This window comes from Seriola dumerili, unplaced genomic scaffold (genome assembly GCF_002260705.1).
Source record: "Seriola dumerili isolate Sdu_G_001 unplaced genomic scaffold, Sdu_1.0 BDQW01000002.1, whole genome shotgun sequence".
Taxonomy (NCBI): domain Eukaryota; kingdom Metazoa; phylum Chordata; class Actinopteri; order Carangiformes; family Carangidae; genus Seriola; species Seriola dumerili.
Window position 1 is genome coordinate 11,199,476 of NW_019174257.1, and position 144,179 is coordinate 11,343,654.

At 39.5% G+C, this 144,179-nt stretch overlaps 8 protein-coding genes across 12 annotated transcripts; 4 read left to right on the forward strand and 4 right to left on the reverse strand.

Moving 5' to 3' along the window:
* Nucleotides 1-28,649: 28,649 nt before the first annotated feature.
* Nucleotides 28,650-40,035, reverse strand: LOC111222305 (ceruloplasmin-like). Its single transcript, XM_022746384.1, has 24 exons — nucleotides 39,685-40,035; nucleotides 38,241-38,485; nucleotides 37,913-38,125; nucleotides 37,402-37,575; nucleotides 37,228-37,319; nucleotides 36,749-36,911; nucleotides 36,511-36,649; nucleotides 36,231-36,370; nucleotides 35,812-35,952; nucleotides 35,658-35,702; nucleotides 35,347-35,561; nucleotides 34,191-34,341; nucleotides 33,850-34,062; nucleotides 32,604-32,808; nucleotides 32,095-32,234; nucleotides 31,800-31,928; nucleotides 31,246-31,352; nucleotides 31,094-31,149; nucleotides 30,863-30,934; nucleotides 30,310-30,401; nucleotides 30,026-30,165; nucleotides 29,866-29,922; nucleotides 28,982-29,087; nucleotides 28,650-28,889 (listed from the first exon to the last, which is right to left on the reverse strand). The coding sequence occupies exons 1-24, from the start codon at nucleotides 39,843-39,845 to the stop codon at nucleotides 28,864-28,866; spliced, it is 3,222 nt and encodes a 1,073-aa protein (XP_022602105.1). The 5' UTR covers nucleotides 39,846-40,035; the 3' UTR covers nucleotides 28,650-28,863.
* A 1,216-nt stretch (nucleotides 40,036-41,251) lies between these two features.
* Nucleotides 41,252-65,167, reverse strand: LOC111229479 (glutathione hydrolase-like YwrD proenzyme). The gene is made up of 15 exons (XM_022755850.1): nucleotides 64,997-65,167; nucleotides 64,017-64,170; nucleotides 63,786-63,939; nucleotides 62,194-62,400; nucleotides 60,235-60,387; nucleotides 60,063-60,150; nucleotides 58,209-58,380; nucleotides 56,831-56,987; nucleotides 55,573-55,755; nucleotides 55,293-55,377; nucleotides 54,469-54,565; nucleotides 48,559-48,721; nucleotides 44,643-44,711; nucleotides 43,576-43,718; nucleotides 41,252-42,652 (listed from the first exon to the last, which is right to left on the reverse strand). The coding sequence occupies exons 1-15, from the start codon at nucleotides 65,094-65,096 to the stop codon at nucleotides 42,454-42,456; spliced, it is 2,124 nt and encodes a 707-aa protein (XP_022611571.1). The 5' UTR covers nucleotides 65,097-65,167; the 3' UTR covers nucleotides 41,252-42,453.
* A 27-nt stretch (nucleotides 65,168-65,194) lies between these two features.
* On the forward strand, nucleotides 65,195-71,416 carry tm4sf4 (transmembrane 4 L six family member 4). 2 transcript variants are annotated; one of them, XM_022755735.1, is made up of 6 exons: nucleotides 65,195-65,274; nucleotides 67,041-67,098; nucleotides 68,025-68,114; nucleotides 69,589-69,734; nucleotides 70,315-70,501; nucleotides 70,967-71,416. In XM_022755735.1, the coding sequence occupies exons 1-6, from the start codon at nucleotides 65,243-65,245 to the stop codon at nucleotides 71,006-71,008; spliced, it is 555 nt and encodes a 184-aa protein (XP_022611456.1). In that variant the 5' UTR covers nucleotides 65,195-65,242; the 3' UTR covers nucleotides 71,009-71,416. The 2 variants fall into 2 exon arrangements, with proteins under 2 accessions (XP_022611456.1, XP_022611377.1); XM_022755656.1 differs by lacking the exon at nucleotides 65,195-65,274 and having other exon boundaries at nucleotides 66,688-67,098.
* Nucleotides 71,417-72,043: 627 nt separating this feature from the next.
* LOC111222689 (transmembrane protein 69-like) lies at nucleotides 72,044-75,871 on the forward strand. 2 transcript variants are annotated; one of them, XM_022746532.1, is made up of 3 exons: nucleotides 72,044-72,161; nucleotides 73,137-73,181; nucleotides 73,284-75,871. In XM_022746532.1, exons 2-3 carry the CDS (start codon nucleotides 73,137-73,139, stop codon nucleotides 74,067-74,069), a joined length of 831 nt encoding a protein of 276 aa, XP_022602253.1. In that variant the 5' UTR covers nucleotides 72,044-72,161; the 3' UTR covers nucleotides 74,070-75,871. The 2 variants fall into 2 exon arrangements, with proteins under 2 accessions (XP_022602253.1, XP_022602335.1); XM_022746614.1 differs by lacking the exon at nucleotides 73,137-73,181.
* Nucleotides 75,220-89,776, reverse strand: slc25a24 (solute carrier family 25 member 24). Of its 2 annotated transcripts, none has more exons than XM_022746343.1 (10): nucleotides 89,215-89,776; nucleotides 86,686-86,812; nucleotides 86,479-86,566; nucleotides 83,661-83,772; nucleotides 79,654-79,812; nucleotides 79,041-79,193; nucleotides 78,651-78,758; nucleotides 77,769-77,936; nucleotides 77,455-77,605; nucleotides 75,220-76,496 (listed from the first exon to the last, which is right to left on the reverse strand). In XM_022746343.1, the coding sequence occupies exons 1-10, from the start codon at nucleotides 89,392-89,394 to the stop codon at nucleotides 76,315-76,317; spliced, it is 1,428 nt and encodes a 475-aa protein (XP_022602064.1). In that variant the 5' UTR covers nucleotides 89,395-89,776; the 3' UTR covers nucleotides 75,220-76,314. The 2 variants fall into 2 exon arrangements, with proteins under 2 accessions (XP_022602064.1, XP_022602140.1); XM_022746419.1 differs by lacking the exon at nucleotides 89,215-89,776 and adding an exon at nucleotides 86,899-86,988.
* Nucleotides 89,777-91,662: 1,886 nt separating this feature from the next.
* Nucleotides 91,663-108,672, forward strand: fam102b (family with sequence similarity 102 member B). 2 transcript variants are annotated; one of them, XM_022738362.1, is made up of 11 exons: nucleotides 91,663-91,892; nucleotides 96,799-96,919; nucleotides 98,029-98,058; nucleotides 98,481-98,597; nucleotides 99,184-99,230; nucleotides 100,134-100,228; nucleotides 103,306-103,407; nucleotides 104,412-104,646; nucleotides 105,438-105,574; nucleotides 105,863-105,932; nucleotides 106,692-108,672. In XM_022738362.1, the coding sequence occupies exons 1-11, from the start codon at nucleotides 91,747-91,749 to the stop codon at nucleotides 106,732-106,734; spliced, it is 1,143 nt and encodes a 380-aa protein (XP_022594083.1). In that variant the 5' UTR covers nucleotides 91,663-91,746; the 3' UTR covers nucleotides 106,735-108,672. The 2 variants fall into 2 exon arrangements, with proteins under 2 accessions (XP_022594083.1, XP_022594091.1); XM_022738370.1 differs by having other exon boundaries at nucleotides 103,309-103,407.
* A 2,058-nt stretch (nucleotides 108,673-110,730) lies between these two features.
* On the reverse strand, nucleotides 110,731-115,706 carry henmt1 (HEN methyltransferase 1). Its single transcript, XM_022766763.1, has 9 exons — nucleotides 115,632-115,706; nucleotides 115,248-115,360; nucleotides 114,118-114,252; nucleotides 113,728-113,910; nucleotides 113,366-113,552; nucleotides 112,417-112,534; nucleotides 112,030-112,159; nucleotides 111,443-111,606; nucleotides 110,731-110,840 (listed from the first exon to the last, which is right to left on the reverse strand). The coding sequence occupies exons 1-9, from the start codon at nucleotides 115,704-115,706 to the stop codon at nucleotides 110,731-110,733; spliced, it is 1,215 nt and encodes a 404-aa protein (XP_022622484.1).
* Nucleotides 115,707-119,019: 3,313 nt separating this feature from the next.
* Nucleotides 119,020-120,323, forward strand: LOC111237871 (trace amine-associated receptor 13c-like). Its single transcript, XM_022767205.1, has 2 exons — nucleotides 119,020-119,186; nucleotides 119,522-120,323. Exons 1-2 carry the CDS (start codon nucleotides 119,020-119,022, stop codon nucleotides 120,321-120,323), a joined length of 969 nt encoding a protein of 322 aa, XP_022622926.1.
* Nucleotides 120,324-144,179: the final 23,856 nt, after the last annotated feature.

The following is a 144,179-nucleotide window of genomic DNA, read 5'->3' on the forward strand; positions in this document are numbered from 1 at the left end:
CATTTGTCTGAACAGATGGACTGTGGACATTAAGGAGCTCAAACATTATCATAAATGGTCAACAACAAATCCTTTGACTTCCCAGCATGGATTTGTCTGACTTCTTTGTTGTTTTACTAGCTTTTTATAGTTGATTAAGCCCTTGTTTGATTTAAATTAGTCCCACTGAGTTCAAAAAAGCTCAATAATGGAAGACCTGGCTAAGACGGTAAGATTAACTGTGATTAACTGTGATTATAATCTGGATCTTTAGAATTTATTCGCCCCAACCTCATGCTTCATATATTAGTGTCTATTTCCAACAGGCCGGGATTTTATTAGGGCAGGGCTCCTCTGTGTCACAGCTCTAAATTTGTAATTTAAACTGATAACACATTACAAGCAGTACAAGTCAGGGTCAGATATACATCAGGAAGACGCAGTATACTCATTACTGTATATCTTGTTATGCAGGTACAGTATATTATAGATCCCAGTAGGTATGGCAGGTATAATATCAGATAATTAATGCACAATAATGACTGAGTGATTCACAAATGAGTAGTTTGCACCTTCAAATTAGTTACTCAATTTAAGTATCTTTATAGACAAACATCAGTTTATCACAATGACAGTTAGTGATTAGCTGGTGAACATAGCGGAGCATTTAGCAGCTAAATAGCCAGATATCCCCCTAAAGAGTTGGTAGAGACCAAAAACAGACCTATAGGGGGGGTGAATATTGGACTTAACTTTCATTGTGTGGCCAGAAACCTGATTCCAAATAAATGATAATGTTGTTCTGTGACTGCTCGATGTGTGAATAGGCAACTGTTTGCTATCAGTTTGCCATATTAACTTAAAAGGCGATGTGTCATGTTGTGTTCACAGCTTGTTTCCACTGCCCGTGTGTTGCCAAATACATCAGTTATTCCAGGTTTAACAAGCCAATGAATACATTCAGAAAGCAAGGCTGCTACCCCAGTGGCCAACTGTGGTACTGCAACAAATCCTCTGTGGCCCAAAAAGTATCTTCCCCTTATACGACGGTGGTAAAGTGTTGATGGGACGCCTCCAACTCCAAACAAGATCAGATTACTGTTTGCATTCAGGTTATGAAGGTTTTATATTGAAAAGCATTTTTTCTTTGCAGGACATAATCCCACTGAAAAGTCAATGGGGCTAAGCAGGACTGAGCGGGCAGGTAAAGCAGAGAAACACTAATAAAGTAAAATAAAAGTGCAAAAGCAAACCAGAAACTGACAAAACCTTTTTAGCTTGTGTACTCAGTGAATAAGAAGCACCATCTCGGCATTTTTAATCCAGTTCTTACAACACATCCACGCAATGGACTGGCATGAGAGTGGTATCTATCTTCTCATCTAATACTCAGAAAGTGGATAAGCCTGTTTCCCAAAATGTTGGGTGTGTTATTCCATTAATTCAGAAATAAGAAATCAAACAAACAAATGACACAAGTGGCTCTGACTGTTATAGCGGCAGGCAGGCAGCTTCAGTTGTATGCCCACAAATGACTTCATATTCCCTAATTAAAAATATTAAGCAATCAATTGATGAGTTATTCTCTCTCTCTTCTTGTTCCCTTTTCTCCCTTCTCTTTCATTGTCTCAACGCTCTTTGGTGGCCATCTTTGGCTGCAGGAGTTATCAACATTTCCGACATATTACCAGTGGGCTGCTGGTGTATTGCTGTCATTTTCATCTTTGTGCCCAGCTGCAACTACGCAAGAGAGAACAGTGTCTTTACAGTGGGACATCAGTCTGTCTTAGAAAGTGAGAAAATCTTATAGTGTTCGGGGGAAAAAGAGAACATCTGGCTGCCGAGTCTCCAGGCTCTCATTTAATCTAGCACACATACACACACACGTGTGCGCGCACACACACACAGAGATACACACAAAGGAGTTTGGTTATCCCTCCTAGGGAGTAATTAGAGGTTGGCCTGGTCCAGCTGGGAGCCCCCTCACCACTCCACATCACACACACACACTCAGCAGCAACAGACAGCAAAGCACTGGATTGTTGCTGAATGAGTCACCAAAATAATTTAAAGGGAACTCTGCGACATAGGATCCAAACAGGGGAGCTCGGGATAAAAGGTCAGCTCATACTCCAAGACAGCCCCATTTTTCCCTGTCCTCAAATAAAGGTCAAGCTCTCTCCTGGTCTCCTCAGCAAGACAGAGCTTAGGGGAGGAAACAAGGGATTGTGGCCAGTCAGTAAAAACACTTAAAAGCCTGGTTAAGGGTCAGTTATGATACTCATTCTTCTGCAGAACATTAAGGTTCCTCTACAGGGACACAACTGTCTTTGTCCCCATTAACAAATTCATTTTTTTGGCCCTATGGGACCCAACATTGTTAGAGTCCCTGATTATTTTTACAAAGGCATATAATATAGATGGTAAACACACTCTCCAACACCCAAAGGCAATAAAGATTCTGTAGCCATATTTCTACTTAATACAGTACACCAACTAATATAGGTATTGTAGACATTAAGGAGTGTACTGTAATTGACTTATTTTGGGCTCTCAGACAATACATATTTAATGCATGTATTAGACACATGAAACAGTTGGAAACACAATGGAAAACAACTCAAGTGTCTCTACAGAGTCAATACATCTCACAGCATGTATTGGGGGCATGTATTGTCTGAATATGGGGAGAAGTGGTGCATATTTTGTTTCACATGAAAAGCGACAGACACAGTTCTATCAAGAAGGATGAAAGAGAACTTGAGAGAGAAGTTCAAACTCTGGTTTCTTTCTCACCTCCACACAGCTGGCCAATTAAAGCAAGCAAGTGTTTGTGAATGTCAGATTGTCAGTTTCAGAAATAGATCGACACCGTCACCCACCCACCCACCCACCCCCACAATCCAATGTCAGAAAGTTGTAGGGGGTAGGGTGTCTGAAGCTTTTCCACAAACAGTTCTGTAGTGGCGGCTTAACACCTTGCAGATACAGTAACAAGTAGATATGTGTTTGAGGCTCCAAACTGCTGACCATATAGTAATCTCTAAAATGTCCAATTCCATGTTTGCTACTACGACCCAATACCAAGGCACCAAAACATGTTGCTACAGAGAATAAACCCTGTTGTGAAACAACTTTGCCAAACTTCCACATCTACTTGCAAGCATTTTCTTATCCTGCAGCAGTAAACGTTCAGTTTATTGAGTCGTCATTATCCAGATAAGGTATCCAGACCCAGATCACATGTTGAATTCAGGTGTAAATGGGACCAAACAGCAACAGTCTTTAAAGAGACTCCACAGAGTGATCCAATTTCACTATCATCCAATAATTACTCACTATCCTTCAGATGACTTCTCTGACCACGCTTAGTGGTGCGGAAGAGACTAAAATTAAATGTCTGCTCTTTGTCGACCCGCTTCTGTAGGGTCCTGTTTGTTTCCTTTGGTCCTTCAGTTGCATGGAGCAGCTAGAACCGAAGCGAAAGGAAATACCAGCTTTTCTGTTCCTCTCTGTCAGCTTTTCCTCACAGCTCCAGTCAGAGCTCCCAGATCTCGCCCGCAGCCGTTGCTTTTGAACACAATGCCAGTGTCTCTTCTCTGACAGGAGCCTTCTTTACCATGATATTAGGAAACTGGTTTTTGTGTGAGAAGATAAAAATAGGGTTTGTTAGTAGAGCATGAGGACAATGAGCTCAGCTACAAGCAGAGGAGCCTTCTTCCACAAACACAAATACAGGGGCCAGAGCTGAAAAATAGCCTTTGGCACATTTACAGAAATTTTATATTCATGTTCACTTTCCTACCTAAAAACATACATCCACAAATATGAGATATACACCTAGTATTGGGTAAGCATAATATATTTTTAAGTGTAGTACAACAAAAAGTTAAGTTATACTTTATTAATTAAAGTAGCAGCCAAATTGAAACAGGTTATGTCCTGGAAGCTTCAAATGATTATGACAATTGATGTTGTTCAAACTGAACATTTCATTGACTGTAGCACTGCAGTTTTAACAGAGGAGAAGGTAAATAAACAGACTTCTACACCGGACATCTCAGGCCACATGTTATTATTATTATTATTATTATTATTATTACTATTATTAAAGCTAGGGAGGGTACATCCTTGCTTAATCAAAAATAATGGCATCTATAACTCAAATGACACAATGTATAATGAGCTATTGCCATTAGCAGTTTTCTTTTGAATGATTCTTCTGCATATTTTCTGTAAATAAAGTGTTTCAAAAGCTGTTAATGTTAACGTTAGCTATGTAGCAATAACAAAACTTAGAAATAGCTCACAATATATCACAATAGTATGACTTAAATACAGCTAGAACCTGTTGATCCAGTGATAAATCAAAATAAAAAAATAAGGTATATTAAATATAAATACATGAGAAACCCCATGATGTACAATAACAGAAAAAGTATGAATATCCCCAAATGGCAAGTGGTTGCAGGACATATAATTGGACAAACCACAATATTATTATTTAACATAGATAAAACATTAATCAATAATTTCATGTTTTTAATAACTAAATGATGAATGATTCTTTCAATCTAAAAGGGTTGTTATATAACTCTGAGTGCTAGACAAATCTTTAATTTAACATGGGATTTTTAAATGTCCGAGTACAATACAACTGACCTGCTTTTCATGACGGAGCAAGGGCACTGATAGACAGCTTCCAACAGAAACATCATTCAGCAGGACCATGACATATACTGTAAATGAAAAGTAAAACATTCACAAATTGTCTCTGGGAATCTATCCTGACAGAAAATTGCAACGCCTTGCCTGGCAGTCAAACCCGAGGCCGCTCCACTTCTTCTTCTCCTCATAATTCATGTCGCATTTTTTTTTCCAGCACCAGCCTTTTGAATGCTGCGTAACCGCGTTCAGCGTTTATTTCATCATATTTAATCCAGGAGCCAGGAAAAGCGCGGCGATTCAGGCACCCAGAGCAATTAGGATATCCCGAGGTGTTTGAACAGCATGGAAGTTTAATTTCAAAACCACTGAAATTCAGAAGAGAAACACTGCTGTGGACGGACCGGATCACCATTCGACACATGCACTAGAGTTTAGAGTAAACGGAGGTGTACCACACACTGTTTTGAAACATCAATATTCCTGTAGCTAACTTCATAATTGGTTCCTCCAAACAGCACACCGAAGTCTCTCCAGCATATCACAGGGACGAAATAACAGTGCTTGAGTCGTTCTACAAAACGATGTTGAATTCATAAGCTTGTTGCTGTGAAACCATCGAGCAAAAGTTTCCCACCTCAAACGTTTCCAATGAATGTCAATGAGAAAGTGCTACGAACAGGTCCGCTCAGGGCTGCAGAGGCGGGTTGGGATGGCAGACTGTGTGTGTTTTCCCGATGTACAGAATATCATTAAACGCTACAGAATGGCCGATATAGCTTAACAATGGTGTGCACTCTCTGTGGCTCTCTTCCTGAGCTCCAGCCCTCACGGAGACCGTTCACTCTTAACACGTCCGATCACATGGTACCGACCGTTCAACATGAGCATGACTGAGATATGGATTTAGCATGACGGTTATTTCCGCTCTTTGGTGTTATCTTGTGTCGTTCTAATGAGGAGGAGAGATGAGCCCGGAGTCAGAGACGGCCGACAGATTGACAGGTTTTCATTAGATTGTTTTGTTAGGGGGGTTATAATTAATCCTTCTGAGACCACCGCTGACTATCCCCTTGACCAATAGACAGAAGAAGAAGTTAATGGACTGAATGCAGATGCAACATGCACTGTGCCGTTAAAGCGTGCAAGCGTGCTCTTCCACAGAGAGCTGGCGTGCATGCTCGGAGAATGAGGTTGTGCTTAATGATATATTTGCTGCTTAAAAAAAAAGGATTTCCAACCTCAATGTTTCTCTGGCTCACACAGTGGGAAGTTACTGAAAGATCTCACAACAGAACGGTGACTGTTTGTTATAATGAGAAAGACTCAGCCACCTCGGCACCTTGTGATCTGAAGGCTCCTGGCTGACTGAGGTTTAGGGTTTGATCAAGACTGTCCACATCAGAAAAACTACAGCACTGGTCATTTGTTCAAACACTTAAAACATTGAATACATACATTTTCCTGACAAAAGATGCCTTGTGACTGTGCAAATGATGGCCATGGTCTGGCAGAAGCAAAGGCCTAAATAATGAGACACAGTAGCACTGAAAAACATCTTCAGATGGTTTGATCGACAAAGTCAGTTTTGTCAGTTCCGGTTTTAACCTTAACCAAGTACTTTTAGTAGCCTAAGCTTACAGGAGCTATTTATAAGTTTTGCTATTGCTACATACATTAGTATTAACAGCTGTTTACTTACCAGTCGAGTTCAGCACCAAACTCTATTCCTTTACTGTCTCCGGAGGTGGACATGTTAACACTTGTCGACACAGATACCACTTCTTGGCAACTGCAAGAAATAAATTAAAGAATGTAAAACACAGTTGTTGTGGGGAATATAAAAAGCATGATATGAACTAATAAAATGTGTCTAGCATTGCAGATGAGATCAGTGGCTACAGCGGGATTCCCGCCGACCCTTCGTATCAAGTATAAATCCAGGTTAAACCTCCAGCGCAGAATCTTTGCTGCTGCTCAGATTCTTTGAGAAGTGCTGCAAAGAGCAGAGCCTTGAACCGTAGTCTTTACTATAAACGTTCAATTGCTCGACATGCCTCTGAAAAAGAATTACAAAGATAACTTTTGAGGATTGGATCATTTTGAAACATCAACATACATCATAAGTACTGAACACTGAGCTTTCAGAAAATGACCACTGAAGTCATGAGTAATATTAGTGGGACAGTGAAGTTGACCAATGACGTAAATGCAGTGTTTAAAACTCAGCCCCAGTTGAAGGTGTCAAAACATCAGCTGGATATGAACTGGACATTTATTATTAGTCAGGAATCACTGTTATACTGTGAAGCAGTCGCTAATATTTTCATCTTAATTATTTATTATATTGTATATTTTTATCATAAAGTTTTTAATATGGAACTTGGACAACTTTCTCAAGATGATGTTGAAACTTTATCTACTTTCAGTTTATTACTGTCATCTTTCTCATATACCTCATGAAATGTGAGCATGATAATTTCAGCTTCAGTGCCAGTCCATTTGATTCACAAGTGGCACAAAAAAAAATATTTGATGTCTCTCGTTCTGCCTGCAGACACTCTCTGCTTATCTTCAGCAAAATCTCGACAGGAAAACTCAGTTTTAGTTTTGAGATTTAAAACTCTTCAATCACAGTAGTTCTGAGGGAGGTTATCTGCCACCGGCCACGACAGCTGACCCGTGCAGGTGTAGAACAAGTGCAATACCTCCTTTTTAGAGCGCTCTGAATGTGGGACATGTGTGAAATAAGATACTCAGATCAAATCAATCCATGCAGAAAAATAGTCCCTCAGTGCGCTCACCAGGAACCTGTGTGTATGTGTGTGTGTGTGTGTGTGTGTGTGTGTGTGTGTGCGTGCGCATCCTACTGAGCGTCTGTAGACATCCTGGCTAGTGTAGTTTGACATTCAGGGTGGGCTGTCTATTCTCAGACACAGATTAGCAGGAAAGAGCTCAGGCATTATACTGAAACCCTCCCACCCTGAGGTGAACTTTAGCTCGTCCTCGATTTTGAGGCTCATCTCTCTCAGGTGTTCCTCTCTTTAACCAGCCCACCGCAACCATGAATCCTGTGCCTTTGTCTCCAGTGTCTGCGTGTCCTCTCTCTCTTTTACAGGATGCAGAGTAAAAATGCTGCTGCTGACAGAATAAGCGTTAATACTGTGAAAGGTCAGCAGTATGGAGGCAGACACAGAAGAGCGTTGTTAGGAGAGCCGTCTGCATGTCAAAGTGATTTCCTTTGACGCTGGATCTGATTCTTTTGGGAAACCACGAGAAGCTGATGTGCAGACACACACACTGGCAGATCAACAACCTAGGCAACAGACAGGCATGAAACCAGAAAGACAGTCAGGCGGGGGGAAAAAAAACAAAAACATGTGAACACACAGATAGATGGCAGCCAAAGAAAAAGTGATATGCAAGCAGATCCATCAAGTGGGCTCATTCGTCAAAAAGACAGTGAGACTCAGGACAGTTCTTTGGATGAAGCTGACAATATTTCCTTCTGTCTGTACCTTTGTGCTGAGGGTAAGACATTATGATGAATGGACCCTCATTGTGAGGAAAGATAAGAAAAAAAAGAATACTCATATGAGCTAAGAAACACAAACAAAGGCAGGTATTTTTTTCTATTGTTTTGAATGTGTGTCTAATGAGACGAACTTCTAACAGGTCTTCACAGATAGGAAATGACAACACTGTCCTCACCAGACAAGCAGCAGCATTGGTTTTTTTATGTTTATATTTTTCTAAAAAAGCTTTTTCATCTAAATAACGACTGTCGGCTACAGGAGAACAAATCAATTCAAGTCTCCTCATATTAAAAATATAGCTGAAAATTCAAATTAGAGAGATTTAAGTTTAATTATTAACTTTTAAAGTTTTGACTCAGAGCTTGTTCCATAACCATCATTTGATGGGTGGGTTCCTGTTTTGTTTGTATCCTCTGCAATCGCACAGGCACACAGGTGACGCAGCACACACTCCTGTCAATGTTTTTCTCAAAAATGTTGGCGGCCCACATCTGACCCCGTAACAGTACAGAGGCCGAATGATGCCTCCTCAGAGCGCTTCTTATTTTAATGTTAAGGATCAAACATTCAGGACTGAACTGAAGCAGGAGAAACTCAATTTTTTTTGTGTGTGTGATGGGGGAGAGATCACTTGTCGATTTCACCGCCTGTCTGTTGACTCTCTTACCTTTTATTTCTCCCTGTTGGTAACCAGCTATTCATTTTGATACTCCAGTTTTTTGCCATGGATTTTTGGATGTAATCTTTTAATAAGTATACAGTGTGGTCCGGCCGGCAACAGTTAATATGAGAAAAAAAAAACAGTGAAAGGAGTTTTGAAACATTTTTAATTTTTTTAAAGATCATTTAGTTAAAAGAAATAAAATTCAATATTATTTACAAATTTTATTTATGATTACATCATTTCACCAAACATATGTCAGCCCACTTGCATCACATTGCGGCCCACCAGGTTGGGAACCACTGGTCTATGGACCCTCCACCCTGACCACATGAAAGTAATCCAGGTAGCAATTACATTTCCTCCAAAACAAATACATTCATTCGCAAATTTATAGTGTATTTTGTAAGAGATATGGTTGCAGTGTTTGCTCAAGTAACGTGACATTGTTATACTGCCAAAATAATTAACCACAAAAAAAGGGAGGAGGACAAGGCCTATCAGAAAATGTTTTTGAAGGGTAACGTGAGATGACCTTTTATGACCTTTTATGAATTTAAGAATGAAAAGAAATGTCTTTAAGACATGTGCAGCCGTCAAAATGTCTTTGTGCCTTCACGTCTCCTCCTCTTCCTCCCTGTGGATATCCGGTGTCAGTTACTAGTTGCTCCCTTAAGGTCCACTCTCCTCCTCATCTCAAAGCACCAATCCACTGTCAGCTCTTTGTGCCTCCCATTGATAAGAGCAGACAAATATCTATCTAAATCTACTGCCAGCATGGGAGATAATAAAACTTAGCTCTGCCATATCAGTGCATTGGAAGCTGGAATCTTGCCACGAGTCAATTGTTATTCTGAAAATGAAACCTATTGAAGGTAAGGCTCTGTAATAGCGGCGTAATACAGCGGCTGTGTGATCTACGAGGTACCTGGTATGGAGGGGGAGGCTGAAGAATGAGCAAAATAATACACAGGACCTTGAGAGAAAATCGCCTTCCGTCTGATGCATCGGTCGGCCATTCTTCTTACTGTAATTACTCTGATCTTTGGATCCCCGGCCCATAAGGAATCGGACCACAGCTTGCGGAAACATGAATAATGGAAATCCTAAAGGAGTCTCAATTAAGCTTTTATATTGGGAGAAAATGAATGATTCACATCTTAATATCTCAAGTGCTAAAGAGGCTTTTGGAGATCTGACAGATATTGTGTTTTATTAGTAATAAGTTATTACCCCCCCCTACCCCTCCACCCACCCCCCTACCCCCCAGAAGCAGCGGTGGCTTGGCAACCATCAAACCGTCAGGATTCACTGTCAGAGACAGAGAAAGTCAGAAAGGCATGTTATTGTAATTCCACCACTTCCATTTATGTTTCATTAAACAGCTTCATAATATACAGCCCAGGCCAATGACGGATGGAGGGATATGAAGAGCATCAATAATAAAGGAGCAGACATTGATAGTCAGACAGATGTGTGTGTGTGTGTGTGTGTGTGTGTGTGTGTGTGTGTGTGTGTGTGTGTGTGTGTGTGTGTGTGTGTGTGTGTGTGTGTGTGGTCCGCAGCCACCCCATGAAAACCCGACACACACTCACACATTGTATCCGCAGTCAAACAAGGCCTCCCCTCTGACTCTCGCGATCAGCTTTGCATGATGATTACATCCTCTACACTGATTTATGTGGCGTCCACCAGCACACCTTGCTGCTCTTAACCCAGTGGGAATGCCAATAGCCAGATGGGCTGAATGTGTTGACACGCAGTTAAGTCCACCAGAGGGTTCATTACACTGAGAAGACAAGTACAGAGCAGACAGGCCTTTAGTTCATGTCAACCATTGGTTACCTTCATTCATCACAGGGCGTCTGCCTAATGTCAACAGGGCTTCTTTTAGATGTGCAGCACAGCCTCAGTGTTATATCGGGACGTTTGGCTTTTGTTGCTATAATAAACAACATGTTTTTTTCTTTTGCCTGACTTGTACGTGGTTCACGATTCCCTTCACGCCTTTTTTTGTAAGACTTTGTTAGGTACACTTTCTGCTGCATCATGCTGGCTAAAAGGATGAGTCTGGGTAAGCCAGATAATCAGAAAGAGCACACTGAAGCCAAAAATTTTTTAAAATAAAATTAGTCTCGACGCTCAGAGAATTGCTAAATACGGTTACATGCAAAAAAGAAACAGGTAATTCCGGCAAGTAGACAACACCTTTACATCCAGCCTAGCACTGCGAGATGCAACAGGTTGTAAATGAGATCTCAGATACGGGACGTCAGGGAGGAGCTGGAAACAGAGCTGCCGATAAGTTATCAGAGAAACAAGCTGAGCAAACGTTAAGATCCAGACATCAGATGACTGAAATCCTTTAGCCGGTTAAAATATGTTAAAACAACCAAGATCTTAAAAAAAAAAAAAAATGTATTGCATAAAACTAGATAATAAGTCAATTTTGACGCCTCTGGCAGACAAACACAATGACAACACATGTGCAAAGGGAATATTAAACCACTGAGAGGCGATCAAATGAAATGGACCGTTACAGAATCACAGATTTCTCTAGGTTTGAGAATTGCTGGAAACATTTGTCAAATTAAGTATATTTAATATATAATTAAACATATAAAATAGGTCAGTTGAAAAGTTACATATTATACCTCTAAGTGCAGTATAAAAAATTTAAAAACAAACACTGGTTGGATTTATAATAAACTACGTCTTACACCATGTGTTTTATTACAATAAAAACATTGATATTAGTTTTAGAGTAAAATTTAAATCGCTAAACTTGAAATTGCGAAATTGTCAGAAATATTTCCACTTTGGAGGCAAAATACTGTAGTTTTCAGTTCCTTTTCCCAGCATACACTGCTCTCCCTGTTTGTCATATTTCCAGGTGGATGATGGGGGTCAGGAAGTACCGCAGGTGGCTGAGACAAATGGGCAACCTGCACACTCATACGGAGGCACGTTGTATCACAAAAGACTGAATTCAAATGCAGTTTACAATTCTAGATGTCGTACTACAGAGCAGTAAAAAATACCAGTAAATAATAATGGAATATTCATGCACCAGTACAATGAGCTTCTCCCTCAGTCAGTTCCCAGTGTGCGGCTGCAGCATTCACAGATTGAGTTTTCCTAATTCATGTTTTACTGTAATCAAAGCTCTTTTGCTGACCGGGCTGATGGAGTCAAGCTGGTGTAAGCGACATTTGTCTTAAATCATGGTCATCTTTCATGGGGCATAATTTTGATTGAAAGGTTTATTCAGCCACGAACAGAGATCTCTATGAAGATACTGTAGTTTAGAGCAGTTGCAGCCCCAAGTGCTGAGCTATACCTCTCTGTATCAGATGATGATGGGAGGCAATTTAAAACAGCCTGAAACCGTAATGATGGGGACACAAGTTCAGCATCTCAATAAACCCCAAAAGATGTAAAATGGCTTTTCAGATTGCTGCTTCGTTTTATATACAGTCTATTAGAATACGGCAACTACAGAAGAGTGAATGATGAAAGAAGAGTCTGATATTTTCATGTGCTCTGCTTCCAGCTCAGGTTTTCATATGTTAAACACAACTCTAAGTATCTGTTGCCTTTTTTTTTAATGTGCTGCATATTCCACAGTATATACAGGGCATTTAACTCTCCATCCAAACAGAGATGGTGAACAATCTTTAAAATTAATGACATAAATAAACTGAAACTGATCATAGTGTAAAAGCAACTAGAGTTTTTTTTATATATATATATTTGTGGTTATAAAATGAAAGTGTGGATTTAGGAACATAAACTCTCTCTGTTTAACAAATAGAGCAAGAATCTATAATATTGTCGCTGCCAAGTGGCTATAGCAAAAACCCTGATTTTTCAAACTGCTGGACTGCTGCTCTTAAAAAAAGTAGATTGAATGTATCCACCACTTCAGCAGACTGTCTGCTGAATCTAATCAAGACAGATCAAGTGGTGAAACTTTAAACTTTCAAACTTTTCCTCTGATCAGAACAAATAATCTGCTATGTGTTTCTCTCATTTTGAAACTCTTAACTTGGATGCAAGCTGCAGCTTACTGCAGCTAGAACAGCATTGTAGATGGGGTGGTCTGGACCTGTGATGTGTTCAAACTGCCTTGTGCATGAAGTGAGCCACATAAATATTTTTTTTTTACATTGTACACACAGAAGTCCAAAGAAGACTGCACCTGTGTCCCAATTCAACAGCCGCATCCTTCAGAAGCTGCGTTTGAAGACCAATTGTGTCTGTCCCATTTCAAAGGGTGCTTCAAATGCATCCTTCTTTTCATGGGCAAGGCAGGCACCAACAGGTGCATCCTATATGGCCAAACCAAAGATTCATTGCATTTAGGTAATGAAAATAATATAGCAGCAAACAACAGCGACAGAGAGTATTGTGTTTCAGCTCAGTTCAATGGCTAACAGTGCAACTGTTAAAAAACCAAGGGCTTTAAAACCTCAAGCATTTGCCAAGGTTTCTAGTCGACAGGATCGGCGCTTCGTGATGCAACAGTAAGGATGGGGACACACAGCTGGGGACGCAAAGCAGAAATCCTTCACAGTATACGATGGCTCCGCCTTCGAAGCCCTAGAATGGGGACACACCTTATGAGTGTGTATGGGTTGTAATATCATGACTCATTTTCAATAAATACAATAAACACAATTCAATAAATAAATACAACTCATAGGTACTGACATGTCTTTTAAAAACTTGTGGGTCCCGATGTGTGTGGAAAAGACTGAAAGCAGGAAAACCCATTTTCAGTATTTTTATCCTCTGCAGTGAAAAAGAAACAAACAAACAAACTCTTAGGGTGGAGACATTGAGCAACATAGTTCATGTGAGATGTTTACATTTATGGAAAGCAACAGCACCAGACATTGCGAATGCTTTGAGACAGAGGCTACTATCTTGACAAAGGTCCGATTTGTTTATGGTAATTATTCCTAGATATCACCGTTAATTTGATGGTGATCTTGATTTTTAAAATTCTACACCTCATACCTCTAATTGAAGAACGTGACTTGATTCAAAACTAATCGCTACCTCTCCCCGTGTCGGTATGTTTTTAGACTGAGGAAGTGAGTCACAGCCTCAGGGATTGAGCCACAATGAGACAAACAAGCAGTGAAAAGCAAAAACCCCTCGGCTCCACATTACAATGTACAAAAGGTGTCTGGTCTCTAAATGTTTGATCACCTCATTCAAATTCTCTCTGCATCGAGGGCAAAGGTGCCAATTTTCTGTGATATTCTGGCTCGGTGAGTGACAGCAGATGGGTGAGTTACTGAGTTAATGAGAGCGATGCAGAAAGGCCAGTCTGCTGATTGACAATGAGACCACTGACATTTTTCCACTTTTAGCTTGATTGATACACAGCTGAAACCGCATACATGAAACTCGGGCTTAATATTTGAAGTACGCACACAGACAAACATGTCTTTGTGTGTCTCCTGGGGTGAATGCATGTTGTTACAGGATCTCTGCCAGGGATAGAAAGCTGTTAAAGACACTATTAGATACAAATTTAGAAAGCAAAGATTATTAGGTCTTAGTGGAATATTACTGATTTATTCAATGTTAAAACTGGCAATAAATGTGTTCTCTAGTCACTTGGCTGCCTCAGAGACAAGCTGTAAACACAACATTGCAATATCGTCGTCTTGTAAGTTGCTGCGGGTGAAGATGTTTGCATACGGTTGCTAAATTTCAACATTCGGAACATTTAAATTCATTTGGAGGCATCTTTGTATCCACATTATCCAAGTGTTGGTTCAATATTCACTCCCCTTTTAGCTGCGCTTCGCTCTCCACAGACTGCTAAATGTTCCACTATGTTCGTCAGCTAGTTGCTAGCATATATATATATATATATATATATATATATATATATATATATACAAGTAGTCATGCAATCCATTGTTAATATAAAATATTGAGTTTTAAGACATTAAGATATCCTGTCTCTTGGAAAATATGTGAATATATTATTAAATCTGACTCAGTTACACTCTGCTGTCAAATGTAAACGTTGCCTGGATTATGTGAATGAAACTTTATTTGTGTTCTGCACCGAGTCTCACAGAGGTGGTCAGGGTGAATGGTGAGTGTACAAAGATTGAGACCAGGGACCATTGTTCCCTTCATGAGTCCCATCTGTGGTTAGGTTCAGGCAACAAGAGCACTTTGTTAACTTCGAGGGAAACTCATGGTCTGGTTTAATAGAGAAAAGGTCCACAGTGACTGGAGTAACAATGTGTGTCGACATTCAGCCAAAACCCCAATCTTTCCCGTTTCACCAGAGTGCTGTGAGTGTCTAAACATACGTATAAGAGTTGATGTTGTAATCGCTGTGAGAGGAGGTTGTGCTGCAAGATCACAACTTTTGGCAGAAAACTACAGCAATTCCTTGTCAGTGAACCTCTTACTTATTTGTTCACTATTGACATGGTACACTGATTAACATTTCCTCATAATGTTAGAAAATACTTGTGGTGCAGGGAGGACAATAAAACCACATTTAATATTGCTTGGACACTGACGTATGTTTGGCATGAGTTGAAACCCCATCACCGGCCAATCAGAACTGAGTATTCAACAAAGTCATAGACAAAAACTCCACATCAGGAGCAGGTCTAAACGGTGTACAGCAAGCAGCTTGATAGAAGATAATAAGTTAGTGATGCATTTTTAATGTTGGTCTGCATCACAGCACTTTGCACATTGTTTGATTTAGTGTTTTAGATTAAAAGCAAATTAAAAGATTGCCCAGATTAAGAAAAGGAGATAAGAAAATACAGAGATTTGTAGATTAAAAGGAACTTCTCTATTATTCCCTCAAATCGTGTGGTATAGATTTTCTTGAGTCAAGGACAACTTTAGTAAAAAGGATGAGAGCTTGTTAATGAAAAAAAAGAGCCTTGAGGGATGAAACAAGGACGACAGGAGGAGCGGTGTGATTTACAAAGTGTGAGCTCTCTCTTTCAGAATGGCTTCTTCACAACAAATCATCAAGGAAAGTTGCACGGTTATAGGTAGTTAAAGGAAAATACTGTACAAGCTGGTTGTCATCTGTAAAAATTAGTGTTTACAGGTTAAAGGGTTTAAACCTGAAACCGAAAATAGAAAGTAAGATTACATGTGTAGTCACTGAATTTAGGTTAAGGTTGATTTACGCATGTTTAAACCTGAATGAAAATAGGCCTGTGAAATGTCCTCTCCGACATTTTCTTTGTGTAAAGATTTGGCTGCTGTTTGCCTGTGATAAACCTTTGAATGACACCAGTCTCCAATGGCTTCTTTCACGGGGCGTTCAACCAGAAAGCTTCGGCTGAGTGAAGCAACCGGGGGCATTTAGCCAGAATTACTGTAGCACTTCTCTGTACTGTATCTCAACACCACATTTTAACCCCAAATCATGTACACTGCTGACCACTTTCATGCTTTTATTCTCTGCGCATTTTCACACTTCCCAGGAAGCCACCGGTTTCCATTCACCCCATATGGTTTGTAATTTTACCTGCAGAGACTTGAAATTGGTAATCCATCACAGTGAACATCATGTTTGCGTTTCCTTTCCAGTTTGTATCACTGTTGTGTAGCAATCCAGCGGAGGCTTGTCAAATTAATCAGCCTGCATCGTAATGCCATGATAACATGAGCACATTTCAAATCCGTGCAAGTTGATTTTCACACCAAACAATGTCTTGCTGCCTAGGGAAAAAAAAAGAAAGAAAAGGAAACACATTCACAAAATGAAATGTACACCCTGGAAAATCATCCACAGCAGTGTGATATATATCTGACATAACGCTTAAAAAGAGGTGGATGAGGGTCAGTGTGTTTTACTCTGAGGTGCACAGGTGTTGATTGACATGTAATCTATGGGTGAAATCAGTTATGAGACAGTCTCTCGAACCAACAGGTCACCCTGCCACTCAGCTGACCCACTCAGTATAGTCATTTCTTCAGCTCATTGTTCATTCAATCCTTTTTTAATACTGCGTGCCTTAATCACAGGATTTAAAGAGGGAAATCCTCTACACTTAATAGTTTCCATTAAGTTTGATCAGGCTTATAGCAAAGGACAGAAATGATTTATGACTTTGTGACTTTAAGCTGCTCACAACAGTGAATTCATAATTACTTTTAAGGTGGCCTGAAAGGTCGTCATTGACAGTGTGGCCACTTCTGGAGAAAATGGCAGAGACTGATGGGGAGTTAAGTGGACATAAGGTGGTGCTTATGCCAAGCACAGCCGACATTAATAGTGGTCTATTAAACATGTGATAAGAGAAAATTGATAGCTGCTAATAGAGCCTGTGTGTTTCAAATTGGCCGAACAATACACCGCATGTGTAGCCTTTTTAGAGAAGAACGAAAGACAAACAGGACGTCTGACAGCAGTGGATGTTCAAGTCCCCGGGGCGTCTTAATCTGTTGTTGTTGAAATGTTGCTGAAAAAAAACTTTGAGTCTTAAGAATCTAAGTCTCCACATTCACCAGCGCATCGTTTCAGTGTTGACAGCAACAAACAAACCCAAGGTCATTCAATCACAGCAACATACAAGAGGCGTTTTTCTCAGTTTTTTGTCACCAGGAGAGTCGACTACAGAGAATAGAAACGTCAGAGCGCATAGATGTCCTTGGCTAAACTCTGTTTGAACTGTTTTATTTCAGGCAGGATGACCAGCTGGCATGAAAAAAAATCAAATAAACAAGCTTTGAAATTCCAGCTGGACTTTAAAGTCCCCAGACAGTCACTTTGCCTTTCCTTTTCATTCTGTGTTACTATAACTCTGGATAACAAGAATTAAATCCTAACGGGAAGACTGCTTTAATCAATATTTGTTCACTTTTAAGATGAAGTCCCATGGTAATGATCTGGCTCCAACTACTGTAAAAAAAAAACAAAAAAACCTCACCTCTCCACTATATGTGTAAATGTTTGTTGCTACAAGTACTGCTCTTGTCTTTATCTAAAATTAAATCTTTTAATTACACTGGTTTGAGCATGTCAGAACCAATCTGCTTAACAGCCAGACTGTCTGGCCAACTCTGCTGCTGGAGAGAGAAATGAGGAAATTAACATTCTGCTCCCACATGATCCTTAATCATCTTCCAATTATCAAAGTCACCACAGTCATCACATGTCCATGTATGTCAAGTATACCTAGTTTCACTACATGGCTAAAGGTATGTGGACACATGAACAAAGTATTAGGACACCTGAGTATTTTGTCCAATACGTGATTGCAACACTGTCCCATAAAAATAATGATTACACTACTAATTTGAACCAGAAAATAGACTCTGAACGAAACCTTACACTTACACTTTTGAGTTGCATTATTATTAACAGAAGAAGGAAATGTTTTTAAAGGGGCTATTTGTAAGTCTCTACCACCACATGTTGTTTCTTGCTGGGAGCGGGCAGTGGTGATTGTCGCTTGTTGATTGTGCTTATAATACAATAGATTATCATATCTGAGCAGCACTGAGTCTTCAGGGCAGATTGGAGGCTACAGTGAGTTTCTACTGGAAAGAGGCAAGATGGGCTGGGGCTAGCTGGTTAGTGTGCTGATTTCAGTAGAAGAAAAGACGTGATAGATAAGAGAGTTAACACTGTCATGGCTTTCCACCGCTGGAGCCAGCTGTTGGTGAGTAAAGGAATTAAATTTGATGCTGAACTTGCAGTGTTTCTTCCAGACTGGTAAGTAAACAGCAGTTAATGCTAGCACTGGCTATGTAGCAATAGCAAAACTTACAAATAGCTCCTATAATTAACGTATCTGCACAGTCGTAAAATGTCTATTCAGACTGTATCTGCACAGTGCTTACTTTCAAAGTACTTCATTTGTTTCCCTGCATTTGAACTGAACAACTGAACTGTGAATAATGTTTTTGTGGGTATGTTTAAACAACTCAAGGTTGGTTAAGGTTAGCTAAAGATTTTAGTCAAGGATAAATATTAAAAAGTCAAGACTGACTTGAAGCATGAGAAATGATTTGTTTTCTTTTTCAATATTTAACCAAAATCACTGTCAAATAAACTGTAACGTTAAACAAAAGCATTATAATGCAGAACAGTAACCATAGTCTCAGGTTTACTGTCATTTTCAAGTACCAAAGACTTAGATGTGATCAAGTTCTGTCATTATTGTGATGGTATTTTGTCACTGATATTTTTCTGTTTTTGTCTTTGTTTTTGTTTTTTCGCTGTTTATAGTTCATTTTACTTCATCCATCTATATGTCTGGTAAAGGCCAAGGCTTCTTGTAGAGTATAAATAGGCTGCAGTGCAACTGAAACACTTTAGTGAATTAAAGGTTCTTTTGGGGATCAGCTAGTTTTGCAGAGTTGTTTCTCCACAGCAGATTAAGGTAGTCCAAACATTCTTCTCTCTAGCTACATCCTCCAGCTTTTCCAGAGGGAACCCAAACCCAGGCCAGATGAGAGGTGTAATTCCTTTAACATGCTCTGGGTCAGCCCCGTGGGTCTCTGTAAGTTGGATGTACCCATAAAACCTCTAAAAGAGGTTACCTTGGCTGACTTCTCTTGAACCAAGCTTCCTTCAGATATCTGAGCTCCTCGGGTGAACCCAGCTGCCCTGCTAAGCATACTCATTTCAACCCTTTTTATCCACAATATCAATCTGTCAGTCAGTACCAAATGCTCATGACCATAGGTGAGGGCTGGAACATAAATCGGGAGCTGAGCCTTCAGGCTCAGCTCCCTCTACACCATCAAAGTCCAGTACAAGCCTGCATTAATGCTGATGCCACACCAATCTGTACTTCAGTCTCCCACAATATCTTATCATCAGCTGCAAACAAGACTGCAAGATGTCTGAAATTCTTCACTTGAGGCCACAACTCACCCATTTTTCAGCAGAGTACCATGGCCTCAGACTTTGAGGCTCTTAATCCCAGTTGCTTCACACTTGGCTGCAAATTGTCCCAGTGCACACCAGAGGTCACAGAAAAAGTATGTAGATGAGAAAAAGTACATACAGTGGTAGACAAAGTACTCAAATCCTCTACTTAAGGAAAAGTAAAAATACAATAATGTAAAAATACTATGTTACAAGTTAAAGACCCACTTTTGAAATTCTTATTATTAGCAAAATATACTTAAAGGGGCTATTTGTTGTTTCCTCTGCTGCCAAATGTGGATTCTTGTCATGAGCGGGTGGTGGTGATTGTAGCTTGACAAGAGCATTGACCATCATTGCGTTTACAAGACAAGAAGTTATAATACGCTTTCTGAGCAACACAAGGTCTTCAGGGCAGATTGGACGCTACAATGAGTCGCTATCAGAAAGTGACAAGATGAGCCAGGGCTAGCTAGTTAGCATGCTAATCAGTAGAAGAAAAGACGTGATAGAGAAAAGAGTTAATATTGTCTTTACTTTCCACCGCTGGAGACAGCTCATGGTGAATAAAGGAATGAAGGAAGGAATGTTGCTGAAGTCGCAAAGTTTCTTCTAGACTGGTAAATAACATTTGTTACTGCTAACGTTGGCTATGTAGCAATAGCAAAACTTACAAATAGCTCCTTAAAAGTATCAAAAGACACATTGTGCAGTAATTTGTAAATCCTGGTGACATATTGAATTTTTCGAAATTTCAATACTGTTGCATTAATGCGTCATTTTACTGTTTTTGATGTTTCAGGTGGAGCTAGTTAATCTACTTTGGATATAGTTAGGTAGTTTTTGTCCAGTAGTTTTGTAGTTTTATCAGGTATACTGTTTCAAGAGGAAAGAAGAAATAACAAAGGTCTTTCTTTCGCAATATGTTCTCTGATCTTTTTGTCAAATAATTAATCATTTTAACTTAATCATTTAAGGCCTCAAACTGTTACTTAAGTAAACCCTTAAAGAGGACATACCTCTTTGGTGGAGCTGCTAACAACTCAGAGACTTTTGAAACATGGAAAAGTGTCTAAATAACAAGCCAAATAATTTTGAACCCATGCTTTAATTTTTTAACAATTTTCAGTTTTATATAATTATATTGTGTTTCTTATGTAAAATCTTAATCACAAAAAAGTTGAATATTTCCCTCTGAAATGTAGGAGTAGAAGTATGAAGTGATATGAGATGGATATACTCAAGTTGAGCACAGGTACCTGCAAAGTTTACTTAAGATTAGGTCTTGAGTAAATATACTTTTAAAAGTATGCGAGGCAAACAGCTGGTGTATATTTATATATATATGTATATATATACACCATATATATAGTCTATATACTTGTTTTCATACTTCTTTTAATGCCAAACCCTCTGCCAAAGGAAGAGGAGTATTTGATGTGTTTGAGACGAGCTTTAAACTGAGGAGAAGATGGTATTTTATGCCCGACAACAGATGGCTCTCACACAAACTGCCAGCCAGAGAAGCACAGAGCTAGAGGAACGGTTAAGTGGAAGGACAGATTCAGGCCAAAGTCTCAAACCTCCAGACAGATACTCGTGGGATTAGGGTGATTATGCTTTTGAATGATGGAGGGATTTTATTGCTGCCTGTTGGCGTGTGGTTTTACTCGTGCACTACTCAGATTCATACCTGGCCTGGGGGGATTTTCTTTTTCTGACAGGTGGCTGTTTGGTGTTTTTCTTCTCATGGGAGAGCAAGAAATTAATGTGGTGTGGTTCAGAGGGGTTTATATATTCAGTGAGAGAGCCACAGAGATCACACATGCTGTCCCCTGACACCGGACCTGCTCTGTTTCCATAGAAACGATGCAAGTGTGTTTTCTTCCAGCCTAGCCAGAGGAAACAGGACCTTTTCTTCTTCTGTGGTGCAAAAAAAGTAAGAAGGTTTGTTTTTTTTGTAGAAGGAAGAAAATTATAATTATCATCATCATTATGGTCGTCTCTGAAACTTCAAACTTTTATTCTGCACTGTATTGTTGTAGTACTGCACCAATAAAATGTTGGTGGATAGTAAATCTTTAATCTTGTTGATGATGTATTTTAACTTTAAAGCCACTTAAAATGTAAGGGATTTAAAATCTTTAGAATAACATCAAATAACTGAGCAAATGGGCAAAAGCAAAACTAAAGTTTGTGGACAAAAAAAAAACAGACATTCTTAGTTATTATTTTAATGCTCAAAAACTCTGTTAATCTGCTTCATCTGCGTGGGTAAGGAGTGATTAGCAGTGCTGTCAGTCAACATAAGCAAACCACCTGAGAGCTGAGCTGCACTCCGATTGGTGCACAGAAACTTATGACATCATCATCTCCAGACACATTAGTGAGAGGAGCAAAGACAACACCACAAATAATAAAATCTCTAGTGAAATAACGAAAACTGTTCAAACAACAACAAAAAGTATCCTGTTATTCATAGAAGCTGATTGAGAAAATGGATTTTCAGGACTTAATATGAAAGATTACATTGTTCTTATTGCTCTTAATAAACTCCAAAAAGTTTGGTGGTATATAGATAAAAGGAGCCAACAGTGATGATGCAGACATACTGTTAAATGCTGGGTTAATGAACTGCCTATCCACTTACAATCAACTATCTGACACTTTGTATAAGCAGCGTACTGAGTGATGCAGTGAGGATTCTGACTTCACCCACAGGTGATGGTCAGCAGGCGTCACAATCCTGTCGCCAGACAAGAACGTCAGTATCAGACGATTCTGATCTCGGATTACGTTCAGTGACCACATGACAACAGCATTTTGTGTCTATAGCCAAAGTTTTTCAAATTGACTGTCAGCAGCAGCTCCAGTGCTGTGTGTGGTCACCCGTGTTTTGGAAGCAGTCATGTCCCAAAACATGATCACTGTAGTTCTGTGCAAAAAAAAAAAAACAAATAAAAAAAAAAAAACATGCAGACTTGGAGCATTTGGAGAATTTTAGCTTTGGGTCACATTTACAGGTGTATAGAGCGAGTAAAACACGAGCCATTACACAGCATGTTTGGACAGCTGGATTGATCCAAATTGGAGAGTATTTGTTGCATCAGACATGCATTAAACATTTTCTGTGTTGACATGCCATTAGGGTTAAGCAACCAAAACTCTTGGTTATAAGGTCGGGGAAAGATCATGGTTAGACCTACAGTTGATAAAAACAAACATCTCGCTTGTTCTTTTGCATCTCTGTGGTCGTTTTGTGCCTCTTTGTGACCATTTTTCATCTTTTTTGTGGTCTTTTATCTGTCTCCTTCAGCGCCATCTTGAAGGTTTAACCCGGGGTACCCCCTAGCACTTGTGTGTACACGGTAGGCTGGTTTGATTAATCGATCCATGGTGTTTGGAACTAACAAACACTGCTGAGAACTATCAGCCTAACTTTATTCATCCAAAATGACTGGCAAATCTTACAGATGGTTGACTCCATCTAGATATAAGAAGAACCAGCAACTCCCTGTAGTGTGAAGGTTCACAGGCAGCGCAGCCTTCAATAAACATCTGCTTTGTTTCGCTCTTAAATCGGCAACTTATTTCTTACCGCAGCATGTGGTGGAGGTCACACCGGGCAGATCTAAGAAAGTGCGAGAGACACGGAGAGAAAGGAGGAACATGTGGGAAAGCGTGTGGTGGGAAATCCCTTCACATCATATTACTAGCCAATTTAGCTCTTACATTTGGAATTCACGCCCGTCTCCATGCTCCTTTTAACGCCTCTGCAGTTATCAAATCATTAATTAAGCTTATGTCGAATCTACCCGGTGAGCCTGGCGTGGAGGAGAGATACGACTGCAAGCACCACCAGCCATCTGCTTCCAGCATGCTGATGTCGCAGCCGATCAGTCCTAATAGGCCGTCTGTCCAGGCAGAGCCAGAACAAGCATTTGTTTCACCAGCACACTGACACGGCTGTTTCCAGGCTTGGATACCGGGCAGCCCGCGTTGGAAAGCATCCTGATAGAAAAGACCACAGAGACACCTCCATGAAATGCAATTAGGCACACAAAAGCAGACGCACAGACGACATGCGCTTGTACAGATTTTACCACAGCGTGCACAAAATGAGATCTCATGAGAGCACTCTGTATGCTCTCACCATAATCCACCATAATGGTACAAATGATTTTCTGATTTGTTAGGGTGCTATTTGTACCAGTCCAGTCTGAACTACTACAGCTAAAGTCACTGAGGTTGAATTGGTGCAGGCTGCTCTTCTATTGACCAAAGCTACAGAGCAATGCAAGAGCAGGAGCCGGGCACTCTAAAGGTACACACGGTCACAACAGTGCTCGATTCAACAAAAGTGCCCGGCACTTACTCATAAGGCATGATGGCCCAATGCTGATGTAGGTGATGAATAAATATTGAGCAGAACGATTAGAAACTGTAAAGAGATGTTTTTATGACGTCATCATATCTAAACATATTGCATCCATGTTTCTGTTGGCCGACCATGCACATCTGCTCAGTGCTGAACCAAGGTGAACTCATTTCCATAAATCAGGAAACACGTGCGAGCTTCAAATCAGGCGAACAGGAATTGAAGTGAATATTGACAGGACGAAGCTGTAATGAGACCAACAAACTCAAAAGGCCCATTTAGGAGGACTGAAGCACATACAGTTGTATTTAATCCAGTCAGAAAGATCACTAATGAATTGATCAAATTCACATGTTTTAAGGGTATATAAATATGTTTGGGTGATAAGTATGTGGAGCATGCTGAGTGTATCATCCTGAGAAGATTTCACTTTAAATGGTCAGAAAGTTTGTGTATTATTGTTGAAATATCCTTTTAGGACATTGGAATGTAGTTGTGTCAAAACATCAGTGTGAACACAGCTGATTTCTTGTTAGTAGAAAATATTGATTCACATGTATTGAATAAGTACACAGAAGAAGAGAGAAATTTGCTCTTTTTCAACTGTCCCCATACTGAATTGTATTGATTACAAACATGTAGAGAAGCTTCTTACAAAACTTAGATGAATATTTTTTTTTTTTTTTTTACATTTTATGACACTAACACAATATTGCAGACATAACAGCCTGCAGCTACTTTGTTTGTGCTGACCAGAGACTGAGATTTTGTTATTTTAGCTTTCAACAACCATCAGTTAACGGTATCATTAACAGCTGATCCTCAGTACACCTGAGTGTGAAGGAGCTGCACTCCTTCACCAATCACGTGACAGACTCTGTGAATCAAAAATTGACTTTGACGTCTGTCTTTTACCTACTAAAGTTTGATTAATAGAGTTGATAAATACATTTAGGATCATTTCATAATGGTGTTGGTGTCTGTGTAATCTTGTTTGCTTTGCTGTCTAAATATTTTTTTTTTTCAAAGTCCACTTCCTCTCATGAATGCAGGCACATGAATTCCCATTGCTCTACCAGGTGCTGCCAATCTGGACCCTACCAAGTGTGATTAGAGGGGGGGGGGGGCAACCCTTGTGTTCTTTTTCTTTGTGTTTGTACTGTCAGCCCTAACAAGAATATGTGTAACTTTGATATGTTGTTCTTGAGTTCAATGAACAGTTAAATGAAGAACTGTATAGTTAAATGACTTGACTGCTTTAATTGTTAGTCTTTTCACGCCTCTCTAATGTGTAGGTGGTTTTGACCACGGGGTATTTAAAGCTTTTGTCTGGTGAGAAGTCCTGTTTTGTCTGTGGGGCTGGGAAGACTCATTTCTTTAATTTTAGGTTTTGCACAGGCAGTGATGGTTCTGCATTGTGTGTGTCTGTGAGTAGTCAGTCTGGAAAACAATTTTAAAAGGCAGTTAACAACCTTTCTTTTTTTTGGGGGGGGGGGAGTTTTCTCTTGAGGCTCAATTTATGGTGCTCCAAGCCTCCCAGAGCTGCTGGTTACCAACCTGACTGAGTTTTCAGATCCATGCCCAACACCGAGGTGGAGAAAAATAAACTTTAAATGCTCTAAAAATGTTGAACTAAGCCTGACCAGCTGAGTCATGCCCAAAACCAGTAGTATTGCAACAGTGTTTTCCAAGATGTTAGGGAAATGCAGAGTGACATCATGACAGCTCCTGCTACTCCAAACCCTGTTTACAGCGGCAGTGAAACATATTACGCTGAATTGGTCAGAGTCCAACCATCCCCACCTACAGTTTATGGATACAGAAATTATGGGGCATTTATAAAATGGAACAAATAACCCACTCAGTGAGGCTTCAAAAACCCAAATTTATTAAGAGATGAAGCTCAGCCAGGGCATTACTAATGTAATAAAATAAGCTTTCACCTACTGTCGGGTTTGAATTTACTGTTGCTCATCTGTCATGTTATCTAATGTGATGAGTCCTTTGATAACATGGTCTGTAATGAGTACTGTGATAATATGTATTGTAATGAACACCATGATAATGGGACAAGATGGACAGATTGTACATAAGATCATAATGTCACACAGTCCTAAACATGGAGGTTTCTATTATTTGTATTCTATTTCTGTGGTCTGCACTGTGCCACAAAGTTGAAATGAAAAATAAGTTCTGGAAGAAAAAAAAAAAAGAAAAAACTTTACAGTTGCCTTTTGATTTAGTTAACAACACAGTCTCTTGTCTGGTGACACCCCCCACCCCCCACCACCTCACCCCACCAAAACTTTTCAGTTTTTACCCTGACAGTCATCTGAGAATAACAGTTACTTTTCATCTGTTTCCCCATTTTGTTTTCTAGTGTGTCATGAGTGTCACAGCCTCACTTCTTGCTGCTAACCAGGCCTTTTTTTTTTTTTTTTTTTTTTTTTTTTTTTACACTTTTCATTTTGCTGCAGCTTTGAATTAGCTGCATCAATCAAACAGTTGTGTCTTGTTCAGCTGGATTCAGCAGCAACTGAGAACTGAGATAACAGAGTTTTTTTTTCTTTTTGGTGCAGGGTAAGGCCACCATAGTTTTGGAGTGAGAGTGGGTGTCGGGTTAAGTTTCACTAGTTGAATGTGACAGAGCTGTTAGCACATCATTGAGATTCAGTACAGGTTTAGATCAGAGCTGGCATTATTGGCCACATTTCATGGTCTGAATCTTTTAAATTCCTTTTCCTTGCCAGCTAATGGAGGACTGCAGGTGGCTGCCCAGACACTGATCTGCACTCAGTACAGTGTGTGTGTGTGTGTGGGAGAGAGAGTTCGCGTGTGTGTGTGTGTGCTTGAAAGTTTTGGGTGTGTGTGTGTGTTCGGTGGTGATAGGTAATCTTCCCGATCTCAGATCCCTTTGAACACTCAAAAAAGGGCAAAACCAGACTAAAGCGGCTCCTCACAGGCCTGTCAAAATGTTATTTTTAACATATTTTGAGGCTTTTATCTAAGTGCGAGAAACCTAAAGTGACTCATTGCATCTTCTATTTATGGAATAATTTACACAAAACTGAACTGCATTGTCGACCACTTTCTTTGTGGCATTAGACTCCAGGAATCGCAGACGGAGCTCGCAGGAGTTGTGGCATGTGTGGCAACCTTCAGATGAATGGGACAAGTGATTGAAGTCAATTTCTCATCAGTACTTGTGGACATAGTGCTCCCAGTGGAACCAACTACTCTAAAGGTCCCTCTGTGGGACGCTGACAGGCTCAAAGGCTGCTGGTTGCATCACTCTGAAACCCTATAAGTCAGTGTATTGAGGTGAAGGTAGTTCCAAACCGCCTTGTTCGCAGTGACATCAGCTGGAAAATGGAGGAACTGTAAGCTCTGTGACAGCGTGACAGTTTTTCAAACTTTCCTGCTGCATCACACAGGGGTGAGCTCTGCAGTCAAACCAAAGTATTTCACAAGTAAAACAAGTAAAACATGTTACTCCTGAATGATGAACATGTCCTGAAAGTGGTCTGTTACTGTGTCCATGTTTCGTAGCAGCTACAGAGACATCTGAGCTGCTTCACACGGATCTGAGACTGTGGTGATCAAGCCTTTCAGGTCGCACATTGTCCTAGCACTGCCCTAACTCCTGTGTCTGTTACAGTGGCAGTACTGCCCTCTATTGCTCTTCAGGTCTGAACCTCTGCTTGTGTCAGAATATGGATGCAGCTTTTCTCTTGTGTATACCTGTGGACTAAAAAAGTTTCAAGCCCTTCAGAAAGAACAATTGCAGGAGACTCATTAGGTCATGTCCTGTTTAACCCCTCAGCAGCCGGTTCCCTTTAAATTTCCAGAGTTGGAAAGTCATCTTATTCTACACTGTCTGACAACATCACATATTTGGTTTCAGCTTGTTCTCTTTGCTGAATCATCCTTAAAATATGATGTTTCCACAGAGAAAAACACCTCAACCCAAGACTGTTTTTTTTTTTCCATGGCTGTGTCATTTGGATCTTTGGAAACTTTGGGACCTCCACTTTGATGCAAATAAAGTTCTGTGAGCTTGAACAAAGTTTTGCTGCACAGCACAACTTTGTACTGACTGACTGATTGATGGGAGAGTGGGATTTTAACCTGTTTGGGTTAAGATGAGCTGCTGGGCCTCTACTAACCTCCAGTTCCTCCCTCTCTCTGGGTTTGTTCTCAGTATCCGTATGATGGGTAATTATATAGTCCAATTTTTGTTGTGTGATCAACTGATTAAATACAAAATCATTCAGTAATGAGTATGATCTATGTTTCTAAAGAACTGCCTTTTAATCCAGATTTTGACAGTGGGAAAGCCTCGGGGACGTGAGTGTGAGAACATATGTGTCTCTTCAGTCTTCAAAGGTTCATTTTTATGTTTCCAGCAAAATACAATGTTCACAGCTGCAACAAAGGTTTTTTGATTCTTGAAAATCCATCCAGCAGATTTGAACATAGTGCCCCCTGCTGCCTGATTACTGTCATTATGCTCCACAATAAAAAAAAAAAGGCTTCAACTTCCAGGTGTTATCTTTTCTTTAATTTTTCAGATAATTATTATAAAAATGCTCATTTTAATATAAAATGACTCTTGGATGGTGATCATATATATGCACATGTTCATAATAAGCTGATTTTACAAGGATAAGTTTTATTGAATTAGCCACTGCAATGTACTTTGAACTGGTCTGTTTGCTGTTTTCTTCATTTTGGATTTGTTTTCTTCAACCGTTCAGCCAAAGATACCACTCTTCTTTGCTGTTGAAGAGAAACAAACATGTTATCTTCTACACAGCATCTTCATCATCACAGTTATCACTTGGCTGCTAGTCAGAGTTTGTCTCTCTCACGTTTCTCAGTGACGGTATACATCGCCTCCATGCCAGCTTTAATGTGATCAGTGACGTGACAGTGGAGCAGCCAGGTGCCGGGATACACAGGACGCATCTTTACTGTCTGAGAGGGAGAGAAGACGAGAGCACAGCATCATTCACGGGTCCAGAATTTCACTTTGAGTGTAGTCCAGTAGCAGTGTCAAGCCAGAGGAGAGAGACTTGCAGGAAAGTTTGCAGGAAAATCAAAGCCTTTTTCTCTAGATATTTAGCATTTGTCTGGTCTTAAAGATGGTGGGCTTAGCAAAGAAGGACTACACTGATATAAAGCTTGATATAATGTATTGTATAGCCAAGGATCCACACACATGCATGCAGACTATTGGCAGACACTACAGTTTAGAACCTGAATGCCTGCCTCACATAAGGGCAACAGCGGTGCGTCTTTATGGGAGGTTTAATGGGGTTTATAGTTGTTACTCCATAATTCACCAATATCAGGGGCCTTGAGGGGCACCTTTTCTCCTTGGGGGGGGCCCCAGGTATTTACTTAGTTTGCCTTACCTGAAGGTGTGCCTCTGGGTGTCAACAATACTTGTCAGTTTTGTTTCAAAAGTAATGAAAATTAATTCAAAGTTTCTGTATTAGAGAAACACTATTTTTGTATTTCTTTATTTCTTGTCTCTTGCCTCATTCAAACCTTTTTTTCTGACCTGTTGTTAGAAAAGATGGAGACGTTATCATCCAATAGCTCTTTCTGTAATTACACAGATTCCTAAAACTTACACTAAAGTGGTTAATGTTTACTAATGTTAAAATGCAATATGTTGCACCTTTTTTATATGTAGCAACCAAGTTTTTGGAGAATGCAGAAGTTAAGTCAGGAGACTTTGAGGATTTACCTGGAAGGTGGCTGGAAACAGCTCGTACACATCGGTACGATGAGGACCTCCACTCAGCTGGAGAGAAAAAAGGATTATTCCGGGAGTTAACATTTTTGTGTACTGCAGTGTGTTTGTAATATTGTGATTGTGTTGGTGTGACTTGTGTGTTTTTAGCTACCTTATATTCCACACTGTGTCCATGCCAGTGTGCAGTGTGTATGTCCACTTCATTGCCCATTCCCATCAGGTACCAGTACACCTTATCACCCACCTCCATGGTCAGACCATTCAAGTTACCATACATATAACCGTTAATGGCTGCAATCAAACAAACAGAAAATGGAAATGAAATAAAAAATTTTCTTTTTGATTAGACAGAGTAAGAAAGTATCTCATCTGTGCAAAATACTGTTCATTTTGTGTGTGTGTGTGTGTGTGTGTGTGTGTGTGTGTTTATCTCACCGTGCATCTTGTTGCTCTCTATAAAGGTTTCGTCATCCTTCAAGTTTGCGCGAGGGTTCCTGATGTGGGTCCTGATGTTTTCATCCAGATACCTGTCATTAAAATAATGATGTCATGCCCAACAAAGCACAGTATAAGAACAGCAGTTATTCCTGGCAGAAAGATCAACACAAACATTACTGTTGTGTGTCCTGATGCCAATGAACATGTAGCCAAACCCCATAAAGGGGTCATAATGTCAAAAAGGATTAAGACATGAGGTGGGACCCTGTGACCTTTTGCACTTGGAACTACTTTCTACTGATGAAATAGCCCATATGAAAATTACACAGGTGACAGATCCTGACTGACATTGTTTCAGAAATTGTTACACAAACATTTACAGTGTTTTTGGTAACCCATTTAAAATCCAATTCAAGTGGTGCCATATGTTTCCAGGGCAAAACCTCAGAAAATGTTACACTGTATGTAACACTATGAAGCAATTGTAATTTAGGTGAACCTTAAAGGTCTAAACAATTAGTGGTTAGCTTGGTTAGCTCTCTTTACTTACCAGCTTTCATTCTCATCAAAAACCAGGAAGAGCAATGCAAACTCCTCTGTTTCTTTCTTTAGTCCCAAACTCCTGGAAGCAAAGTTTATAAAACTGCACATTAGCATTTTAGTCACCCAAATCGTCCACTGGCCTTCTAGGATCTCACACGAACACATTGTGTACTGCACAACAACAGTAAGTATGAAGTAAGATGGATCTCTATCAATGCTTCAGAGTAGAAACACTCACCTGGCCCAGCTACGGCGACAAATCACCAATGGACCAATCAGCCCGCTGTACAGGTCCTTGGAAACAGGAAGAAAACATGGCGGTGTGTTAATGTGTGTGTGTGTGTGTGTGTGTGTGTGTGTGCATGCGTGCGTGCATGCGTGTGTGTGTACCTTAACAACATCAACAGTGGAGTAGTACGCTGACACAGAGCACTCCTCCTGCTCTGTGGTCGGTCCTGTATTCTTTGTAACGTACCAATAGTAGGTGTGAGTCTCACCTGGGAATGACATCATCGTTAAGTTTTTTTTTTTTGTTTTTAATCCCACGCCATGTTAATAAAACAGAAGTTACACACAGTCCCGTGGAGCTGAGAGGAAGGACAGGTAGTACTGAGACAAGCAGGATTTCAGGATTAAGTCCCTTTCATGTGGTAAAAAACATGCTTAAATTTCATTCTACAATAATGATCAAATAAAGCCACGATTAAACAGAGCAGCAGAACCGTCTGTGGCACTGAAAACCCTCAGTCAGACTGGTTGTTCATACTACCTCCAAAAATAAAGGCAAATGCTGAATAATGTTGGGAAAACATTTGCAACCCAAACTGTTTATTGATAATGTCTCTTAAAAAAAAAAAAAAGAAGCACTTGGGAATTTTCTTTCCACTCCCAATATTTCTTGATCGTCCCGCCTCCCTGTCAGCTGACATCTCGCCCGTGTGTACCTGGTTTGGTGTGGTAGACGTCAGGGGTCTCTGTCTTGACTCCATGGGCGTGGATAGAATAAGGTCTGGTTGCCATGTTCTTAAAAACCACCTTCACTTTGTCCCCCACATCAGCATGAATCATTGGACCTGAGAGAGAGGAAGATTCTCTCGTTACAAGACCAGTCCAGCTGCATAATGTTTCTCATCGAGTTAGTTATATACGTTTTTACTTGCTTTTAGCTGCTTTGTTTATTAGATCAAGGCAGTTTATATGATTTTAAACTCAATTGTTTTCACAGCCCTGAAAGCCTACCCATAATGCCGAGGTGTTCCATATCAGCTGCTCTTTCCACCTGCTTGGTGAACTTGTCGTTGGTGAACTGGCGGTAGACCACCTTCTTGTAACGGGAACCTATGAATCCACCCTGCTGGTCCAAGAAGACAGTAGCAGGACTGCAAGGGGAGAGAATCACAAAGTGTCATTTTTGAATAAAACTCAGCAGTTGTTTGACCTGTTGCTTTTAGCAAATATTACTCAAAAAGGGGGAAGTAGTGGACTTGTTGGGGAATATTTTTAGCTGCGTATTAATAGAATTTTGTTGCTCTAGTGAGTGTTTACAGCTGCTGGATGGTGGATGTGGGACTGACCCAAAATAAACTACAGTGTGCATGTGTTCATGGTAATACAGGAACATATCATCCAGTGTAACAGTGTGGCTAAGACATATCACTCACAGATGATACTTGTTTGGATCGACTAATTGTAGCTTTTGATAAACCAAAATTCAAGCAAATCCTAAATCAACTAAGTCTAATCTCTACCTTTCCTGACCACGGAACATCTCGGCCTCCCAGGTGCGGTTCGGAGAATAGTCCCAGTCTGTTTCCATGGCAGCGATGTAGTATGTTTTTGAATGGAGCATCGTCTCACCCTGACGCTGGAAGATGCTGCACTTCTGTACCGTGTAGTTGGCTCTCATTCCACCACGATAATGGTTCACTGTAGGAGACACCACCTCAAACTGACCTGAAACACACAAATGTAATTATGTGCAGTCACGCCCTGCACTTGTCAGGCATCATATTAACCCCAGAAATGTAAGTCTGCAAGATGGCATCTGTCTTCTTCCTGATGACAAATCCTGATGTGATTAGTTGCTTCTGCAGTTTGCAAGGTACTGTCACACCATGCACATAAAGATTTCATGTTACAAATAAAGTTAGTGTCTGCATTTCTTTGAATGAAGTAATATAAAAAGTACTTAACTTATTGTTACACATGTTTGGTCACTCATGGAAGCAGTGTTTTATAAAGGATGGAACATTCCTCATTCTTATTGGAGAAATTTAAAGGTTATTTCACTGTGTACATGTGTGAGCTCTTGTACTTGTTTGTGAGGATCAATTTGAGTGAGGATATTTTGTCTGGTTTTCACTTTTTCAAAGGGAACTTTGAAGACATGATTTCAGGGTTGAAGTCAGGTTGTGTTCAGGACACGAGGCTGGAGTATGGCAGCAGTTGTGATGGTCAAAGGTTACAGTTAGGAGAACAGACGACACATCATGCTACTTCCTCTTTACCACCTAATTTCTCCAGCTGCTATACACTAAAGAATTAAGTACAAATACACTGTTATTGGGCGTTAATTAAAACAATCAATGCTGACAATCTACACTGCAGACACTGACTTCAATTATTTTTTCAGATAGTAGAATTTTCTTTTGGTTCGCTTTCATTTGTCAATTAAAATATTTTTGTTGGTTCTGGTGTCAAATATACATAACAATATTATTATATAATGTTAATGCATATATGAACCTACAGCATATATGGTGCTGTTTCTATGAGTTACGCCCAATTAAGGGCAGAGGACCGGGTTGTGTGGACAGTATTCATTTAAAATAAGTCAGGTGGTGATGACTTAGGTGATGTGAAAAAATTGAAATTAAAAAAAAAAAAGCTTTGTGCATGGGCCCCGTGGGGAAGTTGCTTAGTTTGTTTCTTGGTTGGTGAATGTATGTGTGTGTGACAGGAGAGAGAGAGAGAGACTGAATGAAAGATGTATACCCATGCTGTCTGGCTCCATAGTGACCGTGTGTGAGATGTGAGGGAAGACACTGATGGAGTCCCGTCTGTTCTGGCGATAGAGGAAGCGGTTTCCCTGGAAGTAAAGGCTGTTGATGTCCGTCTCTGACCCCAGTCCTGACAGGTGCCACGTTACTTTATCCGCCTTACACATGGTCAGGCCCGGGAGGTTCCTATACACAAACCCATTGATGGCTAGAGGATGGAGCAGAGAAATGAAACATACAGTGCGGTGATTATCTCAAAAATGATAAAAAAAAAAAATGGGTTAAAGGGTAATGGGGGAACACCCTTGTGTGTCTCAGTGTGTGTCTCCTACAAACCATGCATCTTGTTGCTCTCTATGAAGGCCTCGTCCTCCTTGTTAACAGTAGCGGGAGCAGTGGTGAAGGTCCTGATGTTGTCATCCAGATACCAGCTCAGGTTCTCGTCAAACACTGTCGCCATGAGGTGGAACTCTTTATCATAGTTTTTCTACATGAGGAGAAGAGAGACAGGACGAGAGGAAATGTGTCAAACTGTGGTTTCATCTGTGCATGTTGTCTTACAAATTGGTAACTGCTTGTACTTTTGGCTGGACCCTTTCCTAACCCTGATTTTCTCTGATCACGTCAACACTGCTCGTCTTAAACGTGCAATATCAGAACAGCAGAAACAAGTTGTAAACGGGCATGAGCATTGTCATATCATCACCTTGAAGTTGATATGGTGAACTTCTTTGTTTCTTTGCAACTCCTTGTGTAAATAAGTAAATGTTTGCAGACACACAGCTACATTATCATTTGGAGTTGTGTCTCTGTCGACCTTATGAACATGGGTCCAACATTCACTCTCCTTTTGAGCTCTGCTCTGTTTTTTGGTTTTTAAAAATATTTTTTATAGAAAACAGCTGCCTGAAGCAACTGAAAACGATAATTTCAGAGCAGTGAGTTTAAAAACCAAAACAGAGTCAGGTGATTGTTGGACTGATTGACTTTGACATTTTGTCCTTTTACCACTTCTTTTATTTGAGTCTTCAGCTTCAGCAATAAGGATTGTTTTCAAGGCTTCTACTACTGCGATGACATTCACCTGTGGCCTCATTAACTATCTCTTTTGACACAGATGGGCTTTCACACATTCATCTGTCACCTTTAGTTGTGCTTGCCTTAAAGCAAAATTTACAGTAATTATACGGTGCGACACGTCTCTGTCCCTACACTATAGCAGCTGCACATTTCTTTAACTGGCATATGATGATTGTTACACTGGACCGACAGAGAGTTGCATGAATTCTGATCTATGCTCAGCCTGAGGTTAGTTTGAAACAAACTGAGTGATTTAGGACCATATGAAATGCACATTCTGAATTGAAAATGTCATTGGCTTCAATCCGTTCACCCTGTCATTATAAAATCAAATCTGATTTACACACGACGTTGTAAAAAATCTGATGTGACGCACTTTTAGCCTTTACCCGGTTCCTGACCCTGTGCTCACCTGTACTCCTTTCTTCAGTGATCCCTGTCTACAGACGAGGAGGGGTCCGACCAGTCCGGAATTGGTGTCTTTGACGGGGTCCACTCCAGAGTAATAGAGATAAGTCAGACAGTCAGCCTCCCCCTCTACTGGACCAGCACCCACTGGCACCATCCACTCATAGGCGTACACTGTCCCAGGTCTGACCAGAGCAGCCGGAGGAGGAGTCACCACTCCTGAAACCCACACACAAGGAGAATGATCAGAATAATACGATTTTTGTTAATGCATGCTAACTGAGACTGGTACTGTGGTTCAGGTTTTTAACTCACTTGGTTCCCTCTTTAGCTCCCGCAGTTTCTTCGCTGTGTAAGACTCTGAAGAGAAGAAGATCAGGGAGGAAGTTATGGATGAGGGACACGTGAAAACAGATGAGGCTCTCTAGCTATATCATCTCCTACAATGTGTGTATATGCATGTATTAACCTTCCAATTCATTGTGATAGAGCGTCCCATCCTGCTCTACACTGTATTGAACACCATGTGGTTGTATAGTGTAAGGCCGGCTGGCCTTGTTCTTAAACACCACCTTGATAGTGTCCTTCTCTTCAGCTCGCAGCACAGGACCTGGAGACATAGATGGACACAGACAGACGCACTAAGTGCACAGATACTGAGTTGTTGGTTTGTTGGAGTGTCGTAACGTTGCACACACCCAAAGACCTTTCAAAGACATGGGGTTGCAAATGATAAGGCTGCCAATGAAAATATCAAACTGCTCTAAATGAGGCTAGAAAGTTTGGAATAGTTCACCCCCAAACACCTGTAGAATTTGGCAAATTGATTAGTCGATCGACAGAAAATCCGATTATTTATGTGCCACCAAAAATAATGGCCTAGTTTACCCAGAATTCCAAGGTGCTGCTCCTGTGGGCTGCGTAGCATCTTTGTTGTGAAGGTGTTGTCGGTGTACTCCACATAGCGAACCTTCTTATAGCGGCTTCCGATACGGTTTTGACCTCTGGTTACAAACATTTCTGCCTCACTGCACACACACACACACACACACACACACACACACACACACACACACACACACACACACACAAAAACACACAAGTGTCACCAAGACGAGCCAGGACCATTTCTGTCTGTGTGTATGTGTGTGTGTGTAAAGTAACCAACCCATCAGTAGGTGCTGAAGGAGCATAGTCCCAGACCTCTTCTTCAGCAGCAATGAAGAACTGTCTGAGTTCACCGTGCGGTCTGGGCTTATGGACGTTGGGGAAACACTTCTTGATCTCAAATATCGCCTGCATTCCAGCTTAATGAGAGCACAAATCCAAACCTGTTAGCCACCACACAGTGGGCTGATACATCTCGATGGAGTGATCGACCTCGTGACATCAGAGTGTGAGCTCACCCATCAGATGGTCGTTGACGGTGCACGTCAGCAGCCAGTGTCCGGGGTTATCGGCCACCATTTGAGCTGTGGTGCTGGAGGCCGGGAAAAGACTGACTGTGTCTGTATGGTGGTCCTGGATGGTCAGGATCTGGCCGTGGAAATGAACTGAATGCATGTCCACCTGTTGTAGCAGATAAATGACATTTGAACTGGGCTCCTAATGGGAGCTTTTGAATTATGTATACTCATGGAAATCCAGGTGGCAACTCACTGTCACTTAGCAGCCCTGCAACTGAAGTTAAAACCAGCTAAAACTAGCTACTAGCTATAAAAGCAATGTTTTTGGACTAAATAACACATTTTCACAAATTAGCTTTTTCAACAAGCTATCACTATAGGTAAGATGTGAACAAAACGCCTTCTTGAGTTTTCAAGTTCAAATTATCAATGAATATGAAGATTCTGATTGATAGTTATAAATATAATGTAATAGTTACCTCATTTCCTAATCCAATCATGTGCCAGTGGATCGTGTTACCTTGGCACATGCTCAGTCCAGGCAGGTTACCATACAGCAAACCATTTATACCTGCAACACACACTCAGGGTTAAAAAGGTGTATTTGTGCAAGTATATGTGGATGTGGATGTGATACCTCCCCCCCCTCTGACCGTGCATCTTGTTGCTCTCAATGAAATCCTCATCTTCTTTCAGGTCTCTGGCGGGATTCGTGATGTACGTCCTGATGTTGTCATCCAGGTACCAGCTGAAGTTCTCGTCCGACACCATGAACAGCAGAGCATACAGGTAGTCTCCCGACCTGTCGCCATGTAAGTCCAGAGTTCCTAGAAGAGAGAGGAGGAAGATGTTGTTTTGGGATTCCTGTTGATCGGCTAATTGATTAGCTGACAAATATTTTAAGCTCTAATTTTGGGCAGTTTAAGCTTTTCATGTTTTTGTGCATGAAATTCTAATTGATAAAGTCAGTAGCAATGAGAAACAGTTAAATAAATGTAGTGGAGTAAAAAGTACAATATTTCCCTTTGAATTATAATGGAGTAGAAGTATAAAGTAGGGAATGAAAATACCCAGATGAAGTACTAGTACCTGAAATCTGTATTTACTGCCTAAGTACAGTGTTTATGCGACCAGATACTCTAAGGTTAAAAAGGTTTCCAGTACCTCTCTTACAGACAATGAGGGGTCCTATCAGTCCTGTGTTGATGTCTTTTGGGGGGTTGACATGGGAGTGGTAGAATCTGGTCATGCAGTTTCTGTCCTTTGATGTTGGGCTGTGGGATTCAGGGAGGGTCCACTCATAGGTCACTGTTGCTCCAGGAGCCACTGAGTCATCGCGCTTCAGCTCTGGCCCAGTACCATCTGGGTACAGGGCTCCTGAAGAGGCAGACACACAAGCGCAAAAACACAAAGTCACACATGTCATCAGTCTGTCAAGCCCGCCTGTGCTCATCAATTCACGCATCGGTTCATTCGTTCGTTCATTCCCCACCTTCGTTGCCCTTGCTGTAGTTCATTCCATGTGGGTGGATGCTGTAGGGTCTGGATGCGGCGTTCTTCAGGTGGACGATCATCGTGTCCCCCTCCTCGGCCATCAGCAGAGGCCCCAGGTAGCCCAGCCAGTCCGACTTCGCCACCTCTGTCCTATAGGTGGCGTCAGAGTACTGCTTATAAACAGCCTTCTTGTAGATGGAACCGATCCGCTGGGGGCCTCGCTTTAAAAAGACTGAGGCTTCTCTACAGGGTGATACACAGGCAGAGAGAGAGAATGACGTGTCTGTTCTTACATGGATTATATGTAAAAATCCAGTTACTTGTTGATTAGGCCTTTTTCACCGCAGACATTATGACTAGTCATAGTTTGAAAAGCCACTTGGAAAGAGAACAGGTTTGAAAAGCACAGGCGTTACTAACAACGCAAACAGAGACATTGTTAAATGCAAATCAACCATCATTCATTTTAGTATTTACACCTGTGATTTTCCTATTGTGACATGTTAAAATGTCTGTGAAAAAGGCCCAATGTTCCAGAACATGTCAGAGGTGAAGATGCACAGCCTACATAATTACACTGTTGTTAATGACACATGCGTATATGTCAGCACTTGACACTTGTGTCATTGGCTGTAATATGTGATCAGTTCTTTATGCATGTTTGTTCTTTATGGATTCTGTGTTGTATAGCTGCTGCAGTGTTCTTTATTTTCATCTATATGCATGTTAGTCTTTGAAGGAATAATAAAAGGACCCTGATCACTTATTTTTATCACTAATCATGCCACAAACACCTCTTTTTTTCTAACCAATTTGTAGAGCAAGACATGGCAATAATACATGTTGGCTGAAGTTATTATAGATACAATTGAACAATTAGAATGAAAAATAAATTATAGTTCAAAGATGAATGTAAAATGCCTATTAGACAGGACAAATATCCAAAAGATCCTTTAATAATGTGGATTCAAAAAGCAATTGTGAACATATGGAAGTAAAAAATGCTCCAAAATCTGAAGGCAACAATTGAAAATGCTGGATTACCCTTGGGTTATAATTGGGAGCAGTGATTGGTCAGAAGATCTGAGATGGCAAACGTACAGTTCTTGACAAAAGGTGGAGGAGGGACTGAGACGAGTGGAGATATAGCTTTTAAGACGAGATGGACACAGTCTTTAAAGTGCTCAGAGAAATGGAAAGTTGAACATATACAATCCCATGAGAAATGGCCAAATATCATCTGCTGATGAAGATTGTGTGACATGATCAAAAGCTCCAGAACAGCTACTAATGAGGTTGTTTTGTAATTTTTTTTATTCTTAAACACATTGAAGATTGTTACTGTTGTATTTTGGACCTGCTCCAGGGGGGATGGGGATGACTGACTTACTTTACAATAAAAAGACAATATAACCAGGTTAATGTGAGATGTGTGCACTTACTCATCATCCTGCAGAGTGCGGTTTTGGATGATGTTCATCCCACTTGGGGCGTAGTTCCAAGACACCTCCTCTATCCTGAGGAAGTACTCTCTCCTCATCCCAGACACACACACTGCCGCACAACACAGCAGCAACACACTCCGTAACGCCAGCCGACGCATTTTGATGAGAAAGTGTTGGCACCTCACAAGCTACAAGGAAATCCAAAGAAAAACTGCCAGGGAGGCAAGATGAGTCTTTATTTCTGTCCAGTGATCCACTGAGTGATGATGATAATGAAGGAGACTGACTGGCAAACTCACTGCTGTCAGTCAACTGCACTATCTGTCTGTCTTAGAGACTTTAGACCCCGTGTGTGTCTTTATACTCCTTCAGCTGACTGATTGCTGGGAACCGCCAAGCAGGGGCAGAGGGGTCACTGAACATCAGACAGGGTTTGAGGCAGCCAATCAGAGGCCTGAGCACCTGTTTGATCAACAGCTTAGACTTGCATAAGAGCAGAAACTCTGTGTGACATCCGTATCTGATTTGCCCTAAATTTTGAAATACCAGATGGAAGTTACATTTAAATCAGACTTCATGTTGTTTGTCTCCTTTTTTTTTTTTTAGCTGAAAAAAAGGAAACCTGATCCGTGTCACATTCAGTTTTTTTTTCATGTGGAGATGCAGACAAAAAATCTGGTGAAGTCACGATCAGCCGGAGACAAAAACACTTTGGACTTTTGATCCACACAGTGTCCAAACACTCTGACAAAAAACTATGTAAGCCAAATCAGTCGAACCAAGCTAAGTAGTTTCATTACTTTAACATCTGAATTACTTCCATCCTCCTCTTAGGTCAATTAAGAACAATTAATTCTACTCTCAATATTTTTATTGAGAGGTTTATCAATATTTTAAGGCTTGTAGGCCATTTATTTTATAATGTAACATGGATAATTTGAAATTGCCTCCTCACAGACACACTGTGGTGGGGACATTTAATTTACTGAAAAAATGACTTGTAATGGTTTTGACTCAGAGTCAGAGGTCACATTTACTCAAGTTTGGAATTTTTACTCAGGCAACTTTGGAAACTCCAGGACACAATCTCTAGTCCACGAAGTGATTACAACACACCAAGCAAGCTACATGCGTACACGCATGCAGAAATCAAAGTTTTGACCTGTTACACATAAACTAATACTGCACTTGTGTCACGTACCCTCCCCCTCTGTAAAAGAGAGTGGGGGCCAAAAGTAGTTAAGCTAAAAAAAATAAATAAATAAAATAACACCTGATAAGCTTGCAAACAGTTAATTTATGGTACCAGCTTATGGGAGGTGCAGTAAGGGCCCTCACACATGAATACACACACATGCACACACTTGCACATCTGTCTCTGCTGCATGCGACCTGCTGTTTACCACCGATATCTTTGGGGAATTTGGGTTTAACTGCTTTGCCTGAAAATAACTGACCTGAAAATTTCCTGACTATCATTTTGACGGTTGAAAAAAAAAAAAAAAAAACCCATCTAAAACGTAATCAAACACTGGATATATAAAATGGAAACAGTTTTTTTTTATTATTCAAGGCAGCACAAACAAACGTACATTATAAAAATATGTCACTAAAATATATATAAAATGTCCATTAACACTTAACTATAATCTGAAAGACATAAAGAAAACAATTTAACAATTTAACAAAATACTGTGAAAATGAAAACAAATGTACAAACACACACACATTTGCTTGTAACCCATAAGTAGTCCAACACTGTGTATAAAAGTTGGAACCACAAAATAACACTGAAAAGACAAGATGGCACCTTTAAAAAACAAAAACAAAAAAAAACTAAAGTTAAGGAAATGATCAGTAGCGCCTTCATGAACACCATGAACAGTAAAATGCCCACAACAACTACACTGGAGGACGTGGCAAACAATCTGTGGCAGCCATCTTGCATGTACTATTGTAATGATATTGATTTAATAAGGCATTATCATCTCCACTCCCTGTATGTTGCTACTGCTCTGTTCATGTGATAACACTGGTATTAGGTTTATGGAGTAATCTCAATACAAACAGTACAAAATAATAAAAATAAAGAAAGTGAGCGACCACAAGATTCAGAATATTGGATTTCTTGAAGTGACTGAACAGCTGTCACTAAAGCCTCGCTTTAGTTCTTCTTTTTACATCTTTAAAAATAATAACAAATACATGAGAAGGAGTTAACTTTCTGAAGATGTGCTATGTTTAACACTGTGTTGTGTGGCAATTGTGCAATTACTTCAGTGAAACCTGTTATCCTGGAAACTACATATCATCATTATTATTATTATTATTATGATCAAGGATGCTCTGATTCTTTCTTATTATTTTGTACATGTGGGTCTGCTGAGCTTTCTTTCACCACCCGAGCAAATAAAGTATATCCTGTTCTTCCTAACCTGGAGTAGATATAACACACAAACACAGACACACAGACACACACACACACACACACACACACACACACACACACACACACACACACACACCTACATCATTATGGACAAACATCCTGGTGTCATCAATGACTGTATGGTGCTTTTGCTACTTTAACCGAGGCAACTCAAAAGCTTGAAGATACAGTGGTTACACAAAGCTGACAGTTGTCAGAGGTCCATGATAGTGCATGTGTAAGTGTGTCTACATAGTGTGTTGTGTTGTGTTTTTATGTATACACATGCACGTACAGTATGTCTGTGCAAGTAATACTACATACACATGTGTGTTTGTCTACGCATTAAGACTGTACTCCTGCTTGTAGCAGCAAGGCCGGCACACGGCGTTGACTAAGCCGCTCCCCAGCTGTAAGAGACAGATGATGAACTCCAGCACAGCCAAACCCAGTAAAACACACAGCAGAGTCACGTTCCACTCTACGATATGAAGCGGCTGAAGACACCGAGACCAAGTCTCTGGCTGCAGCAGATACCTGGAACACAAAGAGAGACATCAGTGTAAAGAGAGGATCACAGAGAGACAGAGGAAGGTGCAACAGATCCAGAAAAGAGGCTGTTGAATGTTGCGCTACACTTGTGTGCAACAGTGTGCTGAAAAACTAAGGAAAGAAGCTAGATGTTATTAAAATTGAAATTAGTGGACAATGATACAGAACCAAGTGCACCAATATATGAATGTGTTATTTTCTATATCAGGACACCTGAAAGTCTTTAACTCTACTTATTAGGGCGAAATATTAGGCTTATCACTATTTGTGAGCGTGTGTTAAAATGTCTTTTTTTGCCCAACCCACAGTCCAGAACCCTTGATTTGAAACAATTAGCTGTTAAGTGAGTTGTGCAATAACTAGTAACACAGCATGACGCAGAAATACTGTTGCTATGGTTACATGCCCACTGATTTAGAACTATATCTAAGACGTCATTTTACAGAGACCTGCTGGTCTATCCAAAAGAAGTATTGGTAATAAAAGATCAATATCAAATTCAAAAATACCAAGCTGATACTTAAATACTTAAGGTGGACTGAAATGGGTCAGTGGGTAAAAGCATTTCCATCTGTTCAGTCAGCTTTGTATGCCATAATGCTGTTTAATAATGGTGTATAATGATTCCTTCTTGCATTCCTTCATTTTCTTTTCCTCTCAGTAGTCTTTTGCAATTGTACTTGTGAAATTATTAGGAGTTAATATTAATCATAATACAAATTTTGCATCATAGGACTATGTTAAATGCTTTTACAGAGAACACACATGCCTATATAATAAAAAGCCTCAAACAAGCGTGTTTAAGTCTATCTGTTTTAAACAAAAACAATATTGAATGCTCTATTCGTTATTTTTTTGTATACACCGCAATGCCACCACACACACAGCACAGTACAGTATCTTCCTACCTGCCCTTCTGGTCTGCAAATGGGTACGACCATCCATAAGAGGTGAAGCACTGGGGACCCTGCACCAAGGTGAACCCTGATATGACGAAACAGTAGCTCGACCCCACCAGGCCGACCACAGCTGCCAACACGGACCCGCACATCTAGAGAGGAACACAGATACACAGTGTTTTTAAAGAACATGCACGTGTTTGGAAGCCTTTGTGGATATTTGAGCGACTGTGTCTCTCTGTACAAAGAGGAAGACAGGTGCTACAGAGACAGGTGCCACGCACGCACGCACGCACGCACGCACGCACACACACACACACACACACACACATCCTTACTGTTTGAATTGCATCTTTAGTACTGCCATAATGTTGTCTTTTGATTGTCTTGTATTTGATTTTATTGTGGTATGTTTTTATGTGGTTGTGTAATTATGCTGCTGCACTGCCAATAAAGATCTGAACTAAACTAAATACACACTCTCTCTCTCTCTCTCTCTCTCTCTCTCACACACACACACACACACACACACACACACACACTGCAGCTGTGCATGTGGCTTGAGTGGTGCGAGCCAAGCTTACTTTGTTGAGTGTTACCTAACAATGGGACCCTTGTTGAATTATCATAGCTGGATTAGCATTAGCATTCCACCCCATAAGGACACAGTGTTAGCTGGCTTATTGACAACTGTAGACAACTGTATTATGCTCCAAGTCGTGAGTAAAAAAAACAGGAAAATGGCGGTAAAAAAGGAACAAGGGTAAAAGAAAGTTTGGGACCTAAAAGCCATATATTTGATTAAGGAAACTGAAATGAATAATGGACTATGTAACAAAAAGAAATATATATGAACATAAAATGAAGAATTGCCAAATTTTTCAAACTGTTAATTACCCATTGAGACAAGTATGTACTTCACAATGTCAGATAGCATTGTATTAATCTAGTATAAACAAAATGAAACTTCTCTGCCATAGCATTAGCTTAGCATTAATGTCAACACTCCCAGATCTTGGTTACACCATAAAAACAGTAGATTTTAAACATGATTCATAGATTAAAAAGCATCTTACCATTAAGCTCTCGTTCCAGCAGCAGCTACATTTCCCCAGAGTAATGAAGACAACAGCTGGAACCAACATCTGGAAGCACAGAAAAGTACATTGTTTCACTACAGTTCCTGAACAAAAGCACTTTTAAGCACTTTTTGTCTATTGTGGATGGTAATTTATGGGGTGAGGGAAAATAACAAAGGTTATTAGGAGGCTTGAGCTGCATTCTTTTAGTCACATTTTGCTGCATGGACAGATTACCAAACTTTGACCCTGCTTCTCTTTGCTAGCAGTTAGCTAGTAACACATCTACCACTAGACTAGTCCCAGCTGTCAATCACTGTTCAAGCTAAAAGCAGTAAATGGATATTGCCTAAAGGAGGAGGAAATGAAAGATTTATAGATACACTAGCTGGGACTTATGTCCATTACACACTAAAAAACAAAAGTTAGATGAAAACAAACTGTCTTGAGACATGTTGGCTGAATCAAAACCATCTATCCTGTCTGGGGAGCATTTTACTGTCATGTTCAGTTTTACATTGTCAGATGGCTCAACTTTTAGCAATCTTATCAGCATCAGCTGTACTTATAGCCTCACTTATGCTTTGAACAAGTATAAGACATAGAAATTAGAACAATTTGACCTGTTGTTGATGCTACTTGAAAAATCAGGAATCACCGTACATTTCAGTATCAAATTTAACTAAACTTCACTTAATAGTTGTTGTAATATTTGACTCTGGTCCAAGTGATGCATCATTTGGCAACATGGTCATGTCACTAATGCGGCTAACACCGTCCTACCTAGTCATGTTACAGCTGACTATAACTGTAGAGGTATAAAGTGAGGACATGGTGGTTTGAAACATGATTTATGGTGGAGTACAAGCAGTCAGTGATGGGTAACACGAACACTGGCTGCATTAAGAGCAGGATACAGCCTGTACTGTACCAACAGCTGAGATACAGTGCAGTTGTGCAGGAGAGAGAGGGAGAAATAGTGGCAATCCTACATGTTTGTGTTCTATTCTTTTACTATTCTCTCCCTCCCTTTTTCCTCTCCTCGTCTTTCCTGTGCTGTTGTCTCTCTCCCTGAAGTCAAGGACTTTAAATCACATGCTAACAGTTGGAGGGAAGTTCCCAAGGTTTTACACACACACACACACACACACAAAGATCATAGGCATCGTTATATACACATCCTGGATGTCCCCCTAAAGCACCACAGAGGCAGAGAGAGAGAGACTGACAATACAGAGGGAAGTGCACAGCGAGAAAGGAAGAGAGAGGGGGGGAGGGAAAAAAGATGGAGGAAGGAAGGAAAGCTAAAGATAGATTTCTCTCAAAGGGGTTCAGTTTGCTCTTTGACTCTTTAACGTTCAGTCATTCCATAAAGGAAACCAAAGTGGAAAACATAAGGACAACAAGGAAAAAGTTAACTCAGACAAAGGGAAAAAAAAGGTATATTCATGTAAGAAAATCTCCTGCAGTGTATGTTAGCTCCTTTTGATACAGACAAACCCAAACAGATTAACTACTGTGCATTCCTCAAATACTGACTAGGCCCTTTATAAACAAACAGGCTTTTATTGGAGGAGTTTATTGCTAAATTCCCCTGCTTTAAAAGTAATCATATATCATATCTTAGTAACAAGTCTTAGAGTAAAATGTTTTGTGATCTAATCTCATTTGTTGTTGCTCCTGTTTGATGTCAATACAAAGTCAATATTTCCTCCATATTCACATTTTAAAAAATCTTCCATCAGTTCATGTTGCATGATCCCTCATTTTTATTGTGAAACACCTGTAGGAAGGGGAGTGTCATTTAGAGCAGCTTAATATATATCAGTGAATGAGAACACATGAGAACCAATAAAGTTTATCCAACTGTGTCTCCTACAAAATAAGCAGTGCCCTGTGGATATGAAAGTGACATCTAAAATTCAGGCTTCTCCCTCTCTCTCTCTCTCTCTCTCTCATAAGTGGATTTAATAATTCCTCTGGTCATTGTTCTACCTCCTCTTCCGGGTTTAAAGTGGCCAGTGCTTTCCTTTCTGTACTGATTAATCACTGCTATAAATAAAGTTTTCTAACAATGATGAATAGTGCAGCACCAAATTGTTTAAAACCTGTTTAATTGTTAATTTTAGCAGCATTTTACTGTCGAAACAAAGTCTCTCCTTCATGAGAAAGATATGAACAGCTGAGAAATGCCTTCTTTTTGAATGGTCCAAAACACACTTTTAGGCCTAGTGCTATAGTTGAAAGTCTTTCATATAGACTACAGTATCTATTTAAGTTACATGCTAAGACGTTCTGAACAGTTTTTCACTCTCACCTGCTCAGACTACAAACAAAAAGCAAAAAAGAAATCTGAATATTCTAGAGAGCGGACCTTCAGCAGGGTTAATCTTGTCTGGGAAAATACAATCTCTCCTCTGTTCCTGCTTAAAACCAAACTAAAAGAACAGCTCCTTTCTGCTCAGTCGCAGCATAAACCCATCAGATCAGCAGCATGTAGAGCAGACAGATTAATTCACACAGCACTTCATTGTTCTCAATAAAACAACTGCAGACACACTTAGAGTGAATGGTGCTGAAGGGGAGACAAGTCACATCTTTCAGGTCTAAAATCGTGTTTCTATCAGTCGAGCTAATGTTGTTTTAAGTAAATTACAACTAATCTATAAAGAGATGAGTGGATTAAAATCCTATTGACTTTAAATCAGCAGTGGTTGTATTTAATAAACACACTGAGAAAAATAAAGACGCCTCAGTTTGTCACCAATGGATCAACATGTACCAGCGTCTGTCTCTGCATAAAGGAGGAAGGGAGGTGGTAATCATTTTCAGAGAGAAAGTTCATGGCTTGACCATTACACAGAGTTTCTTCTGCAGTGACTCAAACACTGTCAACATTCACTTTGTTTTAAATGAGGAAAAAAATGTGGTTGAAACGTGGTTTCAAAAGAATTTCACTCGCTTTGCTTCCAGATGAAAACTGAATCTCATCACTGTTGATTTCAGCAAATTTTTCTCTCTCTACTGCAACTAATAGTGATAATTCTCACCATGTGGTACCAGTGACCTCAACTGAACCTACATCCATTAATTGTTTTAGCCTCTGCCAGGCAAAATAATCCAATCTGATCTGAAACCCCATTGCCCCCATTCAAAACCCCCCTCTATTTTTACCTTCACTTCTCTACATTCATTATAGTGAATGAGGATTTTTGTCACAATCAAAGTCAAATATTTTATACTTTGTATGGAGTAGGACAATTGATGTATTACTCAATGGTCCTACTATATAGAAATAATTGCAAAAACATTTCAGAGGCACAGAATTTAAACTTTGAGGATGTTAAAATGCCTGATCTGTACACCAAGCATCTCTGAAAACAGTGACTTGCATCCAATATGTTTGAAATTTTGAAAAGTAAATGAAGGTTTTGTCCAAAATCTTGTCATTCAAAAAGAAACAATAATTCTGGATATTTTTTATAATTAATTTTAAAAAAAAACAAAAAAAACAGCTGAGAAGCAAGCACTGGAAAACTGAATGACTGAACCAAGATTTTGGAGTGCTTTAAGTCAAAGGAAAGTTATCCCATGATATTAAAGTTGTGATTTTGGAGCCCCTCTCACTCCTTTCCACCACATTTGGTGTGTTTGGTTGAAGTCCAGTCAAAATATTGGTGATAAAATCCAACAACTACAGCTCAGTGTGCAATCATCCTCTCTTCGAAATGCCACTGCCATGACCCGCACCTAATTTTGGTTTGCATCTTCCAAACACAGTCGCCACCAGAATAATCAGAAAGCTGTAAAAAGCAGGTATCAAAATAAAGTCTACAAAGAAATCTAGATATATAACTGAATGACTAACTGGAGGACTTCATCAGCTCATTAAAATGAAAAACAATTCACTAACCATCAGTCCTCCACCTCCTAGTCCACCAAAGTACCAGATGTAGTTGGCCAGGCGGTCCTGCTGGATGTAGGTGATTGCTCCCATAGGAAACAGCAGCAGCAAGTTGGCCAGGATACAGCAGAGGGCCAGAGGCAGCAGTGCCAGACCCAGAGACCTGGCGAAAGCCACCGAGCAACACATTGTTCCCCCGAAAACAAAACACGACCGCAGGAAGGAGAGGAGAGAACTGGAATGGGCTGAGGAGAGCAGCGAAAGACAGACAGAGGGGAGGGAAGGGTCAGAGCAGCTGGGGAGCCAGGAAACAAAAACAAGTGTGTGTGTGTGTGTGTGTGTGCGCTGAACAGATTCTGCTTCCCTTACTGAGGGAGTTCTGCCATGACACAACGTGCGCCAGGAAACACACTCACAGGAAGGCAGCTGACCAATAGCTGCACAGAGTTCAGCCAGAAATATGAAAAATCCCACAAGAGAGAGAGAGAGAGAGAGAGTGTGTGTGTGTGTGTGTGTGTGTGTGTTTCCCACAGCCTCTCAGCCAGCAGGGCCTCACACAGCACTCTAAAGAATTAATTTCCCTCAGAATTACTAAATCATAACAACAGGTTGACATGTTTAAATACATAATCTGTGCATTTTCACCTAATCCCTTTTTCCTACATGGTGCACACATTCATGTTTGAACCTTTAGTCTGTAAAATGTCACAGAAAATGGAAAAAAAGCTCATAATAATTTCCCATTACCCAAGGTGGCATCTTCAAACTGCTTATTTCTTCCACCAACAGGCCAAACCCCAAAGAGACAGTCAATTGTCTCTGGTAATTAGTTTATTCAATGATTAGTTCATTGATTAGCAATTCTGATAAACAACTGATCATTTGAGTAGTTTTTTAAGCAAAAAGGCCCAAACTTCACAGGCTCCAGCTTTTTAACTGTGAATATCTGCTGTTGGTTTTAGTCTGAGTCTATAAACTCAGCGTCTATGGGTTTTGACTGTGGGTCACGAAAAACATGCAACAAGAATATGAAAACCCGGGTTCCGCAGAACAAAAGCATTTTCTGATATCTCATAGACCAAAAGGGTCGAAAAAATAATCTGCAAATGATTTAATGAAAAATAAAGTGTTAGTTGCAACCCTTAAATTTTTGATTGATAAATGACTTAAATGAGGAATAATTTAACATTATAGTTGACAACTAATTTTCTTCTGATCAAAAAACCAATTGATTGATTCATCATTTCAGCATTAATCTGCCCTTCACTTGTTTAGTAGATGCAGACAATGAACCAGAAATCCTGCACAATTCTCATTAAATTTTTGGTCCTCTATATGTGGCTGTCTTTGCTTCTGATTAAAATGTTTTATGTTCATTAATTAACTTAAATCTTTTATTACTGTTCTCTTGTTTTAAATGTTCTTGCTGTTTATCTAATGTTTCTTCATCTTTTATCTTTTTTATTGCTTTCGTATTTCACTTCCATCATGTTCATTAGTCTCCAGTTGTTTTATAATTTATATTTGTTCTATCTTATTATTTGCTTGTTAAACCCCCAAAAAGCACTAAATGCACTAATCTGTACGAAAGGTGCTATGTAAATTAAGTTTGAGTTACTGACTGATTCAAACTTCACGGTGAACAATAAACCCTCAACATGCAGTGTACAGTTCTAAAATTATGAAAGGATTTCCGCCCAAGGGATTGGAGATTTCTTTCAACTCCCGACACAAAAGTTTGTGCACTGCAGTTTAACAAGGACCAATAAATCAAAATGTTTTATACATGTTTCCAAATTCCCCTAAAAATCTTTCTGATTTCTTTCTGGGTCAGAATGAAACAACAGCTCAGCAGGTCTATGTAGGGCAATAGGGCACAACATGACTCCTCATAGTGCTGCGTCAGAAAGCAAGAGAGACTGTGTGCATGTGTGTTTCAGGGGTCCAGGATGTTGTGAGCTGCTTTCTAATCCAGCTGGAATGTAGCACATCCAGATAAACTGCGCTGTAAACTGGAATGGGCCACTAACAACCTGCACTAACAAGCTGTGTTAATTAGGACAGATTATGTGTGCATATGAGTGTGTGTGTCTGTGTTTGGGTGACAGAACACACGGTTCTTTATAGGAGTGCAGGGTTGGTACCAGGAAGGGTTTGGAGCTGTAAGCAGATCAACATTGAAAGTCCAACATCATGTTTCTACAGGGAGCGATTTGTGCTGAGGTGGAAACATGTTTGAGCCGCCTGCTCCAGAGTATAAGTGGCTTACAAGCTGTTTACCAACTGACTCATTTTGTTTCACAAAGCCACTGCATGTTGTAATATTATTTATTCTGTCTGTCTGTCTCAATACGCAAAATACCCACTTCCCCCTGCATGCTTGAAAACATGACACATGAAAACACGCAATGAAAACGATGCATCATATGAAATGAATGGAAAAGGCCATGTAGTGATCCAAATGCAAAAGACTAGAGGAGCAGGAATGCACACAGCTAATTTCATGGTAACATGCATTATAAACTGTGCGATATCTTTTGTTTACAGATGACATTTAGGCTAGTTAGTGCTACACCAGAAGCTGCACGGAGCATCCAAAATGGAAATGGTTTTTCCTCAGGGGGAGGCATGAATGTGCTCAGTAAATTTTATGATGGTGATGCTGGAGAAAAGGTCAGAGAATGAACAAAACATAAGGATTCACCCTCTGGGGACTATGAGTGACATCCCACTGATAGTTGTTCAGATGTTTTATACAAAGTTTTCAAATATAGTCCTTTTTGAGACATACTGCTCGGGACAGATGAGCTGATCAAACTACTGCTCAATATATATATTAGGTCCTGCTGAGGACAAAGTAAAATACCACATTACCTTGAGTTGTAATAGTACACTGCAACCAGGGATTAGAGCTACAAAATATTTATTATCTATGGACAACCAGAATTTCAACACATGCACATCCATCTTCTTCAGATGCTGAGATCAAAAAACTGTTACTGAGCTGAAATGCTCCCAACAGCATGAACCAGTCCTGTTTAAAGAATTAAGGCGTTTTGAGACCAAATCAGCTCTTCATTAGGTCCAGAGGAATCTATAGAGGATTGTAAGCTTCAAGAACAGAGAAGCAGTCAAGACCTTGAGAACTAAGAGTTGTTTAAAAATAAAGAAAATTTTATTTATAATTTGTAAAAAATATTAGGAATATTTCATTTAGCACTGCATTTGAAATACTGAAAGACTGATAAATCAGTTTGTTTTCAACAACAGCAGAAACAAATATTTACTTTAAAATGTAGGAAAATGATGCAAAAAAGATTTTGACTCAGTTCACATCACATTATTACATGATCTAAACTCTATTTCTTTATAAAATGTCCCCTTGAATAAAGATGCAGCTGTCATTTACTGAGGAAGGAGAGTTATATACAGTCTGTAATGATACTGCTGCCTTTTCAAACAAACAGCAGATCAGCAGTAACTAATTAAAGAGACTGTATTTTGGTTGAGCTAGTTTCAAACCGAGATCAGGAAAAGCATCCTCGATGTGTAATATAATGTTACACGAAGATTTGTTTTCTTGTTGCTGTTAAGAGCAAACAAAACCATCACAAAGTGCGAAATCTTTTACAAATCGATGCACTGCTCTGCTGCTGTATGTCACAAACTACATGGATGACATAGAGTAGTAATAAGAGTTTACATACATAAATGTATGTGTAAACATACAAGAGAACAATCTAGTAAATGCTGATACAAGAACATGATGAAATAAGACACCATTATGACCTTGGGCTATGACTGAATTATAAACCTGAACTGTTGTCAAGTTACACGTGGTAATAAAATCAATCAGCTGAATAAAGGTGCTCACAGTCTAACACTGATGCTATTTCTCCTCTACATTTCATTTGTAAGAATTTGCCTTCAGAAAGATTATTACTTCTGCAGAGGAGATGAAAGGAGGTGAAGTACGTCTAGTAACCCTGAGCACATCCATCAGCTCTGGGGTCTGATCCTGCCCACAGCACCCTGGTTGGATGATCGGCTTGACTGACAGATGGGTTCCACCAATCCCCCACTGTGATGATCTGTCCCCGCCCAAACTGAGACCTCTTGTGGCCTGTGTGTTTGAATGAGAAGATAAATGGGGAAAAAAATGCATTAAGCCCATTAAACTATCCCGTCTTTTATCTATCTGTCAGTAAAATGCAGTGTATAGCAAAATATTACAAGTGCAGCATGTTATGATCATGAGTTAAAGGTCTCTGGTTTGAGGGTGACAAATCAGCCCATAATTATGCAGCACTGTATTTTTTTTCTATAATGTATAGGTGTTTAAAAAAGTTGTTTTAGTGTCTGAAATGGCTCCCTGGGTGTTTTATTTCAGTTTAAATTCATATAAAAAAAAACCTCTGGATACCTCTGGAGAAACTGTACCGCATATTAATATCATCCATACAATAAAAATAACATAAACTCACTGATTGAGTAGCACACAATAAGACAAACTATGCTTCTGCAGATACGAGATATGATAAATTAACAAACAGAATATTTATATATATAGATATGATAAAGACAACAGCTATGAATTAATATATCAAAGGAATATTTTAAAATCTTAAAATAAGTTGTGGGATGAAGGTGGCAGTTAGGAGGTGAGGAAGATACACACAGTTTTATTCTTCTCCGATGTGCACAGTGATGAGCCGTTTGACCTTTGGTTCCTTAAATTGGATTTTCTTGTTAATGATTATCAAAACATACAACGATTAGTGTCATTACTTAAATGGCAGGGCCACAGGCCAGAGAAGTACGTAAAACCAGCCTCACAAAGCTTCAATGGTTCACTTTAGTATCATAAATTGTGCAATTAAGTTGTCAATAAGTTCATAAATTAGCACAATTTTTTTTCATACCAACATGTTTGTCTTTGCATGCTACATATCTGGTATCAATTTGAACTTGTTGGCTCAAAGCATTAAGGAGTTACAGCAGTTTATGGGATGTCTGTCTTCCTCATTAATATGCAAATATATGCAGACAGATGCTTCAAAATCTAATAAGAACATCTAGTGCCTGCGGTGTAAGTATGTAAGTTTTCTGCTATATATTTTTCTTTCATTATCATGTTCATAAGGATGTGTTTACATCCTCAGAGTCATGGACGCCAGCATGATGACATAATGTCCCACATACATATGTGTTTTCCATAGCTGACTCCCAAAAATTTTACTCTAAAGAACCATTAGCAAGAATTAATATCAGAAATTAAGCACTCTACAGTAATTTACATTTAAATGTTCTATTTGTTGCTCTACATTATGGATGCATCATTGCAGTACAGAAATGATCAAGAACACTGGCAAAGCTTCTTCTCTGCATTTTCCATTGTGTGTCACTGAGCTGGATTTGACAAGTGATTTGGTCCTTTCCACAAAGGGATATTGCCCAGTGAATTTTGGCTCAAGTTCACTCACATGTTCATGATATACATAAAAGCCACAGAGCAACTTAACTGACCCAGACCGATGCCAGTGTAGGAAGGAGGAACAAATAAAAACGTCCTGTCCTGTTTGCAACAGGAAGCAATAGTGTTTTGGGGAACTGCGGTCTAATCCCCGTGTCAGCCATGATCTCATTTGTCTATGGTCATTAATGTAAAACAATATAACAATTAATGTGACACATTAACTTTTGAGCAGGCTACAAGCAACACCCATTTATTATAAAATACGTCACCAATGAAACAAATGATAAAACCTCGACTTGTATTTGCCTGAGTGCAAAATCTTACTAACTGTTTGCAATGGTCTTCATACAAAAACGAATGAATGAGTGATCTTTTTTTCTGGAACAATGACAAACTTCACATGTAAAATATACTATGTAAGTATTAAAACCAATTATTTTGTACCTGTGATTGGCCAGCGGACTTTTTGGCCCCGTCTTTTCAGCTCCTCTGCCACCTCCTGGTCGACCCCCTCCTCCAGATTAACCCACCACTCCTCAGCTGGACACAAAAAGTTTGATCACACCATGATTATGACAAACAGTGCTCTATAAAAACATGGAACATAGCTGTGTTTTTACAGAAAACTCCCATAATTCTCACCTTGCATACCCCTTAAGTTACAATACGTGCTCATCAGAGCAAGGTTATGAGGTAATCCGACTTCCACCCATATAAAAATACACGGCTACATCTTTTATGGCCAATAAACAAGCACTTCGGCATTTCATTTTTGAATGACTATAAATATGACAAATATGATAAATATATGTAAAGGTATTTTTACTAATGCTATATTTCATATACTGCGGAGGGATTAAAAAAACTCATAATTAGACAAAGCTATTGGACGTGACTACAAATCACATTCACTGTTTTCTCTATATGACTACAAATTCTGTGCTTGTTAGTGAATCAGTTGTACCATGATGGACTGTGATAACGACAAACCAGAGCAAATATAAAGATAATTTTCTTAAATTAATTAATCTTATACAAATTTATACAATATACTATAACCACATTAAATAAATGTCAGTGTGACTTATCTAATCAGGAGAACTCACAAGAGGAAGTATACCACCGTACAGTATTTTGACTAAACACACATAATCCTTAATCATTAATAAGAATATAGTGTTCAGCTGTATGTATGACATTTAAATGATGATAAAATCTGTTTGAAGTGTGTGTGTGTGTGTGTGTGTTGGCGGCAGAGTGTTTGTACTTTTTAGGTCATATTGTACATAGACTCTCGGTGCGTCCAGAGCTTGTTGAGGATTCATCCCGAACTCCAACATGTTTAACAACACCTAAACACAAGATCAACATCAGTGGATTCAAACATTACAAATGTAAGGCTGAACCAGAAACCACCAGGGTACCACTGTAAAACCCAATGCAAGTACCACTAATGTGATGCACAGAAAAAAAAAAAAGAAGCTAAATCATACAATAATTAGCGTTAACTCTTTCTTCCCATGCCTGATTTCCTGGTTACTGTGTACCTGGATGTGTCCTTGCGGTTGCATAAATGCCCCCATGACCCCGAGTGCAGCGAGTAGTCTGGGTTTTTCTGACTTGGTTGCAGAGGTAGTGAGGAGCGCAGGTATTATGGTGTGATATGGCCGTTTCCCCCCAGCAACACAGTTAACATGGTTAGGATGCAGAGAAAAGCTGGCACCGCGATTCTGATATAGGCAGAAAGAGATTTCATTAACACATTATAATGATACATACAATAATTCAGCCTGTTCATTTACATTTTTTGTTTGTTTTTATGTCTTTTTTGAGAAGCAATTTGGAAATTCTACTTTTGGTGAATAAGTTGGATAAGTTCTATGAAGATAAAATTCAATATATATTACCATGTTACTACAGCAGTAGGTCAGGTTCATGATTACCAAAAATATTTCCAGGTTAGTGTACAAACGAAACACAAACATGCCATTCATTCCTGCTCTTCTCAGGTAATGTTATTATGCAAAACAGCATAATAAAATATGAAAAATTGTCCCTTCTTTATTCATGCCTGGTGTTTTATATGTCCTTTTTGTGTCATCAGATATTCCCACACTTATGCTGCTCATCTAGTAAATGACTACTGTACGTCAGCATCACACTCCAGTCCATCTGTTCATCTATTAATAATCTGAGCATGTTTTATTTAAAGTATTATAACTTTATTTAAATATCATGTGGAGACAAGAGAAGAAAACCAGTTGAAAGTTCTGCTGTGGGATTTTTACACACTGTCTCAATTATGCCTGTAGAGATAATTTTATTTGATTTTTTTTTTAAACTTCTAATTCTTTCAGTGATTTACAGACAAACATAGACTTTCAATGTATATATATAATAAATAAAATAAAATAAATAAAAAATACGTTCTACAACGTTGACATATTCCATAATATTATTGTGAGTGATTATTACTCCCCCTATAAAATGTATAGGGGCCTGTGTTATGTTTCTTATATTTTTAGTTTCCTGGCAGCTTTAACTTAAAATTGTAAATCACAGCTTGTGCTGACAGTTTGAAATGTGCTGAAAAAAGATAAAAAGTTAATGCAAAGAAAGTCAGCCAAAATGAACCTGGAATTATTCATCAGATCCACTGGTGTTGCCACCTACTCTGCAGTGACTCAACAGCTTGTTAGTTTTGTTACCCATTGCTACCTTACGTGCGCACACATACACACACACACACACACACACACACACACACACACACACACACACACACCCCTTTCCAACCCTTCAGACCTGTAGTGAGAATCCACAATCTTTTGGGACCAGCCCGCTCCCAAAGCCCATGTACGTGCTGTTCACAAATGAACAGGCGTTCCCCTGACTGTCAATCACACAGAAATAGACTGTGTCACTTCCTGTGATTAGGCCAGGCTCCACTCCCTCCATGGCCCTACGAATACACACATACAAACACAAAATGTTTATATTAAAGACACAAATGATTAATGATGATGGTGATTTTAATTATCATTATTATTCTTATGTAAAATCCAGCCACAAATAACAGAAAGGATAAAATAGTTACATGGTCATAAGATGTTTTAAAATATTTATTCTTTTATATAAATGTAAAAAAAACTACATTATTTGCTTTTTCTCTCTAATGATGTTTGCACAACAGAAAAAAACTTTAAGGAATTCTTTAAATCATTTAAAGACTCTCTGTGGCTCAAAATGAGGTGAAGATTTTTAAGACGAATCTAAATGAAATATTTTTATTGAATACCCTTTAGAGGAGGCACGACTGCTATAACTTGGGATAATCTTTATGGCTGTGTGCTTTCTTACCGAGCCTGTCCTCCCACAGTGTCATCAGTTACAAAAAAGAAACGCTTCAGCCTGTAGCAGCATACATCACTAATAAACTATATGCCACCCTTGATTCAAAAGCATTGTATGGTGTTGGCTGAGAAATCTGATTGGGGACCAGCTGCATGTAAGCCCCGGTTTTAACCAGGTTATTGCATTGCAGGTAAACATGATTTGTAATTTCCTGCTTTCACTTGATTTCTCTCAGTTACCTGGTTTATTATGTGTATATATATATATATATATGTGTCAACACAGAGACTGCAAAGACTTTCTTACTGTTCATGTTAATGAGAGACATTAGTCTGATGTAGGGTTGGTTGAATCATTAAGGTTGGGTTAGGTAATACTGGAAGGTGTGGGGTTAGTGTCAGTATTTGTGTTTGCTGCTTAATGCAGTAATAAACTCTCAGTAATTTAAGTTTAGTAGAATGTGTGTGCGTGTGTGTGTGTGTATGCGTACGTTAAGGGATAATTATGTTGTTTTATACTTTTATAGTCTATTTGTCTTACAAATGATAAAGACCTACAGTTCAAAGTCTACAGCACTGAACAGTAAATACAAATTGCTTCCAAAATACACACACACACACACACACACACACACACACACACACACACACACACACACACACACACACACACACACACACAGAGCAGACAGAGCAGTGGCGAAGGGAAGAGGTATGAAGGGATGAGCTTTAAGGTAGTGAAGAGGTAAAAGTCTACAGTCCTATCTAAAGTCAACAGGCCACGACCAGTACACACTGGTACTAACGGACACACACACATAAACACACACCTTTCCATGCTGATGTGCTGTGCTCGCCGATGGCTGTAGCTCTTGTCCAGTAAGGTTTCCAGTGGGGGGGTCACATGGTCTGGATCGCCCAGGTAACGCAGAGCATCTGTTAGAGCCAAACGCACAGCCTCCACCAAAACATGGACATAGTCAGAGCTGTTGTGGCCCATAGCTACACACACACACACACACACACACACACACACACACACACAAACACAAACACAAACACAATCAAACACAATCAAACACACAGTTGCACACAAAAAGATGCTTGAATTTTCAGAAATCAAATTCCATTATCCTTTCACAAACATTGTACTTTAATAATCATGCACAGGGTTTATACATTGTACATACAGTACATAAATAAATAATTAAAACTTTTTTTCTCCTTTTTTCCTTATTTGACTTGAGTACCTGACAACAGATATTTGACACTGGGATTTATTCCTTTAACAGTTATACAATCATTGTGTTTAAACTTCACAAAGTTTAAACTTGTTTTGCTCTGCACTTCCAAGTAATCAGTTCTCAAACAAAGAGCTAGCTCAAGATCCCTCATGTGATGATGAAGTGGACGTTGCTGTTTTTTTATTATTATTATTTTAATTTATCCCTTATTTATTTCTAATGGTTCAGTTGTTGCATCTTCAAATATAGGATAAATATAGGATTGTTCTCTTCAAAGACCTACCAGAGACCAAATGTTCATAACAGCAAAAGTTCATGAACTTTTTGGTGTATCAGCCAATACCGAATAGCAAAACACTAATTACATCAAAGTGACTCTACCAAAACTCCATCCTTACAACCAACACTTAACCAACTAATAAACTGAATCAAATTATGTAACAATACAACTTCAACACAGATTCTTCAACAGATCTTTCAGATCTAAGCAAACCTGACTTTGTTCCCATAAAGTGTGTGAAAAACATTTTAAAACTGTCACATAAAACAGCTTCTTTTGCTGTAGATGCAATAGCTCCATGTCTAATTAAAAGATACACAAGACTGAAATATCTATATGATATTCAAAGTAAAAGCTCATTATGGTCACATTTCTGTAACTAGATAACCTTAATGTAACACTGATCTACTGCACATCAGCCGACGTCAGTGAAATGTTTTCTCTCTAGTTGTCTTGTTTTAAGATAATGTGTGGACCAATATATCTCTTCACTCACCACGCTTTGTGCTTGTTACTGCAGCCCAGTGTTTTTGCCCTGACCAGTTTGAGATGGTGGTGAGAGGTAGATCAGAGCCAATAATGACACACACAACATGAATCAGACACCTGATTGTATCACGCCCATGTCCAGACAGATGTCAGATTACACTGGAGACACTGAGCTGGCACTGGTTTGGTGGCTGTGCTAGTTTCTCTTTGAGCAGGGAAGCTGCTCAGAATGGAGCCATGATGCAAAAATCAACTGTTATTAGAAATTCTATGACTGACTGATCAATGTTATGGGATATGAATTAGGACAAACGGATCTCACATCTATAAGTAACTTATCTGAACACTCGATCCTGTCTTTAAACAGTCAGTTAAGGACTTATTTTTACATCTAACTTTATTAGTATAGCCATGTAGATTTTTGGTTTTATGCGTTTTGGAATTTCAGTGCTAGAAACATAAAAATATACACAACAAAAGCCACTGGTCCTTCCAGAAACAATCCTCCCTCCACTCACTGTGGATCTGATACTTCAGAGTTCATTAATATTTTAAGCAGCACAAACAGAGGTCCATTCACTTCCACATGAGTTGTGGAGGACATGGGTTTCAGAGGCGGAAAGCTCAAAATCCCAGTACATAACACTTTGCTTCAGTGTCCCCGTGGTTACCTTTGAGAGGGAAGTTCTCCAGGATGTTGAGCAGCAGCAGGGCAGCCAGTCCCTGACTGTTCGGAGGGGGCTCCCACAGACGCACCCCCTGAACACACAATGAGTCATTCAGTCTGCTGACTTCGTTATTAAAGCACAGATACAATCTATGGTCTATGGTCGCCCACCTCACCTTGTATTCTGTGCTGATAGGGGTGATGACCTCACTGTCGTGGCTGCTGAGGTCATCCAGGGTCATGACTCCACCGTGTTGGCTGATGACGTCAACGATGGCTTGGGCCACTCTGTCTTGGTAGAAAGCTGCTTTTCCCCGTTCACCCAGCTCCTGTCAAGACACCAGTCCATCAATGTTACAACTAATCACTCTACTGGTCAATCAATCAGTTTATCTCTTTTCATCCATCTACATATTTGAGTCACAGTTGAAAAAGTTAATATTATAATGATTAGCATGATGTAAGACCACACTAATCCATAGTTTTACAGTTATGCAGGTGACGTGTCCACTATTGTGTATACCCACCACTCCAATCAATGTTAATGAATGAACAGGAAGGGGTGTGTGACTGTGTGATTCTGCACCACAAAGAGGCAACACACACAATCATCGCTGAGGAATGAGCGCTATGATTCCATGGAAACCATCCATCAATGAGGCTGAGGTCACTGCTATTGTTTTCACTGTCAGGACCATGAGTGTGTGTGTGTGTGTGTGTGTGTGCACGTTTGTGTGTAGGGAGCTGTCATGGGTGTAACTTGGCAGTTTTCATGCATTATTGCATTACTAATGAAAGAGTGTTTGATGTAGTAATACAAAAGAGCAACAACCAGTGCATGCCTTAATGGTGAAGCACAAGCAGATGAACACGCACGTGGTGAGGTCAGCCATAGTTCGACTGACGTGTCAGTGACAGACTTGCATTGTCCACACATACAAACAATCATGGTCGCACATTCGTATAGGGGACAGGAGAGTAGAACTTAGAAATTGCAGTGCAACATCACAACATCTAAGTTATGTTTCAAATAATTTTTGAAATTACATCATTGAAACATTTTTGCTGCTGTCAAACTCAGAATTTCATGTTGGGGGATTTTGTAGTTTCCATTCTTTTAGGTCGCTCTTAAGTTTTATTCTAAGGTGGTAGAGGTCTATTCACAGGTATGTGAAAATTCTCAATCAGGTTGTAATAATTGATATATAACCTTCAGTTCTTTATTCTTTTATTTTCACACTGCCTTAAATTATATTCCCCTTAAAATGTATATTTTATGTTGTATATAATGTGTGAGTAACCAACATAGGCTAACCAGCGATATAAGCTACAAACAGAGGAATTGTTTTGTGCTGATGATGGCTTATTGCTGAAACACGTTTGTGTATTGCCCCATATTATTCAACTATGAGTGCCAGCATTTTCTTTATCTTGCTGAAACAGAAGGAATGTATCTTGCCATATTTGGTGAAAACCTGACTGTTTGATTCATACTGATCACAGCGATAAGCTGTGGAGAAAAGGCTTTATTTATTTATGTTTTCATACTTTTCTGGCCATGGTCAAAATTAGTCACCCTCACACCCTGGGAAATTCATTACAATGAATTCTTTACCATCTCCATCATCATCGCTTATTATGTCCTTCCCTTCATCCACTCTCTTCTATTCTGTCTCTCTCTCTCTTCACCATTTCCCTTTTGCTTTTTTTGTTCCATCCCCGTAATCTTTTCCTTCTCCTCCTTTCACTCCATCCCCTCCATTCTTCCCTCTCAATTTGCCTCAATCAATGCTCTTCCTATTTTGCTCATCCCTGTACAGTCTATATCCCCTTCATTTATCTTCCTTGTTTTTCTTCCATGTCAAATCCAACATCCTAGTGGGGTCAGGGGTTTTTACCCAGTGTGCCCCTGGGTTCATGCGAGATCTTCCCATACAGAAGACTAAGTCAAGTTTAGAAAAGCAAACAACCTCTGGGAGGATGCGAAATGAGCCCAGTGGGATCTACATTGTTCTGTTTCCTTCTTGTCTTAATAACATAAGTTCAGAAAAAATGTCCCAGTGCTCCTCACATGACCTCTGATTCTGTGTTTTTCTGTTTTTTGTTTTTTTTGTATTTCATTTACAAGGATTTACCTTCAGGGTCCGGGCCAGGGCAGGGTTTCTGAATACTTGTCCACATTTGGGCGCATGATTATCACTCAGCAGGTCCCCACCTAGTTCCTTCCCTGCATCTCTCAGAGCAGACGCCCAGTTTGCCCAGTGGTGAGCTGTTACCTCGGCAACAGGAAACCCCACCTCTGCAAGCCCCACCGCCCCACTCAGCAACTCCTGAAAGGACAGCTGGGGAAAAAGGAAGAGGAAACACACAGTGATTACCTCACAGGAAAGCTGAGCACTGAACAGGAAGAGTGAGTCATTGTTTTGAGAAGAAATATGTGAAGACTGAAACTGGTTGTAATTTTCCCTGAGGGTTTTCAAGAGAAGAAAAAAAAGCATTAAATTCATCTCTTAATTGTAAGGGATGTGCCAAATTTACCTCAATATTTTTATTCTTAATATACTTCTACATCAGCTAGTAATTTACTACAATTTTTGATATTTACTTATTCACAACAGAAATTTGAGTGGACATGCACTGCAAAGACACCATCCATGTTAAGACCTTGTAACACCTTAATATTCATTTTAAAACAGAAGTTCAAACTGCAGGCACTGGCACCATATCCAAGCTTTTTTTTCCCAATTTAAAGCTTTTCCATGCACACAATCTCAGGCAACATTATGCTACTAAACTTGAAGGGTAGTATGCTAGATGCAAGGGAGAGGAGAGAGAAAAAATTGTTGTTCAGCATTGGAATGAATATAGTTTAATTTATTCTTGAGAAAAAAAGTATCAAGTGTTCAAACAGCTCCCCTTGGAGACAACCTGGCCCCAAATTAAAGGGGCTACATGTAAGTTTTCTCTGTCACCTTGCATGGTTTCTTGGGAGTGGGTGGTGGTGATTGTCGCTTGACACGAGCTTCAGCCACCGTTTATAAGACAAGAGATTACAATATGCACTCTGAGCAGCACTACATCTTCAGGGCAGTTTACAGTGATTCGCTATTGGAAAGTGAAGAGACAGGCCGGTGCTAGCTGGTTAGCATGCTAACTTCAATAGAGGAAAAGACGTGATAGAGACAACAGTCAACATTGGTGTTGCTTTCCTCAGCTCTTGCTGAGTAAAGGAATGAAGTTTGATGCTGAACTCACGTCTCTTCTAGACTGGTAAGTAAACAGCTATGTAGTTAATAGCTATGTAGCAATAGTTAAACCTACAAATAGTTCTTTTAAACTGTTAGACCCCTACTTTAAAAGTTTGCCTATACTCTTAAGAACCTGCGGAAACCCTACCATAGATGGCTATGTCACTGCTGTTTTGACCAAACTGAGTAAATATCAAGAGCCCAGTGATAGTTTGTCCACACCTTGTTTATATATCCTTGACTGACCTTTAACACCACTGTTTAGAACACACAAGAGTCAAGAGTCCTACTTCCAAGTGTGTTTGTGCATGTAAGTGGTGTGTGTCACCATGGTTCCTTTTGCAATGTGTTTACATTTAAGTTGTTTATGACATGTAAATGATTATGATAGATGGGCTGTTGGCTACCTGAGTGTTGCATAAAACACACCAGCACAAACAGTTCTACACAATAAAACACACAAACACACACAGTCAAACCTTGTGGCTACCAAACAGCTGGACAGTGTCACACCAACAAGCAGGAGCCCCTGGTACTGTGACATTCAGTGCATCAAAAGGTGAGGGAGGGGTCTTTGCAGTGTAACCACGGCCTTCCAGGAACTCCAGGGTCTGGGTTCTGGGTGAACGACCACTGAGGACACAGAGAGTGGCTCAGCCAATCATTCTGTATTAAAAAGACAATTACAGCTGCACGAGAAGAGTCTCCACCTGCCGTTAATTCCTCTGATCTCTCCGGTTTTTCCGTTGTAGAACAAGCAGAAGGCATCTCCACCAGGGCCGGTGCTGCACGGCTCTGTTACCGCCAGTGCTGCCGCTATGGCAACCGCAGCATCTGCCGCATTACCACCACACTTCAGGACATCTGGATGCAAACACATATCCAAGAGTAATTGATATGACTGACTCACATTAACATTCCTGGCATAAATGGAGATCACCTGAGTCGTTTTATGAATTTACTACACGTGGAGTGATTTTCCACTGCATATTAAAATCCCTTGGATTTACAAATGAGCTAGTTTCAAGGCAGCCACCCAAAATACAACAACTAAGACATGTTTTATCACTTGCTCCCGGTGGTATTTATCCATGCCAACCTTTTTGGTTTTGTATGCACAGTTTTATGCACATATTCATTGCTGAAAAAGGGGAATCATTTATTTTCACTATAATTCCACCCATAGGTAACACAATGACAGAATGTATGACTATTCTGTCATTGGTTTCAACGATTAATCGATTATCAATAACATTGCAGTACACTGTCACACACACACACAGTGTGGGGTTTGGCAGCTTTTAAGTGCTCCATAAGTATAAAAACAATATCTTCTGCACCAAGTGGTCACAGCGTTTCGTGTTAATTCCCTTTAGTAAGGTGAAATCACTACTTTAAAACGCCCTCTGTTTGTTCAGTGTTCAGTATTTCCGGTCCTACTGTTTTCCTCAGTGGTAGCTGTTGCGATAGTTTGGAAGCTAGGTCACTATCCGCTCCCTGTCTGTCTGAATCTCAGTGGATTCTCACGGTTTGTTGTTCCAAAGTGATGCTATTTGTGTTCATTCGTTTCTGCTATTATGAACTGAAACAGAAAATTTACACGTGTTTGAAAAAACTGTGAAACATTTCCAGGAGATTGTTGTTTAGCTGCCAAACATCTAAGATCTCTATGGCAACTGTTTCCACTCACCTAGACCTATACTTGAAGCTAGCGTCTGGCTGGACGCTGCACAGCCGTGTAAACACACTACAGGAGACCGACGAGAGGAGAAAGTCAAGCCGGTGTCCATCCCGCTTTAACTACCAGCGACTGTTGGCAACAACTAGGCATATAACACGACAAAAAATAAACCGTATTGGACTTTCAACTTCTGATCGGTTACTCGCGTATCGATTGAGTTTGGCTCAACTAGGACGCGGCAACACAGAGCAACGGATGACTGATCACATCGATCGATTGATGCTGAGGTAAAAAAAAAAAAAACTTTTACGAGAAAATATACAGATAAAATAATTATCCTCACAGTATTAATATGCAAGATTTTTTTTTCATTGTTTTAATTGTAAATAATATGATTATTCTGAACTTCACAAGGTCCACAGGGTCCATTTAGCAGCTGTTCTGGAGCTTTCAGTCATGTCACATGACCTTAATCAGCAGATGGAGTAGTCATGAAACTAAAGGCGTTTCAATTTCCATTTTCTAAGCACTTTAGTGACATATTGTTACATACAAAGGCCATTTTTACAAATCTAAATTACAAATCCCATATTTTTTTTCAGTTGACAATGTGAAAAATGGACTGATGAAATTCCTGCAGCCTATAATGTTTTATTTTAGGCAAATTTTCATCGACATTTTATATTTAAACAAAAAGTAATTCAAGAAATATCATGATGTGATGACTTGTATGTTGTGAAATATTTTGTCATCTATTGGTGCAAACAACCACCCTCTAAAAAACGTTACCACCAGAGGTGTGGCTTGGGTTTTACAAAGGCTATAACATTGTTAAATGATTACTGGAGCCATGATGATATAAAATAAAGTAGAAATAACCACACTGTTGCATTTGGATTAAATTCTCATATCACTGTAAAATCAAAATTCATAGAATAATACAGTCTAGTAAGTTTGGGATTGATAGCAGAATTTCTTAAGGAATTTCCTCAGTCTGACAGCTGAAGGGAAGACACTGTTTTTCAATCTTGAAGATTAATCATATACACCTCTCTGATAAAGAGATCCATTTAATCATTAAATTGACACCAGAGGCCAGGATCCAAACTAAAGCAATTTTATTAAATAGTCAACAGATTAATACATTATTTGGGTGTGTTTGTCTTTTTTTACAGCACAAAAAGCAAATAAAACCATAAATCTTTTAAAATCAATGATTTTATGAGTGATGCTAATTTTTAACTAATATCAACTTTATAGTTATAAATTCAAAAATCAATGTTCAGCTCTCAAAGGTCTGACATCAGTTGGCTTATAACACACAATGAAACATTATTTATGGAAAATGACGTACACCCAGATCTGAAAAATGGATTAGACAATACTAATGAAAAACTAATGAAGACGTCCTTTATGTTACTCACAAAACATGTGGAGATGCACATCAGCTCTGTGGGCCCCTATCGACCAACTGTCACTTCCTCTTCTGTCTCCATGTACACAAAACACCTGGTGGAACATTAACCATTGTGTCTTCACAGGTGTGTCTGTGTGCACAATCCTACATTAATGGCTCTATGTCTGTTTGTTTGTAGCTACACAGCGCATGCATGTGTATTTGTACGTGTGTGTGCCACATGAGGGGGGGGGTCTATAAAGCCTCAGCTGTAGTGCCAACCACATCCCCAGAAACAGGATAGGTGAAGCAGACAGGATCATTCAGTAGAAACAGTAAAGAGTGCAGAGCAACCAAGAGATAACACATCCATCTAATACAGATTTAATCATAATTTCAGGTTTACAGTCAAGACATCCTTGCTTTGTGAGTTTGTCATAATTCAATTGAAAGATCAGTCTGAGTGGAATTTTAAAGCTCACAAGGTATTTTTAAAACCCAAGGAGTTTTTTCTCTCAGAGGTGGTTTGAGCATCAGTGTCAGAATGTGTTCAGGCAGTTTTGCCAAGTGTTTGGGGATCACTCTGATTCCTCTGTCGCTTGCCTGTGTGCTGTGCAACATCCTGCTCTTCTTCCCCGGGGGGACATCTGTGGACAGCGAGAACATCACGGATGAGGTCTGGTACTTTGGAGGCATTCTGGGATCTGGAGTGCTGGTGAGTGCATTAATCAACAACACTGAGCGCTGACAGCTGGTGAAATCCACTCCGCCACTATCACGTTTATCACAAAATAGAGGATGCACACTGTGTGATATCATCTGCTTTTATCATTACTTAAGACACATTTTCTGGATTCTTGAGATGTACAGTTTTCCATATTTTATGTCAAATGTCTTAATACAATAGCACATGATACCATTTTGTCATCTAAATGATGTTTGTGTGTCTGTGTACACTCTTGAACACAGTAAATTACAAACCACACAATGAAAATTCATTAGGCCTGTGATTCTTTTAATCATAGATTAATCTGCCAGTTGTTTCCTCAATTAATTAGTAATTGTTAATTCTATAACATCAGAAAATGGCAAAAATACTCCTTATAATATTCTAGACCAAACATGGTATCTTCAGATTGCTTGTTTGTCAGATCAACAGTCCAAAACCTAAAGACATTCAGTTTACTATCATATACAACAAAGGAAAAAAAGCAAATACTCACATTTGAGAAGCTGAAATTAAAGAATGTTTAATATTTTTTAACTGAATCATTAGTTAGTCAGTTAATTAATAGTTTTAGCTCTAAAATTTACTGACAGTTGGGCTTTACTTTACTTTTGCTTGACTTTTTATGTGTTTAAAGTGTCCTTCAAATGATTCTGATGGCATATTTGATGAAAATGAGACAAAAACTGGTCTAAATTGGTGTAGATGTAGCAAACGACCAGTTCAGGAACCAGTTATATAACAGTGTCTGTCTTACTGATTATCATTGGAAATTAGGCTGTTTAGTTTCCTCCTGCATATGGCAGAGTAACACCTAATTCATCTGCTGTGTGTATGCGTGCGTGCGTGTGTGTGTGTGTGTGTGTGTGTGTGTGTGTGTGAACTTGGGGTGTGTGTGTTTTTTTTGTCGACAGATGATCTTCCCAGCTCTAGTCTTCCTTGGTCTGAAGAACAATGATTGCTGCGGTTGCTGTGGCAACGAAAGCTGTGGGCGGAGATTTGCGGTGAGGAGATGTTTCACTGTTCAACTTCTCACCATAATCAAATTAGTATTTACTGTCAAAACTTTGGGTGAGTGGTTTCGAATTAGAGTCACAGAACAGGAAAATTAGAGTCCAGTTCCCAAAACAATTATGCGGAAAGTGTTTTTTTAATTTTTGTTGGGTAAATGATAAACACAGTATTTACTGTACATGTACCACTGTATTCTCGGATAAGTTCAGCACCTTAAACTTTATAATGTTTGTCTAATGCTCAAACAATTTGGAGTAATACGATTTTGGCTTAGCGACCACAGTCTGAACGGCAGGTCACATGATGCCCAAGGTCGTATTAGATCCACTAAAATGCCTGTAAATCAATGAAAATGTCCTGGGCATCACATATAATTCATAAAATACACTTTGAAGGGGTCAAATAATAATGTAAACCATTAAAATTTGTATTGAGATATTATTTTCTGGCCATAAATGTGTGTGCTGACTAAACCAGAGAAAGACACTGATGGGGACTTCACATAGGAGGCATTGTGACATGTAAGAGTAGGAAATTTGTAGTCACTGGTCAGTTTCAGGGTCCTGGTTTTTCATGCTGGCTCACAAGTCAAAATGTCTGCCATGAAAAAAAACATAACTTGAGTGGTAATGACTTGTTATTTTCAGTTTTCAAAAAAATACTGTAATTAATTTCTAATTTTGAAAGTTTAATTAAAAAGAAAAAAAACAGGTTAAAACTGGATTAATTAGCAACAAAAACGCTTTAGCGCAACACTATGGTTTGATTGATTTATTTCACTATGAGGGACTCTGGTCTTCACATTTTTGTCTTTACCTTCTATTACAAATAGCATATTCTGAGCTTCGCTCACTACAAGATGGTCTCTATTTACATTACCATATTTCATTTAAAAGTCTTTTTGGTTAAATTTGGTAAAAATGGAGAAAAAATGAATTTGAGTATTAAAGCTTGCGGTGTGTCAACTCACTGCGGAGCTGCTGTACCTGTTAACTGTTAACTGCAGAATCTAATCGGTTTTAATGGAAAACAAACACAATTCCACTGTGTGTACACACACACACACACACACACACACACACACACAAACTGATGAGATTTCGATCACTGTGATGAGAAATTCCTCGGATGGGAGTTTCACATGACTTTCCCTCACAGAGCTGGTATTGTGCCGTGGCAGACACACATACTGATCGATACTTCAGGAATGTGTAGGTGTGTGAGTGTGAGGAAAGAATCAACAAACAAAAGTCTGTCAGATCGCACACCGCACACACACACACGCATTCACACCATCCCAGTGGTTCTGTGTTGGCCGCGCTCTGTTAATGACCCTCGGCCTGGTCTCTGCACACCAAGAGAATAACCTCATTGTTGCCATTGTTTAAGAAGTTAAAAGCTGAATGTATTGATTCTCGATGTGAGTGACTGCTCTTTCCGTCCCTCTCTCCACTCTCTCTGCAGATGCTGAGCTCCTTACTGTTTGCAGCTGTGGGTGTTTTGGGGGGTGGTTACTCAGTTATAGTTTCTGCTGTGGCCATCAACTACGGCCCTCGGTGTCTGGTGGTCATTGACGGCACAGAGCAATGGGGCACTCCCTTCTTAGATGGGTGAGACACACAAAATTATGATGTATATTAAAGGTCCCAAGGTTAAAGGTTTGACATTTTTTCAGTGTTGATCCATAAGAAGATATATTTGTGGTTTTAAGAACCAAAAACCATCTCAATGTAGTTTTACATCTCCTCTCTCAGGCTTCTCTCTGGAACTGTATTAACTTCAGGTCAGTGAGCCAATCAGAAGAGAGGAGGCTCTGAGCTGAGGCTGACTGTTTTCTGAGTGATCGAATAAAAATATAGCAGATTTCTGGTAAACACTCAGACACCGAATCCTGCAAGGCTGGATAGTGGGGGCGTTGTTTATTTTTTAAATATAATTTTTCAGTGTTGTGGGCATCACAAATATTCACCTCTTTTGTACTGAGGTCTTCAAACAAATCTTTTTTTATTGGTTTTACCTTTGCTGTAGTTCACTCTTTTAATCTTAAGTAACTGGGACTGTAGCTTACAACACCAAACTATTAAAGTGCCTGTAAACCACTGTGCTCCCTCATTGATGAACCTGCTAATCACCAGGTTAAAGTGTCCACAGATAAAAACGTGTTGTCTCTTTCTCACCCTCCCTCTCCAGATCCTACCTGTCCAACACATCTTTGTGGTCCGAGTGTCTGAAGCCGGACGGCGTGGTTAGCTGGCATCTGTCTCTGTTCTCTGTGCTGCTGGTTATGGGTGTAATCCAGGTGGCACTGTGTGCTGTGCAGGTGGTGAACGGCCTTCTGGGAGCTCTGTGTGGGGACTGCTGTAGGTGCAATGAACAGGTCAGTATCTGCTCTTACATGAGTTTACTTCAGTTGAGTCTATTTATGAGAGGAATTTGATGAATTTGAAGGAAACTCTGAATTCAATCGACATAATTTCTGTCTGTAATCAGAAATGAGACTTAGTTTTCAAAGAAGACTGAGGCAAACATAAAATACTAAAGAAATATTAATGTGAAAGAAAGCAGTCAATGTAGTATTGTGTGTGTGAGGATCTGTCAGGAAGTAAAAAAAAAAAAGAAGGTCAAGAATACCCTGTAAACCACTTACCCTCATAAATACTAATAATTAAAATCTAATCAATATACTGTTTATACCCCCATTTAACCCCAAATGTAATAAACTTGGGTGGTAATTTGAAGTTATCTGAGAGGAACTCATTAACTTGGATTCAGTGTATTACCTTATGTAACTGACTACCTTCAGGATTTTATTCACATGAAAATGTTCATGTTTGTCTTTCAGCATCATAGACATGATCATACACATGATCATAGACATCACTGAACGCATCCTGCGGCAGGAAGAAGAGAGGAAAGTCTGGAGGCAGCTGCTTTTCCTGTATTTATTTAGTTTCTTGCTTTATTTACTATACGCTGCAGAAACTTGAGCTCATTGATTACAGTGTGTGAATCTTCTAACAACACTGGTAAAATGACAGAACTCAATTTTGAAGGGTTTCCCATCAATGTGTATCTGCTGCTATTTTATGGTTCTAAAAAAATTCCACCACTAACCACCATTAATGCATTTTCTCCTCCTATATCCTTTATATAGCAACATATATATCTATATATATTTGTATCTCTATGCCTTTTTAGTGATATTCTGTAGTGCAATGGTAATATTCCATTAAACAGTAAATAAAGATGCTATTTTTATATACACATGAAAAGTAAATGGGAGAGGATGGGAACATGTTATTGCTTCAAATGTTCTGTTTTTATTCTCTAGACAAAATAAACAAAGATAACCTGCTGTAAACTATCTTTCTTTCTTATTATTTCCAATGTGTTGAATTCCATCTCATGAATGCCCCCTGCTGGGTGTTTTGGTGTGTGTAATAGATAGATAGATAGATAGATAGATAGATAGATAGATAGATAGATAGATAGATAGATAGATAGATAGATAGATATGGGATAGGTATCAATAAACAGGTTATTCAAAGTTCATGAAGTTTACTATCATTTATAATCACGTACAGCACAGCCTCACTGACTGTTTTATTTTTGAGAAACTATTCTGCACCTATCTGGGTTTAAAGAGAGTTCAATACCCTACAAGACTGTTTAGTCTTATAAAACATGCTTTTTAATTGTTTAATTGTTTAATTTATTGGTAAATGTTTCCAAAATAACATTTATTAAAATGGCTTTGATAAAACCACACTTTTAAAAGTAAAAGTGGCTATTTTCTTTCTTCTTCTTCTTTTTATTTTATTTTTATTCATTAAACTAGCCTGCTTCTACCCAGACTCACAGCATGCAGCACTCACACTGCTGCATAGTGGAACAGAAGGTAGAAAGACCATGCCGGTTCTTGGCGAACACGGAAGAAATAAACCGTGGTACCAGCTCAAAGTCGGCTAACTACTGACTGACCCTGGGGATAAAAAAGAACACCGTGTAAAATGTGAGGGTTTTATGCTGAAACAGAGGTAATTGTAGTGTCTGTGTTAAAGTAGTGTGGTTTATGTCGCGAGGCTTCAGCTGTGTAACGTTAGCTATTTATCTAGTAACGTTGTTGTATCTGTTGTGTCAAACGTTAGTCTGCGGCATGAAGCAGCAATGCTGTCAACAGTAAACTGAATGCTTCTGTCTTTCTGAGCTGTACAGTTGTAGTTAGCAGTGTAGGGATTTGAACACTAGTACATGAACCTAGTAAAGACAGACTGGTCTGACTTGTTCCTGTACCGAGTGTTTAACACTTCGCCTTGTGTCGACAGTCCGACCTCAGATCTGTGTGGAGGGGAACACTCTTTAGGTTTCTCGTTAAAGTGCACGATTTTCTAGATGCACAAAGTCCCGTTTAAACCGGAAGTATTTTCATGTGTGTCGGTTTTTGTTTGGGAGATTTGGTGTAAAATATTTTGTGTAAGATGCGCCTCTCATTAGTGAGTTTTTTCCTCAATTTCATTTTATTTTTTATATTAATTTCAGACCTGAATGACTTCATCAATTAGCCGATAGACAGAGAAATAATCTGCAGTGATGTTGATGATTAATTCATTATTAAGGTGCATTTTTGAATAAAAAATGTAAATATTATGTGGTTTACTTTGTCTATGAGAGTAAACTGGATTTGTCTCGGTTTTTAAGTGTTGGTCGAACAAATCAACCAACTTGAACATGTCAATTTATAGGGAAACTGTGATGGGCATTTTTCACCATTTCTGACAATTTATAGACCAAATGATTAACTGGGAAAATAATCTCTACATAATCTCTCATCAGTAAATAAAATCATTTGCAGTGCTAATCCATTGTACATATCATTAATTTATATTCTCTTCTACTCTTTTCTTTTCTTTTCTATTCTTATTTTATTTTTATTTTATTTTTCATTTACCTGAATAAATTAGCCTTCATTATGTGTTTCTATTCTGCCTAACCTGACCTGTTTGATTTTTCAGATGCTTACTGTCATATTTAGAGGAAGCACCTTTGCAGCCCAGAAGGTATAGGACCATTTGTGATACCCCAGCTTCCAAAGCACCATTGTTCATATTCGTATTCATTATCAAAAAATCAATTTTAAGATGAATGGTTTTTTTTCTCAGGTATTTCACTGGGCAGGTCCTCCACAAAGATGCTGGACATCAGCCTTGACTAGAGCTTCTGATGGTGGATCCGGCTCCCTGCTGGCCTGCTGGGCCTTATCAGCAAGGGCATCTACAGAAAGGGACAATGGACTTTTAAAACCTCCTGCTGTCCTTGGTTTCATGAGGACTGAGCCCTTCCTTAGGACTCAAACCCATGTTGCTCCATTCCTAGTGAGGAACCAATATTTCCACTCGTCTGCTGTGAGGTTGAAGAAGCGACTGCAGCCTGAACCTCCTCCCAGAGAGCTGGATCTGCTGCGCTATGACATGAAGGACTTGTGGAAGAGTCCCAAACCTGCTTTGTACCTGGGGTTTGCAGGGCTGATCCCCTTTGTGGCCCCTGCTGTGCTCATGGCTGTGACTGAGAGCTACTTCCCAGAACTGGCCTATGCACAGTTAGCCTACGGTGCCTCCATCGTTTCCTTCCTGGGTGGAGCACGCTGGGGATTCGCTCTTCCTGAAAGCAGCCCAGCCAAACCAGACTGGATAAACCTGGCCAACAGTGTGGTTCCCTCCCTGTTTGCCTGGGTGGCCATGGTGATGAGCGACAGCATCGTTCCCGCAGCCACCATGGTTATTATGGGACTTGGAATCTCGTTGCATTATGATCTGTCTTTGCTGCCCACTTACCCCAGCTGGTTCAAAGCCCTGCGCTCCATCCTGACAACTGTGGCATTTTTTTCTCTAGTTGGTACACTCATAATAAATGGAATATACCCAGAAAAAAAACTTTTTTCAGATTAATTAATATAAAAAAAATTTAATACTGTAATACTGGACAAGAGATTCCTGTATTTACACCACAGTTTTGTTTTGATGATCCAACATCAATGTAATTCTTTATTATTTGTCTGCCCCATTAACTGTCTTAATCAGAGAGAGACGTGTAAGGTTGAATGCTTTTGTTAGGAGTTGTATGTTTTTATGTTATGCCACAGCCTGACCTGTAAAATCAACAGAGAAAAAAAATATTTCATGTGCACCATCTTTCACAAATGGGGTGCAGTTACCTAAAGACAAAATTATGTTTCCTCTTTTCTTGTCCAAAGGTTTTGTCTTCCGCATCCAGCCATTATATTAAAGCCTCTATGTGTAGAAAATGTGAATGTGAGTGTACAATCTTTGACATTGTTCAGAGGAAATAAGTATTTGTCAGTGATTTTTAAAACTGCCACTAGGAGTCGCCAAAGGTAAAGAATTTCTAATCTTAGAATGGAAAAAAAATCATGTCCAATGCTTAAGTCCATGCTTAATGAATATAAAATAAATGAGCTTGTATCTTATAACATTTGTTGTTCTTTTTTGACTAAGGAAGATTGATCATTTAATCAACATTTTTATAGTTTTTTCAAATCATTTACAAAGTGATGCCTGAAATCTGTGTTTTTAAGGACACTCAGAAGTGATTAATTTAGGTTATTTAGGTTACATATTTAAGAATCTGTAACCAGCAAATGTTTCATGTTTTAATTTAACAATTATTCTGTTATCCAAATCCAAATAAGTTTTGATTTGAGGTTTTTTTCAGCAGGGATTTGATAGCAGGAAAAGCAATTCTTTTCTCTCAGTCCCTTTGTTAGTGTACTATTACTAATTAGTAGAGCCACTCTTACTGTGTCCTTTTACATGCTTAGGATCAGACAGTTAAAGTCAGGAGTAATGACATCACAGGGGAAAAGGGTATTACATAAGATCTGAAATGGAGTAATCTGTACTTAAAGCCTCAGGGTCAACTGCACACCATCAGATGGCACAACACACAGGGCTCCAGTGAAAGCTTGTACTCGGTTTAGAATATATGGAGGTTTAAAACTAATATCAAATACATTCATTCAAATTAAAACTCATTTTAACCACAACAAACTGAAAGTAAATGCACTCAAATCTTCTCGTGTGTATTCAAATGTTTTTATTACTGTAAACACCAGTGTCTAATTAGCCAAATATTGGAAAGAAAGGCAAGAAAAGGGAGGGTGGAGAAGTCCACAGACATCTGAGAGAAATCACATAAGGCACATTACTCCCCTGCTCACAAAACTCACTGAAAAGGTGCCATAATAATGTCCGATATCAAGGGGACCTTTGTGGAACTAACAACACAAGTGAAATCCATTCTCAAAAGACAATTCCTGCCTCAGAAATTAACAGTGAATGTCCAATGTGTAAATACATTATTGCACTTTGAAAGTTTCCTCAGATTGCTCACACAATATTCAGGGGAGCTGTATAAAGCTGGAACAGTGTCTGGAATTAAATGAACAATGACACTTATCAACTGACTGACTACTTTTGATAATCACAGAGAAGAAATAGCAAAATTATGTTACCCCACTTTAGCAGATGATATCTTGGATTTCCCATCAGAATCAAGACTGGTACAATAAGGTGCTTTTTGGTCAAATATTAGAGGAACATGTGACACATTTCTGGTGACGTGACATCAACAGGACCAATACTTAAAATGACTTATATAAAAACATTGACATTTCTACTCAAACTAACAATTAAACCAAACATAAATGTCTTGAAATCAAAAAAAAAAAAAACCTCTCCAAGTGTATGTGTTTTCAAAAGGTCTTAATATCCACTTCTTTGGTTGATTAAATGGAAAGTCAGTTGACCCAAACTCTGCCCTGAGACCCACAGTGCACTTAAATCTTTGGGTGCATCATAAATGCAGTCTGGACAACCTCCACACAGATGGAAACACTGTAGGAGTCTTATTTATTATTATTATGCGAGTGCTGCAGGATTTTCTAAACAGCTTCTTTTTCATAGTGGCTCAACAGTTTAGCCAGAGTCCTGCAGTCACTTTAAAACTTCTACAGTGTCTCTATCTGCAGCAGTCTGAGTCCAGATGTTGGGTGACCTACAGGTAAACAAGTTCTTTACATGACAGTTTCCCTAATATGTAAGAAGGGAAGTGTTTTGAAATACGACATTGCTGCACATCATTTTATACTCTGGTATTCACGGATGACTCTGCTGCCTACTTCTGAATCCCCAGGCCAGAGCGCATGTACTCATACACCACGTAGCTGATGCTGACAGCCGGTATGACCTTCATGAAATTGGGCAGGATGCCACGGTAAAGTCCAAAGAAGCCTTCCTTTTCCAGAATCTTCTTCACCATGCGGTTCATTGGCATCTGCTCTGAGCCCTCCACAGAAGCTGAGAAAAGAGAGTTCAAAACACACGATAAAGGAAAACTGAAGTTTGTGACATTTCTGGGTTTTTGTCATGTTCAACGCTTATATATTTGGACAGTAACATAGTTTATTTTCTTATCTCCTTGTGGCAGCACAGGGGATTTGAAATGACACAATAACGGATATTAAAGAGCTGTCTTCAAACAGTGTAGGATTTTTTTTTTTTTTTTTTACACATAATCCCCCGAACAGGGCTACAGCTCCTACAATGATCCCCAAATAACAGTTATAAATGCCCTCAGATTAAAGGGGAGAGTCAGCACTTTAACATCATAGTCACTGTTTTGTTTCAAATCCAATGTGTTGAAGTACAGAGCCAACACAGGAAAACTTAAAGACTGCACTGTACCAGGTGTCAGCAGATCAAGTTACTACTTAATAAGCACAATCAATCATTTTTTCTTAAAGTTTATGAGCCATTTGAACTAATCTTATGTACAATATTGAAACACACTCCAACCTACTAACAGAACACCATCAGAAAAAACATTTATATGAGCTTTTGGCTTTGAGTGGTATTTACTCAGTTTTTACCTTAGCTACACTATATGCCTTACCAAGGCTATCCCCCCGCAGTGGAATATAACAAGGTGCATTTATAAGTATGATTTTGAAGTACTTGTACTTTACCTAAGTATTTTCATTTTCTCTGTTACTTTATACTTCTACTCCACAACATTTAGGAGACAAATATTGCACGTTACTTCACTACGTTTATATCCCAGCTTTAGTCACTTTTCAAATTCAGATTTTGCACTGTATATGATCGGTTAATAAAATGTGATGCCTTTGTGACTATGTGTATGTATTTTTGTAATTATCTTTTTATTCACTTTTTAATCTCTGGATAAAATGGTCAGTGCACTGGCTAGATACCAGCAGTGACATTGTTTTTTTTAAATGGGGTTTGGTCATCATACCTTGAGCCTGCATCCTGGTGCGGATCAGAGCCAGGGGGTAGCTGGCTAACTGGCCACATGTGCTGGATATGGTGCCACATCCAAGCAGTACCAGAACACCTGGGTTAGCTGTGTCTTTGGCGTAGTGGGACAACCAGAGGTTCTTCAAACTCTGAGGATGGATACACAGAATGTCTTAATTTTTCATACTTAACAAAGTCAATGTATGGCATCTACAGAAAATATCTGGCCTTTTATTGTTTATAGAAAGATGTGTATGAAAGTAGAAGTTTGGATCTATATTTTCCAGATGAGAATCATTCATCACCACGTACCTCGTATACTGCAAGATCTATCCCAGCGTAGGGAATGATGCCCAGAATATTGGGAATGTAGCCCTTGTAAAACGCCTTCACTCCCTCCTTTTTCATGATTTTCTTGGCACAGTCAAACATTCCTGAGTACTGCCCGGTCTTCCTCAGGGTCAGACGAGTTTTCATCACCTGAATAGACAGAATTTATCACTATTCTTCACCAGGCAGCACTTTGACCTTTTAAAGCCAATGTTAGCATATAGATAGTGAGTGCTACATACTGAAGAGATTATTTATATTCATACAAAATATTATACTCAAAATGTTTATTTTCTGCTAGGCTTGATCCTGTACTTCTTGTGGTAATCTATTCTGATGTTTTACCATTTGCAAAAATTCTTATTTTTTTAATTCCTTTGGCTATAATTAAGTCCACAATGTGGGAGAAATAAGTTCAAATGAAAATGAAATTGATGAGAGATCACCTGACTGATTTTCTTAATTACTGGATTTTTAACTGCTCTAATATAACAACAAAGCTTCATTATCCTATCAGGAAAGCCATCTGTATAATTTCTCGCATTACAGGCACAACATACAAAGCTATTCATTCTAAAAAATCATGTCACAAATCAAGCACAATTAATGTAGACCCAACAAAAAAATACAAATGTCAACACCACATATTTATGAAAATGAATCTTCTTTAAAATAATGCCAATTTTAGCACACAGAAATGCAACACAAACACTGTACATACTATATATGTACATCACATGTCTCCACAAGTTGTGGAAGGTTGTTTGCCTGTCTATTCTGTGGCCCCTGTAAATATTACTACCACAAACAAAGACATACAAACCCTCCATGTTTCTCTACTGTTAAAGCTACATCTCTGCTCACCTCCATGGGGTAGATGGCAGTTTGTGCTGTGGCTCCAGCCATTGATCCAGCCATGAACCTCTCGTGGGTCTGGACCTTCCCTGGCTCACTGGACAGCAGCTTCTTATACTGTTGAAACACAGTAAACACAGGAGTGAGGCATAAATACTCAATGAGAATCTATTCAGGATCATCTAATGTCAGTATTCAACTTCAGCTGAAACTGCATTTTGTGGTATTACTATACTACAGTATGCTATAGTACAACATTATGATCTTTGATAGTAAAAAGTTATATCTGCTGGTATGTGCTGCTCAAGCAGAATGAACATTACTAGCACTGTTAAATAGCAAAATATAATTCATTTTTATTTGGCTGCAGCCAAACCTGAGGTGTGTGAATGAATTTACCTGTTCATAGGCCATGAACTTGATGGCCGTCTCAGGGGCGATCTTCAGGACGTTAACACCGTTTCCTCTCCACAGAGATGTCACACCTCCTTCTTTTAACATTTGCTTGAAACCACTAACCAGGCTGATTTTGTTGCTCTTAGAAGAATGCACCTGGAAATAATTAAAAAAACAAAAAACTTGAAACTGTACGCCATGACTTTAGAAAGGAAATATATTTATGAAGTATGTCTTAGAAGCATGTAAAAATACAATATATACAAATATAAACAAGAACAGGTTAACGACCTAAATAAGGAATTTATTTTTACTTTAGCCACATTATGTATAGGATCATCCTCTTCCTTTTCAATTGTAGACTAGTTCTGTACCATTTCAGCAAACAACACAAGTATGATCATATGTGGGATCACTTTATTTTTATTAAAATACTGAAAATACTGAATACTCTGCACCCTGTTTGGATTAAACCATGTTTTTGTTTGCTCTGAATGACATATGGTCCCCTTAACAGTACATCTACCAACCCCTGAACCCAATAAGCACATTCAGATCATTCAATATGTGATTTATGAAGTAAACAACCAATAAAAGTGCAAGTCATATCACACACCTGCATGAAGACCTTCATTCTGTCCAGTGGGGCAGTTCCTGTACGGGACACAGCACCTGCCATGGCTCCTGCAGACAGCTGCTTCCACCACATACCAGTGGTCTTCTCCTCCTCTGTGAACTCATCTGGGATGGCGAGGCTGTCACCAATGTCCAGCACCTACACACAACATAATACCATTTAATCACAGTCAAGGATATTCATTAAATACTGTGTGAAATGTGTTTAAGCGCTAATTCTGGCAAGTGTTTTTGAATCAGTTTTTGTCTTTTACAATTTTAATGAAAATGTGCATTAGTTTTAGCCGAGTTTTTATTACTTTCAGTTTAGTTTTCGTCAGTGAAATATTCGTCTCATTTTCGTCACACATTTATATTCATTGCTTTATTCAGTTCAATGCTTTTTGAAGCTACAGCTGCCGCTATCTTGGTGTGCAGTTACCATGGTTACAGGCGTCTCTGCAGTACTACACAACACAGACTCACTTGAGTAAGTCCAGCTAGCATTTCCAAACTCTCTCTGTTAGAACAGAGACTAGAATCGTACTATTACCATTACGATTGTTCATGCTTACCTAGTATTACAGCAGCTAACTGTGGATTAACTCACCTAAAATATTCTTAATTTTGGGGTTTATTTGAGAGGAGGCGCTATATATATAGTATATATTGTTATCTTTGTTTAGCTAACACCTAGAGGACGGCACTAAAGATACCTGCCTGAAACTAACGTTAATGTTAGCTCCACGTCGATGTCGTTGTGCTGCCTGCTCTGTTTTCATAGTTTGAATCAGATGGGTTTTTTTCCGCCTCGTTTAAATTTCAGTGGATTTGGGATGCGAGCAGTTTCTTATTAACAGTTGTGTAACAGCTTAAGCAGCTAAATCATCCGAACAGCGGAGGAAACTTTTATCAGGTGATACATGCATGTTGCTGAAGACTACATTAAAACATGTCCATTCGTCCGTCTTTTACATTATGTTTAGTTTATATTCGTTGAAAAATGTAATACATTTCGTCATAGTTCTCTTTACAAATGTATCTCTCTTTCAAGTTTTAGTCAGTTTCGTCATGAAAAAGAAGGTCGTTAACAAATATTTCTCCCATCACATTAGCTTTTTATTACATTAAAAATTAATCATTAAAAAATTATTAAAGCTTTTTATTTATTAAATGTCAACTTGTCAGTTCTCTCTCAAACTTTTATATGTAAACTTTTATATTTATGAGTGGTTTGTTCGTCATAGATCTGTGTGTATCGAATTGCTCACTTGTGGACTGCTTTTGAGATGCATTTTAACACACAGCCTCAAAACCACAGGTGACTCGCAGCATCACCTTGAATTAAACGCCTGGCAGGACCACACACACCATGTCCTCATCCAAAATCTTGCATAACTGCAGGTCCATGCTGAGAGATTAATTACATCACTGCAGGGCATTTTAGAAAACAGGTTGTCTCAGTAACATAAAATCAGGTCAGATTGAAAAATGTGTGGACAAAATCCTCATGTGATAAGAAGGCTTGTATTGATATTAGTGATTAATCTTAAAACATATTGTCTTGTACTCAGACTACTGGTTCAGTCTTTGCTATGAAACCACAAATAGATGTGTAACAAATGAATAACATTTAGAGAAAACATTGATGTGAAACATCACATTACATCTGATTTGAGATTAGAACATGGAACCAATCTGTTGTCATATAGATGAAGGGCCAACAACATGAGCGTCTATACAATGTAATAAAACCTACCTACCTTTGTGAACCTGATAACATTTCTGTGAATTGAGATTTTGTCAGAGATGCGATAATCTGATTCTAAGATGATTTTTGTGGCTGTTTGAGTTATTGTACTATGTTGTATTTTATGGTAAACATAATACTTTGTCATCTCTTGTACGTACACGAAAGCGGAAGGACAACATATTAAGAACACCTTATAATATTAATCAATCCAAAAAACTTCCACCAAAACTACACTACACCCTCAAACTATAACTATAACTATATAGGTATAGACTATAAAATAAAAAGAGTCCACCCAGTGATGGATCTTTGAGGGCAATCTTGAAATCAACATTTGACACTTTTAACAATCCAATAACAATATACAAAATGTTAATTTTAAACATAAAGATACATTTTTGCGAAGGATCTCTCAAATTAGCTTAATATAGAATTGTGACTGTACTTAGCGAGACTTTTTACAGTAAATGGACAAAGTACATACTATACTACTTACACTAAATCTAAATTACCTCAAAATATCTCTGGCATTTCTGTACTGCAGTTTATTGTTATTTACTGGCTGACACATACACCAATACGTATATACAGTATACATGTTAAGCTACCCACAGCTCTACTGTAAAGACACTTTCTTTGAATTCATGACCAGATGGCAAACTGAACCGAAAGGGGCAATACACAGACCTACCATATCCACCTCCACCTCATAGATCCCCCCATCATCTTCAAAGTCGATGAAAAACCAGTTTCTCTGGTGTTGCTGCTGCTGCTGAGGCTGCAGCAGAGCCATGGCCATCTCACACCTTGGATGAAGCTGATCCAGTACTATGTAGTCCCAGTTTTGTAGAAGCTGCACCCCTAAACTGATCTGGATCCTTTACACGATTCTAATGAGGTGCCCTGTCAGATCCAGAGGGTCTGCAGATCCAATCCAGCCTGAGGTGAGAAACTCTAACCATCGGTGTGTATTCTGGAGGTAGGAAAGCTCTCATTGCCATAGATGTTACCAACCACTGTTTCAGTCTCACCCTCCCCTCTCCTGTACTGTCCCGTTCTAGACTCGCTTCCTCTCTCGTCGACCTGTCCCAATCCCACTGACGAGCTAATCCCCCCCCCACAGGTCAGACTGAAATTAGCTTATCTCTGCCAAGTTTAGCAGCTACAGGTTTATTTAACCTCTGAGGTTGTGCCAGTGAACACAGGCAGCAAACGTCAGAGATTAGCCATTGACTGGAACTGGCATGCAACAATTGTACATGTCAAGGTATTAATTCCACTTAGCCAATGATATGCACTTGAAAATTCAGTTTAGCGTGGTAACAGTTGCAATCGCTGTTGTAAAAAAGGTCTTTGTGAAAAAGTAATGTCAAGATTCTTTTCCGGTGTCAACCTCTTATTTCTTTACAGTACAGACTTGATCACATTTAGAAGATACAAACTCTTCATAGTCTCCTCCTCTCATCATGCTCTTTCCCCACGTCTTTCCCTCCTTTTCTCACCTCTCCCCTGAAAATGAATGAGCTTAATCTGTTGACGCAGAGGTACTGATCTGTTGCCAAAGTCCTCTGCCAAATCCATCAGCTGACAACTCTCTTTCACAACTTTCCCCTTTAGTGCTGGGTTGGATCTTAAAGTGAGGTCTGAGACGCACAAAGGACACTGAGGGAACAAGTTGGACGATTAACTCTTTTGCCTCCACATTGCTTCCATTTTAATTGAAATGATGAATGATGTCCAGCTTGTGATTTTATTTTTCAATGTGAGAGCATCCTCGACCTGCTCAGATTAGCCTTGGCTCCAGGGCAAAATGACGGTTATGAATAAAATGCGTATTTTATGACTAATTTAGTTTTCTTGGCTGTAATCACACCTCTTTTCATTGAAGAGAATATGTGATCGCAAAATGACTTGGCATGAGGAAGTTTGGGACATGTTACTGTCTCTTCCACAGGAAACAAAATCTATTCACCTGCACTAACCATTCATGGTAATGTAATCAAAACAAAGGAGACATTAACAAGGAGTTAAAAATACTCAGCTTTAAAGTTAGATCCACTCCATGAAAACAGATCTTTACTCTGCAGTGTTTTTGTTAATATTATTCTCTCTGTGTCATTTATTAAACCTTACACTGTAATTTACACTAAAATACTTTGCAACATACTGGCCATTATTTTGGTCTGTGTTTTATGGGTGTATTGCTGTATTATGGATGCATACAGTGTTGTTACTCAATGGTGCCTGCCCCTTACCGTGGTGTGCTTCCAGTAGCGGATAATGTCCTGCAGGTTGGTGGCAGGGTTAAACAGGAAGTGCTCCCTCCATTCATTCCAATCCACAGTCATGGTGCCGTCCACGTCGATACTGTACAACAAAGACAAACAGGAGAAATTTTACTTCACGTCTCCAATGATGTGATCTTGCCTCAATTGTCCTGTCTATAAAGGCACTAGTTTGAGCTTTGTATTGGCTGATGTACAGAGATGTGTTCATCCTCCTTCATCTAAAGTTTTATTTTATTTTAAAATGTGAACTCAAGAACCAGACTCATAACTGTAACCATTTATGTGAAGGAAAATAACTGTGGACATTATTATGAGCAAACAAGCAAACACCAACTAAGGATGGAAAATACACTGAATTTATCTAATAACACATTATAATTATTTTACCAAGCTATATTTGTAAATTTCTTAAGCATTTTTGGTAATTTTGCCTTTTTTATTAGACAAATGTAGAGAAGAGCTGACTGGAGAGGAGGGGAGATAGTTGGATCACATACAACAAAGGTCCCTAGTCTGACTTGAATCTGAGATGTTGCAATTATGGCTGACACTTAAACCCCTAGGCCATTAGGACAAACTTTTCAATTTTCAATAAATACATTGTCTGAATACTAAATAAACCTAGAATAGTCAGTGACTGATATCTAACCAGACGTTTAACATGTCAATCAATCCACAGTCCAGAATCTGTGGGATTAACATAAAGTACAAGAAAAGTAACATCAGGCACTAATTTATATTTTAGAAAACATAATTACCATTATATTTATCACAACAGTGACCTCTCTGCCAAAGGAAACAGACAACTGGATCGGTAATAATGCTGATACTAGATACTGTTCCAAATTCCATTCACTTTTTAAACCAATTAAGTTGCTCCTTACCTCTGCTCATTCAGAGAGAGAGAAAGAGATTTGCCTGATGCTAACAGATCATGGTGAAAGAGAATACAAACAAGAATTAGGTCACAAGTCATTAAGAGTGAAGTCATGCAAATCACCACCAATTATAACACTAAAAAAAGCTTTATATGAAGTCCTGTTAAAGAATAAAGTATCACACAAAATGAATAACTGAAATAGTTTTGAGCTTGTTTTTGTATGTTTTCAAACAAATTTATAAGAATATGGAAACCAAGTCAGTTCCCCTTTGGTCACCTCTACAAGTAATGTCTGTCCTCATCTGCCTTCAGTGTAGGTCTTTTATTTCCTTCCTCTGTGTCACTTCAGTTGGGTAGCACACATATCATCACTCTGTGGTTTTCAAACAAATCTATCAGTCTGATTCATTGTCATACACATCCTGCTTTACTTCTCTTTCTCGCTGTGTGTGCAGCTTCAAACTTTGTATATGCAAATACATGACATACTGCTCAGCTCCCTGCATAAACCTGAACAAACTTGCAGAGCAACAACACTATGAAGTTCTGTGTCTTTCTATTATAGTCAGTCAGTTTCTTTAAACTATACTTATACTCTCGCTGATACAATAATCTGTTTTAATTAGATTTAAAAATTGATGTGGTTTTGCACAGCATTAAAATGACAGCAGGGCTTTGGAGTAAGCCTTAAATATGGTATACATCCTCTCCAAGTTACAATTTTTAACAAGGGACGTCATAGGGACTAAATGTTTGTTTCCCCACGTCCAGACATAATTAAACATTACCAAGCAAGCAGCTAATGGGAGAGCCTGCTTTCTCCTTACATCTCAGTATAACAGTGCAATGAAGGAAACGAGGGTGCAACAAGTTTTTTTGTTTCCCCTGTGGTAATAGGATCTGACCAATCACTTCAGTCAAAAAGATTCATGATTGGATGAGAGACACTAAAATTTTTACTGAAAGGATAGCAAAAAATTTTTCTAGCACTCTTAGCAATACAGATACTGGGTACTGTGGTAACACTTTACTTTAAGCCCCCTTATTTAGCATTTATAAGCAGTATGCAAACATTTTATAAATGCATCATACACTGAAATGTAGCTGTAAGCAGGTATAAGTACATTTTTGTGTGGACCGCAACAGCAGGGCCAGCCCTATAAACAAATGTCGCTGACTGACTGAGTGATGAAGTTACACAATTTGTCTTGGCACGAACAAGCAGTGTTGCCATCTTAGCCTGCTGTGTTAGTGTTTAATTATGTATTTGTCAACAACTATAACTCCTATGGTAATGTATATTATCATTGATTGGTAAATATCTATCTGTATTTAATTTTAAAAAACGAATAAACGATTTCTGCTACAGAGGGTGCAGGATGGAAAGAAATCATTCACTTTCAGCACATAACTGTGCTTTTATACTTACAAAACTGTGTGATTGCAATAACAACTTACAACCAATTAACTTGACCAAATGATTAGTGTTATGGTATCTCAAAGAACTGCCCATCCAGCTTTGCCACCAAAAGTTTGAACACTTGCTGGCTGACAATATGCGGTTTGTTCAACCATTGGTACCTAGTCCTGCAACACATACATCACTGAGCTACCTCTACATTTACAGAAGGGTCCAAAACTCAGAGACCACCTTCTGCACATTAGCATACTGTCTACAGCCCAGTCAGACTTTTTTCCAGCTCTTTATCTTGTACCATGTACACTTTAAACAGTTTATCAGTCCCTCACACTGGTCCCCACCTTTAATATCTTGGGCTCCAAACTGCTTTCTTTCACTTTTAGTTTAAGATTATGAGGTTTATGCCACAATCCACAAGTGACAGGAACATTTTAATGAACCTGGGTCAATACATTTACGAGCAGCTACAAAATAAGCAGAAATACCTTTTAAGGATCTTCTCTGCATCCTCCTTGGTGATTTCCATTCCCAGCTCAGCAAGCGACTGCTTTATCTCCATGAAGTCAATTCGACCTGTTGAAAATAAAAACACAGTAGTTTCAGGTAAATTTCCAACATTAATTCAAATACTATTTGTACTGTGGTTAAATCCATAAACATGAAGTTTGCTGGAAAACAAAACGACACCATACCATCATTGTTTTTGTCCAAGCTCTTGAAGGTCAGCCGTAATTTCTTCTCATGCTCCTTTAGGTACTTGGAAAACTCATTGAAGTCGAGCCCTTCATCTTTGTCTTGGTCTCCGGAGGAAACTATTTTCTGAAGAAAAAAAAACCCAGTATATTATCAATCCAGTTTCTTCATGTCATACAGCGTCCACGTCTGTTGGCTGTTAGGTGCCTGACCTGCACACTGAGTGAAGGTAGAAGTTTTGGTTCTGCTGTGACATGAGGCAAGTCTGCCATTTATTCCTCAAACAGCAGCTGCTGTTGCTGCTTCTGCCAGTTGGTGGCAAAATAACAGAGAGAAATGCTCCCTCACTTTATCTGAACTCACTTCCTGTGTAAGCTCCATGACTGAGGCCTATTTGTCTTCCATTATCTTTCCCTTCCATAATTTATGCTGCTACCTTTTGATTTTATACTGTCTGCTTTACTTTCAATGATTTATCTCTGTTTTTGTGGAGGGATTATCCTAGGTCAAGAAAGAATTTCATTCAGTTGTCTTGCTACGCTGTAATGTTGCACAAAAATGTGCTGATTCAGGATCAGTTCCTCAAGAGATCAGCTGAAACCTAAACCTCTGTGTTACTATTGAACTGTTTCACAAGTCAACAGGTGATCCAAGTCATGTGGGTAGGTGCAATCCATATGGAAAATTAATGAATGGAATGAAAAATAAGAATTATTATGATGCATATGGACTCTACTGGCCAAATGATGCTGTTGGAATAGCAGCCAGTGCGCATGTTTATTCCCTCTTTATCATATCATTATCATGTAATTGCTCGGATAGGGAGCGCTCCTGTTTTATAGCACCTGGTCACATGCAACACTGACCTCTTCTTCTGTCCTGACTCATGCTATTACAGGTAACGGACTCACTAATGAGCGTGAGGAATGCAAGACTATTTGATTAGTAAAGGTGGGACCATCCCTCTAAAAAGTCACAACCTACAGATAAAAAGCTCACCTACACTTGTTTGACCTTTAAGCCGGTTTGAGAAGTTCAGGCACACCTTTTTATCATCAACTCTGCTCTTTACCAGCCTTTCTGTTACAAGATCACTGATATAGTCGTGCTCCAGGCGGTTTGTAATCATAAGAAAAAAATGTGTGACACAAGCCTGAGGACTCAAATTTTCAGACTCAAATTGAGATTCTGAAAATTTCTCATGAAGGTGTAACTTCAATTTGCATATCAGCTTGCAAGAAGCTGAACTTCAGCCTTGTCAAACACTTGGTCATTCATGGGTTTAGCTGCCAAAGTATGTTTGTTTTCCTTTTATATTTCTGTTTAATCATCTGCTTATTTTTTTTTTATTTGCATTATTGAGATTAAAGAAAAATACTGTGAAAACATGAAGACAACAGATATGCAACAGCAGTGCATGAAAATAATGAACTCCCTCCCTTTTTTCATATTAGACTTGTCAATGTGAGAACATCTTCTGGAGATCATCATTTCACCAAAGGGAGTGTTTTTTGGTTTAGGTGACCTGAGTTTAGGTTTAAGATTAGGATTAAAAACATAAGCGATGGAACAAATACTCCATTCGTTTTTTAATTTAACCTGGGAAGACAGGAATGTTGCACGCTCCCAGTTATACACCCGCAAACTCGCCGTGAACTACCACAGTCTGATCTGTTTGACACTGAGTAGACTCACTGTTGCAGTTTGGGGTTAACTGCCTTGCTTGAAGGCACCTCAGTGGCGGTGATCAGAGAGCAGCAAAAATAGCTCTTTCGAGTCATGAATTCAAGATTTTACTGCATCAACGAAAAAATTCCCAAACTTAGATAAAATTAAATTGAAGATATAATAAGCTTAATATACTGATGTGAAGATCATGTGATACACTGGGAAAGCTCCAGAACTGATACTTAATGGCTCATAAAACATCAAATCTACATTTCCGTGAACACTACAGACAAACCGCATCTGTTGAGAAAGGTCATGTAATATTAAGGAACGCTCCTGAACAACTACTAAATGGACCTCTTGCTGAGACACTGATATCTCAGCTGTTCAAATAATGTTTTAAAATGTAATGTATTGCTCCTGAATTAGTGACACTGCAAACTTTTTACCAGACACCATATTTACAATACTGATTGGGTAGTATTTGGAACAACTACTGCGAAATAAATATAGTACAACGTGCAGACAAGTAAAGTAGTGGTTAAGTTAGTAGATGAGTTGACCACTGATGAGTAATTTTAAGTCATTTATCTAGGAACATTGCCAAACATTTACTATCAAAAAAATAATCAACAGAGTAAATGATAAATAGCTGCAGTCATAAACTAAAGTGAATGAACTGGCAGCATCTTGAATGAATGTACTGAGGCCTGTAATTAAGAGTTGGGGTTAACACTGAGGAACCAGCCTGTTCAGTTTATTCAGGAATGCAGTGCTACAGTAAGTATTTGTGACAACTTTCTCTCCCTATAAGGCCTTTATCTTTTTGTCAACTGTTCATTCTGCATCCATGTCTCTACCTGAGCTGCTCCTTTCCCGGTTTTGATGCCCATCGCAGCCAGGCCTGCCTTCAGCTCGGACACATCCACTTTCCCATCTTTATTGGTGTCCAGCTTGGCAAACAGATCCTCGTACTTTGTCGACGCATCTTCTGCACACTGGCAGTCCGTAAAAAACAGTTTCCTTACGACTTGATACATGGTTGAATAGAGAGTGAAATCTACAGAGGCCTCTACAGCTCCTCACACACACTCACTCACTCACTCACTCACTCACTCACTCACTCACACACACACACACACACGCACACACACACACACACACACACACACACACACACACAAGTTGGGAAACTGGGCAGCACACACAAATCCTGCGGTTGTCACTTCTGGTTTCAAGCAGTTGGACGGTCCCGTGTTTGTTTCAAAGAGATTTCCGCAGTGCAGCTTAGAAAAAAAGCGGTACAAAAGTCTTCATAAACTGGTGTAGTGTGTAATCCGGTAAACAACGAATATAATGTAGATTTACAGAACGCAGTGGCGGATGAGGTAGGTTAGTAGCGCTGAGAAAAAGGGTGGGGAGATTCGGTTCAGTTTGCAAGAGAAGACCTCCTCTTTTACTGCGCGCACACACACGCATACGCACATTACGGAGACACACCCTTCAACAACAACACACTGATCTGTAACTACAAGTATATTGTTTCATGCTGTATATTTCCATTTATAGCTGCCAAGACAGGTGAAACTTTTACTTTATAATTTTCTTCAAAAAACTTCTATTCATCATGCATTATTAAGCTTTTACGTTGTGATTTTTTACACACACGCCAACAGGATACAGACTATGTATTCATATACAGTATAGTATAATCCCTGCCCCCATAGTGGGCTCATTGGTACAATGTTAAAATGAGTAATCTGTTTCAGTTCAGTGAGTCATACCCACAGGAATCTGACAGCTGGTCCAAACAAAACATGTCCCCAGAAGTTTTTAATTGGGGGTCCATTATTTTGAAGGCGAGAGAGGCCGAGAGGTGGATGCTGTTGAGGGTGGAAGACATCAGCACCAAGGAAATGTTGGCATTTAAAAGAGGAAATCCGATCAACTGGATGTCAGATTGATCTCTTAAACTCTTATTTTTCCATCCTGGTCTATTTTTACAAACTCATAAATAAGTTTTAAAATCCTAGTGTGGATCCCAGAGTTTCAAAAGATGCCAAATGTTAGACTGATATTTTTATTATTATTATTATTATTATTATTATTATTATTATTATTATTATTACATTAATATTAATATTATCGTTGTTGTTGTGCCGGTGTAAGAATAGTATCGGTTATTGCACAAGAAAAAAGATTAGGAGAAATAGATAAATAACATATGACGGATGGCTTTGAAGTAAAAACAATTTGAAGTGTGTAAAATATTTGTCTTCAAAAGTGCTTTTCATAGCAGTGGCTACATTGTACCACAAGGTGGCGGCAAATGTTATGTAACAGCAGCTGCTTTCACTTTGTTGTTATTATCTGATCAATCAGTGCTGCTGTTGTCCTGACTGTCGCCAGGGGGCGATAGAGGGAGGAGGCGGGCTTTATTGAACTACAATCAAGGTAACAGCTGACATCACAGTACATCCGTTAAATATATACTTACTTCAAAATAAAAGACAGATAACTGAAACAAAACAGAAAACCTAAGTGGTATCTAAACATTTTTGTTATTCTTTGAGTGAGATGTAATTAACCATTTCCTGTAACTTTGGATCACATGGACGGTGAATATGACTGATTCAGAAATGTTGTAGAAGGAGGATTGGCTGCCTAAAAACACTGAAAGCTGTGATGTTAGGTATAGGAGGTAATACTGAGTGCTTAATAACGTTTTGCATTTTCAAAAATGAATTTTGATAAAGCTTTTCTGAGAGATGATTATAAGTGGACAATGTTACACGGATTCTGTTGAAAATGTGTTAAAGAAGTGTTTATTCAACTGTACGAACATTTTGGAGGGCTGCAGTTTGTGGCGCTGTTAAGCTGCATTGTGTTATGATGACAGGTGTTTTTTTTATTATTTTGTGAACCCCTTTCAAATCAATGTGGGTAGGATAAACAGCAGACACACCTCTCTGTATAATGCACTACAGTTCAACCTTCATGAAGGTAGGATTTACTGCAGAAATGTTAGACATTAGACTGCATTAGTTTTAGCTAGGTGTTCCTAATAAACTAACAACTGGGTCTAAGAAGGACATGAACATGGCTGAGGCCCATTTGAAATTATGTGCTTTCTTACAAGCTTTAGATAAGTGGTATGAATCTTTAACAATATAAATATTAAAGCTAAGAAGAAAAAAGTGCCTTTATTTTGAAAATCCAACAGAGGAAGTTGCTCTCCTTCTTCGCGTCACTCAATGTGACTGTTGTCACCAGCAGCTTCACCATCCTCCCACAACACAACACTACACTGTATCTGTGCCACAACACAATGGGGCTGTAATGTCAGCGACGGGCGAGATTAGAGCATCTTCTCAACAGTACTGAGTCTGTGTATGGATTTAATGATGATGAAAAAGAAGAAATTCAAGTTCAAGGTGGATTTTCAGCTGGACGAGCTCTCGTCGGTCCCCTTTGTCAACGGTGTCCTCTTTTGTAAAGTCAGATTGCTGGACGGCGGCTTCTCCGAGGAGTCCTCTCGGTGAGGATGTTTGGTTTTAATACTGTTTTATATAACACTAACAGGAGTATTTTCTATAACGCGCAGGGTTAAACTATCTTAGTAGCCTATTAAACTACGTGCATAGCTAACCACCTAGCAGGCTACGAGATTAACCAAACGTAAACGAGCTAACGTCTGTCAGTTGTCTACCACTGTTACGGTGTTTTAGTTGTTCAAATTCAACGTTACTGTCCACTCAAAGCTATTCTAACTGAGTAGAGCTGGGCAATATTGTAAACTATATGTTAGCATTGACTGGAGGAAACATACATTTGCAAATGTAACAACTAGTGCTTAGAAATATCCGTTAATTAGTTGGCATTTTCTTCATGTTCAACACGACATCGTCTTTCTCAGGCGAACTTCCTCGCTGGGTTGTGGATTGATTCATTGATTTGACACATAACTGCTATAAAGCTAAGTGTCACTCCTGTATAGCTATTGCAGCACAATCGATATTGTCTGTTATGTCCTGGATTACCTTTGGTCCCTATCTGGTCGTAAAGTTATCATGCAAGTAGGTGAAAGGAAGGTGTTTGACTCACTTGCTTAGTCAACCCGTTATTGATTATAACTGATCGGGCGATGTCCACTAGTTTTTAATGGCAGTGCATAGCTGTACATCCTCAAAAGTCATTCATAGTAGTACAAGACTGTCTCAAATCACTTCTGTCTTATAGCTGGAAAATGTTTCTGTGTAAATGATTGGGAGGAGTGTGGAGCTGCAACGAATGAATGTTGTTATTATCGATTAATTGTTTTGCTTATTAAAGGGCAGTAAATAGAGAAACATGCCCATTATAATTTCCCACTAACCAAGGTGATGTCATTAATGTCTTGCTTTGTCTGGCCAGAAGCATAAGATATTCAGAAGAGAAAGAAAAGCATCAACCTGAAGAAGGAAGAAACAGCAAATTCTGTTTAAAAACTGCCTTAAACAATTATTCAGATTTCAAAATAGTTACTGATTAATTTTCAATCAATCAATTTTAATCAATTAATCGATTAACTGTTGCAGCCCTGAATTGAAATAGTGGCATGAAAGGAAATGACTTATAATCATTATTAGGTGTCACCCTGGGGTCCACAGCAGTGTCATGATAATGCTATTATTGCTGTCAAGAAACCATCAAAGACAGTCCTCTTCTCTTTCACTCAAAAGTTACAGTTAGATTGGCTTCTGTCACTGTCACATTATAGATTAAGCATGTAGGACTGCAACAAACAATTATTTTCATTCTTCAAGACTATTTTCTTGCTAAATCATTTGATTTATATAATCTCAGAAAATAGTGAAAAATGCCTATTACAGTTTCATAAAAACCCACAGTGACATCCTTATATTACATACGTGTGATTATTATTGCTTTAAGACACAGGAAAGCTGCAGACCCTCACAACTGAGAGGCCGGGACTTGACAATAACTATTGTAGTAAACTCCCAGCTATTTCAGGCCAACTGCACATGATGTGTCATTTTCCTGTCAGTCAGTCGCTGGAAAACTGAGACAAGACAGAGTCGAGCTAGTTTGCTAAACCTAATGGATAAATGGCTGAAACATCCAGCTTCTGACCCATAGAGTGGTACTAGTACAAATTCAAAATGGTGTAACCCTTTTGTTTATGACAAAAATATTGTAAATACTGTATATACAACAATAGTATATGACTAATCTAATTATATGTTATTTCACACTAAAATAATAGTGTGAAATAACATCCAGTTTCAAATAAGTTAGAATGAACATGACAGGTGGTGTCAGTGAAAGGATACTTGAGCTCACCTGAAGGGACCGTGGGGAATGTCAGACAGAAAAGATTTGGAACCACTGCAGGATGGCGAATGAAGTTGAAATGTGTTGCTTTACAAAATACAGGCCACAAAAAAGGGCTGTTAAAGAAAAGAGAGATAATTGGCAATGAAAGGAAATTACCTATACCAATTGTTCAGTGTCACCCTGGGCTCCACATCAGTGTTAATGCTATTATTGCTGTCAAGTTGAGACAAAGACAATCCTCTCTTCTGTAACCTGTTTGGGCTTTCACTCATAAATTAGACTGGCTTCTAACATTGGGCAAAGGGAAAAGCATTGTTTTGGAGGGAGGCTGTACGGATTAGATGGTCTCACCCTGATTATATAACAAGCCCTCTGTTTGCTACAGTTAGTAGCTCTTATAAAATGGCTAAACAGAAAGGTCCAGTGTGTGCTGGACTTTCTGAATCAGGATGCATCTAAGGTCATGGCATTTAAAATAGCTACAATTTTCTCTGGATCTTTCTTCCCATGTGAGCAGCTACTCCACCTAAATAAGACAGACTATAAGAGGTTCTTTTAATTCCATAACCCAGACAGTGAAGTTCTGGCTCTAATGAAAACATCCTGTTCTGCCTCTGTAGTGCGTTACACTCCAGCCCTTTGTTGTTTTTATGTCTTAGCCTATAGATTTTACTCAGAAGAAGATGTGATCACAAGTCTGAGGGTTGTTAAATCACATTTTTCTGCAGCAGTTTGATTTGTGAGACACCCCAAACTAGATTTCCTCTGACACCCTTTGAGTCATCCTAACTGTGAGTCTAAGGGAAGTGGAGATTGTTGTTTTATTAGCCTTTTTTCCCTTTGGTTTGGCTTGTCATCAGGGCTGTGCCATTGTTTCAGCCCAAACAAGTTTTTCTTGTTATATAAGTTTGCATTTTAAGGACAAATTCAGAGTTGATGCTTTCATTGCATTTGGACACAGGAAAGCCTTGCATCAAATGCATAGATTTGTTTTCTGGATAGCGAAGTTTATGTGTGAAGTCTGACTGCAGCTGCATTTAAAAGGAGAACAGCTGTAGTTTAACAAGATATGTGACCCATGTAGAGAGAAGAGAGTGACGACCTCTGCTTGTGCTTAAAACTAGACTTACTCACGCTCACTAATGGGATTTTGCTGTGCTGAGAACTGCTGCGAGCTACAGTGCATGTAATCAAGCCAGAATTCCTGAAGCACACAGTGTCCAGCTGGCTGGGAGTTCCCTCTCCGACTCTGGGAGTTGACTCTCTGATATTTCTCGACCTCAGGATGAAGTCAATGTTTGTAAAACTTTGGTCACACATCTGCTGCTTTTTATTTATACTGTGCAAAATAGGCCTGTATATACAGTGATTCTCAACCATCTCAGCAGTGATCCCAACACCGTGTTAATCATTTAAGTCTTATGCTATCTTTAATGCATAAGCTATTATGCATGTGTCCTCAGTCTTTTGTCACTATTTCCGATGAATACACTTGTCAGATTTGTTTCTCTTGCATTGAAATCCAGCAGAGACTTTCAAAATGAATGGCGTGTGGGCTGTCTTAACAGAAGGGAGTTGGTTAGGTGAGTGGGAGAGAAGACGATGCCAGTGAAAGAGAGACCATCTGGGCTATCGTAATGCTGCCCACGCGCGTCTTTCTCTTTCACTTCATCTCATCCTTTCACTGAGAGTAGGCTACATCTCACAATCATTTTAACTCCTATCTGCTGGAGGATGTGCATTTCTCTATTTCTCCCAAGCCACACCCACCGCTATAACCTTTGGAATCACCAAGTTACATGAATCAATAGGTGAAAACATGACTGTAGTTAATTAGATCATTTATTAAGTGGCGAGAGGAATCTGAGGATAAGCACATAAGCATATATTGGCAGTTTGAGTTCGTAGCCTTAAGCAGGGAAGAGATGTGAGCGCTGTTAATCCAGTAGTCATTTAGCCCAAGTGGTTTTCATTGTTATGTAATAGTGATATTAAAATTGATGAAATGACAGTGTGTGTGGTTGTGAATAGTGCTGCATGAGTAGGGCTGCGTGTGGCTTTAAATTTCTTGATACTATTGTGAATACATTACTTTTTGTCTGGAACGATACAAAACATTTTTTTTTCAACAACCAGCTTTTAAGAATATAAACATTTCTTTCCAGAAACACTTTTTCCACTTTTACAAGAAGCGACTCTATCTGATGAGAGAATAAGTAAGCAAGATAATTCAGTAACAGAATTTGATACTTTCCAATACTGAAAGTCTCTTAATATCCTGTGCTATGGACATATTTCAGTCAGAACTAAAAGGTTTTGAGGTTTGATACCTAAGTGTTTTTGTGTGTGTGTGTGTGTGTGTGTGTGTGTGTGTGTGTGTGTGTGTGTTTTTGTGTGTGTGTGTGTGTGTTTTAAAAAGGGCTGAACGATATGCATTTTTTCATTTTCACTGAAAAAAATATAAAAATGATGGTGTGATTTTTGTTGTCTCTTGTACCAAACAAACATGTCCCTTTATGCGTGGAGAGTATGATTTGTAGGCTGGGGTGTCTCTGTAGTACCACAGCGCTTATGGTGATAACAATGCGCAACAATGTTGTGACATATTTTACCTTTTATCAAAAAAAGTTGCAGCTCCTGTGATTTTTTGCAGCTCCTGCATTTTGGATATTGTAGTTTGTCATATTACGATTTTGATTATATTTCGATGAATTGTGCAGCCCTTAAAGTAATAAACATCCTTTCCCATGTGCAGTACATGATGCATTATGTTTCTGGTTCTGAGCCAAACAGTTAATCAGTGGTTATAGTGTGAGTTGTCCAAACCGCTAAAGGAAACGAACCAGCTTTTCAGTTGTATGGTGACATGCTCTAATGATTGAGCTCCATAAGGAATGAAATCCCAGTGTTGTCAGTGTTTGTGACTCTTTCTACCTGTTGAATCTGACAGAATTACCTGATATGCTAATTTTTCTCAAAGCTGTTTGTTCAAAGTTTGTAAAATCCAGTTTTAAAACTGACTTAAAGCCCACAACGGTCAGTCCGTGCTCCATGTAATTTTGACCTTAGCTTGTGCTTAAAGATGTGTTTGTGATTTCCTCTTACAGGGAGCCAGTGCAGGCCAATTGTGTTCGATGGAGGAAACAGTTCTCTTTCCCCTGCAAGATGAGTGCCAATGCAGGGACAGGTGTACTGGACCCCTGTGTGTGTCGTGTATCGGTCAGAAAGGTACAGTATGTGGCTGCTGAGCTCCACTAGTGTTGATGCATTGCATGTGAACAAACAATATCAGGTTAAAGATGCAGCAGACAAAGTAAAGTCTACTGGGCATGTCAGTGTCAAAATAATATTGGTGTTGGTTACATACAGTTTTATGTGGCAAATTGAAACTGGAGATTGAAACCTGAGCTCTAAAAGTGCAGTTAGCAAGCACAGCATTCTGAAGAAAACAGACTCATCAATGTGAGATCTTTTGCCTCCCATCCTTTTGCTATCCCTTAACCTTTAGCATTTAACATGAATGTGCTCGGTGCAGTCTAATCATGTCGTGCTACATAGTTTTTATGGATGTAAAGGCTAAAAACAGCAGTAAAATCGAAGAAATTAATAAGCCTAAACAGGCCTTCCTCCCTAGTAAATGCTTCTTGTGTGTCCACGTTGTGTCTGCAAGCTGTTTCTGGGTCCAAATGCATCAAAGTCTGTGTAGATTTATGACTAAAACTTGTGTGTAAACAGAAAGATAGAAATATGCATACGCATTCTTTTTGTGAGATTTATAAAACCACATGTATGCCTGGTTCTTTTTGTAAATCTCAGTGATTGTGGAAGAGGGCGCACATGCACAAACCTCATTTCTACTCCTGCAGTTTTTCATAAATGGATGTAGAAATGGCTTTAATCATCTGTTTGTCACATCAGAGCAACTGTCAACCGTTAGCACAGCTGTGGCTATTTATAGCACCCATACCATTAATCTATCACATATATCTGTAAACAACCATTGCTGAAATTTCTCAATCATCATTTTCAAAAATGATAACACAGTCAGGGAGATTGGAAAAACACCTAAACAAAGTGATTAAGGTTACGTCTTTCATCTTACTTGGAAAATGGCATATGCATGGTTTTTTGTGCATACACATTGTTTATATATCTCTTCACTTTTATCTGTATGTAGCCAAGTATTTTAGAATTTAGTTAGATCTCAAACACGTGTGATGAGCAGATGGTGATGAGTCTTTTTAACTAAATCATACTCAAATGAAGCTTTGAGACTTGAGGATTTTAAACTTTTTGTGTAACATTTTAATTTAAATGTTTATGCTTCTCCTCTCCAGGAACTGAAGGGTGGGAAAGCATATGCAAAGGTAATATGCTCACATACTTGTTATCTAACCCCCATACCCTAACCCAACCTCCAGGTCACCTACATTTACAGTAATCATCCATATTGATGTAGTTAGCCTTTTGAGCCCATAGCAAACAGATGGCCTTCACTGCCTGTAGGTTGGCTCATTATCACATTATCATGTGTTCTCCCTTCCACTGTTTGAAAGTAATTATGTATGTAATTATTGTATTCCCTCAATGTTAAAATTGCAGAATGTTACCAGCTTGTTATGGAAGAAAAAATGATTTAGAAGATGTGTCAATATTGTTCAGTTTCTCAGTTTCTCTCACTCTGAGTCCTGTCTTTTCACATCTATAGATTGTCACATTGCTGACTGAGCAGGAGATCAGTCTCCTGAGAGAAAACAAAGTTCACCCCTTGTCATTCTTTCTCCTTCAGCTTGGTTTTGCAGATCTGAATTTAGCAGAGTTTGCCGGCTCAGGGAATACAACCCGCAGATGTCTGCTGGAAGGCTACGATACCAAAAATACTCGTCAGGATAATTCCATTCTCAAGGTAACATTGAGGCAACAGTAAAGCATCCACAGCGCCCTGATTTGACTCCTTTAGGAGGTTACCGTGCTGTTTTGAATATAAGCATGGTGTTTTTCTTAACCGGGAACGAGGCAGGGAAAAGGTTTTTGCATAAACATCTAGCATTGACAGTAACAATGGCCAGGTGCCCAGGTAGTCCATTAGATTGTAGCCAGAGATGAAACCATTGATGAAATGTGGAAAATAACTGGAAAATGTTGAACTTGGCCTTAACCCTGCCAATATCTGCTGCATTTCATGAAGAATTATAACAACCCCTAATGTGTGACAAAACCCCTACAAGAAAAAAAACTGCTAAAAATCCTCACGTTACATTTTTAATTGATCAGTGGGTGCGGATTTTCCCATGGCTTTTTAAGATTAGTTGATTAAACTGCAGTTGTCCTGTGAGTTTTGGAGTTTGTATATTTGATTCATTAGTACAACTATGCTGAACCAAAACACCTTTCATCTTTTTTTTTTCTTTGAACAAAGAATCCACACTAATGGAAACCTTGAATGCAAGTCAAACCTGAATCAATTAACCAATATCTTTTTCTTGTCATAGGTAATCATCAGTACACATCTCATGTCAGGAGATCCCTGTTTTAAAACGTAAGTTAAAGGTTAACATTTTTCTGCCTTTTCATATGGTATTAAATCTGGTGTCGTCTGCAGCTGATACTGTATTGGGTCAGTCAGGGTTGGTGTCAGTTGTCGGACTTGTAGTTCTGTCGCGCTTATGAATTAAGGATTGCACTGAGTTTGAGTATTCTTGGGAAAATGAACCTTCCCAAATTTTGATATTTATGTTACCTTTGAGAAACCAGAACCCACTGACCTTGACTGTGCTATAACTTAAAGCCGTATCCTCTTTGCTCTTCTTTGTGTAGTTTAAGCAGTGTGTTGTTGATTACTTCATCTTACTCAGTCTCTATAGGGGTCCATTTTTTAAACAATTCTTTGCCAAAGTTGTGACATCAGATCTGCTGCTGACTGCGTTAGTTTGAGAGCAGTTCCGAGAAGGTGTGGTCCTCACAGCTGTCAACACTGTGATTTGTCCGACTTAGGAAAGTTTCATGGGAATCAAACAATACAGGATTATGCAAGCCCAAGTAACTGTTAGATAATCAGATTTTCACATGTCAATAGCACTGACTGATTTCATTCTGAAAGTAATATAATCGTACTAATTCCTCTAGTAGAAACAGTTTTCAGTTAAAGTATGAATCATTAGAGATACATGCTGCTTAACCCAAGGGCAAAACTTGACCTAAAAATTATTCAGTAATCTGTATCATGTATTTATGTCAAAAGCTGAATGCTGTTTTGAGTGGTAGTAGTTTACGACCTGAATGGTCTTTCCCTTGATTAAACTATATTTTTTAATACTTTCCCCATTTCCCCGTTTTTGTCTTTATCACTTACCCTTGCTTTTTTTCCAGATTGATTTAAATAACTGACACATTGAAATACAAGAAAGCAAATAAAGCCTCATTGTCTTTCCTCTGTCCTCAGGCCTCCCTCCACAGCCACAGTGATTGGGATCCAGGGTGACGGAGAGAGCCTGCTGGAGGAGAGGAGGGGAGGAGACTCACAGAAAGGCTGTTCTGGTGAGACTGGCCACACCACATTACACTCCTCTGCTCTGCTTAGTCATGCCATTTTACAGGGACCTGGTAAAGAATGCTCCTGTTAATCACTGGTATAGATTTACATTGAAATGATGAGTATATATTTCCACCAACTTACAGGAAACCTAAAATATCCCTCCTAACCACAGAATGTATATAAAGATCTTACCTCTTTATATGCTCCCAACATTTTGGATTGTGTCACAAGGCTGAAACAGGATCCCATCTGCAGAGTTGTGTGCAGTAGACAGGCACACTGTAGAGAAAGCTCACTCTGCATGAGTAGATTTGCTCAACATTACGTCATTGCTCATCGTTATTTTAACATCAGTTTCTATTCAATGTAGCTGTTTCAGATATCAGATCTTGCCCATGATGCTGAAAACAAAATAAGAGACTGAATTTGTTTCAGTTATAGTCCAAGTTTCCTGTCTAAATTCAGATCAGGAGAGGACATCATTTACTGTAAGTAATACCTTCTGGTTGAGTCTGGTCTGAGTACTCTTTTATATCTAATTTTACTCTTTAACACCCTTGGCAGTTTACAGCAAGTAAATGAACATCACTTTTATCATTAATTGTAGCATAACCTCTGACTTCTTGACATATCCCACCCCATCCTTTTGTCTCTACCAAGTTTGAAAGCAAACTCAGTCCTCATTGCTAATACAAACTGCCTGATGTTGCTTTACATTATTAAAAGTTTTAGATGGGTAAATGACTGGAAGGCTGGAAGCAGCTACAAGAGGGAAGCCTTATTTGCCACTAAGATTACAAATAAACATCTACATTTAATCTGATATAAAGAAGTGAATGTTATTGGTGTACCAGTTAACTGGTAAGAAAAGCTGTATGTGACAGCAGGTGCACACCGCAGGTTGGTTGTTGAACTCAAAAACTCCAACACATAGCACCAAGTACCTCATCTTACTGTAGTGTCCTGTAGTATGTTGTATGTAAGCATACATACACCACATGTGATCATGATGCAGTTACTCCAACTTTATGAAGTAGAACCTTGAGGTTTTTGTATTGGCAAGTTCTTTAGTTAAGCTGCAGATATCAATCTGATAACCCATGTCTGATTTTCTGTGTGTGCATGTGTGTGTGTGTGTGTGTGTGTGTGTGTGTGTGTGTGTGTGTGCGCACTCACGTCTCTACAGTGTGATGCATTTCCGCTTCATGTAACTGCTGTTTATCTCCCATCCACTACTATGAAAATATTTCTCTTGCAGCTGTCCCTTTCTGCTACATTTGTCTCCCTTGTTTCACCCTCTCTCTCTTTTGCTTTTTGTGTGTGTTCATGTGTGAACACATCACAGTGTTGAATGCTTGTTCCTCCTGGAAGCTTCAGAGTGTAGTGCAGCTCTTTCATGTATAATTTAAACTAGCTCTCCTCTAGATTAGCTACAATCTGCTCTGACCCTGTAGGCTCTGACATGGTTAAAAATAGGACTGTGTGCAAGTCTGTCAATGGGGGTTGTGTGTTTGCATGTGCACACTACATGTGTATTTTTCTGCTGTACACAATGCTCTTTCCTGTCAGCATCATCGTGCCTCCGTTGTGCATGTTTGCAGTGTGTGTGCAGGTGTGTTTCGTGTTTGATCAGGGAGGTTTGGTCCATTATGAGAAATTTGTGATTTGTTTTGATAACTTCATGTCTCCTTATCCTCTAAGACAAGCAGGAGTGGGACAGTTAATCTAATGAGATATTTTGTTTAGCTATAGATGCAGAGGTCATGTGAAACGACACTCTTCCATAAGTGGGTCAAAAATAACTCATATTAGAATCAGTAGTTTTTATTAATAATAAATGTTATCCTCATAATTTTGCACAAAATAATTATTTGAATTTTATACAGGGGTTAATGATTTATAATGTTGATTCAACATTTGCACACTGGCATATTGCATTTTACACAGCTGTTGGGCTATGCAACTTGGCCAGATGTGATTCTTTTCTTTTCACTCTGAGATATCAGACAAGATTTTCGAGGAATACCTGGAACATGAATATGTCTGAAACATTTTGTTACCAATAAATAACTTGGGGAAAAACGGCAGCCGGGTCATTTTTGACCCACCTATGCTGACATTTGAACTCTGAAATGTTTCCCCTCTCTGCCAGCTCAGCCCTTTGCCAGTTTTGACTGCTTGACATTAAAAGGGTGGTCCATGTGTTCATGTTGCCGCACGTGTTTTAAAAAGGCTCAAACTTAAGACACAATTATACACAATGTTCCACCTCAGCTGGCAGAACTGTCATGTAACAGAATGAGACAATTTCAGTTACACAGATATTGTGTATTGCAGAAGATTTCCTTTAGATTGCAGAACTGCCTCTTACATGGTTATCATGAACCAAATATTGTGATGGCATCACATCAGGAGTTACCCTGTGATTCCCAGACACTCTTCTAAATGTGATTATTCCTGCCTGAGCAAATCTGATGCTGTATCCACACATTTGCCAACTGTGGACACTCGCTCATTAGCTCAGGGAAGCTGAACTGAGGGAAAGTGTGCGGGAGGCAGAGAGGGGAGTTTTCAATGTGGCTCCACTGCTGACGGTTGATAGTAATAAACTACAAATCGGCAGCACATTGATAAGATCCAGCCTGTATGGAATACATCACTATGTTCTCTATAAGTAGCAAAACAGAAACTGGGTTTGTGTCTGTGGTCTAAATCGAAAGTTGTCTGGCTGAGACAGAGCTCAGTATCTGGGACCCAAAGTTTCTGGTTATGTTAGTCTAACCTGCAAAGTGTGTTGACGCATATAATGGACATTTTACAAACACAGCATGCGGTGCAGGGTGATTTATTTTCATGTTTTTACTGTGTTGCTGTTTTATTTCCGGTTGATGACAATCAACCACGAACCACATCATCACTTCAGACACAAGTTGGATCACTTTGTTCAGCTGAGAACGAGCTGTAAGAGGAAGAATAAAATCCGTACATGTAGTATTTTTGATCATTTTTTGCAGTAGAACAGATTCTTGTTGAAGTTTCAGGAATGTGTCATCCCCCGTCTGTCTTTTCCTCTATCCAGCAGAGAGTCGTGAAGGGAAGTGTCCGGTTGTTTCTGATGAGCTGGGGGGCTGCGGCCATTCCCGTACATCCAGCTACGCCAGCCAACAGTCCAAACTTTCAGGTAGGGACACTCCACATCTAAAAAAAATGCTGTTGTTGGCCTGACATGGATGGCAGACAATCATACAGACCAGATGTAATAAAACAAATGTAACTTTCCAAACTAAAACCAGTTGTTATCAGCTTCAGCTACATAACACTAATCTTTTACTGTCCTAAAATCATTTTTTTATTGGAGGAAATGTGTGTGTAAGATCAAACTGAGGAAACCCTCTGACTAAGCAGGAGGGAAATGAGAAAACATTTTTCCAGTGACACTTCACTGCAGTTCAGACTAGAGGCTCGAGTTTCCATTACAGGCAGATCAGATGACAGTAATAAAAGATCACAGGAAATGAAGAGATGCACAGAGAACAGCTCTAATGGCCCTCTAATTCTGAATTTGAAGACGTATTTCCTGCCACAAGTAGCTCTTGATAGATTTATCTTTACTTCGTATTAGTGGGAGGGAAGTTTTCTCCTTCATGGCTGTAATGAACCCATTTCCTGAGATCTCTTTTGCTTTAAATGGCTCACTGAAGACATGAACAGCACGTGAGTGTGTGGGTGTCACCGCAGCTCTACTGAACTGCTAAATCATTACACACTGCAAATTACAAATCAGGTCTACAGGACAGCAAAATTGGTTTTAACAGAAAAACTAATACTGTATAAATGCTGATTATTGACTCGTGAACTAGTATTTTAATTCTGGTCTAAGTAAATCTGTATCTTTCTCTCTCTGTATCTTTCTATTTATCTTCTTTCATCAATGTGTTAAATACAGATTGGACCACTGGTGCCATTACTACATCAATGTGTAATATTATGAATGCTACAACTTCATAGGTTCACAGGGCATACATTTACTTAACATTACTGACAGTCGGTTGCATCAGCGTAGTGGGAGAGACTTTTAGAGGAAAGGTATGATCAGTTTAACCTAGAAATGTCAAGGCACCTCAGAAGTAACAGAATATTATTGAAGAACTGCTACTGTATAGTTTTAAAATCATTCTTTCGCAGGCTACAGCACGGGTCACTCCCGCTCATCCAGCATGTCAGAGTTCAGCCATCGGAGAAACCATTCAGTGGGCAGCGCCTCAACGGGCATCGGCAGCATCCCAGAACCCAGCGAGGACCGAGACAAAGAGTCCAGACCCTGTCCTGCACTCCCTGAACACCCAGTCTCCACCGCCACCACTAGCAACCCACAAGGCACACCAGTACGGAGTGCCTCATCCTGTGAACGACTCAACAGGTAGTTTGGCAAGTAAAGCATCACAAGGAGATGCAATTCCTCTCATAGTGCTATTTAATGAGCAGAAAGCAGTCAGCGAGTCAAATGCGATAACTTTTTATTGTAGATAATATAATGTGTACACATTAGAGGGGCAGTTATTGTAGGCAAGGTAAACTATAGACATAATCACACCTGAGACCTGTGTTACATTTCAGGAAGCAGCTGCCCTGCAGTGAAATGCTGCGAAGCAGAACAGCGGAAGAGTATTTGTGGTTTCATCATGTGGTGTCAATAGGGGCTCTTGTGTATAAAAAAAAAAAAAAAAAAAGTTAGTCATTGTGTTTATGAGCAGCATGTTAGCAGAGCAGCAACCGCCTTAGTGCCTACTGTGTGTCTATTCACTATACACAAAGTGTACAGCACAGAGTTGTAGGTCACCCATGTTTTGGAAGTGTTCAGTGCCCAATAAACAATCATTTACGGGCGCATAGCATGATTAAAACACGACAGCTGGATTCATTAAAATAGGAGAATATCTGTTCTGAGAGACGACAACTGAAAAACGCAGCAGCAAGTGGCCCTGGTAAGTGTGTCGCCACTAGCAAAAGCACTTAATAAGAATGGGTCGACTAAAGTGGGCATCGTTTCCAACTGCTTAAATTTGAATCCCATGGCTCCCTGGTCAACCTCATCCCAGATAAGCACAAAATGAAAAGTCAAGTTCAGGAAAGAAACAGCACTTTAGTTTCCAGTGGAAACCATTAGTGGTCAAATAGACACAAAATGATTCTGCTATATCTTTCTGTCAGACATCCAGTGAAACAGGACTCCATGGAGTCTCAGCTAAAGAGAATGGACGACACACGGGTGGATGCTGATGATGTTGTGGAAAAAATTCTTCAAAGTCAAGATTTCACACCCAGTTTACTGGACTCCAGTGCTGAAGGTAAATCACACACACAAAGACACACAGTGTGGCCTTTTTCTTGGAATTACCATGTCTGTAGGTTGGTCTCATTTTGACAATATTCTGTCACCGCATGAGCCAGTCTGTGTACTTTGTTTTGTATTCAAGGTCTCATCCTGCTTAAAGCTAGGAAAAGAAAGCTGCTGTCAATATGTGATTATTTATAGATTGCCTAGCAACTGGCTTCTCTTCATGACAAGAATTATACAGGAGGATGCTGGTGTTCTCTGTACTGACTGAATGTTACCACATGTGCGTCTGTTTCAGAGGAAGGCTTGCGTCTGTTTGTTGGGCCTGGGGGAAGTACAGCCCTTGGAAGCCATCACCTTCCCACCAGGTGAGCCTCACAAGCCTTGAGATATTCACTGAACTGAGGCCACTTTACATGATTTGTTCCTTGGTGTAGCTTAGTAGTAGATTTAATTATCAATGATGATTCCAACTTTGTCTGGTATTCTAGTGCAGCCTGTTGTCTGAACATCTCATTCCCAAGCTCACTGGTTTCTACTGAAGATGTAAAAATTGGTCATAAATATAGTTTTTTTTTTTTTTTTTAAAAACACAAAAGGTGGACAATCTAGCATTTAGCAAATATCACTCAAATGGGAGTAAATAGTGCTTATTCAGGGGACTATTTTCAGCTGTGGATTAATATAAGCTAATGAGTATTTAAACCAACAGGGCAGTGTATGAAATGTGACTAAAAATAAACTGCAATGCACATGTTCATTGTAGCCACCCATTGCACCCATTGTGTGGCTCAATGATGGGTTTTTAATAGTTTTTGGACAACTATGGAGCTCTGTGGCACAGAGGAAGAAGCTACAGTATATCAGGCTTTGGATACGCAGACAATACTTGTTAGTAGGATCGATACGCTGTTGGTTTTGCTCTTTGCTTTGGAGGTATTGACAACAACAAGAGATAATATCACCAGATGATTTTTTTAAAGAGTGCCCTTGTTTGGTGTAGTTTGAGAAAGATTTTAACAATAGAAAATAGAATAGCATGCATTATAAGTTGTGAGCTTTACTCTGTAATGTCTGAGTCTGTAATCATATACAATGGTTAATTTTATCCTTTCTTGTCCTCCTAGGGTTGGAGCTGGAGCGTATGAGCAGGTGGTGATAAAGCGTTAGACCTACAGCCTCCTTTATGATGGACTGACACTGCTCACATCCAAAAAATTGGAAACAAGGCTGTGTCCATTTCAATCTCCATTCCTAAAGCTCATTGCCTGATCAGCATGGTGTCTAACCTGATCACTCTGTGAAAGGTTGACATTACAACAGTGCCCTCCTGTGTTCATATCTGCCGTTTGACACAGTAGCTTCCTGGCAGATTTTTAACTGGCAGAGGTGGACAGTTATCATCTCAATGTAAACACACACAGCTGTGAATTAAGGAAACTGAAACATTGACCAGATTGTTCAAATCATTTAACGTATGTCACAGAAACTGCCAACACCTCACTTTCTGGGGGTCAACTTTGTCACCCAGCATCCAAACCCAAATCATAAACTGTTAGTGACCGGAAGAAAATGATTAACCTTTCATCTCCAATGGAGGACTGAAGGACTGACTCTGTGTACATCATCAAAACGAAGGGAGATCTACACTGAAGAGGAGTATGCCATACGTTTTCAATACATTCCTTTTGCCTCAGTGTTTATTTTAGACGTCCTTCTTAAACAGGATGTTCTATTTAATATTAGCCTATAAGCTGCAGTTGTTGGCGCTCTAACAGCAGTCGGTGTTTTGAAGCTGAGAATATTTTACTATGAAGACGAGGCGTCAGACTTGAGCTATTAGATGTGTGAACGCGGGCTGTGAGTGTGGTTATGTGTCTGCTATGTAGTAAGACTACTTGTATTAGTAGTAACACAGTGTCTCCCCTAGGTTGACTGCCTTGACGGGGGGTGGGGGGTAGGGGGGGTGTCGGCTCTCTTTGTAGCTGTAACAGCAGGAGAACTGCTACGGCTCTTAGGACTACCTTCCCCGACATTAGCAGCAGAGCTGCTAGTGTCCTCGCCACTGTTACACTGCTATTTTGGCCCGACTTTCAGATGGTTGGGGTTGACGTCAGTCTTTGGTTTTAGAGGGATTTATAACAGTTGTTGGAAAGCTTTTATTGCACTTACCGTAACAAGATGTCAACTTGTCTCCTCCTCCTTCCCCACAAGCTAGGGGAAACACTGAGTAACCGTTATCCTGTTATCTTGGATGAGGGATGGATATATGATCTATTGTGAGAAATGCTTTGTTGGTACTTTCAAAGAGAAAATGGGAGAATACGACAGTTTACTAGTTTGCTTACTTGTAATAATAGAGGTCCCTGTTTGCTCTTATCTGGTGAGGATTGTTGTAGAAAATCCTATAGTACTTATCTGCCCTACACAAGCAAAAAGCATTAACAATGTATTTGGTCAAAACTCAGTTGAGACCCCAATCTGACCTTCTGAAATTTGCTTTGCTGTATCACCAAAACAATACTGTAGAAATGCAAAATTCCTGTTAAAAGAGCTTTCAAACACCAAAACACAGGAACTGCACTCTGGCCATACAGATACTGCACTCTGGGTTTGTATTGCTCCTTAGTTTGGTTTCTCTGTCATATACAGCCTACTTGAAGCTAAGGCAATGCAGCTACGTATATGAAAGTTAGCTGGGGACATAGCCACACCTAGCTTAAAGTTCAAACAGATGCACTTTTTGCCCTTGATGTTATATGTAAATGAAAATATAAATTTTCATGAACTAATATGTTAGTTACTCAGTTTCTTATTCCACGTAACTAAATGAGACAGAAATGACTGAGAAAAAAAACAGCAGACTACTGCTTAGCAGCAATAGCTTAGCAGACCTTAGTGACTTCCATTTTTGCTTTTCACTCCAGTGAGTTAGGTCATATGATTTGGTGTAGTTAAGCTGCCACTAAGTCACAGTAATGTATTAAATAGTAAATTCAATTATGAATTTAGTTTTACAAATACAAATCAGATTCCCATCAGCTATAAACTAAATAATCAAAATAAAGTTTATTTTCTTGAATAAACTAGCTTAAAAGATCTACCTACCTACTAGAACACATTTTGTTGGTACATACTGTGTTTTCACATTCCCTGAATAATCCAAATGCAGAGTGCAGAATCTATGGCAATGACTTTTTGGGGGTAAAATAATCAGGCTAAACAGTTGAAAATAAAGGAGGTGCAATATTTGTATGTGTTACATACTTTGCAAGCCAGCCTCAAAACTTCTAACCTGTTTTATCTTGACTTCACTGTTTCTGTAAATTACTGCTCTCTGCCTATGTAGGGCAGTAAATGCTGGACAGAATAGTGGCTCTTATGGTAAATACGCTTGAATGGGTATAAATCCCAGTGTTTCAGATGCGTATCTATTTTATATCTACGCTTTTCAGCTATATTTCTCTGAGCTCGCCTGTTGACCGGGCGGCTTATATCAGTGAACAAATCAAAGCTCCTGTTAGGCATAGACAATTTCAACACTGCAGTATACAGTACAGTGAAAGACTAGTTTAAGTAACCCACTGCCATGAAGACAACACTAAACAACAGTAGCAACATATCAACTGTTGGCTCAAGCAGTCAGATTCATATACGATTAGTTCTACAGAAAGAAATCTAATGTAACAACAATATAAATCTACTGAGAATTTTGAGATCCTGCTTGTGTCATGCATATAGACCATTTGCATTTCTAACCTAATAGGGGATTAGGTTACAATTTGTTAGACTGAGAGCAAATTAGCCAAAGTACACAGATCTTCTCAGGCCTATGCATAACCTGTAATGACAATACTAGACAAATTATAACTAGCAAACAGTCTATACAGTATCTGCAATCTTCAGTCTCCTGTTATAACCCATAGCAGAAGTGGGATACACCCTCTTCTAGATAAACTATATACATGTTATATCAATATCTGCACAAGCATCATCAGTGTATGGTGTTTTAACTATACGTCAGTGTTCTGTTTTTATGTTTGTGTTCTGCATGATTAAGATGTCCTTTTGTTAGCGTGCAGAACTTGACACATCATCTTTTTCCTAATTTGATATTGTGCCATCTTTTAATCTCAAATTTTCACACTGAAGGAACAATTTCACTTGGCTGTCCAGCATGTAGAGTCATTTGGTTCTCATTACTTATTGTTAAAAGCAGATATCTGCACAAATATCAGTGTATAACTGTAAATCAGTGTTCTCATTTTGTATTTGTGTGTCTTTTTTTTATGTTCAGCATGGTTTAAATGTCCTGTGTTGAAAATCACATCTATAGGATATCGGTGTCTTTGTATTTGAATCTTTCATTGCTGATATTGTGCCATATTTTAGCTAAATATTTTATTGTTTAGGGTAAAAAAAACATTCGCACTACATAGTTAAGACAGTATTAAGTGTATAGCTACCAAATGTCAACCAGATTTTTTTTTTTTTTTTTGTCTTTTTGGATAAAAATCACTTGTTTTACCTGTGCGTCACAGGTATGTTCATCTTGGTACCTAACATGTTGTTACAAACATGGTTGCTTCTTCTCTTCTGTGAAGCTGTTGTCTATATAAAACTGTAAGACGTATTCTCCTGTAAAGTGATGTTCTGCGCTGTTTTGACACTGTCCAGTGTTACCTGTTACAGACTTGTTCTTTCGACCAACATTTGCTTCCTTAACAAGTGTACTGGATGCTTCAAACGTGTACCTTGCACTGAATTAAACCGTTTAAAAGCCTCAGCAAATACAGATCCCCCTCCAACCTGTGGTATAATTCACAGCATTCACAATATGAACATTTTCTCATATTTAGAGTTTTATTGTGATTTTTACATTTGGATTTTCTAAGTGGTTTTCAGTCTGTACAGTGATATTTTAGAGGCCAGTGGATATTCTGTCTTCATTGACCCACCTTAAGACATTTTATTCATACTCAAAACACAAAGTTGCAGTCCAAACAAGCCATCTAACAAATCCAAAAGTTTTAACAGTGTATCTTAGGATGTGTGAGTTCAACTTGCACTGTAAAGCCAGGGAAAGCCTTTGATTGCTTCTAATTTCCTTTATCAAATCTGAACAAATCACCTACTTGTCCTGAAAACAAAGCTCCATCCTCCAGATCAAACATTTGCCTCCCAGTCTTCCTCTTGTTCAGCAGTGTGGGAGTCCTGCCTGGCCTCTGCATACCCGCTGTCCTCCAAATCATTATGATCCTCCTCTCCTTCAAGGTCTAACAACACAAATGAATGACCAGAGTCACAACCACAGAATTATTCAGTCATCAAATTCATAGGCTGATGATACATTATTTTTTACAAGCTAGTGGTGATTGTGGAGACTAAGCTTTGTGAACCACTGAACCACTAATGTGCGGTCAAAATGGCGACATCAGCTGGACTAACCTTAGTATTGCACTTTTTACATTCGGTGTTACTCACCAAAACACAGTGTTTATCTTTGAGGCCTGATAAACAAGAAAAATGCATTTTCATCCTAAAAAAAAAAAACAACTGCAAAGCCAATTTTCAATCCAGTATTGTTAATATCTATCTATCAAGTTTGCAGTCTTCTTCTCTGACTTTTTTTTTTTTGCATTGCTGCACATCTGGGTATGTTACCACCACCTGTAGATCAGTGAACAATGGGCCATCATTGGCAGGATTGAGTATCATGTGATATCACCAGCAACATCACTAGTGGAGAGGAAATATATAAACTACTAGGGGAATAACTTCTCATACATCTTCTTATACAGTACATTCTTTCCCTTCTAATATATTAATGTTGACATTTTACACTTTTAAAAAAGTAACAAAACTGATCACATGGTACCAGTGCCTTGTTCCTGGTAATTGACAAGCACAGCAGCGCCGTCCTGGCTGAGTTTAACTTCGGGTTCATCCAGGAGTAGATGTCTGAGATTACTGACACTTCCAGTCAAGGCACTGATTTTGGGGCAGCAGGACCACAGTACATCCAGTGGTACGGATACACACCTACCAGCAGAGACAAAAGGCAATAAAAATGAAAGTGGTTACTAGCTGGAGGATATGGCTGTGTCTCAGCTTAATACTATCTTAATATGAAGAATAAAGTATGGTTGAAAAGTTTTAGCTGAATGAAAGAAATATGACGGCCACAACATAGCTGCTTTTTACTGGCAGCTACATGTAAACAGATATAAGTACAAATATCAAAATTTTAAAATTTTAAAATTTGGGAGGAAAAGTTGAGAAGTTGGGTTGGGCTTTTCCGATACTCTTTAATTATTGGCAAGGCATTAAAGGTTATTAAGAAAACTGTACTGGAAGAGAAGACAGTATCTTCCAAAATAGCACCACAGGTCCTGTTCATAATTTGCTTATTTCTAATTTACTGTGGCAATACTATTCCACCTCATCTTCCTTGAGGAAACTCACCTGCGCAATGTGCAAGAATCTTGTTGTCTTTGGCTTTTTTTCCAAAATACATCTTCCTCCTCTTCTTCCTGATCCTCTGACACACTTCTCCCACACTGCACTACTAGACTTCTCATCTCTGCTCCACATGCTGAAGGTGTGACATTTGAGTAGGTAGAAAAAAAAGAGAGAAAAAAATGTGTTTTATAAGTGTACAATTAATCAAGTTAATCAAAAACACCTACATTCAACACTCTGGAAGTACAAACACGTTCCAAACTTTTAACTTGAGAACTGCTGTGGGATATTCACCTGTTTGCTTCTCTTCCATCTCCATGCATCGCTCTGAGACACATCCCTCTCCTCCTGCCGCAGTCTGGCACAGTGTATAAGCACCACTCCCCTCACCAGTTCTCTCCTCCATCCATCCACTCTTTAGCTTTTCTGCCCAATACAACACCTCGCTCACCAGGACCCTCCGCAGGGTGTTGTTGTCACGCAGGCTGGGATAGTTTATACTGTACAGCTGATATAGAAACACATAAAAGACATATATCAAAAATCAGAGCTTGGATCTGTACATATGGATAATCAAGAGAAACTTTTGCTGTTTGAGATGTGATATTTGTGCTGTCATAGTTATCATAAAAAATCTCTAGCTACCGACATCAATGCTAATCAATTCTAGCAGGTCAATATTTGTTTACACCAGTGAAAAGAACATCAGACCTAAAGATTTATTTTCTTACATCACACTTTTACAAAAGAAAATAATCTGCCTGTCCAGTTTACTTGTGTCTATTATCAAAATTAGACTTTGTGACTGTGTGAGTTACAGGTTTCCCTCTTTCAAGGGAACATTGAGGGTGATCTGTACATGGGTGTGGTACAGGTGTCAAATCTACCTTCACTGTAGTTCGTAGGAGCAACCAGCAGAGGCCACTAAAGCTTAAAAATTACCTAATGCTGTTTAAAAGCAGAGTAACTGTACCTGCAGCCTATCATAAGCAAATCAGTTTTTTTATTTGAGCATTAAAAGCTGTTTTTACTGTTCATTAATGTCTGTTTTCAGTAATTGACAAAATGTTGGTGTCAATTCTATCAGTAACATTGCAGGACACACGGACACTGCAGTAGATCTATAATCTGTATTGGAGCCGCAGTCATTAAGCACCAGGTGTTTTTATTTCTTCACAACAACAGGGACGTTGAAATTGGGAAGTACAATTCTCCCATCCTCACTTCTCGTCTTCACATCCTACTCTCACATCCCTGTAGGGAGGAGCTAAGACGCAACCAACTCTGGTCCACCAGAAAGTCCAACACACCAGTAATATATAAAATTAAACATACTCACCAGTGTGTATGAAAAAACATCCTCTGCATCGTCACCCAGCAGCATGTTGCAGCCATCTCTCACCCCGTGCCGGCGAAACACCCCGATCTGAGAGCAGAAGCCGACTCCCTCCTGCTGGCCTGACGGAGCCTGTCCAACACCAGTGAACTCCACCTCATAACCGAACTCCAAACACACCTTCAGAGCCCTGAGGAGGGTGTAGTTTTTCCAAACTAAATTCAGTTCAAATCATTTAACAGCACTGATGACTTCTGGTTCGATTCACCCATTGATATTTTCCGCCACTACAATCCTCATTAATACTCTCCACATCAAAAATCAAACACATCTTAACATGGATTTTTAAAAACACCATACTGTACCAGGATCTGAACTCTGTCCTGGTCCACTCAAACTTGTGGTCGCTGTGCCTGAAACCAACCAGTCCGGGGAGAAGGGGGTTGAACTCAGAGTTCGGGGTGCTGACGATAACCGCCAATGGGGTCATGTAACCAAACACCACCTCAGAGAAGCTCTTCACATCAGCAAGAGTGAGGTGCTCTATGCTGGACACAACCAGGGAGGATACAAGGTGATAAATATTGGCACAGAGCGACAGACGGCAATAGAAAGATGAAATCGACAAAGAGAGAAAGACAGACAGAGAGAAAAATACACAATCAAAAGAACAATAAAATATATGAAAAAGATTCGTTAATACTGACAGATGCTTTAAGACGCTGAGCCTTAACATTACAAGAGCAGCCACTTACAGCTCTATACTGGTCACAAGATCAAATCCTCTGAGTCGGGCGTCTTTTTGTGTGACTGAGCCCTGATACAGCTCAATGCGCAGCTGATCATAACTTAGCTGCAGATAGTCAGTTGATATAGGAGCTAATCCGTGCCTGGCAGAAGATACAAGCAGAGTGTACACATTATCAGTCCACACAGTGAAAGTTACCACAACAACAAGACACACAAGGTGAATGAGGAGTCAAAGATCAACCGATGCTTTGACAATCACTTTATTTATTTTTTTTACCTCTTATCCACTCAGCAGATCGAGAAGAGGTTCATGAAGACAGCTGACTTTTTTTCTTACCAGCCACATCTGGAAATAGTTTCAACTTCTTAAGGTTGACAATTAATATGAAATGTTTTTGACTATTTTTGATGTTGATTATGTTGTTTGCTTTCAGTACTTTTGGTCTTTACCAAAGGAACTACAAATATTTGGATGTGAATCCAACCCTTTAGATTAAGCTTGTGTTTGAAATGGTTTCACATGTGGTACACTTGTCCAGACGTATCTCTTAGTCAGGTAACTGATTTAATAACAATATCAAACTGGGCAATAATTCAGTGAAATCATTTATCAACATTTAGTATAGTGATATTATCATATTGTGTTGAAACATGTGCTTGACATTGTTTCGTTTCGTTACTAAGTCCCGACCTTTTGCATATGTCACTGATTATTGAGAAGAAAGAGAAAACAACGGGCATTAATATTAGAAGAAAAGCAATTTTTTCTTGTCTGTTTGCTGCATGAGTTGTAGTTACATCTTTTCACCTCAAATACCAACAACACATGTACTTAATGTATATAAAATAATGTAAACTGCAGTTTTGCAACACACCTCTTTACATTAAACTTTAATTTGACAATTGTGTGTAACCTTGCATCAATCTATTGCTGCAAAAAAACGCTTATTTGTCATTATCAATTAAACTGTCTGTTTTAGTCTTTGAAATGTCAGAAAATAACGAGCTCTACATAATGTGCACCTGCCATACCGTGATACATCATGCATATACTGATATCAGAAGAAGAAAACGCTTATTTCAACCATGAATTATAAAGTATTCAGTCAGATACACCTTTGATTTACATACATACATCTTTTTCTTGACTGTGGTCCCGTTGATGTCCACTCCAACCAGAAGTTCAACTTCACGGTGAAACCTGAGCTTTTGGAGGAGGCTACACTCACTACACCCCAGGTCCACCACCTGAGGAGGACAGCGACAAGACGTGTGAGAGTTTTAATCGGCCAGAGGAATAAACCTTTGGCTCCAGGGAACAAAATGTTAAAAGTTATCACAGCAATGAACGCAAAGCCTCGCAAGGGGCAATTGATACTACAACCGACTGTAGCTAACGTTAGCTTTAACTGGTTCGGCGGTTAGCTACTAAGTTAGCTTCGGTCGCCCAAACAAACGTCAGCATTGAAGCTAAGGTGTGTAAAATAAATATGTTCTTCTTCATTATGATGTTAGCTACCTTTTTAGGTTTGTTCCTCTTGACAAAATCAATGACAAATTGATGTCTCTGCCTGTGAAGCGGTGGACTGAACATCTTGACGTTTAGCTAACGTATCACTCCGCCGGTCTCTAGATGGCGCTGTTGTTATTATCTTTGTCAATGTTTTTTTTTTTTTTTACATTAGGCGATACTTGTAAACCAAAGACAGGTGTGTGGTTGTGAAGGCACATTTTCCACTTTTAAAGTAGTTGAGCCACACATAGGTTTAGGGATTGCTCGGTCCACCACTTATATTCAGGCACAAATTCTTAACCTCCATCTGGATGGATCACATGTTTAGACATCCATGCTCCCCAGAGGATGAATCCCACTGACTTTGTTGATCCCATGACTTCTTCTGAGGCAGCAGGTCAAGATGTATCCTTCATTTTTTCAAGTAAACAGCTAATAGTTTGTTTTGTCTTATCCACGGATGGTTTACTAAATGAGCCTATCTCAAAGCAACCACAAAGAGACATAAAGCAACAACAGAAATACACAAAGAACTACAAAGAGGCAGAAAAGGACCCCGAAGATTGTGATGTGAGAAAGATGTAGACGGGACCACAGCGATACAAACAAATGCAAAAAGACACAAACCAAACACAAAAACATAAAACAACTATAAAGAGACACAAAGCAACTACGAAGAGACATAAAAAAAAAACTATGTGAAATGGCTACAGAGAGATAAATCAACTACAGAAGGACAACAAATAGATACCAAACATATACAAAGGAATGCAAGATGACCACAAAGAGATGCCACTGATTTCAGTTTGGTTGTCTCGCATCTATGTATGAGGGGTGGGGGGCCTTGTATGTCTTAAAATTATAAAGAATTTATAGCATTCGTGATTAAAAAATTACTTAAATGACAAAGCAATTATGAAAATAGTTGCAGATTATTTTGCTGTGAGTGGCTGTGACTTATAGTCATGTTAATATTTCTTCCTAAACTGACTAATGCCTAAGACAATATGATATTCCCTAAACTGACAAACACCATGTCATTATCCTACCAATTATGGGCCATATTGCATGTTGGTGCTTCACACCTTCTTGATAAATAATGATGTCTCAAACCACAGGGCATGCCTCCAATCAAAGGTGTTAAGAAAACAAACCTCACGCCATAAACACATCATTCAGTCTCTCATCAACACATGATGTAATACTAGTTTGGAAACAATGACAGTTGTATTCCCAGAACAGTATGTGCTGCTTTGCCTTTCAGTCTCAAGGCCAAAATTATAAAAATGACATATAAAGTCTAAATTGGAAATATCCAAGTAAGATATGGGGCTCTGTTATGAGTCAGAGTGCAGTTGTATACGGGTACAGGAGTGTTTTATTGACACCTTGAGGGGAAAAAACATGTCATAGTAGAAATGTTCTTATTATAACGGATTATTTCATTTCATAACATATTTTTGAACAACATTGTAGCTTATGGTCATCAGAGAGATTCACAGTGATTAATGCATTTTTAAAAGGCACTATGGTTTATGTAAAAAAAGAAATACTACAGTATAGTCCCTTTCCAGTGAATACATTTTGAGATGTTACAGTAGGAAAAGTACAAGGATAGATAATATTAACTTCATGATGGCTGACTTGAATTTAGCTGCTTCAGTTTCAGGGTCCCTGTGATGAGCATGCCGCCTCGCTGTCACGCTGTCTTGGCTTATTGGGACCCCTGAATAGAACAGAGCCATCGTTTATGTAATTAGAAACACATGTGCTTTTTCTTCAAAGATAAGTCAAAATGTCTGCTGTGAAAAAAATCCTATTATGGCAATAATTTGAAGGCTTTGTTAATCTGAACAAACATGGGTCTTTTCAAGATTTATCAATTTATCATTTTTAAAATCACAGAAAAATATATATTCACGACAACCAGTAATTGCCTGACTTTGTGACCTGTAACTACATTGCAAAATTACAAATTTGATACTGAATATGCTACTGTAATAAGAACAAAGGGCAGCTCCTGTTCTGTCACTTTGCATTTGACTAGCAATTGAAAACACCAGACTTAAGCAATTAAAAGTACTTGGTTTAAGGTCTGGTTTTCCCAAATTCGAATGAATTATTTTGAATTTACTATTAACAGCAGATAAAGTTGATATGGTGCATGTGTTGGCAAACAATGGCTAATGTACACATAAGACAGAACGCAACATTAGCATTCATTTGTATATTGTATATTTTTCATATCTATGTCCACCTGATGAATTTAAGCCCGATATTTACCCTGCTTTTTGACAATTGGTACCGGTTGGACTCCACCAACTGCTGAGGGAAATATGTGGCTCTTTAGCTGCTAAATTCTCCACTGTGTTCACCAACTAGTTGCTAACTGTGTCTGTCAGCCATTTTTTTGCCGAACAAACTGCTGCTGAGGCCAAAAACAACACTGATGAGAGCGATGAGAGTGAACCAGAGTAGTAAAGTTGGGGGCTGTAACATCAAAACAATGCACTAAAAGACTTTCACATCACATGTTGACATTTCATCTATTTTTATATAAGAGCAGCTTTAATTTTAAGTGTACTGACATATATATATATAGATAGATAGATAGTTTGTTTTATGTGCCCAAGTTTTGAGATATTTATCTCTGAGATTTTTTGCTACCACCACTGAAATGGAGGTGAATGAAGATTTGTTTTATGTGCTCACAGTGCTGCAAAGACATTACATTCAAGTGCAGCATGTCTTTACAAATATAGTGTCCCTGTTTCTGTAGAAAATGCCTACTCACTTTTACTCCAACACCAGCACTTAATCGTATTTATTTTTATGCAATTACATTTATTCTAATTCAGTCTTTATTTTATGCTTTGTACGTGATTATTTGGTATTTTATGCCTTGCACTTGCATTATTATGCTTATCCTTTACTGTGTGCTGTAAGGTGTCCTTGAATGCCTGTAAATAAAATGTATCATTACTATTATTATTATAATCCACAGAACACGCTGTCAACAGTTTTCAGAAACTGCTTCTTTGTAGATCCAATAAACACACTGAGGTCTGTGACTTTTAGTCTATTTTCAATATATATTATATACATCTTGGCAAAAACAGGGTGAAAGAGATGGGGATTAGTGCACAGTGGTATTTTGAAAGAGGGAGGACAAAAATGGAGTGGTGAGAGAATGATGAAATTGTTGGAGCTGGAGAAAAAACAAGCTGATGGGAGGCAGTGTGTGGTGAGGGACAAGAGTGGGAGAGGGAGGGAGGCCGATACAAATGAAGAAGATAAAATATCTCATCTCGTGAAAACGTCAGTCCGGGGGGGGGGGGGGGGCTGCTACAACTCAACAGCTCTCTGCTCGGAGCTGCAGTCACTCCCTCTCATGATGGTGGAGACACTGGAAGATAACCTCTGTACCCCTGCCCTCAACTCCTCCTGCAGGTTAATGCCTGTCACTCCCGAGGCCGTACTCATCAAAACGCTGCTGTACTGCATCGCTGTGCTCACGGTGATGCTCAACTTGTTGGTCATCATCTCCATCTCCCACTTCAGGCACATACGCTTTTCTTGAAATATAACAGCTAATAGTGTGTATGGGTTTAGTTAATGGATGGAAGCTTTGTGTGTAAGACAAGCCAGAGATCTCTGTCGTTTTGCTTATAAAAGAAAAGTTTTTTCTGTATAAATGTATCACAATAGCAGTAATCATGATAAACTGTACAGCTTTATTTGGCATGTTTGGTTTTCATGTTGCCGTGTCTATAAACATAAAATCCCACTTTCCATATTTTGCCTGTATTCTCACAACAATTGCTGTGATCTAAACTTATTTACACTGAATATGACACCATGAAGAAACTATCATTTATCATATTCTTCCTCCTCAGGCAGCTCCACACCCCCACCAACCTCCTCCTCCTCTCCCTGGCTGTGTCCGACTTGCTCCTGGGCCTTGTAGTGATGCCGACTGCAGTCGTCTTGGTGCAGTCTTGGTGCATGGATCAAATCACATGTGCCCTTTTGTACCTGTTGGGCTTCATCCTCACCTCCACCTCTGTCAGCACCATGGTCCTCATATCAGTGGACCGTTACGTGGCTATCTGTGAGCCTCTGCACTATTCTTCCAGGATGACGACAAGCAGAGTTAAAATCTGCGTGTCTGTGTGTTGGTTCTGCTCTGTTACCTACAACTTAATAATAATGAAAGATCACTTTTCACAAATAGGTAAGTCTGATTCCTGCTACCAAGAATGTGCAGTCACCATAAACTACATTTCAGGGGCGGTAGACTTGGTTCTCACCTTCTTCGGCCCCGTTACTATCATCATAGTTCTGTATACGAGAGTGTTTGTGGTGGCTGTGTCACAGGCTCGAGTCATGAGGTCTCAAGCTGCAGATGTCAAATCAAACACCGTGACTGTGAAGAAATCTGAGATGAGGGCTGCGAGGACTCTTGGTATTGTCCTTTTTGTGTTTATACTCTGTCTCTGTCCATACTACACCCCCTCTCTGGCTGGACAGGACACCACAGTTGTTGACTCACCAGTTACAATTTGGCTCTTTTTCTGTAACTCCAGTTTCAATCCTCTGATCTATGCCTTTTACTACCCGTGGTTTAGAAAAACAATTAAACTCATTGTGAGCCTTCAGATACTGCAGCCAGGTTCCTGTGAGACCAAGATCATGTAGAGAAAAGAAATATACTGTACTTAAATGGGGTAAATTCTGTCTAATGGAAGGTGTAGTAAACTGTTTTAACTGCATACTATCAGTTCACAATCATTTTTAATGAATACAGAAAAGCAAAATGTCACAGCGAAAAAAAAAAAAACATTCATATTTGAAACCACTATGCTTTTGAAACGACCTGTACCATTGAATTTAATGGAGTTGTCAACCTTGGTTTAGAAAATGTACTGAACATGTTTCATGTCAGTGGAGTGTACTTTAACACCTGAGCACTTTTTATGAGTGAGGAATAGGGGCAGACTTAATATTGCAATTGCAATATTGTATTTTTTTCCGTTTATTTTTAATATATTACATTTTTTTATAAATTTTTTAATTTAACAAGCAGATGTGTAGGATAGAAACGAGGTCAGCAAACATCAGCAACAGAAGGTGTAAAACATTGAAATATCCTATATGTATATCTGTAAAAAAAATTTAATGGGTTGGGGTATAATATGACTTGACTAGTGAGGGCTCCTCATCAGGAACATGAGCTGTTTGTCAATTTGTGTGCATTCTCAAAATTAGAAAATGAAATGTTTACCCACAAGATAATGAGCTGCAATGGTTAATTAATTCATTAATCAACCCATGGTAAATTAGGCAACTATTTTGTAAGTAAGTTTTCAAGCAAATTTGCCAAACCTTCGATTCCAGGCTCTTAAATATTAATATTTGCTGCGTGTCCTCATCTTAAATGACAGTAAATTGATTTTGTTCGGATTTTGGGGAATTTTCCACTTGTGTATGTCTAACGCAAATTTGAACGCAAAGTTCAAATTTAAAAAGGAAAGTTTTCAACACTGATTTTTATACAGAGGTGTCTTTTAATGTTTCACAGATTTTTTATTCCTTCATTTCTGGGATTGTTAAAAAAGATCTGTCAAAGTGTCCACAAAATGAGAAGAAATATAGTACATCTTAAAGAAAATATACTGCATGGTTTTAAAAATATTGCTTGATAAATTATCTGTTTATTTGTTTACACTACTTTTTGTTTGTTTAACAATCATCCAGATAATCTAATAAAACTATCTCAAAAATAAATCCATTTTTGATAAATACAATTTCAGCAATACTTTGTTAGACAGCTATAAAGCCACATGCTGCTATGATACCAGTCACAATTATGAGTATGTATACAACCTATTTCTAACAAAGATTCATAAGCATTCAAATCTAAAGGTTCTCCTCAGGTTTGATCATAATTTATTTGTGACATGTAAGGCGCCCCTCAAACACAACAATTCTGTTATGGCTCTGAAGTCGTAATTACTTATTTTTACACTTTTCCCCCTTAGAGATTAAACTGGTAATAATTCTGTAATGGATGCTAAAGAGTGGAGAAGACAAACATATAACCCATATAATGGTATTTCTGCTGAGTCCAGTGTATATTTAAATTGAACTGTGCTACTTCATTAGGAGGCATCGGTGGTTCTGCACTCTGGCCTGGAGTAGTTGCTTTGGCTGATGGCGTTCTTGGCTGCGAGCCTGACGCAGTAGGTGGTCCAGGGCTTGAGATCAGTCTCTACATAAGAATCACCTTCCACGGTTCTCACTCTCGGTGGCTGATTAGCCTGCTGCTCTCTCTGCTCCTCCTCAATGACAACTGTGTACTCGGTTGCATCCCTCACCGTCGTCCACTTCACATACAAGGAAACTTCCCTTACTCTTACGATCAGCAACTCTGGCGTTTCAAGTTCTGAGAGAGAGAGGGGGGGGGTTAAATTAAGAGTTGTTAGATAGTACAGCCCTATCATCTATGATGGATTTGATTGACTACTATGTTTAACACTATCTCTGGGTTGTGTAATACAGTATGTGATATATAATAACACCACAGTTACCTTTGTCTAAATGGGCATAGACTTGACTGGCCCGCAAATCTCTTCTTCTGCGAGCTCCTACTGGACCTGAGGAAGAAAACATAGCAATACAGAAAAGGAGGTGACTAAATTAAACAGAACATTGGTTGATTTCTGCAGCAGTGAGAGAACTGTAGTTGTAAGTAGCTAACTCTGCCTTTTCTCTCTGTGAGGACCAGTCAAATACTTGGGCGGGTTTTGAGTTATCCATTTCATATCCATTCCCGCCTCCAATTCCTCCTCAACTCGCACAACGCTGCTTAAATGTTTTTGCAGTGACACTCTGGTTTGTCACTGAAGGTCTGTTGGTCCTGAACTGATAAGACTCATAGTCGAATACAATTGGACATACAGAATTAGATAATTGAGTGTTAGTTAAACCCCATCCTTAACAGCAATTGTCCAATCATAGCTAAGCAACCGTGACAACGCATGAAACACAAGCTTTTGCTTTCTCCTCATGCTGAGGTGGTGTGTATGAGGCTATAAATACTCTGTATTTAAAGAGGGTGGAGTTGTTTTTAGTTTACTACCTACAGTAGTAACCTAGCATTACTTCCAAAGCAAAGGAGGACATCATTTACTAGAACAGTTATAAGGTAACACACACACGACTACTGGATGCTATCAGAGTGAGTCCTGTGTGTCTGACCTGTAATAAATCGGTTAGGGTTGCTCTCTCCCACAGCATTGCTGGCCGTCACTTCAGTGGCACTGGAATTGAAGTTAGTCAGCTGACAGGAGAGCCCGGTGGTGCTGCAAAGCTCGACACGGCCTCCTCCCGATATACTGTAGACGGTATAACTTGTGGCAAACACCGACGCGTCCCAGGACAGCACAGCAGACTGTGTGTTACCACTGTATTTCACATTCTGTGGAGGACAGGGGTCTGGGAGGGGAACAGTGAAAATGCTGTTAACAAATGGAGAGGGAAGTGTTATATTTTAACAAGACTAGGTCAAAATAAATGGCTGGGCCGTGTCGTAGCCTATTTACATTTTGCCTGGTGTCAGCCGGTTTCATCTGTTTACTTCTCTCCTACACTCTGTGCTCACATATACAGTATTTTGATACAATAAAGCTGTTCTCATTAACGTGTTTTTCCGTTTCTGTATGAAATACTTACTGAAACTACCCACTAAGACTACATGTTAACCAGAAGTCACTTCCAAGCTGCTGCTAAAATCCTGATTTTACACCCATGATGTCTGACAAAATGAACAAACACATAAATTGAAAACTGTGCTGTGATTTCAGCTATATTTACTTGTAAAATGATCACTGAGAGAAAGTCACAAGCTCATTCATATCAGCTGCCATACAGTCAGCATAGAGAGGTGTGTCTGGGGAGGGAAAGCCTGATCTCACGCTTGTGGGACAATACTGACAAATTATATTCTCTCTAGTCTTCTAAGGAAAGTAGCTGAAGTTCACTAGATTTGTTGCTAGGTGCTTAAAAAAATATTCTTGGTGAACAAAGGTGAACGAAGTTGGCAACGCTGCTTGTTCGCATCAATTCATTTTGAAAGAGCAAGGACCAATGGTGCAACTTCATCATTCAGTCATGTAGCAACATTTGTGTTTATGGGGCTGGCCCAGCTGTTGCAGTCCAGCCAAACACGCCTTATATGTATATAAACATTTTATTTACGCCACATAAACTTGAACCCAAAAATAGAAAGGAAGGAAAAGTAATTTTACATGAACATGTAAAGGTCACTAAAAACTCTGTGTAACACTGTGTAAAATCAGGGATGAGCAGAGCGTATAGTTACCTGTGACTCCAGTGAAGGCACTGGAAGGTGCGCTGACCCCGGCTGAGTTTCTGGCACGTACAGTGAGGTTATAAGCTGTGCTGCAAGGCATCGGGAACTCAAAGTATTTTCTGGGTAGCCAGTAGGAAGCGACTTCCATCAGGGCCTGTGGGCTGTTGTTGATTCTACCTGTTATCTCCGCCAGGTACTCAACGTCAGAGCAATTGACACTGTTCCATGACGTCCTGGCCCAGTAAGTTTGGTCTATCTTCTGCATCCGGACATTCAGAGAAGTTGGAGGACAGGGAACTGAGGAGAAAAGAGTCAGTATTTTACTAGTGGAATGGACCAGTTTTTTCAGCTCTTGTTCAGGAGAGGTGTACCAGCATACTACATGTAAAATGACTGGGAAGTAACAACCATGATTGAGAACTACTCAACTTGATTATTGTATTTTACCTGAGCAAGACTATACAACATTTTTAATATCTCTGTTCTACAGTTAACCAACAGAAATCTTGTCGGTAAGTATCACTGGTACTTTTTATTTACCTGCTCCCGCCTTCAGAGTTGCACTAAACGAACTATTGCAGATGCCATCAGAGGCCTCCACGGAGAAATTGTACATTTTGCCACACTCTAGGCCTTCGAGGGTGCAGGAGGTAACAGTGCTGTTACAGTAGAGCGCGTCTCCATCCTTAGATTGAGCACAGCCAAAATACTCCGCGGTGCCCTCACTGGCGTTCCAAGACAAGACGGCAGAGTTTCTCTTACAGTCGAAATCCACTGCGAGACCAGAGGGCTCACAGGGCACTGAGAGGAAAGAGAGAGGACTCCTGTCAGAGATTCAAGCATGGAGCTGGCCTGCAGTTTATAGATGTTTAGGATAATGTCATCTCAGCCCTTTATAGTAATGAAATCAAGTTTTTCAAGAGAAAAATGCTCTACTACAACTTCAGCACATCAATGTTCAAAGTTTAACAGTTTGACAGCGAAGACCTCTTGAAATTCTTGTCAACGGAGAAGAAAAATGAAGAAAAAACAGAAAGCGTCTTATCGTGTCTAGACCTGTTCTGAAGGACGAAGTGCTGGGCATGCTGGTGCAGTTGTCTCCACTGGCAGTGATGCTGAGACTGTATGACTGGCCACAGTGCAGATCAACCAGTGTGAAGTTGTTCACCGAGGTGTTGTAGCTGGCGGCATTTCCGTCCATTCCTGTGGCTGTTAGCTGGTAGGATGTGGCAACAGCGGAGGGTGCCCACGTCACTGCTGCCCCATGCTCTTCACATAACTGTGCCACAGTCACGTTGTCTGGTACACAGGGCGCTAAAGAAGACAGAACACATTTCCATAGGTGTTGAGTGAGTTTTGGCTTTGCTAAAAGATTTCATTTGTAGCATTTTAAGCAGAGACAATGTGATATGTATGAAAAAAATACCTGTTTTAATCTTCTTAGGTGGACTTCTGAGGCTGCTGCACTTATCAGAAGAAGCTGACACTATGATGCTGTATTGCATGCCACAGCGGATTTCCTGGAGTTCACATGAATTGGAAGAGCTGTTGCAGGAAATAAGGGTTTGGTCATGACCCTCAGCGGTCACCAGGTAGAGGGGTGTGTCCACGGTCATCTCCCATTCAACCAGGATGGTGTCGCTGTTGCATTGTGTCACTGCACTGATGGATGTCAGAGCACAAGGACCTAGAGGATGGGCCACATACGATTAAAAAGTTGCTCCACAAAGTCCTTTTTTCTAAACCTTTCCAAACCAAATATGAGACCTCACTGTATTCCACTGATGCTACCTTCGTTTTGAGTCTTCCGGTCAGTTCATACAATTCAAAGTCTCTGACAATCTCGGACTCAGGCTTGTACAACTTTGTATATTAAATTGTATGCAGTTTATCATATAGTTCAAAATAGGAGCTCAGAGCGAATCCTATATCACAGATGATCAGCTGTCCTACCAAAGGACTTCCCAAAGTAGTGTGCAATCTAGAAGTCAGATTATTGGGACAGAAAAAATTCATTCTGATTAATAATTAATCTGAGATGTTTAGAGTGGAAAGTCACTTTTATGAACAAATGCGACACAGTCTGCTTCATTTTCAGGGGTCAAGCCAACATGGTGGAGGAAATTTGTGCCAAACAAGATTTAGTGTTTGGTTGATGTGGTAAAATGCCTTGTAGATATTTTTCTTAGTAACCTTTCAAAGATACTAATCACTTCACACAGCTGTTGTCTTGAGAGTACAGAATCTAGATGAATACCTGTTTCGAGCTCAAAGGTGTTGCTGTGATTACTGCGGCAGTGTTTGTTGATGGCAGTGACGTGGAAAGTGTACACCATCCCACATTTCAGATCTGGGACATTACAGGAAGAGGAGGTGGAAGTGCAGCTGGAGTTGTGTCCGTCCGTCCCTTGGCCAAGCACAAAGTAGCTTAGGGCTCCCTCTGACTCATCCCACGTCATCCAGGCTGAGTTTGATACACAGTCCAGACCGCCCTTAATGTTCCTGGGCACACAAGGAACTGTGGAGGGAAATGTAAAAGAATGAGCGTGTAGATTGAGTACTGTAAGAACTGTTTTTACCCTTGAGGCATAAACACATGAACAACATTTGGGCGATATATTCCAAGAAGAAGCTCAAGTGTCATGTGATCCCTCTTGGAGTGCACTAACCCCCTCCCAATACTGAGGGAATATATCATTTAATAGGGGGAAAGGTATACGATACAGTGCAACTCTCTGTACACAGAAGGCAGAGGAATGTTTGTTGGGTGGTTTTCAGCAGCTGTTCTTAAATGCCACTGTAATCACTTCTCTTCACAAATTGTTTGTGTTTGCTTTCTTTACAGACATTGTCAAATTGCTCTTTTCATATCTCCATTTGCTTCTCATTTCCTTGTCTATTCAAAGACATTCTCTAGAAGCATAAAGATACGTTTTTATGTTAACGGCAGAAAACTTGAAAAAGTCTTGGGGCAACCTATGGAAATGGAAAGTAACAGCTGCAGCAATGGCCAATGTACACAATCTATAAGCGTATCACATTTTTATCAATATTTTACTTTTTAATCACGTGGTAAAAAGAAACATGCTTGGTCATTGTCTTTCAGAAAATGAGACTGATTCACAAAGAAATAGTTACAGCACATAACTCCCCCTGAAACTGCAAACTACCATTTCTTTTGTGTGAGGGTTAAACAAACGAGATACAAAATGTTGCCTCCTGGCACCAGCTCCATACTTACAGTAACACAAATGAGTGTGATATCAATCTTCTCTTCTAACTGTTGAAAACAATGGTGTAAGTGTATCTCCCCAAATGTTGAACTGTTCCTTTAAATGTAAAATATAAAACCTAATATAAAAAAATAGAAACTGCTATTGTAACAGTCATTGCCTCCAGGTGGTGCAAATCTGTTGCAGCTGTTACTCTCCTTTCCTATAGGTGGCACAGGTTGGGCTGATAGTAATTGCACAGCTCCCCCTTGTGGAGAATCTGGAGCCTGCGAAGCCAGTTCCATTTGGACGTGTGTAATCTATGCTTCTGAACAAACAGCTGAAGTTTACCTGAGGAAGTGTGTACCACGGGGCTCTTCTTGCTCTCACAGCCATCTCTTACAGACAGCACAGTGACGTTATAGTTCTGTCCACATGGTAGATTGTTTATGGTGCAGGTAGTGCCTGTTGAGTTACAGTACAGTCTGGCCCCGGTGTTGCTCATTGCAGCTACATGGAAGTACTGGGCATCAGGGTTGGGAGACCAAGACACAGTTATAGCATCTTCAGCACACTGTGCATCAACAGTCACGTTGTGGGGTTCACAAGGGGCTGAGGGGGAGAAAGAGAGGGGAGAGACAGGCAAGTCACACAGAGGGAAAAGCCACTCCATCCATTCCACTCTAACAATAATAAGGTATTCACAGTACCTGTCCGCACGTAAGCCTTGTCGCTCTCCATGCTGGAACAGGACTCATCTTGGCTGAACACGCTCACGTTGTAGGTCTGTCCACACTGCAGGTCACTCAGGTCACAGTGGGTCATGGTGTTGTTACACTCAGTCTGGTGACTTCCGTCTGCTGTGACACCCACTGCAAGGTAGGATACTGCTCCACTCGCTCGCTCCCATGTCACTGCAGCAGAGTTTGAGTGGCACCGTAGAGAGGCCTTCGCGTTAGCGGGTCTGCAAGGCACTGGGAGAGAGAGAAAGGACAGACAAGGAGCAAGTTGTTAGATGAGGTACTGTTGTACATATATGAGAGATTAGACAATTCAATTGTCACAACACATTTGAATCACTCAAGAAAGGCTTGTGGTTTTAATACACATTGTAAGCCTGAGGGCCTGAGAAGGAAACTGATGGACAAACATTATTATTATCCAGTGCTACATGGGTGATGTATTTTTGTAGACCAACCCAGAAGTTAGCCTCACCCTGGTTCCCTCGACAAAAAGCCAATTGGATTTTTCCATTGGCTTTTGGATTACTGCAAAAAATAAACTCTGTGACCATCAAAAGTTTATGATACCTACATGTTTTGTTCAGCAAGATTATCTTTACAAATGAACACCTATTTTATTATTTCTGAAGCCTAATTACAATCACCAGAAGTAAAAAGCTAATGTTAGGCTATAAAGGAACTACAGCATGGTCACATGACTTCAACGTCAACACCACTAAACTTCCAACTTGTAGTTTTGTTTAGTTCTTAGGCTGTAAAGGCGGACTGGTGAGTAGATCATTTTTTGTGATGACGTTTAATGTTCCTTGACAACCTCTGTACTCTCATTTAACCACTTGTTAGTAAATGTCCATCAACTTCGGGACGAGGGAACCGGAGGTGTAAAAATGCTTGCTTATTTCCAGGTTTTAGGACTCATTCATGCAGCACTCTACGACACAAGTCCTGCCTCCCAGATTCTCCAAAATTGGTTCAATAAACCAGAGTTCAACAAATTTGTCAAAATTCTTTACTGACCCATTCATTAACTTTACGTTAAGTTTACGTCGTCATATTTTGTTAGGGAGATGGCCGAAATTAATTTGCTAGTGAAAGGGTTAGTGGCCGAGTTGTTGCATTAGACATCATTTCTAAGTGAGAATTCATGGCCAAAAGGCACAGTACAAACAGGAGTCATAAGTTGTTCAAAATTTGTGACTGTTTTCTGTCTAAGGATCACTGGGGTTCGGTTCTGAAAACCAGTTCCATTTTGCTGGTGATGGAAACCCAAACATTTCTGCTGCCACCTTCAGATGTGTTTCTGTTGGTTGGACTAATGTCATGGTGTCAGTGCACCAGATGAATCAATATTTTGGACAGACCTTACTTTACTTATAACAACATCAATATCCCAAAAATGTCCTATTAGACTATGAGCTGTAAATGCGTAATGATAGAGAGAGAAATAAACTCAAACAACAGCACTCAACTCGTAGAAAACCACACTTTATTGTTTACACTTACCTGACTGCAGGTTGAGGAAGGCGCGGCTGTTGTCACACTGTCCATCCTGAGCTGTCACTGTCAGGTTGTAGAGCTGACCACAATGCAAGCTGGGTAGCTGACAACTGGTTTCGGTGCTGTTACATTCAGTCTTGTGTCCATCGGGCCCAAAAGCTTGCACTGTGTAGGAGGACACGCCCTCTTCTTCCTCCCATGACACCACGCCTGTGTCATTACTGCAGACCATCTCTGCTGTTACTCCCTGTGGTACACACGGCACTGCAGAGACAGACAGACAGGTATGAATAAAGAAAGATATTAGTAGAGCTTTAATACAACATGTTATATGCCTTACAGCTGCACCTAATGCTTCTGTTTAGTATAGATGTTTAATGAAGGTGTAAGATTATTATTATATAAATTAAATCTTGAGCCTACATGTGTTGATCTCCACAGCAGAGCTTCCAGCGCTGCTACACGTCCCATCTGAAGCACTAACAGTGATGGAGTAGTTGTGGCTGCACATCAAGTTGTTGAACAGGCACATTGTGTCGCTGCTGTTGCATGTTGATTCATAGCCGCCGTTGCCCTGGGCAACTGTGGTGTATGATGTTGCCCCTTTGCTCGGCTCCCATGAGACCGCCACAGCCCCTGACTCACAAACCACCCGGGCCTCCACATGCTGTGGTACACAGGGCACTGAACAGACACAGAGAGAAATATGAACCTTGCTTAACGATTGAGGGTCAATATTGGTCCAATAATCATCCTATCAAGTGGAAACCCCACTGATAATTATTCACAGTAGCAGCGCTGCCAGAGAAAACATGACACAACTATTTTATCAGTTTCATGTATGTATAAGTACTGTGTAAAATCACAAAGACGGAATTCATAAAATACAGCACGTTTTATTTAGCTTTTTTTATGACAAGTCTATATCCTGCCCAGGAAACAAACATATTTTGATATTTCCATACATGGTTTTAAATTAGCTGTAACATAGCTATCTATCATGTTGCCAGGTCACCAACTATACCTGCTTGCAGCTGTGTAATGCCACTCTGTGACACATTACACACGCTGTTAGCGGCGATCACACTGATGTTGTAGGTGTAGCCACAGAGGAGGTCTGGGAGGACGCAGGACTCTGATGTTGTCTCGCAGACAGATTCGTGTTCTTCTATGCCGACCGCTTGGACAATGTAGGAATCAGCCCCACTGCTCGCCTGCCACTCGACCCGGGCTGTGTTATCAGAGCAGTCCAGGACAGGCACAACGTCCTGAGGAGGACAAGGCACTGGTGGAGGGAAGAGAAAGTGAGAGGAAAAAAAAAGGTAAGATCACAGAGGACATTGTGTACTTAGCCAAAACCTCAGAGAACAGTTGATGTTGCATTTATGCTACAGAGGTACAAAGGACATGATGTAAGCCGTCTGTCATTAAACATAGATTTATTTTATTGAAGGTGAAACTTAACACTAAACACTAAATTAAAAAACCTTATTCAATGCAATGTTTATAAAGTCAAAACAGTAAAAATATTGTGAAAATGTGAAGAGAAAATAATGACCTGCAGTGATGTCAAGTATGTAGTGAACACAACATTACACTGTCACTGCAGCAACGGGAGAATTTCAGCCACTAAATGTCAGTAAAACTTACCAGTTGGCTTTTTAATGTGCCAAAATGAACAGTATTCAAAACCAATGCCCCACAACTCTAATTTGTATTTAAATCAAATTAATTCATTATATTTCAATTTTTATTAAAGGTGCTTTTTTGAGAGCTCACCTGATTCCACCTGTAAACTGGTGCTTGGGCGGCTGCTGCACTTCTCATCTGATGCCACAATAATCACATTATAGATCTGACCACACTGCAGGTTCTTCAGCTCGCAGTTGGTGTAGTTGGTGCTGCAGGTGGAGACATGGCCGTTAGAGGACTGGGCTGTTGCGTTGTAGTCCAGGGCACCCATGGCGTAGTGCCAGTCCAAGAGGGCCGAGTTGGTGAAGCAGTCCAGAACCACTGACCCAGGGCTGGGTGTGCAGGGAACTGAGAGAAGGAGGGAGGAGGTGAAGGGCTTGTGAGTCGAGCGTTCGGATGTAAACACTTGTAATATCCAAATAAAATTCTGTTATTCCAGTTATTCTACCTGATGTGAATTTTGTAGCTGGGCTGGGCAAACTTGAGCAGACATCATCTTGTGCCACCACCTGGACAGAGTAGGACTGCCCGCAGGTCAGGTTGGTTAAAGTACACTTCAGGTCTGTGCTCTCGCAGGAGGAGATATCTCCCTGTGTGCTCTGAGCCCTCACTTTGTAAGACAGAGCCCCGTCGCTGGCACTCCAGGACACGAGAGCTTCATTTTTGGAGCAGTCCACCGTCACCTCTACATCAGTGGGAACACACGGCCCTGGAGAAAGACAAGGGGAAAGGAGAGTGAATATCTGATCCTATAGTGACGGCAAAATTAAACCAAAGCAAGTTGCAGGAAAATCAATCTGCTCATTTTCAAGGTGTCAGGTTCAAAATATTCACTGAACTGAGCATAAAAAATAATCACAGTTTTGTATATATTTCTTATCACCCCCTATTGCCTGGCACTATTAATGCTGATAATTCCTTTCAGATGGTGATAAAGAAATTTATTTGAACACTATTTATAATTTTAACATAAAAAATAAAAAAATTAAGTAGAATCTACTGCAGTGTGAGGAAAAAGGAAAATAAGCCTGAGAAATATAAACCAATATTCACTATATTATAGAAATAAGCAGATGTGTGGGGTAGAAACCATAAAAAACTGTGGGAGTATAAAGATTGACGAGATGACTGTGTGAGTAAGAGTGATGCTTTACTTCATTTATTAAAACTTTAAGGCCCGCTAAATCTTTTACATAAACTATTTAAACATCTTGTTTTAGGGACGAAAAGTATGAAAGAGTTGCAAGGAGAAGTATAGAGAAGTATATCAAATAATAATTGTCTTTAACTTCACTCCTAAATCTCTACTTTTCTCTTTGTTAAAGCTTTTGGAAGCTTTTATTCCTATTTATTTGATCTTATTCATTTTATTGTTTTTACTTCAACAATGTTCTCTTTGCTGTGTCTGTTTTTTATTTCTTTTTGTAAAGCACTTCAAGACATTGTTAATTATAGTGCTACATAAATAAAGTCGTTCTTATTAGTTTAATGACCCATCTTCACTGTATGTAACTCACCTGACTGCAGGGTGTCGGCCTTACTGGGGTCAGAGTCACACTTCTCGTTGGAGGCAACGACAGTGACGGTGTAGTTCTGTCCACACTGAATATTAGGCATGCCACACTGCTCGCTGTCAGATGAGCAGGTTTTCGATTGGCCGTCTTCCTGCGTTACTTTGGCGGTGTAGAACTCCGCCCCAGCTGAGCCGGTCCACGACACCACAGCAATGTTAGAGAGGCAGTTCATGAAGCTGGAGACGCTGGTGGGTGGGCAGGGCTCTGAGGGAGAGAAGGGGAACAGACTGAGTGAAAATGATTAACCAGTTGAGGTCAACTATAGTTTCCCTGTAAAATATCTTCAGAATTTAAGTGGTTGAAAAGTCTAAATGCACTTGTTTTAAAGAAAATGATCAATTGAAACAGATAATTGAATTCAAGGAAATAAGAATGTAGAATCCTTGAAATTTTGCATAAAATAATCTTAAAGTTACAAAATATAAAGTCATTAAGTAGTAAAAATTAGGGATGGTAATCCCTGTAGATGCACTTGTTTTGACGATAACACTGTAATATGAGCCACCTCTTTGCTTTTTTTGGAGAGTAGTGTTTAGAAATAAATGGCTCACTTGAAAAGTGGTTTCAGGGAATAAAATAAGATCCTACCTGACTTCAGCTTTAAAGGCTGACTGGGTTGACTCCTGCACACAGAGTCTACGGCCTGAACAGACAGGAAGTACTCCTGGCCACACAGGAACTCCGAAATGAAAGTCCAGGTTTCGTTGGTGCTGAGCTGCACTTCATGGCCACCGCTGGTCTCTGCAGTCACAATGTAGAGCTCCACAGTTTCACTGGCATTCCAGGTCAGTGATGCCACCTTAAGAAACACATTACATTTTAAGTTTAGTTTATAACATAATAATAATCTAATTAATTTGTATTGCCCCTTTCAAAAGCAGAGCGGAAATTAACTTTTAGAAAAACAGGTAAAATATTCACCTTTAATGAGCAGTTCAGAGATGCTTTCAAGTTCTGGGGTGCACATGGTGCTAAAAACAGAAGACAAAATGTTTACTTGTGATTAAAATTAATAATATTATTATTATCATTATCATAAGTTATTTTTCTGACTGGTTTTTCACATTGTTCCGTTTCAGAGCAACACTCAAGTCTGATTTATTTGCTAATTTCTTAGTTAACCTGTCTCTAACCCTTAAAATCATCTAAATGTTCTATGGCATTCTGTTTATTCATTTTCATGTGTGAAAAAAGTCCAGACCAGGTTTTCACATAACATTCATGGGTTCTTGGAAATCTCAACATGTAAACGATAAAATCATGTTTACCCATCCGTATTGACGTGCTGTTGCTCGGCATGCTGCTGCACAGGTAGTCATTGGCGATGACGTGAACGGTGTACATCTCTCCGCAGTGCAAGTCATCCCAGGTGCAGGTGGTGGTGTTTGTGGCGCACTCGTGGGTGTGGCCGTCCTCTCCCGTTGCGACGGCCAAGTAAGACTCCGCCCCGTCGCTCATGGCCCAGCTGACCGAGCCCATATTGTTCTCACAGCGAGTAAAACTCTGAACGTGCTGAGGGACGCAGGGGCCTGCGGAGAAGGTGAACTGTTGAATCATCACGGACCCACTAACCCACATGTTCTACAAAACAAAAATATAAAGGAGTCATGTACCTGTCTTGAATTCTTCAGGCAGACTCATAGCGCTGTCACATTGAACATCCCGGGCTTTTACAGTGAAATTGAACAGTTGCCCACAAAGCAGCTCAACCTCTATCGTTGTCTCATTGGTTTGGAAAGACCTGGTATATCCCAGGTCTCCTTTGGCTATCACCATGTACTCTGATGCTCCTTTAGCTGCTGCCCAATCCAGCACCACCGTCTCATTGTAACACGACCCATCGACTGTGAGGCCAGTTGGCCGGCAGGGTTCTGGTGAAGAAGGAGTTCGACACAAATGTCAAATTACTACATAACACTGCTTCAGTGCACCACTGATTCATTTTAGAGCTGAAAATATTAGTCCATTAATCAGTTGAAATATTATGCACTAACTATTTTGATAATAGATTCAGTTACTTTCCAAGCAAAAATACCAAAAGATATGCTGGTACCAACTTCTTTAACTTGACTATCAGCTGCTTTTCTCTTTTCTATTTAATTGTAAAATAAATATCTTTGGGTTCTTTCGCTCACAAATTACTCTGCTTCGGTGATTATTCACTTCAACACAGACTGTTAAAGCAACTACTGCAGGATAAATGCATTATACAGTCACTGCATAGAGTTGCCTGACAGACAGCAACTTAATGACAAAATGACAAATATTTTGAAAAGATGAATAAATGATAATATGATTCTGGTTCCATAGTTTGTCTGTTGCATGAAAAAACAGACAACCTTCTTAAAAAGGTTTTTAAATCAATAAAATTAAAGGCTTTGAAAAAATTAAATAACAATGACAAAATAGAAATGTAGACTCTTGCACTGTCAGAAGGACGATGAGGTCTTTAAGGGTAACTAATGGACGTGCCAATTAATAGAAAGGAAAGATTCACCATGTAGTCAGCCAACCAACAACTAAAAACCCTATCTCTCAATCAATCAGTTCAATCAATCCCTAACTAGTTAACTTGTTGATGATAAGGCCCCGTACCTGTCTGGATCTCCACAGTGCTGCTGGCTTCACTGTAACACATGTTAGAATAGGCAGTTACAGAGAATTCGTAGGTTTCTCCGCAGTTCAAGTTGGAGAACTGGCAGGTGGAGTTGGTGGAGTTGCACTGCAGTGTCTTTCCCATGCTGCAGGTGGCAGTAGCCAGGTAGAGCTCCACTCCCTCTTTTTCCTCCCAGTACAACTTGGCTGTACTCGTCCCACACTGCAGGTCCACTCCGACACGCAAAGGTTTACAGGGACCTGAACAAGACGTTGCGTTTAGTATCACAAAGAAGAACCAAAAATGTTTGGTATCAAAGAGAAATTTATGATCCTAGTTTTAAGTTCAGGATCAGTGGTTTCATTCACTTCCCTCTCAACTGCTCTGGGACGAGATGTTGCTCCACTCACGTGTGCTGAAGGTGACATTAGTCTGTGTCTCAATTTCGCACTGGTCGCTGATGCTTGTGAGGCTGATGCTGTATGTCTGACCACACTGCAGCTCCATCAGTTCACACCGGTTCTCATCGGTCTCACATGAAGCTCGGTCGCCGTCGGCTGCTACGGCAGTCACCGCGTAGGACTCGGCTCCGTTGGCCAAGCTCCAGGAGATCTCGGCTGTGTTGTTGTCGCAGTCCAAGTTAGCCGCCACATTTGCAGCTGCACAGGGAGCTACAGACAGAAAGGGAAGGGGCGCAGGGAGGGACATACAGGACAAGGATGCAATTTCATTCATTTCACTTTAAAGCTGCACTGATCTTCACACTTAGAGGGACTTTGCTCCAAATCATAGTTACCATTTGAGAAATTTCAATTTAAGTACATAGTAGTGATGCTACAGCAGCAGTGTTGCTCTTTTAGAAAGTAGCCTGCTCCAACGGTTACTAGAACTAACTTTCATCAAATTGCATATGTGAGAAATCACCATGGAAAGATCTGAATATCAAAATGTGTGTTGAAGGGATATTTTCTGTAAAGATATACTGTAAGCTCTTACAAATAAGATGGGAAAGTTTTCTGGCTTCAGCTTTCTTTGAACAGAACATTTCGCCCAGAATTTAAAGGTACCCTGTGTTTCCTCTAAACAAACAGGGTTATGTTTACATTCACTGTTTCTCACCAAAAGGCTTATTCCTCCTAAACCATTTACAAAGCGAATTTCTTTTTCTTTTTTTTTTAAACCTGTGTTGTTTATATTTATGTTTGCTAGCTTGCAGTTTTCCTCTTCCTCCTAGATCTCTTGGTGCATTACTGACATCTGTCCATCAGTGGACAGTATAGTATAAAACCATTAGCCAGAATGTGCACCACATCCCCCACATGCTCATGCACGCACAAGATACAAACAAAGCAGAGAGAAAAACTTATCAAAACATTGCTCATTAGCGCTACTAATGGTCAAAAACTCCAGGGTAACTTTAATTAAGGTAAACAGAGCTCAGTTAGTGAGGATTAGGCTCTCTTCTCTACTGAAGCCCCTAGTTGATAACAAGAGGGTTTTTTTTTTTTTTTTAGACATGAAAATTTGCCTTGTTAGTGTTTCTGAACCAAAACAGCACAGGAGAGATGTAGGAGATGAGTTGTTCATTTTTAAACTAAATGTTACTGTAATATTTTAAGTTAAAGTGCCTCTCAAATAGATTCACTTAAAGGAAAAACTACATGTGAAAAGTGTGAGAAAGGGAATAGTATTTTAAACAGTATTTATCTAAAATAGTATTTCAATAAACTGAATCCACATACCTGAGACCAGCAGAACAGTGGCGGAGGCACTGCTGTTGAGCGTCTCTCCGATGGCGATGACACTGGTGTAGTAGGTGATTCCACAGTGGAGACCTTCTACATCACAGAAAGTGTCGTTAGAGTAGCAGGACAGAGAGTGGCCATCGCGCCCGGCGAGACGGGCCTCGTAGGCAACGGCACCGACACTGGTCTCCCATGACACGGTTCCCGTGTCGTCCTGACAGCGAAGGCTTGTCTCCACATTGTTGGGCGGACAAGGCTCTGTGGGCAGAACAAGAGGCACAACAGGTTGAATGATGCAATGATGATCTCTTTCATGTACTCTGCATAATAAAAAAGACAAATACACAATGTTATCTATGGATCTACATATTCTATTTTTTAAATACTTTACATCAACAGATACAGATGAAAACATGCCATTAAAAATGCCTGTCACAAATTTCTAAGATGAAGATGATGCTCTCACATGTCTTAGTTTGTCTAATCACCCTGAGATCTCTAGATATTTAGTTTACCATCATAAAAAACAAAGATAAGCAGCAAATCCTCACAACTGAGAAGCTATAATAATGGAAAGCTTGGTACTTTTGCTTGAGCATTGACTTAATAAAATCCCTCATCTCTTCAATCGTGACACTATCAATGCAGACCACATCAAAGAAAGTCCTCAGACTGTTAAAGATGCATCTTTTCTCTCATGAAGAGAGGGTTTGGATTTTCTCACCTGTTGCAATCATAGCTGTTTCTGTCGACTCGGATATGCCTTGGCACACATGGTTGTTTGCTGTGACACTTATATTGTACAACTGGCCACACTCTAAGTTATACAAGGCACAGTATGTGTCATTAGTCATGCAGGAGACTCTGCGACCCTGCTCTGTTTCCCCCTCCACTGTGTAGAAATCAGCACCAGCAGCCATGTCCCAAAGCACCTGGCCGATCGTCAGGCTGTACTGAGTGTTGATGTGTTGAGGGACGCATGGCTCTGGAAGAGAGGATGGAGGAAAGTGTCGAGGAGTTAACAAAACAAAGACGAACACGTAATCTACAAGTTTCTGGGATGAAGATGGAAAATGTATAAATAAAATACAGATGAATAATGATGAGTAAGAAGTATGTTTTTAGTCTTTAACACTGAGGAAGGGATGGATTACTAATGTAAAACAGAACATACGTATAGTGCATTAAGATTCAGGATAAATTATTGTCATTGTAAGATATTTGCTTTGTTAAAATCCTCTATATAAACGTTCGTTTCTTTGTCCAAATGTGTTGTAAATTCCACATCTTTCTTAAAGCAAGACAAAAAAATCTGCAAGTACATTGAGATGATTTTAAGCTATTTCTACCACAAACCATGTTGTTTTTCCAGAATTTTCCAGAATCAAGTGTCTTTTTCTTTAATCTAGTGCTAGTGCAGAAATGTGTTTTGTATCAAGATAATAACACTTAGTTAATTCTTCAAACAAGTTGATTTGAATTGGAAAAAAGTTTGAAGAAAATAAGATTTCCATATCTCATTAATTATTAATCTATTAAAATCTAAGTTAAGTTAAGTTAAGCAACTCTCAGTTTTATGATATATACATTTAAGTCATTGTTAAGCCCATGTGCCATTGCTCACCCGTGATCAGCTGTCCTGTCATGTAAGCGATGCTGCTGCAGGTCTGGCCCACAGCTTCGACAGACACAGAGTAGCTCTGACCACAGCTCAGCTCCAGTTCACAGGAGGTGGTGTTGGTCTCACAGGTGATATTGTTGGCCCTCATCACGTACAGCAAAGCTCCATCGCTTGGGTACCACGTCACCAAGGCTGTGTTTGTGTAGCAGTCAAACACTCCCTTGATATGTCTTGGTTCACAGGGGACTGACAGGAGGACAAGATGACAGTCATGACATTGATATGGGTCAAATATATTTCTACATAAAAAGCAAAGACAAGCTTGTTAATGATGATAAAAGTAAGTATATATCATAGTGTACTGTAGTATAAGATTATACACAAAAACAATACAAGTGCAATATAGAGACAGCATACTTCACTAAAACTTAAATGGCAATACGAGTTTTTCACACTTGACAGATATAAAAAATATTTACTGCACTAAAATTGGTGCAAATACTGAGCATAAAAGCTCACTTTTTCATTAAACTATAGTAGGTTTTTACATCAACATGCATTTCACCTGGAGATGAAGACTTTCAAAAGGTCTCGTAATCCTAAAGGGTCAAACAATCTCTTTAACCCCAAAAGAAACTATGAATCCCTTTATTTTAAGTGTAAAATATGAAAAACAATGACTATATTAAGCTTCCTCGTGACAGAGGGGAATTCTCAGTGTACCTGATAGTTCAGTACAATCTAGTGCCGAATATTTCCCTCTTCATCTCTCTACAAATCTGTAGCTTCAGTCACACAAATGTCCTTAACATACTGTACATGTCTGTCTCTTGGCTCTCTTTCCTACCCGACGTTGTGTCTACCACAGGAGTGGGCGGGCTGTTGCAGTATCCATCGGAGGAGGCGACAAAGACACGGTAGATCAGTCCGCAGCCGAGTCCCGTCACGTTGCAGGAGCCTTCTATTGTGCCCTGACAGGTTGTGGTCTGACTGTTGCTGTCCTGAACTGTGGCAATGTAGGAGTCGGCTCCTGAACTCTCGGACCAGGACACAATCAGAGAATTGAGCTCACAGTCCACCTCAGCGGAGGCATTTGCAGGGGTGCACGGCACTGGGGAGAAGAGGTGGAGAGGGGGTTTAGTGTAGAGCTTAATGTCTTTTCTGTCACCTTAGAGAGTTTTTGATCACTAAGTACTGAATAGATGAGAATATAATTGAAATTTTATTTTGAAGATTATTACTGGTGTAGAGTTACAGAAACAGTTTGACATTTTGAGAAGTTCGATACCACGATCATGTCTGTGTGCTAGATATGAAGCTAGCGCCAGCAGCCAGTTAGCTTAGCATAGCATAAAAACTGGAAACAAGTGGAAACAACTAGGCTGGCTCTGCCCAATAATAACAAAGTCCCCCTGCCAACACCAAAAAGGCATAATGGGCTTAGGAACCAGACTATGTCTTGGAAAGGCGCAGTGACTTCCGGCTGGTTGACTGCTAACCACAACTTGTTGTTTTTAGACTTCATCTTTTTACAGACTGAACAAACAAGGTATAACACAGCTTTATATTTACCACACATAGAGTGGTTTCCATCCTCTCAGCAAAATTTTGGCAAGAAAGCAACCAAGCATAGTTCCTAAAATTTCACGCTATTCCAAAATCATGTGATGTCATGAAATTTGTTTAAAAAAACTTTTTACTTAATATTTGCTGTTTTGACCACCTGATGTCAGTTAGTTATTTCCTGAAAAAATAGCATGAACTATAACAGCAAATGTTGCTTTAATGAAGAGAAAGAGAAATAAGCACTATATGTGAAAACTTCATGACCAAAAACCAGCAGTATTTAGAAAAAAAAATCTGTATAAATGCGTAATTTTTGATTATCAGGTAAATTAATGAGCTTTTCGATTGAAGTCTATGATAATTTGTTGTATGCAGCTGTGAATAACGTATGTTCCAGGTGAAAACTACACACTAGCATTTGTACATATTGTAAATAACAGTATTTCAGATTTCATGAACACATACAGAAATCAGTAACATATAGCGTTCAGCAGTACACACCTGTCTTGATCATCACACTGTCGCTCGGTTTGCTCTCGCAGTCCATGTCTTCTGCCATCACAGTAGCTGTGTAGTACTGTCCACAGCGCAGGCCCGTCAGATCACACTGGTTCTCAGGGGAGACGCACTCGTCCTCGTGGCCATCAGCAGTCACTGCTCTCACTCGGTAAAGCTGCCCTCCGTTGCTCTTGTCCCACGACATGGAGGCCACATTATCGCTGCAGCTCAGACTGGCGTTGAGGTTCTGAGGTGTGCATGGCACTGAGGGGGAGAGGTCAATATGGAAATTTACATCTGCATTTTTTTCATTTTAATTGTGCTTATTTCACAAATCCTGAACAATGCAGCTATAATGGTTTTATTATCTGTTTCCATTTCTTTCCACAATATGTCTACGATATACAGAGTATGTATGTGTGTGTGACATGCAGTGTGTATACCATACCTGTCCTTGTGACGTCCCCTTCGCTCTGGGAGCTGTTGCAGGTTCGTCCCTCAGCTGTGACGTGCAGGATGTAGCTTTGTCCGCAAGGCAGGTCAGTGATATCACAGCTGGTGTCCGATGTGGTGCAGCAGGTGGTGTCTCCATTTAACTCCTCCAGCGTGGCCGTGTACATCACTGCACCAGGAACAGCGGACCAGGTGACGCTGACTGTGGCGTTCTCGCAGTCCACTGAATTATCAACATCCTCAGGAGGACAGGGAGCTGGGGAAGGAAAAACACTTTGAGGTATAATTTAAAAATGAGCTTCCTGACTATCACTCTCACCCTGCACACACCTCTAATCTTTACATTTATAGCTTGATATGTTGGTACTCTATATCAACTAACAGCCAAGAAAAATGCACAAAAGCGACAAATGAAGCTGCAAATTAGAGGCTAGCTGTTCTAAAGAATATGTAAACAAGAACACATTTCATTTGAAAACCTTCATGAAAGCCACTTAGCAAACAAAATCCATTCTTAACTGCCAAATTCTTCAAAGTTCAAAAAAGCCATCGCCCTTCAAGGGTAGCTCATTTGCCCTAAATTTCTACCACTAGCCAATGTGTGTATGTATAGATTATTTGAATGTAGCATCTTTCAAGTTATTCTAACAGCATTAGCTTTCTTTGCAGAAAATGTAGACAATGCTGATTAAAATGAGCTGTTTCATCTCAAGGTCTCTAAGTCAGATATGGAGGGAGGAACGCATTTCTGTCAAATCTGAAGCATCATGTATTAATACAGAGCACCTACACCTTCACCTCAACTTTTCCTACTAATGGTCCATTGTTTAGGAGCACACTGTGTTTTGTAGCCAGATTTATTGAAATCATTTCAACCAAGCAAAAGCCATTCATGATGTTTGGAGGAAACCACATTCACAATATCAACATGTACAGCACAATATGTCTAAGTTATAATTGTTAGAAATTACTTCCTGTTTCCTTGTTTGTTTTTTTTACTTTTCATTAATGTTTATAGTTTTATTTTGGTTTTCATTTACCCATCTCAGTCGTGATAGCGTTGCTGGGTGGACTCGGGCACTGCTGGTCACTGGCCTTGATGGTGAAGGTGAGGTTCTCACTGCACTTCAGCTGCGGCAGAGCGCATATCCCCTCTGACGTGGTGTTACAGTCAAACATCTGGACGTCACCCATGCGGTCCGTCACTATGGCGATGTAGTCTTCAGCCCCTGCAGACTCCTTATATATTACCCAGGCTGAGTTTGTCAGGCAGTCGATCTCCACGTCAGTTAATTCAGGTACGCAGGGAACTGGAGGTAGCCAGGGGCAGATCAGAAAATTAGTTGTGAATAGTACACACATTCACAAATTTTACATGTAGACGCATAATGGTCTCCTTATTCAATTTAAGTAAAATCTAAATATTATTGATCCTTGCCTGTTGTGATCATTTTTGTGGGGGTGTCTCTGCCCACACATCCATTCCTAGATGGTGTGATGGTGACATTGTACTCTGTCCCGCACTCCAGGGTGCTAAGATTACAACCGCTGTTTGTGCCGGTGCAGTTGTGTCGGTGACCTGTTTTGTCAACCGCTGACACCGTGTACAAGACTCCTGCCACGCTGTTGTTCCAGGTAACAGATACAACTCCAGTGCCACAGTTCACAGTAGGAAGGAAGGACGACAGAGGACAGGGAGCTGAGTGGAAGGGGAAGAGGAAAAGGATAAGGAACAGAGTAAATCAAATGTCTAACTGCACAAAAATCAACACTTATTTAAGGTTTTCACACCGCAACAGCATTTTAAAAACACAGAGAAAAAGACAGATGTGCCCTTTATACCTAGTTGTTTCTAATCAGATGTACTGTAACCATCACCTGGAGCTTTACCTACCTGCAAGGACCTGTTTTGTGGGGCTCTGGGAACTGTTGCAGCTCATATCTTCAGCCACCACTGTAACACTGTAGGTCAGATCACACTCCACGTTGTCCACTACGCAGTAATGCTTGTCTGTCGTGCAGGTGCTGACGTGACCTTTGCTGCTCGCCACGGAGGCGCGGAACTGTACAAAGTAACCTGTCGACTGCCAGGTAACATTGAGGACACCAGACACACAGTCGAGGTTGTTCTGTATGTTCTGTGGCACGCAGGGAGCTGGAGAGAGAGTAAAGAGAGTGGTTAGATAAAAAATCCTATCACTGTATGCTGACAGGATTGATCACAGGCGTGAGTCCCTGAGGAAGACACTGAAATACTACTCGCTCACTTGGATGACCTGGAGGTTAAATAAAATTACTGAAACAGCAGATTAAGTGGTGGTGTTGTATTTGCTTGCTGAACATCATTTGGGTTTAAATACCTACCTGTGCGAATCATTTTAATGTTACTCTTGGGTCCAATACAGTTTTCATCAACACCAACAACATAGACCTGGTACTGCTGTCCACAGAGCAGACCAGATATCTGGCAGCTGGTGCTGCTGGTGTTGCAGGACCACTGGTGGCCCTCCGCATTCTTAGCCACAGCTATGTAGGACACCGAGCCCTGCGAGGGCTGCCACGTCACCGAGATATTGTTTGATTTGCAGGAGGAGTTGACTGTGAGGTTGGTGGGAGGGCAGGGAGCTGGAGGAGTGAAGGACGAATGGTCAGTAAGGTCATTTACATGCAATAAAAGAGCATATATAAAACATTTTGGGTTTCTTTCAAGAGATAGATGCTAAAATATTCTGTAGATTTGTTGGAATGTTTATTTTGCTGTCAATTTATTCAGACTGCATGCTGTACAATTACTAGGTTGATATCTGAAGCTGTTTAATAGTTAGCTGAAGTACTTTAAATAATTTGCCAGAAATAGAGTAAAACAGAAATAATAATTACTCTTAATTAATTTACAAACAGGTGAAATAATTTGCTAAAAGTAAACATCTGAAAAAAGGATATAAAATAATGGATAAACAGAGGAAATAGTACTCTAAAAGAA

Excerpts from the sequence above, each read along its gene's own strand:
- LOC111222305 (XM_022746384.1), bottom strand. The coding sequence starts at position 39,845 with ATGCGTCGGCTGGCGTTACGGAGTGTGTTGCTGCTGTGTTGTGCGGCA. Across the intron at positions 34,063-34,190 it reads AGAGAGCAACAAGATGCATG|CCATCAATGGGTTTGTGTAT; the intron begins GTTTGTAGGAGA and ends TCCATCCTCTAG. Across the intron at positions 31,929-32,094 it reads GGAACACCTCGGCATTATGG|GTCCAATGATTCATGCTGAT; the intron begins GTAGGCTTTCAG and ends CCTCTCTCTCAG.
- LOC111229479 (XM_022755850.1), bottom strand. The coding sequence starts at position 65,096 with ATGGACACCGGCTTGACTTTCTCCTCTCGTCGGTCTCCTGTAGTGTGT. Across the intron at positions 60,388-62,193 it reads CCCTGGCCCGGACCCTGAAG|GAGCTGGGTGAACGGGGAAA; the intron begins GTAAATCCTTGT and ends GTGTCTTGACAG. Across the intron at positions 58,381-60,062 it reads GGAGAACTTCCCTCTCAAAG|CTATGGGCCACAACAGCTCT; the intron begins GTAACCACGGGG and ends GTGTGTGTGTAG.
- tm4sf4 (XM_022755656.1), top strand. The coding sequence starts at position 66,928 with ATGTGTTCAGGCAGTTTTGCCAAGTGTTTGGGGATCACTCTGATTCCT. Across the intron at positions 67,099-68,024 it reads TTCTGGGATCTGGAGTGCTG|ATGATCTTCCCAGCTCTAGT; the intron begins GTGAGTGCATTA and ends TTTTGTCGACAG. Across the intron at positions 69,735-70,314 it reads GGCACTCCCTTCTTAGATGG|ATCCTACCTGTCCAACACAT; the intron begins GTGAGACACACA and ends CTCCCTCTCCAG.
- LOC111222689 (XM_022746532.1), top strand. The coding sequence starts at position 73,137 with ATGCTTACTGTCATATTTAGAGGAAGCACCTTTGCAGCCCAGAAG. Across the intron at positions 73,182-73,283 it reads GCACCTTTGCAGCCCAGAAG|GTATTTCACTGGGCAGGTCC; the intron begins GTATAGGACCAT and ends TTTTTTTCTCAG.
- slc25a24 (XM_022746343.1), bottom strand. The coding sequence starts at position 89,394 with ATGTATCAAGTCGTAAGGAAACTGTTTTTTACGGACTGCCAGTGTGCA. Across the intron at positions 79,194-79,653 it reads GAATGAAGGTCTTCATGCAG|GTGCATTCTTCTAAGAGCAA; the intron begins GTGTGTGATATG and ends AATTATTTCCAG. Across the intron at positions 78,759-79,040 it reads AGTTCATGGCCTATGAACAG|TATAAGAAGCTGCTGTCCAG; the intron begins GTAAATTCATTC and ends GTGTTTCAACAG.
- fam102b (XM_022738362.1), top strand. The coding sequence starts at position 91,747 with ATGGATTTAATGATGATGAAAAAGAAGAAATTCAAGTTCAAGGTGGAT. Across the intron at positions 98,598-99,183 it reads AGGATAATTCCATTCTCAAG|GTAATCATCAGTACACATCT; the intron begins GTAACATTGAGG and ends TTCTTGTCATAG. Across the intron at positions 103,408-104,411 it reads CCAACAGTCCAAACTTTCAG|GCTACAGCACGGGTCACTCC; the intron begins GTAGGGACACTC and ends ATTCTTTCGCAG.
- henmt1 (XM_022766763.1), bottom strand. The coding sequence starts at position 115,706 with ATGTTCAGTCCACCGCTTCACAGGCAGAGACATCAATTTGTCATTGAT. Across the intron at positions 115,361-115,631 it reads AGAGGAACAAACCTAAAAAG|GTGGTGGACCTGGGGTGTAG; the intron begins GTAGCTAACATC and ends TGTCCTCCTCAG. Across the intron at positions 112,160-112,416 it reads ATGGATGGAGGAGAGAACTG|CATGTGGAGCAGAGATGAGA; the intron begins GTGAGGGGAGTG and ends TCACACCTTCAG.
- LOC111237871 (XM_022767205.1), top strand. The coding sequence starts at position 119,020 with ATGGTGGAGACACTGGAAGATAACCTCTGTACCCCTGCCCTCAACTCC. Across the intron at positions 119,187-119,521 it reads ATCTCCATCTCCCACTTCAG|GCAGCTCCACACCCCCACCA; the intron begins GCACATACGCTT and ends CTTCCTCCTCAG.